Source organism: Ciconia boyciana, chromosome 5 (genome assembly GCF_034638445.1).
Source record: "Ciconia boyciana chromosome 5, ASM3463844v1, whole genome shotgun sequence".
NCBI lineage: Eukaryota > Metazoa > Chordata > Aves > Ciconiiformes > Ciconiidae > Ciconia > Ciconia boyciana.
In genome coordinates this window covers 9,342,634-9,486,812 of record NC_132938.1, presented here as the reverse complement: position 1 = coordinate 9,486,812, position 144,179 = coordinate 9,342,634, and the positions used below count along the sequence as shown (strand labels likewise).

The window sequence follows — 144,179 nt, the reverse complement described above, 5'->3', positions numbered from 1 at the left end:
TATTTATCCTGAGCTTGGCTGAACATTAATACAGATGAAATGGGGATGGTTTGTTTTCCTGTGACTGCATCCGTTCCATGGATACTTCCATCTCTCGTAGATTTTACTCCGGTTGAGTGTTTTATTGAAATAAAGACTGATGAATGTTCTTTTTTAAACAGAATCTGCCAAAATAATAGATCATTGCACACACCCACATATGAAATAAAACCTGTGTTGTAAATAGCACCTGGGATTATCAGAAACAAAAACATTTTACAAATGTAATTAATTTGTTGCTATTTAATGCTGTCATAATCATGTATGTTTCTATTCCTGATTTTTGCTGATTGTTGTGAACACCACAATATTTTGGCTTTGTACAGTACAAGGAAATAGTAAAACGGAAAGCTGTACAGTTTCTAAAAGCTGTCATGAAAATAATTCCATTAGTGGGTGGCTAAATGAAATGATATTTAGTAAACATGAAAACAGGCATATAAGGGCATGCCTGCATGGATGGATGCAAACAGATGTGAGCTCCTCTCTTGCTCTCCAAGCCAGCTGGGCACAAGCCAGTTTCATCCAGAAGCCATGATGCCATGTTCATGAAGCCAAGTGCTGGGCTTAAATATTATACCCTGTCTGTTAGGAGCGAGTTTTAGTTCCCCTCAAGTAGCCGCATAACTCATGTGAGCACAGTGCGATGCTGAAGCCAGCTTGACTCAAGCTGGCTTGGAAGGCAGACAGAGGAGCCCGCGTGTGTCTGCGCCCATCTGTGTAGACATGCCCTAAGCCAGGCTGGGTTAAATGTGGAACCTCAATTAAAAATGATGTTAATTAATTCAATAGGCCAAAATTTTGCCTGCTATCGGCATGAAACTGTATTGGACAAGAAGAATGTTTTTCCACTTCCTCAGCAGACAAAATAATAGAGCTTGTATCTTTGAAGTTGGAGATGACAAAATTGACTTAGATTGCTTCTGTTTGAAAATGCCTTTCTTTGTGTTTTCATCTCAGGTTGGGTACTCGTCTGGTTCCCATCCCCACAGTGCCCAGACACCCTGTGGTCTTTGATGTACGACTCTAACAACAGCCCTGAGAGAAGGGAATGTGCTGTTTTTCCCATTGGGTCGATGGGGAACAGAGGCCCAGAGACAAAAGGGAGCTTTCCCAAGGCTATGATGTGCTTCCTCCTGCAGCGGCATCCTGCACCAGCTCCTCCAAGGAGTCACTAAGTGTCTTGAGCCTCTTTCAGAGCTTCCCTTTGGGTCTTTTTCATACAGACAATTTGGTGCCTTTGCTTTTCTAAACTCTGTCTGTAACAAGTCATGCACTGAGCTGGCAGCATGAGGTCAATATGGGCAGGTCCTTCTGCTCCATGGCCACGAGTAGACATGCACGGCCAACACATGGTCTTGTGCCCTGGCCTGTGACCATCCACACAGTTTCAGTTTTAGCAAATGCCTTGTCACAGATTTGGCCTGCATTAACTCACACTCTCCGAGCTGGTGTCCTGGCACCATCAGAGGGAACACATGAGCACGGGGCTGTTCCCAAAACTCTTCCTCTTGGGATGGGGGGAGCATGCACTCGGCCAGTCTTTCCTGTGTGCCCAAGGCTGGGGAATGGCCCCTCAGCCTGATGCATGTGGCCTTTTAGACATCGTATCACTTCATTTGCAAAATGCCCCTGTGGACTTCTGGGGATGCTGCTTGGCCTCACTCTTGGGTGGGATGGGATGGGATGGGATGGGATGGGATGGGGGGAGGAACACCACACTGTGGGAAAACATCTGAATTACGAGCCACTTTGGGAGTGAGTGATTTCATACTGATGACCTGCAAGCAGCAAAGCAGGCTGAATTAGTGCAATAAACTATTAATTAAGAAGGAGACTGCCATAATGTTTCAAAAATATTTCTGTGCTGTTTTTCCACCACTGCTGTCAGGGAAGCTGAGCTATCAAGCCATGCATCCTAGACAGGATTATGCCTTTACTCACTTGATTATGGGTGTTTGACTTGGGTAAAGCCTCTGGGCTGGCACAGCTTTTGTGGCAGTACGCAGTGGGAAGAGCTGGGATGTGATGTGAAATAGCAGGGACTCGGACATTTGAGGACCATGCAGTTGGCAAGTAGGGCACAGGCGTTCATCTTGTCTCAGGCAGTGCGAACGGGTCGCCAGCACTTTGCAGGTGCAGAGGGGAGGTGTGTTTTTAGGGTGCTTCTTGATTCCCAAGGTAGGCAGATGCGCTTTGAAGCAGCTGAGGTTTCTGAGCTGTTCTCATGGCTCCTCCACTTGCCTAAGGACAGGGAACAGGGCCGGGCTTCAAACGATGAGTTGAATCCTGCCCTCTTTGATGTCATTGGCAGAAATTCCTGGTACCAGCTACAAGGTCTGTGTGTCTCAAGGAGCTACAGCAGAGCAAAACACCTTGTCTTCAGCTGGCCAGTTTAACTGGAGAGCCTGGGACTGCTGGGTCCGGGGGGGTCCTGCAGGGTGCACGAGCTATGTCCGTCAGGCTGAGGTGCAGGGTGCTTCATGGACCTGAGTCCACAGGCCTCGTTAAAGCACTGTGTTAATATTTATTACAACCCATCCCTATTTCCTCCTGCCCTTGGGAGCCCGTACTTAACTGCTGTGAACAGCCCTGAGTCTCGGGGTGTACAGACACAGTTTGATGGGCTCCAGGCAGGGTTTGCAGTGTTGAAAATCAGAAAAATAAAATCTTTCATAGGAACAGAGCCAATTTGATCGGGAAGCTGTGGAAGAGAGAGAAAACATTATCAGCCTCTTGGTATGGAGATGTTTGTGTGTGTGTTTGCTCGGCTGTACTTCTGATAGATGCCTCAAACTTCTACACATGGTACCCGGCACAGCCGGAGTGGTGAGATGCAACAGTCAGAGGAGCTCATGTGACTGATGATGGTTGGCCTTGACTTTTCGCATAGATAAAGTGGCCCTGAATTCTCTACCCACTCCTATAGGCTTGTCCTGTGCTCCAGTGCATGATCTGGCACAAAGCTATAAGTGTTAATACACACTTACCAGTGGGCTGCAGCCATGCAAGAGACAGGACTGTGGAGCATCACAGCTCTTCATACATTGCACTGGCCCAGACATAGGAAAATGATTGTAAAAATTCACTTTACCGTGTAGTCACTGCTGATACTGAGCAAGCACCCCAGATATTGAGCTTGTCCTCTGGCTGTCCCCATGCCCTCTAATGTCAACAGCACCAACAGGGTCCAGAAAATCAGAACTGGATGCTGCCCAAGTTTGCCTTCATTTCTCATGGCTGCAATGGCACAAGCTGCCGTGGGTCACTGCTGCCCAGCATCTGCTCCAACAGCACCTGTGTGCAGGGCTGCTCCCAAGGAGTGTCTCTGCTTCGTCAGCTGGACGGATGGTCCCAGCTGGGTTGAAGGGCAACACCACGGCTCCACGATGAGTCCACTTCTTTTTAATTTATTTCCCACTATGCAAAATAGCAGGCATGTCTGATGCCATCTTACATTTAGACCAATATAGTAGATGTTTGCAGGACTGCAAAATCTCTGAGGCTGAGCAGCCAGTAATTTGCCCTCTGCTTATTTGACGGCTGTTGCTCTCTGCAGTCTATTCCTCCCCCTGCCAAGACAGATGACAGATTTGCTGCTATCAAAGTCCTGCAGCTGACGTATTTCTAATCATCCCTTCATTGCAGTCTATTCTGTAAACAATTAGCGAACCCTCTTTGGGATTTGGAGTTATTGTGCTAACTACCTAATTACTTAGCTTTTTTTGGCTCTTTTATTGCTTGGCAAGAAAGATTTAGTGGCCAGAAGACATTAATACGCTTGCTCTCCAAGTTCCTGGGCTTTGGTTAATCACTCCAGCTGAAACCTGTTGATATTGGATGATTTCTGGAACTTTATTGTGTGAGTCTTTATAGTACATTTAACAAAGGAGCAATAAATGAGCTAGGTGGCAGGCATATTTCTGTGACAGAAATTGCTTTCCCCTTTGGAACAGGATCCAAAGACCACTGAAGTGAGTGAGATTCTTTCCACCAACTCAGTGGGTGTTTTCTCTGGTCGCTGAGGGAGGATATCGGGAGGACTGTCACCCAGTCACTTATGGTTGGAACTCCTGGGCTCTCATTGCACCCTGAGCTACCCTTGGTCGCATGATGGTCCTGGGCAAGAGCTGTTGGTGAAAAGCCCGAGTTACTGAGCCTAGATCTCCTCTTAGGGGCTTAGAGGTACCTAATCAGTGCGAGCTGTGCTCAGTAATTTTGCTTAAGAAAGACTTTTCCCTGAGGGACCTCAGTATCTATGCTGTTGTTCTAGACTAACCTGTACAAAGCAAAATGATGTTTAATGTATTTTTCCTCCCGATGCAATGGTGATTAAGAGTTACAACTTACACAAAACCAGAGCACAGCCATTAGCTAGGTTTGCTGCATAAGATTACTCAAGGAATCTCAAAATCATCTTTGACTGAGCTCAGGTACATCCACCATAACAAACTGACTCAGACTAGCCTGTTTTGACTGTGAAGGTGGGCCCTCTCCTTTTATCTCCTTGGGTTGTGCCATCATTATCTCTACATGCTGAAAGCTTTCTTTGTTAAACTGGTGAAAACTAGTTACTCATTAGACTTGGAAGGGGTCTGTTGTCCTGTCCTGGCAGGCTGCCGCCCCCAGCTAGTCCAGGGCACCATGTTCTTCTGAACTCTGAGGAAAAGGGATTCCTCCCACCATTTTTCAGGCATTTCAATGTCAGCATTACATAATTCATGTACTGTTCAAGCCATGTTAGCATTGCTCTTTTTCTTGATTACTCCATATTATAGTGCTATGTCAGCATATTAGTTTGTTTTCTTTCCCGTTAGCTTCCAAGAGCTTGGCTCAATCCTTTACATATGTTAAGTGCTCTCATCCGGCCAAAGTTATGGGTCACTGTGTGAATAATCTTTATGCAGGGAAACTGAGCATCCATGCAGCGCACCGGGCACTGTACAGGATGGGATTAATGAATTTCAGGAGGGGAAGGGCTGAGAAAACACTGAGGTTTGGTGCCCGGGTTGCCCATGGCAGGGGAGTTGGAACTAGATAGTCTTTAAGGTCCCTTCCAACACAAACCATTCTATGATTCTATGATTCATCCCACCTTGTTTCAGCACTAGAGAAGGTTCCTTGCCTTAGGAATCTGGTGGCCAGGGATCCCTCCTCCTTCAGTGGGAAGAGACAGACCCCTCTAGAGAGAAATTTGCATTCTCGGTGGTTGTGTTTGCCTTCTGGAGAAGCCCGTCTCTGGCCACTGACCACAGGGGAAGCTTAATGGACCCTTATCACCCTCACCACCTCAGAGAAGTGTCTACCATTGCCTTTGGATGTTACTTCTGCATGGACTAGAGGGGACTGTTATGACTGGAGGTCCAGAGCTTGGACTTGGTCTGGTGCCCAAAAAGGGTTAATCACTTCTGTCAGTTGAAGAACTGGAGAAAGCAGTAATGCTGTGCTTCCCCCCCTCCTCCCTGTGCCCATGCCAATAATTAAAGTATTCATCTGGGATATGGGAGACTCCCATGAGTGATTTTCCTCTGCTTGATGGGACTTGAACTTGCTTTCCCCAAAGAAATGTCCAAACGCAGCTCTCAAAGCCTCTCCCAAGCTCTAAAACTTTTAAAGATGTTCCCATTTGTATAAAATAATTAAATTGCCACTGGAACAGTCCAGGTCTCTCCCTTTCCCAGCTGAAAGCCCTAATAACAGGGTGTAATGATTCAGGAAACCTGCCCACACAATTCGTGGCTTCTGTTTGAAGGTCTGAGATCTCAAAGCCTACCTCCATCAAGAAACCTTCTCTGGCTGGGTTACCAACCCCTACCAGGGTCTTTCCATCAAACAACAGGGTGTGTTAAGTGGAGATGGTCCTCTCTTCAAATGCAGGCATCACTGACAGTACATTAGGTCCTATGGAGAAGTACTTTATTCAGGGAAGTTACCTTGCCTGTGGGGACACCAGGCAGCTCTCCGCAGTGGATGGCACCCGTTTGAGGGGAAAACGTAAAAAAAAGGGCTGGTGTGGAGGGCAGGCTTTTCCCCAGCTCAGGCTCAGAGAAAACTGCCTGGCTCAGGAGTCTCACGAGAGCAAAAGGACCCCACCAGGAGGGTGAACTTTATGTGCCCCAGTTCAGTTTTGATTTTCAAGCTTGCATTCAGTGAGGCCACGAGTTTTCCAGACCCTCAATACCATAGGTTTGCTGCAGAGGACAGCTTGGTGGGCCATGAACACTTAGGTCCCTTCTGTAGCAAGTATAATATTTCACTCCGAATTAGATTTTCCTATTAGCAGTGATATAAATAAACAGTAAAAATTTTTCGTGCAGTCAGTAAGAAGCACTGTATTTCATCGGCATTTGAACAGGGATTCATTAATGTTCTAGTTTTATTTTAACACGTTTTTCTAAGCATTAAAAAAATCCATTCACTTTGCAGTAAAATATTTTATTTTCTGGTTGGGGGTTCTATTTTAAACACACACATTGTGTGTGAGTTTATATATTTTTATATACATATGTATATGTATATACATAAAATATGTGTAAGTATGTGTGTGTATTTTATATAATATAGGCCTGTGTGTGTCTATATTATATTTGGCCTGTATCCACTCTGGCCTGACTGCCCTGAGCTTAGAAACTAAACAGTTGCAGGCTTGGCTGGTGCTGGGATGGGGGACCACCTGGGAACCTGGGTGTTGTGGGGACCGGCCAAGGAGTCGTGGTTAAACACGTGGTGAATTTTAGACCGCAAAAATTGCATGAGTGGAAAGACTTAATTTGGCACCATTGTTGCTGTTGAGCTGATGGATGGGAGTTTAAAAAAAAAAAAATTAATTTTTTTTTAAAAATCCCTCCTCCTCATGTCTGGGTGTGGTGCCTCAGATGTCTGAAGAGCAGAGCCTCCCTACCCTCAGGAGCTTACACTCTGAGGCCTTGAACCTGAAAAAACAAAAACAAATATGCTTAATATTATGCATGTGAGAACTTGCATAACTGTTTGCAGGTCTGGAGCCTTGGGGGCACTCTGTGTAGGGAGCCGGAGCAAAGCTTGCGTTGGGCACCGGGGGAGGCTTCAGTGCGGAGCGGTGTCACCGTGGGCTGTCCCCCCCGCGTTTTGCCTTTCCGGCTTGAGCGTGGTGCGTATGCCGCCACTGCTGGCAGTGGGGAGGAAAGACGTGGCCTTGGAGCTCCTCTTCTTTTAAGGACTGAAGCTGGTTTTGCTTTTTTATATTTATGTGCATATATGAGTGTGTCTAAAGAGCAGAGCGCCCATGTTTCCTGCCATCTCGTCCCCTCGCAGGCACCAGGGCAGGAGCATGCAGAATGGACAAGAGCATCATCCCAGGAGTTTCGGCAGAGGGTCAAGGGGAAGGTTTTGCTTTGGTTTCCATCACTCCTGGAAACCCTTTTTCTTGGCCTTCCCTACAGATAGGAGTGTGCTTGCACTTAAAGAAGCCCAGGGGACCACAGTACATGGCTGTGGGACAGCCTGGGAAGACACTTGTCCTGCCGGGCTTTGGGATGCTGCTCATCACCCCGTCACCACTGCCGTCAGTGGGGTGTGTTCTTGGGGATGCTTTGCAGAGCCGGGATGCGTCTACCATATCTCTGTGAAACCCTTTGCACAACCTGCCGCCAATATTCTGACGAGGATGATTTCATACTATATGACTCGCGACTAGTTATTTATAGCTATATACATAGTAGGGGCTGGCCCTGGTGCTGTGTCTGGCGGGTTTCACCCCCTGCCCCCCCCAGTGCATTGCCTACAAAAGTCCCCGGACAAAAGCAGAGATATGAATAAGGGCCAAGGATCATTACCTTGGGCAACAAAAGCCGTCCCAGAGAACAAAAATAGCACAGAAAGAGCCCACAAAAGGCAGAAAATCCTTCCTTCCTGCCAGCTCCTCTCCAGGCCTTGCCTCCGGCGCAGGGGAGTGCAAGGGCAGGCGATACCCTCGGCGAAGGAGCTGCAACAAAGAGCGCATCAGCACGTCCCCGGCCCTGGGCTACCTTTGCAGCCCCGCCATGCCCTTCCCTGAATGCCGGCCCATTGTGCGGTGACACAATGGCGGAGAACCCCACGGTGACACTGAATGAGTTACAATGCCAACATCTGTGTGACAGTTTCTTTGCCGGGTGATGGAGAAGCGGCAATAAATTCCTGATAGGCTGACTTGGGAGAGCAGTCACCCATGGCAGGGCCGGGGCACGCAGGGACGGAGTCGCCTATTTAACGCTGCCGCATGTGTCCCCAACTCCCTGCCTGCGCCTGGAAACGGGGGGTCAAATGCTGCAGCCCCCCTCTGACAAGGCGCTAGTGAAAGTCAACAGAGAATTAGGGACAGGCAGCGGCCACCGAGCCATTTAGCTCATCTTCTTGTTGCCGTCTGCTCTTTGTTCAGCTTAATGTGAATTGACCCGGCGATTGTTGGACTGTCTAATTCTTCAAGCAGGAGCCTAGATGCCTGCTTTTGGGGTTTTTTGTGGGTTTTTTGTGTTTTTATTTTAATGAAATTACTTTCTCCAGCTGCCTCATCTCCTCTAAAGGGGTGAAGCAGCCTGCAGGGGCAATAGCAAGTAACGACGGTTTGAAGTTTGAGGAATGTGGGTTGAAATAAAATTGAATACAACTTACGTCTGGCCAGTGTAGATATTTGAGCTCCCCTCTGCTTGCTCACTTGGATATGGAGCAACAGGGAATGGATATTTTCTGTTTAAAAAACAGCTATTTGTGGCCTTAAAACGGACTATTTCTCCTCTTAATACAGCTTTGCTCTTTATCTAATGCAGGCTGTGTGGTATCGCCCGGTAACTCCTGCAGCAGGGCCATCCCACCTGGCTGAGATACAGCAGCTGTTTAATGAGAATGTAAAATTTCAGCTTTAGGCTGAGATTGTATTTTCTTTTCCTGCCAAGTGTCCATCTATTCATTATCAAAGATGAGTTGCCTACTAAAAATAAGCCCTGGCATTTACATTTACCAGTTTCGTGAGGATCTCTTAAGAACATAGAAGTGCTGATTAATGCCGCTGTCGTTGATTAATTATCAGAGTTTTAAGAGGCCATGTCTATCTGCACGGCAGCATGATCCCATGTATGTTTAAACATTCTTTCTGCTGCATTATACATCATTCTCTTGGGACTACTCCCCATCTGACTTGGGAAGCATTACAACTTTCAGCTCTTGTTTTTTGCGAAGACCAACCTCCCTTTTAATGGTTGAACCTGTATAAACTTGTGGGTGAGCTAAAGCAAGTTTCCCTTCTGAATTAAAACATCAGTATTTAGTGATGTGCAAAATTGTTTTTGGCAAAGTTCCTCTCCAGTCAACATGCTATCTCAAGTTAATTATTATAATTTGATCTAAAACTGTTACATGTTCTGGAGACTCTCTGAGATTGAAGGGAAATCCTTTGAGTTCTTAATCCCTTAGCGTGCCATCTAAAACCAACTAAAAGCTGATGCATTGATCTGTCTTTTGATCTTTTCTCTCTGAGACTATAATAAAACTGCTGATCCATGATACCCTCAATTTGTCAGCAAAAACACTGCATATTTATTTATTTGTTGTTATATGGCTCTTTAATTCAACTTGGTCTTCCTAAACCTCTTATCTCCTAGTAAAGATGCAAAAAGAATTGCATAGGATCCAAAAATAAAAAACACTTCTAAAAAGTCATTCATTGATGGCGTTACAGCCAGTAGGACCAGAAGGGCCCATTAAATCATCTAGTCTCATCCCCTATAAAATACAGAGGTCACAGAACGTCACCCATTTACTTTTGTATTAAGCTCAATACTTTGTGTTTCACTGAATTGTATCTTTCAGAGAAGTATGCAGTCTTAATGTTAACATGTTAAGAGAGAGATAATCCCCCCGGGTAAAAGCCTGAGCATGCACAGAAACTAGAGATGAAAAAAAAATAACCCCTCCACTCCCTCATATTAATGTAGGATTGTATCTAAAATATATTTTGTCTTCTTTCATCCAATGTCCATAAAAACTTCCAAAATGTGACTTCTGTAATTTCCTTTGACAAATTACTCCATTATTAAAGGAACTCCGGAAACAGCAACTGATATTCAACCTAAATGTACTATATTTCATTCAGCTTCCTTAAAATGACCATACCTGTTGTTATTATCCTCATTTTATTGCACAAGTGTTTATGTTTGCCAGTCAGGAATTGTGGTCCCCTATACCGTGCAATGCAAAGGAAAAAGATGATCCTTGCTTTAAACAACTCATGGTCCATTGTTTTTCTCATTTAACCCCCCTAAGTTTCCTTTGCCTCGTTGGTGACTAGATCCTCAATATACCTGCTTTGGCTCCATCACACAGGGACTGGGGGGGACCAAACCACACACAGCTCAGTGTCTGAAGAGCTTTTTCAGTGATACCCTAGGAGGTATAACTTGTTCAGTTATGCCCTGCCAGGCTCATCCTGCACCTAGGATAGCTGGGTGTAATAGCAGGGTTTGTCCCTTCTCATGTCCCAAAGCGGTGGAGAAGCTGCTTTGCCTTGACACATAGCCACAGAGGTGATACACCGACTTTGTCTTGCCTCCTCCGCATATCTAAATCTGTCCCGAGATGGCTCAAAAGAACTGTTTGCCTCAGGGGAGGACACTCCTTTTATCTGCTTCAGTTACTGGACTTCTGAAGGAGCAATGGCTGAGCTGGCATTGCCACGTTATTTCACCTGGGCTTGGGTTGATGGCATGCTTAGATCCTGCTACGCTATTTCTCCAAAACTGCTGAGAACTTCTCCTGTGTGGAGAGAAAGCACATTTGGCCCAGGGGTAACCATAGGCTTTTTTTCCTCTTCTTCATAGTGTCGGTGATGGCCTGCCCAGAGGTCTCAAGGGATCCCATTGCCAGCTGTGGGTTGTGGGCAGTGAAAAGCCAGCGTGCCCAGCCTGGCCCTGCCCTGCCAGTCCCCATGGCCAACCTGCCCTGCCGCTTCATCAACGTCACTGGCACTGTGTGGCTGTTCGTGTGGGTCCTGCATGGCACCAGGAAGAAGGATTTTCTTTGGAAGTGGTTTCATTTGCCTCTAAAAACTGCTTTTTGCTCCTGAAAGAAGTGGATATCAGAACTGCTGGGAAGGGTTAAACCCCCCGTACGGTCACTGCCTCTTAGAAAACTGCTGCTCCATGTATCACCTTTACAAAGTTTTTCAGGGGATTTTGGTGTCTGAGGCACTTGAAGCCTCTGAGTCATTCCATTAAAATCACTGGAGGTAAAGAATTGAGGCTGTCTTGTATTTCCCAAAGGGCTGATTTTTAAATGATTTTGATCTCCCCTTTCTTCAGGGCTGAGTGCTGCAGCCAGGAGGCTAAAGGCAGCTCTTCCTTTTCTGCTCTCATTTTTGACTGTCACTTAGTGCTTCTTGGCTGCAGAGAGGTCCCGACTCCTGTGCCGAAGGTTTCTCCCAGGCTTTTCCTCAGGATGGTGGTCAAGGCAGGCTCATGGGAGCAATGTCTTTGAGTTCCCTATCCTGAGGATGGAGCTGAATACAAGTTTGCTGTTTCTTGGCGCAGTGCTGTGGCTGCCATGGCGCTGAGAGCTTCCACCTCCCCCTTGGGATGTGTTTTCGGTGAAGGTGCCAGTGGCTGCTGTGCATCATGCCAGCACACCATGTTCAGCTGGCCCTGACATTGCGTCCTGGGACTTGTGTATCCCAAGTGGATTCGGGCAGGAAATTGTTTTTTCTTGTTTTATCCAAGGAGGAGGTAACTCTGGTCATGGACAGTAACAGAACTTCGATCACCCACTTAAATATGATGAAAATGTAGTTGATTTCAGCAACTATTTTTTCATCAAATAGGAAATTAAAAATGTGATGCACCTTCAGAGTTGCCGTGTTGTTAATCCAATATTGTGGCAACACAATTACAGCTGCCCCAGCACAGGGTCGGCACAGCAGGATCCGGATACCCGTGGCACAGAGCGTGGAGAGAAGGGTCAGGAGACCTGGCAGGGCTCTGCAGCAAGGCAGGGAAGGCTGCAACGCTTTCGATCGGGAAGCTGCGAGCTAATGTACAGACCTGAAGGAACAGGCTGGAGTGAAAGCTGTGGTGATGGTAATTAGTGCTGATGTTAATAGTCAGAGGACCATCAGGATTAATATTCTCATAGTTCTGTTCGTCCTGTACATGGGTTAAGTATTTCTTCCAGCAAGCTGTGGATTGACATATAGTTCTAGAAATCTGTCCTGGATACTGAGGCATTGGCACCAGCCATTTATTATTTATAACTCCATTCAGACCTCATGAATATGTTTAATAATCCTTTAGAGCCATTCAAGAGGACACTCCACTTGATGTGTCGCGCTGGATTTGTTGGGATGGGAGGGGAACCACGGTATGCCTGGGAAACAGGATAGAAATCTGAGCATCCCAATTCACATTGTCTTTGCTGCTGTTAGATGTCTCCATGGCTTGGGTTTATATCCATTTGTTTGTGCCAAAGAGAGATACGGCTCAAAATACAAAATCTGGTTGCAAGCAGCAGGTTGGGAGCTGGCTTCAAAACTGGCCATTCGGGCATGTTTGCACAGAGGGAGTGTGGATCTGAGGGATGAGAGCTGTTCTTGTCTTGGAATAGGAGCCCTCACAACACTGTCATGAAAATAAATATCTTTGTGTTCCTCAGGGATCAGATTAACTGGTCCCTCATTCCACATTAAATTGAATTTGTACATTCCCCCAGCCTTTTTATTGTGTCTCTTTGGGACTGTATCAGCAGCTGCTTGGGTAAATGCCAAGTGAACGGGACTGTGCAGCCACTTTGCATGGAGAGAAACAAGCCAAACGAACCCTGCGCTTGAAGCTTTGCTATGGCTATTGATAGGGGGACATGAAGATGCCTAGGCTGGGTTTTGCTCTGAGCATGCAGGATCCAAAATGCCAGCTCGGATGCCAAAGCAGCTATAGCAGCAGGGGCTAGCGCAAGAACAGCTTGAGCTCTTGGGAGGTGACCCATTTCCTCTCTGGGTCTGTCCACTTGGGTCTGGGTCCTGTAGCGGTCCCACTGCTGCTGAACCCGGTTTAGCTCCCACAATAGCATCAGCCTCGGGAATCCTAGTGCAGAATGGACTCCATGTGGCCACAGCTGCCTCAAACACAATCCTCAGACTTTGCTTGGAGCAGGTGTGAAATGCTGGCAGTTGCAAACTCCTTTCCTAAACCCCTTGGCTTTAAAATGTTCCTGGTAGAGGATAGTTGCTTTCTCTTCCCTACCCAAAGTATTGCAGCACTGGGCTGCCCCCAGAGTGAGTTCCAACTCCCTCTCCTCGCTAGTTCAGCCGTTCTTCTCCTCCAGGGCTTGTCCAGACTTGGCGCGAAGGTGCTAACACACTTGTACTGACACATTTCCAAATGAGATGACATATTTTCAACTGAGCAGCTTTATCTTTTCCTGCTAACACCTGCTAAAAAGCAGCTCCTTCTGTCCGCACTGGGATTTGAAAACCGGCTCGTTCAAATATTTTAGCTGACATGTTTCAGAAATGCTCTTTTCGCCACTGTCAGGATAGGCAGGACACAGGGGGCTGTGTTCCCTCCCCACCTGTGAACTTGGGGCTAATGAAAAAGCCTGGCTGATTTGAATGGTGCAGGATCATGTTCAAAATGAGTGAAAAGCCCTGTTTGCTTTCACTCAGCATGCAGATTGGGGTGGGAGAGGAAAGCTGCATGGGCCAGGCTGTTAGCTGCAAACACTGGCCTCCTGCAATTTAACACCACTTTTCAGCTGACCTTCCAAATGAGAACCATTTGTCCTGACACCTACCATTCCTCTTCCACTCCTTTCTGATGGTGTCTTCATCTTTGACTCGTTTCTCCTTGCTCATCTATGAGTATCTAAACTTAATCAGCAATATGATTAATTCTATATTTTCAAAGGAACTGGCATCAGGTAACCCTGGCAAGATGAACTGCCTCCCAAGCCAGTTGGATTGAGCTCCTTCCTCCCCCTTCGTGAGTCAGGTCAGGTCAGGATTACCTGAGGTCTCATCCTGAAAATCCTCCAACCTCATCCATACATGGAACTGCTTGTGTAAGTCAAGGAAGAGCCGTGGGAGTGATGATTGCAGGGCTGGGCTCACGGGTTTCAGGCCTTTTGGGGAAGGAATCATCATCGTTCACTGTTTTCTTCACTAGTTATGCAGGAGTGAACCAGCAGAACGGCTCTGCTGATGAAAGGGGCAAGTTAAGGCTCAATAATGATGTCCTGTCTGGGCTGAATCCTGCCTGCAGTGAGCTCACTCACAGTGCCTTGGTCCTTGGGTGCTCATGTTGAACGTACCAGGTCCCCTCTTGGGAATAAGGAACAACCCGATGTGAAGGATATTGGCAAAGTCCTGCCATTAGTTAGTGAATGAATAACGAGATATTCACTGCTCCTCCCAATGCTTAAGGAATGTAAAGCTGGACCCTGGGTCCAAAAATTTAGGCAGGACTACGGCAAGATTTATTTCACGGCAAAATCTGGTAAAACCTAGTTGAACCACCCTTTGTGTGACAGCACCTCCTGAGCCTTGTGCAATCTCCCAGATTGAGCAACACTGCTCTTACCTCCTCCCCTTTCATGCCGTGCCCCAGCCCGCATCTGCCCAGGTCTTGCTTTGCCAGCCTGGAGCTGCGTAGCACCTCGCTTTGGCAGGAGCTCTGCTGAAGATGGTGGGCTGTGCTGGGAGGGGATCCCGGCCAACGGGAAATCCATGGGGGTTTTCACAGGTCTCAGAGAAGATGATGGGAAGATGCTTTGGATGGTGGGGCCAGGTGGGGTTAGCTGCCATGTTGCTTGTCATTGCAAAAAGATAATAAACCTGGTGAACATACCTTCCTCAAGGCCACCCCTAGGCTCTTATATTGATGTCTTCAGTGGTGGCAAAAAAACTTCACTGTGTATAATCTAGAAAGAGGACTTTGCTTCCCAGTATATTTCCTGGAAGTTACTAGTGTTCAATAATATTAATAGGGAAGGGAATTAGGAAAAAAACTCTATTTACAACTGCAGTGAGAGCTAATTTGCATTAGCTGGGTTTGTTGGTCTAGGATGGGTTTTCCAAGGCCAAGCATTGTCCCCTACAGCTATTGATGTAAGCAGATAATTCTGTTTATGACAGCTTTCATAGCTTCAAAGCTAGTTTTTGTTTTTCATAGGAACAAGACAGAATTTTTTCAGAATCGTTTCCTAAAATGGAATTTCTTAACATTACTGGTTTTGGGTCAAAAAACTCATTTAAAAAAAATCCACAGCATACCACAATGCCTCTCTCGGCTAGGGATTCCTCAAACTTCCAGAAAATCTTCCCCAAATACATTGTCAAACTCAAATGTCTTTGCAGGATGGCTGTGCTTTGATGTGGTGACACATTTTGACAAAATTGAGAGTTTCAGGGTGTTTCCCTTGCTTCCTTGAAGTCCCTCTGTACACAACATTTGAAATCTCACTTCACAAATCTCTGTTTCTAACAAACTTATCCATGGCTCAACACTCCCAGTAAAGACCCTTGGGTACATCCTCTGTGTCGTGGTTTAACCTGAGTTGGCAACTAAGCACCACACAGCCGCTCGCTCACCCTCCCTCCCCGCCCTGCGGTGGGATGGGGGAGAGAATCAGGAAAAAAAAAAGTAAAACCCATGGGCTGAGATAAAGGCAGTTTAATAGGACAGCAGAGGAAGAGAAAATAATAATAATAACAATGATGATAAACGAATGTACAAAACAAGTGATGCACAATGCAATTGCTCACCACCCGCTGACCGATGCCCAGCCCGTCCCTGAGCAGCGACTGCCTCTCCCCGGCCAACTCCCCCCACTTTCTATACTGAGCATGTCGTCCTATGGTATGGAATAGCCCTTTGGCCAGTTTGGGTCAGCTGTCCTGGCTGTGCCCCCTCCCAGCTTCTTGAGCACCTGGCAGAGCATGGGAAGCTGAAAAGTCCTTGACCAGTGTAAACATTACTTAGCAACAACTAAAACATCAGTGTGTTATCAACGTTATTCTCATACTAAATCCAAAACACAGCACTATACCAGCTACTAGGAAGAAAATTAACTCTATCCCAGCTGAAACCAGGACACCCTGGTTTCACTAATTTCCTCACTGAGAAACTGAACCTCTTCTAAACATATCTGTAGGGCTGTAAATCCAGTTCAGTCATTAAAAGCAGATCTACTCACAGAATATATGCATTTTTCAAGCAGATAAATCTTAGGGGGCTGATTGTGCTCTAGTCAATGGAGCCTAGCCAGTTTGCCCCAGTTGGCCCCTTTTTTTAATGAAGTGATGAAAATGGGTCACACAAATGGTAATTGCCTGATGATTTTCATTGCCCTGAGCTCAGTGGTTGTTCACTGTGTTTTATGATCAAAGTGTGGCGTGGATGGGAATGGTCAGCTGTTTCTCAGGTACATTCCTCTTCCAGTTCTTGCTTTGGCTGGTTTGTTACAGATGCGTCTTTGACTGTTCACACCTCATTTCAGATGCGGACATAACTAGCAGTTTTTATTTGATGTGAAAAAGAGAAGTAACCATGGCGCTTGGAAGCAAAAGGCACTGTTTGTTTTCCGATGCACACAGGGATTCCTGTTTTGCAGCTATGATGTGCATATTTCATAGTGCTGTAGACAGCTTCTGTCAATTAACATGAATGATGGCTCCAGAAGCATTCATTTACCACAAACCTGCAGTACATTAACTCCTGAGTTTCAACCCCTGCCAGTGGCAAACTCGTTGCAATGCAAAGAGAAATAATTTTGAAACTTGTGACTGGAAAGACATTTATTTTGCGGGACTGCTGTTTCTGATGCTGTGGGGGAGCTGTCTCGGTATAGCTCGTGACTCTGTTGGGGACACTTTGCATATCAGATTCAGGCTGCAAACTCCTCCCTGGAGCGTGGGGCTTCTTGCCTCCTGTTCTGTCCCCAGCTGCCGAGGGAAAACCCTTGCCCCTGGCATGGAGAAAGAGGCACGGGATGGTAAACCTGGCCTGTCCATTCATATGGAGAACAGCTGAAGGACAAGCAGAGCCCCTCCTAGCACAAAACAGGAGCAACTCCTAGCACAAACCAGGATTCCCACTTAGAAGAACCCAAGAGCCCCTCCAACGCCAGCCCAAGAGCTAGCCTAGGACAGCCCCCTAGCTCACTCCCCTCCTTCCTCCCACCTCTGCCCCAGGCTATGTGGTCTCATGGCCCCTCTTGAGCTCTGCGGCTTGCCAGCCCCCTCTCTGAGTTGTTCACTCCTAGCCCAGCAGTGAGCTGCCCCTTTCTTTAAGAGGTAGATTAGTCTTCTGCTGGTCAAGTGTGTTGAATTGGCTTATGGAAGAGTCTAGTAGGGAATAGAGCAAGGGTGTGTGGCCAGGAGGCTGGGAGATGGGGTGGGGGCATTGGTGTGATGCCCCAGGGTTTCAAAGATCATGAGTAGTTAAATTGGCTTTGTCTTCTGGCATTGCAACCTGGGAACTCGGGTTTCTTGAGAACTCTGTGGACCTCTTGGTAATGTTTGATACCTGTCATGGGGAAAAAGACTTACAGGTGTAAACAAGAGTTAATCTTAGAGAGCAAAGGGAGATGATTGCCTGCAGGGGCTGTATCCATGCAGATAACCAACCAAGTCTTGTCTTTTAATAGCAAGGAATGCAGGGTTTACTTATTTTTATAGGCAGAAAGAATTCACAAAGATTTGTAGAGGACTTTCTTTCCTTTTGGGTCTACAGATGGGATGCTGGTCTGTAGCAGCACGTCCTTTGTGTGTAGGTATTTTGGCAGTGTACTCAGACACTCCACTGTGGAGGAAAGATGGATTTTTGGGTAGGGGTCCTGAAGTGGTGCTCAGCTGAGCTCCCATCTCCACTCTACTACAGGCTCTTCTGGAGTCTTTGGTCCTTTATCTAGTCTAGCCTGTCTTTCAATTTGCCATCTTTAAAATGAAGGCAAGAGAAAGCACTAACCCAGGCATATCTATGTGGTGTGCAGGTCTTCTGCTGAGGGGATCTGTAAAAGCACCCAGGCTGGCAGATAAGGCAAAGGTTGAAATGCTGATTAGAAATCTCTCCTAACTGTGAGAGAAAGGTAACTTCTGCTGCATGGACTTTTCAGATTGTTGGCCCAGGCTCTTTACAACAGCAGCTTTCTGGCTTTTCTCAAGACAGGGCAAATCTTTCTGAAACATTGACTTTCATGTCTGCTCCCATAGTAGAGTTTTCCTAGGCAGCTGGGTAGGAGTCAGTCATTCAGAGTAGCCATACCAGCTGCTCTGTTCCACTATGGCAATGCAAAGCAAACCAGAAAAACTGGCTAAGCTGCCACGGGAAAGAGTTCCCATGGACTGGGGAATCCTCTGGTGGGGCAGACTTGGTGCAGGACAATTCCCACTGCCAGCATATGGACTGGATTACAGCTGGGGAAAGTGCCAGTGGTGCCTGTATCCTGATGCATGATAAGTGAGCTTATGTAGATGTAGTTCAGATGATGACAGCAGCCTTCAGAGACCTCTGATGCTGGCCTATGCATTGGCAGAGTTGGCTTTGCATAGTCTGTAGCTCATTGAGTGAAGCCCAAATGGTTGTGATGCTCACCGGCTGGGTCTCCGGTGCTGCTCTAATGCTGCTGTCTTGACCGACCTATGCTGATCTCTGCCATGGTTGAAGAATAGTTTCTTTGCTGCAGTAATACACTGTTGTGAGCTTTAGGTCTCTCTCTACATCCCCTGAATGGGTTACAGGGTGTGTGTGTGTATTTTTGACCTAACAGACACTTTTCACTTGTCTCGGGGGGGGGGGGGGGGGCGGCACAGCAAAGTTTGTTAGCTCTTTCAGACCAAGAAACTATTGCTGAGTACGCAGCAAAGTTTGTTGGCTCTTTCAGACCACACCAAAGTTTGGCATAGCAAAGTTTGTTGGCTCTTTCAGACCACACCAAAGTTTGGCATAGCAAAGTTTGTTAGCTCTTTCAGACCAAGAAACTGTTCCTGAGTACACAGGATATTCAAGTAGGGCATTTGCACCTCATCTACTATCTGCTTGCACAGATAGAGTGCCTGTAACCACTGGAGAGGGAGCATTTGCTTTCTAAGTGAATAATATGAGACAGCATTTGCAACTGAAATCTTCACAACATCAGCTTTGAGAAAGCATGACCAGAGTGGAAGAAGCACAATTTGATGGAAACTGGGGTGCAATCAGTCAGTGCCCCAGGTCTGGGGAAGTGCACAGAGAAGTGGGGCAGGCCCAGGAGGATTCTGCTTGTGAGTGTGGCTGTGGTAAGTGCACAGACACAGACTGCTCTTGTGACCAAGGAGTCTTTTGTAGTGGGTGTGCCTTGCTAGTTAGCTGGAAACCAACTTCTAAGAGCTCCCCAGACAGGCTAGAGCTCCCAGCAATGCCCAAGTCTGTATTTCAAACTTTGCTGGGAGCATGCAGAGCTCCTGTTAATGCCAGTGGCATGGTGCTCTAGGACTTGTTCCCGTAAGCTGCCGTTGCGTAGGACTGCCCCTGCTATGAGAGGCTCCTACTGGGGTGGGTGTTGACCCATCCCATATATATAACCTCAGAAAGATTTTCATTTATTCAGTGACCACCGAAACTGGTTTCTTTGCTATGCCTTGTCTGTTGTGGGAGACTGCCTTGTGTTGGAGAGTATATTATCTGACATGCCTTAACTAGCATCATGTTAAATGCTGCTTTGCCCAGCTGTCCTTGCTGCTGCCAAAGGCAAAGTAATATTGAATATTGTGGTGATGTTGATCTAATCATGCTAACGAATATGTTTTCTAAGATGAACTTTTCCACCGTAGACATAATCTGTAGTTCCAGACAAGTAAAGAGTACATAACTGATTCATCTCTAGTTGGTGTCTGTGCTCATTATGGTTGTAATTAACAGCGGCTTTTATGGAGAATTTTGTTAGGGAGGAGAGCATTCACCCATTTAGCTCAACAACTTTGTTAGTTGTAACAGTAGGGGAATTTAGAGGAAAACTTGCTGCTCCCTCAGTTTCTCTTCCAACATCAGTGCAGGTGGGATGCAGGCATTAAGGAGGTAGCGAAGGCCATTATGGGCACAAAGTGAGGAGCTGAGAAGTGTGTGCTCAGCCTCTCGTTCCTTGCTTTTGCTGGCCTGACCTTGTGCAATTCATACACTTCTAAAGAACTTGGTAAATCTTCTGGCTTGAGTCAGGAAAGTGGGTTTTGAAGGTTGTTTTGCCAAACTCTAATCAAGGCCAACACGTGCGCAAGGGTCCCTACATGCATCTGCAGCCTGTACCTGGATGGCAGTTATCAGCTGGTCATCCCAGTTCATGGCTGAAATTCCAGTGTTCCTGGTACTGGTTCCCTGGTACCAGGGAAGCCAGAGCGAGCCATGCATAACCATCCATTTAATCTTACAGAGGAATTAAGCAATTTGTCAAGGTTATTAAGGATGGCAGAGATGGAGCTGGAACTGTATTCAAACAACTCAACAGTTGTTCAACCTTACTTTCTCCTGCAAGCCAAAATCAGCACATTGCTTCCTATGGGATCCACTTCTGCGAGTCACAGTGGAAAAGAGTGGCTGATAAGATGCATGGCTCTGAGGGTGATTTAATAGGGCTTCCCTGCATGCGGAGCTGTTTCAGGGCAGTCCTCGTGATCGCAAAAGGCTTTTCAAAAGACGGTCTGGAATTTGAGGGAGAAATGCCCTCGCTCAGCTTCTGGCAGCCACCTGGAGCATTTTAGGAGCTGAAGATGATGAAACAGTGAGTGAGGCAGTCCGGTGAGATCTGAGGTACCGACATCACTTACGCATGGATGTACTAATTGGTAGGAGACTGGAGGCAAATTTAAATAAAAACTCACTGCACAATTATGAGAGATTAAATCAAGTTGGATTAATTGAAACTGCAGGAGTGAAGGGAAGAAGCGCACTGCTGCAGTTTGAACAGGTTTTACAGAAACTTTGTCCACCAAACCTCCCTGACACTGAGCATCCAACCAGAGGCAACTCTTGAGTAACCAGCTGGCTTGAAGATAGCTCCTACAAATGACCCATTTTGCTTAACACTCAGACCAGTCGGGTAGCTCTGCAAGGGACTAAGTAAAGGGCTTTGCAGGGATGTAGCTAGAGGAGTCTGAAGTTCAGAGCTGGGCTTTTCGGGTGCTGGAGGGCCTAGGCTCTTTGCCTGACTTTCTCTGGTGTTGTCTACAGCCTGGTTTTCCATCTCAGCCCCTGCTGGAGCAGCCATTTGGAGGGCAGGGGTTGGGTGCCATGCATTTGTGCACTGCCCAATGCCATGAGATCTCAATCTTGTGATACTTAAATAAAATAGTAAGACTAAAACCAAGCCCAGGAAAGGCTTTCTGCCCTTCTCAGCTCAAACAGAGACTTGTTTGCATTCTGATGAGAAAAACACACAGAAACTGCAAACTCAGAACGAAGCTCCAAAGAAGAGCACTGGGTCATCTGAGAGAAGTTCTAGCAACAAATCCAGCACAACTAGCCATAAAATATTACAGTATTAGTCACTTGCTTTCATATGGCTGAAGATGAAGCGTGAAGCACAGGCGTGACTGAAATACCACCTCTCACAGAGGTTTTAGTGGCCAGTCACCACCACACATCTAAAAGGCTGTTCTACTCCAAGCAATGTCAGCGTCAGAGTGGAGGAAGGGTGGGGAAGTGCAGTCAGGACTGAACCATTAGCTAGTTTTGCCAAACTTAGATATTTTCATGTCTGAAAATTGGTTTTTTTTTAAAAAATTATACTATCTTAAATGCAAGTGAAAAGCAGAGTTGGTAACTGTCATCTTTGCTTCCTTTCTTTGAAACCTCAGATGCTGGGGTCGTGACAGTAAATGATGTTTAGATTTTATAGTTGTGAAGAAAAGCTGTAAACGGTCCTTGGAAAGTACCGTCCAAATTCAACAATGAAAAGTCAAATGAAAAGATCTCCAACTGGTGACTTAGACTGAAAAGTAATAAGAATTAAAAGTCCTGTTTCTTTGGGCTGGAATTGCGAATGTGGGGGTCTATTAGTATAGAAAACTGGTCTAAACCCCGTACCCTGCATTTGTCCGGCACAGCAGTGTCTTCTTCCATGCCCACCAGAGCAGGGCTCTTGGTCTTCCATGCAAATTCAGTCTTTGGTGTCAGGTATGGATGACCACCAGGGAGCTAAGGAAAGAGAGTTGTCTGGTTGGCCACAAACCAGCACCAAATTCACAGCCCATTTCACAGAAGCCAAGGTGAAAGCACAGTTAGAAATCCATTCCCCGGTCTCTCCCTGAGCATGGATTCACATGGGGGGAGTGTGGTTCCCAGGGTGCTGTACAGCCACCCTGTCACTGAGTCCAGTAGTGACCTGGGTGAATTACCATAAATGCTTTTGGAAGGATATTATGGAGAGGGAATGGCAGGTATTTCACCTTAACTGACTCACTTGAGCTCCTTTCCTTTTGCAAACAGCTTTCCTAAAGTACAGGAGTGTTAGTTTGCTCCTCTTCATCCTGCAGTGAGAATAATTCACGAGGAACGCACTTTCCCTTCTGTTAAATACTTTTTCTTACTATGTCAAGTGTGTACATTGCTGTTGGCAAAAAGCAACCAGACCTGTAGAAAATTTCTGAAGAATGTGTGGGGTGTTTGGGTGGAGCACAAGTGAGCAGATGTTCCCACAGAACAACATGGTTTAGTGGTGAATGAGCACAGGTAAAGCCCTGGCTCCAGGGCAGCTGGATGCGTTATGCGTACTCCAGCGTAAGAGTAACCAATGCAGCAGGACCGCAGGAAAAATAACTGCTGGGATGTGCCTGAACCCTTGAAATGCTGCGTATGGGGGTTTCCCACTGAGGGAGCTGACTGGGGTGGTTATACATGGGAATACTGGGATAATCTGTGGCCAGTTTGCAGCCCCCCCTCAAATGGCAGTGTTTGGCTTTTTGAAGCAAATGTTGAATAATGTGAGGTTTAATGGCAGGCAGAAAAATGCCTGTACAAAGAAAAGGTGAGAAGTTTCAAACCTGAGCATTTGAAGATGAGCCAGCTAAATCCACGTTAGTTGGCAATAGTAAATGCCATTTGTTTGGCTTGTAAGTCTTACATTTTTTAAGGGAGTGGTCAAAAAATATGAAATACCTCTGCCACCTCACCCAGGCAAGGTGGTGGAGGTGGAAGCTAATCCTCCACTGCATGCCAGTGTGGTCTCCATGCCCCCACTCCTAGGGCTACTGCTGCACTGTGTTGCATGGACGGCCAGATGATAGTTAACAAAGCTATTGCTTTAATTTGCACCATATTGGGAGCCTGAGCTCTCAGCCCTTCTGAAAACATGCGCCTTAGCTTCAGTGTCTGTAAACTGCAGTAACGAGCTGTAGAAACTCAGCTCTCAAGTTTGGCAGCTTTGGCACCATCCTCAAAGCTTCCGCAGAGATCTGAAAAGCCCCTCTTGTGCCCCCACTTGTCACTGGACCCTGTCTACCTCTGTGTACCTGGGAGACGTGCTGCAAACTCACATCGCTCCTTGAGCTTGCATTGCTCCTGCTCTACTAGATTTGCAAAAGTCTTTCTCACTTCAGCACCTTTAAGATGTGAAAATAGATTGATGATTAATAATTTATTTTGCTGCTGAAATTCCTGCTCTCTGCACATTAGATGTCCCATCCGAAATCGGCTTCATCGGTGCCTGAACTTCAAGGTACCTAAGACGAATGGCGTGGGTTACGCTCCTTGAGTGTTACTGAGAGCTTGGTGATATCTGATTTCCTCTGTCTTGGTTGTATCTTGCTCATGCCTGCATTCTGCACAGAAATCTGACAAATGTATAGCCAGACTAAATTGAGATGTTTCGCCTCATCTGATATTTAATGCGAACCATTGGCTCCTTTGAGGCTGGAATTAAGTATTAGGTTTCAGTCGCTGTAATTAGCGGTTGTTTGAAATGATAGTTAAATCCCTTTTCTGAGCCAAACGAATCACTCAGACATTGAGGAAAGAAAAATAAACAAAGGTCAGATCAGCATTAGATTTGATCATTTGGAATTATATGCAAAATAAGCTGGAAAGTTTGAAAGGCACAGGGATGTGGAAGATCTGTCCTTTTGTAGCCATGGATTCTCATTTCTCAAAGGGAGAAAAAAGCTCTTGTCATAAGCCCTGGGACTGTGCTTGCCCTGACTGTCTTGCACAGCTGAATCCTGAGAGATGATGTGGACTTTGTGAGGGAGTACCGGCAGCACCATTTTCAGGTGTTCCTGCGCTTGCAGGAAGGGGCAGTTGGCTTGATATGTGTCAGCTAGGAGGAGCATCCTAGATCAAGAGCCACAAAACAGCTAATTACTGAGTGAATAATGAAAAATCAGGTATTGCAGTGCAGACACAGCTTCCCTGGGAGATGCTGAATAGGAAAGGCTGGTCCTGCGATGTGCTGTGTGCAGGGCTGCACAGGCAGGGAGGGACACTCAGCTCCCCGGTGCCCACCTGCAGAGCAGGCAGGAGCTAAAATCAGCGGTGACAGTTTTAGACTCTTAATTGGATGCTGGCATCCAGACTGAAACACTTCGTGATCAGCTAAGTGACGGTCTTATTTTAGGCACAATTCTCTGCTGCTGAGAGTGTGAAGTGACCCCTGCACCAACGCCCAGCTCATGCAGACCTGGAGATCAAGGATGAAGCATGGGACCATAAAGATGGTGAGGTCTCAAATTAAAGTGTTGCTTTTTTTTGCCCCCTTGCAGGATAATCACAGGTTGACTTGTCACTGAACAACCCCGACTACGGCATATTTCACAGATCTTGCCTATTGCATGGAGTCATAGCAATGTGCAAAACCACCATTGCCAACACTTAAATACTGGGAGGCAACATTACAGCTGAGCATTCAACCCTAACGCTGCATTGCTTGACTGCTTCGTTTCTCAACTTTAATGTTGCATAAACAACTGTTTTTCTGCCCTGTTTGACACGCTCACACATGCATGGAGGCCTTGCTTCTCCAGTCCTCCCACACAAGCAAACCTCCCTTGGCTTTGCTGAAGATTTTGCCTAACAACTAAAATGATGGCCTTTTACATAGTTTCTTAAGATTGACTTTAATGATGAGGATGAGGGTCTCCCTTTTGGAGAGCTGCCCACTCTCCTTGGGCTCATACTGCTCTTAGGTTCTTCCCTGAAGAATCTAAGAAATAGGTTCATAAAATCTATATGTGATACACCGATCTGGGCAAGGCAAATATAAGTTAGTACCACCTACATGAGGATTGTGGTGCATTCAGACAAATTAACTAGCTTTTGGTCAGCCAACCAAAATCATTTTGGATTCTGTAACCTCAGAACCTTTTGCCAATAATCTCTTGCCCTTTCTCTACCTTGTAAAAATTTCTTAAATTCTACATTTACGTGCAAGGCTGATGGAAAAGTCATGACTTTTCTGTGCCAACATAGCATTGTAATGTTGTCATGAATACAGCACTTACCTTTTTGTTTTCTGAATATCCAATAACAGCCTTGCTTTTGCAAACCTAATTCCTGAAAATGTCATTAAAATCACTCTCAAAGAGTGAAAGCTGATAGTGGGGCTTTGCGTGAAATGGACGTGGTATCCAAAGGCTCCCACTGGCTCAGGTTTCTTCACTCCTGTTTATTTTTTAAAAAGAGAAAAAAATGTGATCCTCACAAATAAATAATAATTCAGAATAAAAATAAAATGTGGTGCAAGTGTGCATGTGTCTCCTATACTCTGAGACCCTTTCGATGAAAAATCTCATCACAAGTTAATTAGAAGGGTCATAGGTGGAGGTGGAAGAGGTGTATCCAGAATGTTTCAGCCCATCTGACACTTCCTCCAGTTTAAGGCAGAGTTACCGTCCTAGTAGTAAATGCCAATAAAACTGGTAAGCAATATTAAAAGCATCCATTTTCCCAGAATATTTACCTAACAGCAGAACTCTTTGTATGCTGAAAGTGTAACTAGCAAGCATATAGATATAACTATATATTAATAACCATGTATTTGTTAACTAGCAGAAAAAAACACTGTTGCAGAGAAAAGGGGAGTGATGCCCACCTGGCACAGCTCCAGGTACACCGGCCTGTGTACAGACCTCTCAACGGACCTTGATCTTAGCAGAAACACCAATTTTTTGCTATTATTGGGCCGGAGGAGGTCCAGAGCTTGGTCAGCTCCACCTACCCACCATAAACATCTTTGCTCAGCTGGTACAAGGAGAGCTGGAAGCTCCTTTGCTTTCCTCACTTGCAGCCTGGAACCCACACCCCTGTCTGGATCTTGGTGTTTGTTTAGCATCAGCCTCACGATGCGTGTTGCATTTATCTGCATTTTTTATCTAGTAGTCACTGTGCTGCTCAGGACCCAAGCATGATGGTTCCAGACCTTGGTGGTTGCCTTGCCAGATGAAAGTCCCTGGTCATCAGGAGAATATTGCATAGCTTCTCTCTCCTGGGATATTTGGAAGGTGATAATACTTGCAAAGGCATTACCAAATTTTCAGGCATTTCTGTCATTTCTCCTGTTGGGGTATGAATATTTCCTTGGGCAGTTTGTGAAGGGCTGCTTGGCAGATGATTTTTATTAGTTGGGTGTTTATACACCTCAGGCTGAGGCGATGAAGGTTATTCTGAGTGGAATGGCTTTTTTGAAGAGGGAAACTCTGCAGGGTCTCATTAAGATGGTCCAATTCTGGATTTTCCTGGTGTTCTCCACGAGTTTGACCATAAATGCCTTTGGGAGGTATTTGCAGAAGTTTTTCATGTGCAAGCCATAAACCTCCAACAGAAGCATTAGGTAGGAATGTATATACTGACAAGGGCGTTTCCACAAATGCATTTTTACAATGCCCAGATCAATCAGTCCTAAAATTTACCTCCTCCATCTCTTGTGTAGGTTAGAGTTGTCTGCATGGTTTCTGTCCAAGGAAGAATAATCACCAGAAATCTGAATTACTTATATAACAAGAGCTCTGAGACGACACTCAGGCTGCCACGACTTTGAAATTCTCACATGCAGGCTGTAAATGAGTGCCTCTTTCCTACAGCAGCACATTCCCAGTGTGTGAATTCAAAAGTACCTGGAAAGATATTGCATCTTTCTTAGGAAACCATCTGGCAGCTTGGTCCTTTCCCTCCTCTTATGAAGATGACTCAGCTTTCGCCATCCGTGTGCCCGTCTGTGCTCTCCTCCTTTGGTTTCCATACTGCCCTCACCAGCCAAACATCTCGGTGCCTTTCTGCTGACGTGTTCAGCAGTGCCTATTCAGCGGTTTCCTAAGGGCTCAAGGTCCATGGTCACGTAGTTAATATTCTGCTGTGGTTCCCTTGGCTGGACCAGGCAGTTTGCAGTGGAGGCCAGACTGCTGTCTGCTAAGACAAGACAAGCTCCTCACTGACATCAAATGGGAGAAGACATCCCTAGGAGACTGTATTAAGCAAAAACTTAAGACTGGCAGAGAACCAGGAGTCCTCTGAAGCCACTGGCCAAACTGAATCAAACACATTCAAGAGCTGATCCTGTCCTGCTGCTCAGCCCTCCTGGTGGTGCACAATGAAGGTGTGGTGGGCATCATCCATGTAACGTCAGCACTTGAGTGCATGTTCTTCCCATGTGGAAGATGTGTATGTGTCACTCCAGGACAGGAAGATGATTTTCTTCACTATGAGGGTGGTGAGGCACTGGAACAGGTTGCCCAGAGAAGCTGTGGATGTCCCATTCCTGGAAGTGTTCAAGGCCAGGTTGGATGGGGCTTTGAGCAACCTGGTCTAGAGGAAGGTGTCCCTGACCACGGCAGGGGGGCTGGAACTAGATGATCTTTAAGGTCCCTTCCAACCCAAACCATTCTATGATTCTATGCTTTGGGATCCTGTAATGGAGGTGTGCAATCAGCCCTATCAATGCTCATTGAGTTTGTTCCTCCAGAATGGCCTCAAGCACCATCACCTGTGAGTCTGCCATTGTCTGCAGGACAGAAATGGCTGAGGGAGCAAAGCGCTGCAGGGAGGCACAAGAGGATGAAAACAGATCTCTCTCTCCTGCAGTAACAAGAGATTACCTGTCAGTACTGCTAAAGCAGGTTTAATTCCAGGCTCTGCTTGAAAACAACTTCTGCAAAGTCTAGCTAATTTTTACTTTAGGAGAAAATTATATTTGTCTGCCTCCTCCATATTACTGGTGTGGAAGTGGAAAAATTGACATTGACTGGCTGGAACCAATGAATGGGTTTTCAACGTTGCTGAGCAGACTAGCTAAGTGTCTCATGGAAGGTCAGCACAAAGAATCATGTCCTGAACAAGTTATTTGCTATATTGGGGAAAAAAGATACCTGTGGTGCTACCCAGGAAAGACATGACATGATTTCTCTTGGATTAGGTTCAGGCTTTTTTGGTAGGACCAGAGCTATCTCATAGAGCAAACACGCTGGCTCATGGGAAAGTGGCAAGCTGCTGGCTGGATCTTGGTTGTCCAGGCAGCATTTTTGGGTGTGCATGAGCATGTCAGGGGTGCGCAACAGCACTTCTCCACAGGGCTTTGTGCCATGTCTGTGCAGGCTGTGATCACTTTGCGTTTGCAAAGTTACTCTCCAAAGTGGATAGTACCTTGAGGCAGCTTCAGTGAGGGCTTGTAGGAATTTGTTTGGGATTTTTGCCCAGTTCTACCAGTCTGGCAGAGTCTTCAGGGGATGTGCTATGCTTTATATTGCCTTTTTCAGCCTTGATTTTCTGCTATCAATACTTCAAATTTTGCTCCTCTCCTGTCAAGAGGTCTTGTCAGTATGAGTCAAAAGGTAACAAGTTTCACCACTCCTGCTTGCAACCCACTCTTTAATACAGTCTCTAACATCTGGAAGTCTCTGATCACCCTAACATCCATGTTGACTTTGGCTCAGGGTGGACAGTGCCTACGTTTGATGTAAGGCAGTGGTACCACCTTCCACCCCGTCTCAGTCTAGCATGCCCCGAGAGCATGCAGAGGGTGGTGAGGCAGCCCCAGAGGCGAGTGTGCATGGCATTTAGCTAAATGCCATTAATAACTGCTAGACAGGGTGTGTTATCACCAGAGAGGCTGTGTTGATTATCCATGGCATTACCTTGTTCTGCCCAGCATCAGTTTTAGTTTGTGCTGCCTGATTTTCTGGCTGAATGCATAGGGAGCGCACCCCAGTGCCATGGAGGTACCTAACTCTGCTGGTGCCAAACTTCCCCTTGCTTTCACTGCTCGAGTTTGGTGCTCAATGCCTATTTGAATGTAGCCCTTGGTTGGAAGATGCACCTGCCTCTGCCCCTTCTCCCTGCTCTCCCCTCCCAGCTGGGGTCCTTCTTCCTTGATGGCAAACCCACTTTTGTCTGCAGTGGTGAGGAACCTGGAGCAAGCCATGGTTAGTAGGTGACACATGCAGACTTTGGCCTTTAGCAAACTAATTCCTGGGCCAGTCCTGCTTGCACATTTGGTAAGATATCTTTCTTCTGCCTGCATACTTTCCTTTCCCATCCCCTGCTCCTGCATGTTGCCAGACCCCCCCAAAAGGGCTTGGGACAGGTGCAATGGTTATGGTCTGGTCTTTTGGGCGCACCAGCCAGGAGAGCTGACCACATAGTGGTGCATGTGGGCACAAATGTCTCTGCAGGGCTCAGAGCTGATTGTACCACCGCACGCTAGGACACTGATTTATTTCCTGGTTTTAGATATAATAATCTTGTTGGGGCAGGGTACGATGGTGCTTCTGCTCGACATGTTGCCTACACTTGAGATGCTGCTTGTGAAAAACATCATGATGGTGATGAAACAGAGAAACTAGATCAGAGGCATGAGAAAGTGAAACCATGCTTAGAGCTAGCGTGGCTGAGAAGGTGGAGGAAGAAGAGGGTACAGGCAAGAGTGACAAATCCCTTCCCTGTCTCTTGGTGAGCCCATGGTCCTGGGCCATGAAGCCCTAGAAAGCACTTCATGTCCTGGCATCTCCTCTGGCCATTCCCTCATATCCTCCCATTGCTAGTAGCTCTGCGGCATTGAGCAGATCCATCATTCACCCTTTATGTTCCTTTTTCATGTCAACACAACCCATGTTTCCATATTGCCTTTCTGCAGGTTGTGTAGCCTCTGGGAGGGATGAACTGGCTCAGAGGAGTCCACCAGCAGGCAACACCTCCTTCAAGAGTTTTAAATGGCACTGGCCACTGGGAAACTTTGCTATTTTAGTTCTAGTTGCCATTGCTTACTGACACCTGCAGGGCTTCAGACTTCTCTTCCTTTTGCCAAATCCTCCCTGTCTCACCATGGAGCCATGACCAATGGGAACACATTAAAAAAAATAAAAAATAAAAAATCACGATTTTAGTAATTTGTTTGAATGTTGCTGTGAAACAGGTCACGGGGGCCAGTGCAAGGCCCTGTTTGTGTAGTCACCCACGGAGGAAAAAAGACATTTGTTCTGCTTTGAAAAATACCTCTTTCATGTGGAAAGGGCATATGGCTTGGGTGGAAGGCTGTGGACACTGAAGGGGAGGATGAGCTGCGGTGGGGCGTTCGTTCAGTGACACAGCTCAGCTGAACAGCTTTGCAAATATTCCTTGAGATTGTTTTGCACGTTGCTCAAGGCACATCACACGCTGCAACCAAATATTCATCCTCGGCTAAGAACTGGCTGCATTGTAGGGCAATTAAAGTAAAATATTACCCCCTCCTCCCTAACCCACAAGCAAACACTGCTGCGGGTGAAGGTCAGCAGAGGAAGAATGACATCATGAAACCCAAGAGGGAAAGCAAACATCATGCCAGCTCCATGCGTGGGTCAGCCACTGCACCAGGACAGAAACTTGCCTCTTTGAGACTTTGACTTCAGTCCTCTCTATGTGCTTGGAGGGCTTTTTTTGGGGGGCAGCTATAAAGCACGGGTATGCTACACACCACAGTTAACTGCAGAACGATCCATCCCTCCTGCTTTTCAAGTCCTGGCAGCAAATGGTGCACAATATCCTCACCACCCTGCTATGATGAAGCCATCTGCATGCGAGCCAGCAAAAGGCTGTTTAGCTGCGCTCCAACTGCAGCCCTGGATGGCCAAGGATCATGCCTGGGCCGATGCTGCTCCTGCTGGGGGAAGGGCACAGGGCTGGCCACCAAAGTGTGTCCTTAAAGCATGGAAACAACCCATTCCAGGCAGCAAGACTTCTCCCACAATGCAGTGCATCTTAGTAGTGCTAAAATAATATCTTTTTTTCTTACAATGGCAAGGAAATAACCTAAAAAACATGTAAGTCTATTTTTTTTTTTAAATGCTACTAGATGTAACAGTGGTGGTGCCGGTCCCAGTGCCGCAGATGTAACCTGCTCAGGTGCATGCGCTCCCATGCCCAGCTACTTGAACCTACAAATGCCTCCTACTGTAGGCAGGCTATACATAGGTAGACAAACTTGCATGCAAAATTCGAGGTGTCTGGGATGCAGTTGAACAGGATCACTTGTGGGAATCCGTTAATATTATATGGAAGTGCTGGTAGGATTGGCCCAATGTTTCCCAAGCTGAAACATCCCCCTGCATCCTTTGCTACCAGAAAAGCAAGGATTGGCTGCGCTCCCTTGCTCAACCCCCCCCAAAGCCAAAGCCAAAGCCAAAGCCAAAGCCAAAGCCAAACGTGGGCTTCCCTTGCCCCTTGGGAGCCGGGCAGAACGAGGCCCCTCGTGCCCATCCCACCAGGTGCTGGGTGCCTGCTCTGGATGCATCCACCTTCCCCTTTCCTAGCAGTGGGCTCCTCTCGTGGACCTTGCACCTCCACCAGCATCTGCGGGGCTGAATGCAACGTCGTGAGCACCACCACGACCCCGCTGGGAGACAGCCTGATCTGGATGAAATCCGTAACAGAGGTTTAATGAGCAATTCCTGCCCTTGTGCTACTGCTATATGCTTAATCCCATATGAGAGCAGGGGTTAAATACCTGCATGCACACAATGGCTTGCGAGGATATAAATATACCCACTAACAAAGAAATAATACTGCCCTTGATCCAAAATTGTTATAAATTTATTATGAATATAAAACCTGTGCTGGCCAGGACTTGCAAAGCAGCACTATAAAAAATAAACCGTCCTGGCACTACAAATCCCAGAGCCTAGAAGACTTGGTTTTGCAAAGGACCCTCACAACTGGGAATAAACCCCAAAATTTAACAACTTGTTTATTTTTTTTTTGTAAAAGTAAGTTTGCCATGTTAACAAAAGCAGAATAGTTTTATTTAGTGTTCATCTCACACCTTTGACAGCTGCAGCTGTCAGGCACAAAAATACAGTATTAAAATAAACTGAACAGAGTTGCTCATTGAAAAAATCACGCTATGCAAACCTGTGGATTGTAACATCAACAGTATAAAATGTAACAAAATTGGAATTTTTAATTTTTTTAAGCTTTTAAAGATAATAGTCCAGGCTATAAAACTATATAAGCATTGAATAAGAAATGTTAAAGTCAACAAGTCTACAACAGATACATCTTGTAAAAACTCAATAAATTATATATATATTTATAATATCTAGTAACATTTGAAATCATGCACAGTTTTGTACATTTTCTTTTTTCAGTACAGGAAAACTCAACGCTTCGAGTACTTGGAATGTACACAATTAGCAGACATTTGTAAGAAAATACCAAAAAATTCTTTTTTATTCCAACAAAACGAAACAAAAATCTATAGAAATCTACCTTCTCAAACTTCCATTGAAATAACCTCAAACTATAAATTATTTATTTTAGGATAAGGATTTTGTGGCTCTAAGAAGAAAAAAAAATAAATCTTAAAATGAGATGCTGTCATCCTGTTATTCTGAAACATTGATATGTAATATGCACCAGAGAAAAATGGAAAGAAAGAATTCAGGATGCAATTTGCCTTGCCTCTTCGTGGTAGTAGATAAAGTCTTCTGGACAAAAAAAAAAAACCAACCCACAACCCCCCAGCCCAAATCTCCCCCCCTTGTCAGCTTGATCCATGCTGAAATTCCCTAGTTCACTCCTGTGCTTTTAAACAGCTATCCGACATCGAGGAATAAAATAGCACAGCATTTTAAACACAGAAAATCAGGCATCACTGGCATTTTCCAGTGAGTTAGATGCAAAAGAAATACGCAGTCATTGCACCTCTCCTGCAAACAGTGTCACTCCTCTTGCTATTTTGCTCACATGGCATTTCTGAAGCCCTAAATACAACGGTACTGGCAAAGGGGAAAAAAAATTACCCCGCATCATCCAAAGTCAACATTTTGCTTTGCTGCACACTTGTTATTAAATCGACCACAAAGAATACCTTCATTTGAAAATAGAAAAATAAACACCCACGCCCCCTCAATGCACAGTGGTTAAACTGATGGAAGAATTCTTGGCCCTGTTTTTCTGAAATATGTAAAAATCATCTCTCTGCTGCTATTTGTTTGGTTTTAACCACTGGTGATGTAGTAAAAAATAAACTTACTTTTGCTCACTGCAATCCAGGATAAACTAATGTTTTTTTTAATGAATACATATATATATATATATATATATATATATATATATATATATATATATAACATTATATATATATATATATATAACATTAAATGTAATTTGTTAAAGGACTGTACACCTATACATTCTTTCAATATTTCCCATAAACACAAAAGAAAAACTTGATTAATATATTTTTTCTCCATTTTTAATAAGTTAAAAAACCCCACCCTTAAACTCGGTGAAATTTAAAGTTTACAGTAACGCTACGCTATTTAAACCGATGAACAGATATGTTAATGTCTATAAATAACTTTACAAATATACATGTTAAGGTACAATTTTTAAAACAAAACTGTGAAGATATAAAACAAACAAACAAACAATCTTTTCTTTCGCCCAGATCAGTATATCCTAGATTGCAATGCTCGTATTTTGAGACTCTCTCTCAGTACTGCTTTATGTTGCATTAGTATTATACATTCTTTTTTTTTAATATATTTATTTATATATATACAGGATATATTTATAGATATATACACAGATTCTCTGGAATAAACCTTTTTGATATAAGTTAAAGGCTCTTGCCTACAGGTACCCGTAACTTCTTTCTCCGAGTCACTGTGTGTAGATGGAGCCAAACTGCTGGCGTCGCGGGGTGGATGGAGGAGCTGCTCCCCTCTCACTCACCCCTCGCAAGCAAAACTATGCAAACCCCAAAAAGTGAGATTTTATCCACCCCACACCCCCACACCCCCCCCCCGAACGGCTGTTCCCAAAGGTCAGGACATGGCTTGAGACACGGTGTGGGCACCCAGGAGCCAGGTCCCCCGCCGCTGTCGGACGGGTGATGCTCTCCTCCCCAGGGACCCCATGGCCACCACCGGGTCCCTGCCCGTCCCCGGGGTCTGCTCCCGCCTCAGCACGGCCCCATCGCTCCCAGCCCAGTGCAAGAGCCGGGAGCTGCCGAGCCTGGCCAAAGCGCCGCCGTTTCAGATGACTGTCTCTTTTAATCATTTTTTTTCCTTTCTCCATGATGATTTGCATTTTACTTATTTTTTTTTTCTTCTTCCAAAACGGATTCCTTCTATGTAGCTGGGTAATACGATCATGAAGCTATAAAAACGACGACAACAAAAATATAGATATTTTTATAAATATATGAATCCCTGCAGGCAACGTGGCTTTTCAGCTCCACCAAAAAGGTTCATGTACAGATTGCATAAGCAAAGAATTTCTACATTCTTTACACTTTTTTTTGTTTGTGTTTTTTTTTTAAAAAAAAAGGAAGATTTTTTTTTCTCTTCTTCGTATTGCAGGCACAGAACGGCTACTCTGGCACTCGAAACACAAGCGTGGAGGCTGGGAGGTCAGTGCCCCCCAGGTTCAACATTCTGCTTAGTAAAAAAAAAAACCCAAAAAATGAAAAATAAACCAAAAAAAAAATCATATATGATAGATCATCTTGGCAATAGATTAGTTCCTTCAGGCCAAACAGTGCTTCTTGACTTTTTATACAGCAAACAGGGAAAAAAAACAAAACAAAACAAAACCAAAAAAAAAAGTTAGTATTTTTCTTTTTTTTACCCTGAACAGCTTGACAACACCACAAATCTCCAGGCACCACCACGCAGTTCCACTGGAAGATCCTTCACTACGGTTTTGTCCTCGGCGCCCCACCCTCACACCTCCGTGGGCACGCTGTCCACCTGTCCATCCGTCCGTCCGCCCGGGGTGTCCTCACGTCCGGATGACGCCGTTGCAGGGGGGGTGCTTGGGCAGGCAGGGTTCATCGGGCAGCAGGTCATGTGCAAAGACCGAGTCGTCCCCCGAGGAGCAGGTGCTGTGAGTGTCCTGGCCGGCCGGCGAGTACTGCTCGAAGGGCACCGAGAGGTCCAGGTACTCCTGCCAGGGCGACAGACCCATCAACGCTGGGTGACCCCACCGGGGACCGAGCGACCTCTCCCCGCGCCCACCCTACCACACTCACATCGGTGGATGTCACGGTGAGGACCCTGTCCAGGTCTTCCACCAGCTGCTTGAAGGTGGGCCGCTGCGAGGGGATGGCGTGCCAGCACTCCCGCATGATCATGTACCTGCATGAGACAGGAGAGGGGACCGTCACCCGCAGTGGGGCTAAGCGGCACCCACCCGCCTGCCCACCCACCCCCAAATCGCCTGAGAGAATGGCTATGGCCAACGCAACTTCAGCCATGGTGGCCTTGGCATGTGGCCAGCTTGGGGGAGGAGAAGGAGGGTTTTGTGGAGCCATGCTCCTCACTATTGATCTCCTCACGTGTGTCCGCGCTCTCGAAGCAGGAGGAGGAACCGTTCTAAAGATGAACTCTCATCTAAAGATGCAGCTCTGGTCTAAAGACCTGCACTCTCCTCTGCACTCTCATCTAAAGACCCACCAAACGAGCCATGGACTGAGCTGAAATGTGTCGGGGTGGGTAAACCTACCCACTGCCAGCTCCACCATCTTACGGCAGGGATGTCCCACTGGCCTGAACCATGGCCTGGGGTGGCATTTGGCCGCAGAGGGAAGGGGGAGCGGGGCAAGAAGGTCACCCCCACCACACACTCACAAATCATGGGTGCAGTTTGCGGGTTTGTCCATCCGATGGCCTTCCTTCAAGAGTTTGAAGAGTTCCTCAACGGGAATTCCCGGGTATGGAGACCCTCCCAAAGTGAAGATCTCCCATAGTAGCACTCCAAAAGACCAGCTGGAAACCAAAGAAAGATCTTTAAAATTCAATGAGGTTTTTTTCCAAGCTCCCCCCATATCCCCTCCCCCCCGCTCGGCTTTATTTCTGTGCAGCCATGCATAGCTAACAAAGTCATCAATAGCATGACTAATTGCCTAGGCCATTTTTACTAGTTACTTGGAGATCTCTGCTGATCCAACTCAATAGCAAAGAAATCCCAGGCACCAAGTCTGAAATTGAAATGAGCATTTAATCAGATAGGTGACAGCCCATCTATTACCCCCAGCTCTTTGTTAGGTCTTCCACCAGCTCCACTGAATGGAACAAATCAAATTATTCATGCACAGCTTCACTGAATTGCAGGCTTGGAACCACAGGCCACTAATTGTGCAAGCTGATACCAAAACTTGCTTGTTACAACACTCATTTCACTGGCCAAGCCAGGAGAAAAATACCCCAACAAAAATCAGCGGAGCACTAATGTTACACACTCCACTCCTGCAGCTGTGCTCTGGTTAAAAGTCCCCTTTTTCAAAAATATATTTTGCCTTCTTCGTCTTCTTTTTAAAAACAGGGATTATCTGTCTCTGTTTTGCTTCCACGCACGCTCGCTCTCCCGTTCTCTAGCTTTGATTTATCTGTCATGCCCGCTGCAGCATTACCTAAGCATGGAAACTATGATTTAAGATCAATAAAAGCCAAAGTATGTGAAAAATACAGAAACAGAAAGATTCATTTGTCCAATTGCAAGCGGTGAGCCTTGAGGCAGGCTGCCTGCTGAATTACTGTAAAAATGCCATTATCGACCAAATATTGAAATAAAAAAGCCGGTATGCATGCTGAGCTACTTCAGTCCTTGCAAAGTTCAGATGTGATACAGCTTTACCCGTAAGGCAGGCTCTGCTGTTTGCTGACCGTGCAGAGGCACCAAAACAGACAAGACAGGATTAAGAAAAATAAAGGCAAATAAATGAAGCTGCAAAATTAATCCGAGAATACATTTGTTGAATATTCTCTGATCAACTCTACTAACGGCAGACAGAATATTTCAAGCCCATCCCACGTACTCGACTGAAGCGTAACTGTCTGGGGCAAAGCATGGAGGAAGCTGAGGGCAATTTTTTTGCATGGAGGTTTTTTTGCACAAATTTTTCTGACTGCAGCATGAATCTCCTCATCTATAAATTGGACAAGGAGTACTTGCCTGCCTGCCTCCCAATAATTTTTCAGCAGCTCACTAGACATCCTCAGATGAAAGCAACTAGATAACGGTAAAATAAAACCAGGTGTGCAAAGCTGCAGCTTGGAATCGATTCATTTGCTTTTGCATCCCCGGGTGCCCCAGCAGTGAACGAGCCCTGCTCGTGCTTAGCAGTACATCTGTCTTTAAGATACTATAGGTGTTGATTTCCCTGTCATTTTATTTTTTTTGAAAAGTGCGGGTATGCTTACACATCGCTCTGGTGAGTATAGACCCGGTCAAACAATGCTTCTGGAGCCATCCATTTCACAGGCAGCCGACCCTGTAATTAGGAAGACAATGGGAACATCCCATCAGCATATTCCCCCAGCCACAACGGCACCATCTGAATCTTCTTTTCTAATCCAGTTTGAAACATTTTCATTAACAACCACATCTGCCTTCCCGGTCACTGGGCAAAGCAGTAGTGGCCACATATAAACAGATTAGAGCATTTGATCCCTGGATCTTCGCTGACAATCTTTTCAGAGAGCAGTAAATGCTCTCTGTAGAGGACCATGTTTCACTGCCAAGGCAGGTTTAACGTATCAGAGCATCTAAATCTTTGCATGGGAACAGCATCCATTGCTCATAAATGCAGCAAGCTCTGCAGCAGAGCATGGGAAAACACTTTCCATCTCTTTGGCTGGAAGAAGCTGTTTGACTCCTAGTCCAAACCCTGCTTAGGCTGAACTTGAAGGGAAACTTCCAAGACTGAAGGCAAGGGCCAGATCCTCTAAGAATCAAATCCGGATCCCGCTGGAGGCTAAATGAGGAGGCGTGATCCCAGCTTTCCAGGGGAACATCCTACATCAGAGTCATAAACATGGGCTGTCACATATGAGAAATAAACACTAGATTAATCATAATTCTTTTGGGCTTTGCTTGGCTCCTGGAGGGAGTCAGAAAGGACTGTTTCATGTCTGAGGCGTAATGTGGCTATGGGAGGGCTTTGTCCTCTTCTGCCCCACGGTCTCACTGGGGGAGACAACTAGAGATGGGACATAGGTAGGATGCACAAATAAGATTATGCTCTCAGCTGTCCAACACAGCTCAAAAAGGGAAAATCCATCTGGTCTATGATTAAAATTCCCAATAATTTTTATTAATTTATGAATAAGAAATCCTGGCAATTAAGAAAGATTTCTGATATGATATTGGAAAGGATCAGTATAGGCATGGTGGCCTTCGTAGGACTGCCTGGACATTTAGACCCCCTGCAGTCGCAAAGCCCCCAGGTTCTGCAATACCCTCAACCTCTTCCCCTGCCACCTCTGCACTCTGTTGTAGTGGCAGCTTTTGCTCAGAGCTCAACATTGCTGCAGGGCTCTGAACCAAGACACAGGTCTTCTCTCCAGCCCTTCATTTGTAAATATATCTCTACAGAAAATATAAACGACTTGGGGACTCAGCCCTTGTCTGGGACCATCTTCTCACCCTTGGTGGTGGAGCCAAGGAGCTCAGTTGTAAAAAGGAGAGAGGAATGCATGAGAGCCAGGTAGCTCCAGGTATACAAAAAGTGACATTCCTCTGTCAAGGGCTCTGGTGGGACAGAAGTGGGCTCCTTGGGATCTTTATGAACAGTAGTGGAGCAGACTGGAAAGGGCTCCATTCCCCTTTGGTAAAAACCTTGCTTTCTCTTCGTCTAGAGCCTCCTGGCCAGAGCCAAGACCTCTCAACTGGCTGCTAGCACCAGCAGTATCTGTCAGGAAGAAAACGGATGGTGGGTGGACTCCTGGGGCCATCCTATCTATAGCCCCTCACGGGGTGAGGCCAGTGGCAGATTTCTTCCTCCTAAGCCTCTCTAGAAAGGGAGATGTGGGACAAGGGCCACTTGCTGCAGGGATGGCCGAATTCCCTGCCAGAAGGAGAACTGCACATGCCTGGCAGCTCTGTACTTACATTGGTGGTTTTCTTGTAATAGTCGATGTTGTGAACGTCTCTAGCGAGGCCAAAATCAGCTATTTTCATCACATTGTCTTCAGTGACTAACACGTTCCTGGCTGCCAAGTCGCGATGAATGCACTGTGAAAGGTGAGCGAGTCAATAAATAAGGGCTTGTTAGCTGCCTGCGCCTGGAACCAACAGCACCGTGTGGTTTATAAGCTTTCATTGACTCCCAAGCTCATAAAGCTGTGGGCAGTGCTTAACTCCTCTCTTTCTGTGTCACTGCCCCATCATGCATGCTCGGTGGGAGCCACCTCTTAGCAACACCTAATCGGCAGCCTCAGTGCTGACACAGCCACGCGTCTTTGCTCTCCAAAGGGGACGCACAGATGAGAAAGCCAAGCCTCCTCTTCTGTGGGTGCCGACTGGGACGTGAAGCTGTCTTTCTGCCCTGCTTCCTCCAGGAAGAGGAGTGCAGGCTCATCTTTGCAGGAAAAAAAATCCTGAGATTAAGAGATCCCTAATACATCCAAAATACACAGAATCACAGAATGGCTTGGGTTGGAAGGGACCTTTAAAGGTCATCTAGTCCAACCCCCAACATCACAGTTGTTAGCTGAAAAAGAAGCTAAATTAGCCTGCACTGTGCAGAAAGCCACCACAAACCATCCACCCTGAGAACTGCAGTCACAGGACAAACACATCTGACACCTGAAGCTGAACTTGCTCTTGCCATAGTGCTCCCTGACCGCAAAAAGAGGTCACGCTGGCTGGTGCAGAGCTCCCTGAACCCAAAGCCTGATTCTCCACTTGCCGATGTCAGGGTAAATCAGGACTAATCCCCGGGTATGATGTAAGCAAACGCAGCAGCCGGCTCAACGCCAGCAAAATGCTCCCCAGGGAGCATCCCGAGCATGGCCATGCATCGAGCCAAATCCACGGCCAGCTCTGCTCCTCACCGAGCTGGTGACAGACGCAAACACGAGCTACGCCCAGGATGTCAGCTTCCTCCTAGGTGCTCTGCATCTTTAGCGATCTCGGAAGGGAGATGATGGGACAGGGGTGCACGCGGCTCCTGACTGTTGTCTAAAGTAACGTCTCCCACGGTGGAAGCTCACAACGTGGTGCGACGCTCACCCTGACCACTGCTGCCTGAGCCTCAGGATCGCACATCTGAAAGTCCGGTTACCCTGCCGAGTGGTAGGGGTTGAATTGCTGAGGAACTGCATCAAGGTCTGGGTTGCTTGTGCTTTTGTATGCATTTTGGGGATGCTAACAGGCCTGCAGATGACAGCGAGGGCTGTGCAGCTGCATGGCTCATGGATGCAGCCGGCATATGGGAACTTCTGCGTACGGCTGAAGCCTTCTACAAAAAACCCAAGATACTTCATACTGAAAAATCTGGTCTCTAAAGGGAGAAGCCTGCAATGCTTTGCCTGAGTTGTCCTGCACACACACAGAGCACTGCACGCCTTTGAACACACGGGTCTGACTGACACTCCTACCAAATGAGGCTTCTCAACTCACTTTCTGAGATGCCAAGTACTCCATGCCACGAGCCACCTGGTAGGCGCAGGAAACCAGGTCTTTAAATGTCAACTGCTCCTCTGGCAGCTTGCAGGTGTCGAAGGAATAGTCCATGCCAGGTGGGCGACGTGCCCTGAGGTATTCCCGCAAGTTCCCCTTCGACGCATATTCCACCAACACATAGAGCGGTCCTGCAAGCAAGAGCACCATCAGCATCCAGCGGAGGAACAGCATGCGCTGCCTGGGGGTAGGCTGACCACCGAAATCTCATCTGGGACATTCTGGGCAGCCAGTGAGTAATTACACAGAAGGGACAGTCAAACCGGAGCCTCCCACGGCCCTGCGAGCACTGGGCTACGTACCGTCCTGCGTGCAGGCACCGAGGAGGTTAATAATGTTTTTGTGCTTCCCGATCATTTTCATCATTTCCATCTCAGAGACCAGGTCGGAAAGGTCCTTGTCTGTGGCATCATCTGGAGAAAGCAAGAGAGGAAAGCAAAAAGATGTAAGGAAGAAAATAAGTGTTTTGTGAAGTAGTTAATACAACTGCTGCGTAGCCACGTGGGGCTTTGATAGGGAAACAGTACTTAAAATATGGCAGCTGGGAAGAAGAATCAAAATAAAAACAAAAAATACTATCTCAAAAAAAAAGATAATATTTGTTCAAGAATAAAAACCAAACAGATAGAGAGAAATGTTCATACGGAAATCAATAAAACCTTTCTTCTTCTGTTTCACCCTGATAAGAAAAAAAGTCAGTTTTGGTACCTGACGCCATGTTCCATTTCTGATTGTTTCCCTCCCTCATCTCCAGGGGCAAAGAGTTAATGACGGGGGAAGGTCAGAGCTGGGAGAGGGACTAGAGGAAGGAACATATTTTTTGCATGGAAAGCTGTAATTTTTCTGCAAAAGTAGAAAAACTCCCCCTTATTTTCTACACAAGTAGAAAAAATGGGGGAAAACCTCCCCAGATTAGTGCTTTGGTTTGGAAAGATGGAAATGTTCCTGCTTCCAAAAACCAACTTCAGAATGGAGTGAAGGAAATGTAAATTAAAAGAATCCTTTTCTGGTAAGAAATCTTATTTTCTTTAAAGCTGTTACCCTTTGTAACCTCAAACCCACGCTGCTCACTGTTGGAGCACCCGCCCCGCTTGCTCCAGCTGAACTCCTCAGGGTGATTTTGTCCGTGTTGTCTGTGGTCACTGTGCACGGGGGAAGGATGGGAAACAGAGACCGATCCAAAGGAGCCCAGTGACTCCCTCATTTTTGGCCTCCCTTTAACCTCTCAGGAGTTTGGGATTGAGTTTCTTCAACGAAGAAACTCCTCAAGAAGGAGTTTGTCAATGGAATTTCTGCAAACTCCACCTGAGCTTGTTGCATAAAGCTTCTGCTAGAACTGGCAGCGCTGGTTACGGGAGAAGCAAGGAGCGGGCTGATTCACAGAGCTGGCTAGAAGTGAAGGGGGTTCCCCTTCTTCTCAGGGATGCCGTTACCCCTTGGCAGACGACTGGGTTAATTCCCATTCCCTCTTCCTGACGGGATTTGCACTTTTATGGGATTTGGACTTTTAGGTGCTCTCCAAGGAGACAGCCCTCACCCCCAGGCTATGTGCATGAAGGGGAAGAAAGGCTGTTCTTGCTTTCTTCTGTTGTATCTGCTTGTATAAAAGACTTAAAAGAGAGGGAAGGAGAGGAAAACCCAGCGCAATATGCTGTTCTGCAATACACTGTTCTGCCCTCTGTGGACTCTCCGTACCTTTTAACATCTTGACAGCAACCGTGATGGCCTTGTTTGGCTTGTCCTTATCAATCCCAATCGCTTCTGCCATCACCACTTGGCCAAAACACCCCTCGCCGAGCGGTTTCCCCAAGGTCAGGCTGGAGGGAGGAACAAGCAGGTGCGTTAGTGGGTACCGGGTGGTGACACTCTCGGGAGGCAAGGGGACCCTGACCCGTGGGCTGACTGACCGAGAGCGTGCCAATTCCCACTTGGGATCAGGAGGCAGTTCCAGCTCAGAGACGTTGGCCAGCATCGGCCCGTCGCTGGAGGAGAGACGTGTGATCCGGACCAGGGGCGTGTTGGAATTCATGGAAGAGTTGGACTCCAACGACACCTGCTTGGGTAGAGCAAATGAAGTGTTATTGCCAACCGTATTGCTATGGAAGGCAGTGCCTGAGATGGACCACTGAGGGGGTTTGAGCCACTTTGCCCACTGACACCTTTCTAAATGGGAAATCTCTAAATGGGAAATCCCCCCCACCCCTTCCCTCATCCTTGCAGAAATGCACTGATGTAGGCACCTGTGGTCAGGTTTTTAGCTGGTGGAAAGGAGGGACAGGTCAGCCAGTGCCCTCCAGCAGGCAGGAGGTATAATCTGTTCAGCTGCTCTGTGTGCATCTCCACAGCATGTACAGGCTATGGAGTGACTTCTGTTCTGGCCCTGTAAATGCCCACCACGAGCTTGCAGCCAAAGCCGTGAAATCTGTATCCTTCACTATGTGGTTTTACACGGTGCCTTTTGTTCCTGCCCCTCTGCAATTACATGCGGCAGAGCATCTCTAACTGCATGGAGAAAGAGGACCCTCTCCCACCTCCATGAGAATTGGTTCAAGTCACCAGTGACCTCTGTGAAAGCAGGACTGAGCACAATTACACGTGCCCTTGCTCCCCAAATCCCTGCTTCACTAGGGAGTCTGGACTAAACTGTTCCCCTGCAAGATGTGCTTTCTGTGGCATCCCCGGCTGCGCTGCCAGCCCTCCCGGACAAAGGCGACAGAAACGCGGCTGCTTGGGAGCTGCTCATGAACCAGAGTCAGCTGCCACCAGCCTCTGCTCCATGGGAACAGAAACAAATGAGTAAGAGGGGTTAAAACTCCTAGACTGCAGCCAGCTTATGTCACTCTCGGGCAACATTCTTCTGGTAGAGCTTCCCACCTAGACAGAAATTTCAAGGGGGGCGAGGGGGGAAAGAGGGATGACCATAGGGGGGAATAGGAATCTTGTATCTACTTTCTGTTACCTGTCTCTTGAGTGGAAATTTGGAGACTTTCTGTACAGTGGGGGTGTTCATGGCCTTTTTGTTTGGCATTTTCATCCTGCAGATAATCACAATGACCAGCACGAGGATGAAGAGAACAAAGCCAGTGCCGTAACTGAGAATGCCAGCGTACACTGAGCCTGAATCATCCATTTCCATGAGCTCCTCCGCTGCGGGGTGACAAGAGACGGCAGTCAGGACGGGGTGGGCAGCTGCCCGCATGTAACTACACACATGCAGCACAAGGAATTTGGGGAGGACTCGCTCATCTACGCCAATTTTCTGAGTGACTTCAGTGAGGGGACTCTCCTAGGCCAGTGGTTTTCCACCTGCGGCTGTAGCTAAAACATTAGTTCAGTTTGCCTTTTTTGGGGTAATTTGCCCTTTGATGCAACCCTGGGGTTTCTAAGAGCCTTCAGCCCACAGGCTGAAAACCACTGCTCTAGGCTGAAGGTATCTTCATGTGTCTGTGCTGTCCCTCTGACCCAGAGCTTGCTTTCCCCACACACCCGCACCACGTAGCTGGATGCCTCGCATGTGCAAAGGCTGCAGGACTGTGGTTTGCTGCGCTTTGCTGATTTGGCTTCTCCAGCAAAGATTTCCAATGGACCAGTGCCTGCCCTGAGGGACCAAGGGGCTCGAAGGGCACCCAGGGGCAAGGCATCACACATAGAAAAAGCCGCATGAGAGCAATCTGCATAATAATTTCATGAAAACTTAGTTCTGCTGGGAAGAGACTGGAAGGTCTGGCCCAGAGAGGTGGCTGAGCCGGAGGGTGACGGCATGAGCTCATCAGCAGTGGCTACCTGCGAGCAAGACTTTTTTGGGACCAGCAAAGCTCAGCTGTGTTTCTCCCCTTGTTCCTTTCAGGACAGGCACATAGACCAGAGGAAGGAGCCACGGTGGGACTGGTTTTCTGTCCCCCAAAGGCATGCTGGCGTCAGAGGAACAGTCAGCAGTGGGAAACTTTATAATGAAGTCATGCCGGTGGGTTTAGCTCGCTAACGGCTTGTGTACATCACTGCTGCCCCAAAGCAGCGTCTTCGGCAAGCAGCGGGAGCTTTGTCTCTGGCAGCAGCAGGCTCTGAAACAGGTCTTCGGTGGCTGTGTCTAGTGGGACGCGGAGCAAGGGCTGTCGGTGACACTGGGGTCTGCACCAGCCTGTGGGTCAGCTGTGCAGGGCCTGATCCTGCCAAGCGGCCATCTCCACCTGCGGGGAAGGGTCACCAGATCTCCCGAGATCAGGCACTACAGTCGGTGGCACAGCTCTGCTGCCTTGGCTCACACTGTCTCGCCCTCTGCTCCGTGCCTCTCCTCCCTTAGCCTGGAACGGGGTTTACAAGCAGAGGTTCCCCAGATGGGCTGGATCCTGCACCTTCTCTGCGGGTAGCGCTTCGGGGCCTGCTGCTGCACGGACGGCTGCCCTTCACTGCACCTAACTTCAATATAAAGTTCCACTTCAGTTTTTTTGGTGGGTTTTCTCCTGCTTATTCTTTGCTTAAAGGAGAGGTGTGAGTTCATACATTGTAAAAACAGCGTAACAATTGGATGAGACGGTATCAGGATATTCTCAAAATAACAGAGACATTAGTCTTCTAACTAAAGGAAACGATTTCTCATCCAGCGGATAGCAGAAGCAGAAACAGAATCAGATCAGCTATTTTAGAGCTGGCAAATGAACAGAGAAAAGACCAGCAGATCCCACCGGCAGCAGGGATGGGCGTGGAGGAAACCCTCTTGAGCCCCAGTAAAAGTGATTACATCCAAATCACCCGCACAGATAAAGTCAGGATTAGAAATGCCAAAGTTTCCAGTTTCTAAACACATCCCGAGATGGATGTGTTGCAAGATGGACCCAAATGTGGTCTATGTCTGGGTGAGACAAAGTGGGGCGTATAAGATTTTGGGTGCCCTTTCAGTAAGGGTCTACTGAACATACTCCAGGTCTGTTCTTGCACCATCTGCAAGGCACAGCACCTATGAGATTCAGTATGAATATTGCTGGTGCTTTCCTGGACCATGCTCATGCCTCCCTCGTAGCCAGAGGCAGATTCTGCAGGTGAAGGGACAGCACAGCCTCTTCCCCCTCTTTGGGAGAGCAGAGCCCTCTGTTGCATATTCTGCACTGGCTTCATTGCCAAGGAGAGCTTTGCACATGAAAGGACCACAAAATTGAGGTCACTCTGGCCTCAGGTTTCAAGCCCACTGCAGCTTTCATCGATCCCAGCTGGAGCAGGCAGTGTGCAATGCCCCTGGGAGCCAGGACTCCTGGTCTCTCTCTACAGATGACTCTCCTCAACCTTCTGTTTGAGATCGCTGTCTTGGCCTGTCCATCCATGAAGTAGAAATAATGCTACAGGCAGGGAAGGGTGTACTCACACCAACCACTTATGCATCTAATTTTAGGTTAAGATGTGAGGTTAGACAGAAAGGTTCCTTCATAAGATGATCCACAGTCCATGTCCAATTTAGGTGCCCTGGATCATCTGATGGGGAGGTTTCCGTCTCCCTCGGGCAGTGTAAGAAGACAAAGCTCCTAATTTTGGCACTTAACAGTCTCTTAACTGAGAAGGCTGAGGCTGAGAGGCTGAGAACACCTCCTTGTTATCAAGATCAGAAAAAGATACTCGGCATTTTGTATCATCACTGCAAAAATAATTTAAATCTTGAGATGCAATGCAAAAAGTGCCAGCTGTGAATATGCAACAGAGGTCTTCTGCTGTGCAGATTTACCACCTGCGCAGCAAATCCCAGAGGAGAGCCCTCCCTGGGTAACGTGCCCTCTTCCAAGCAAGGGGTGGTCTGCAGGAACTTGGCATTTCTAAAGCAAAACGTCAAGGCACCCTGGAGAGGGAAAGAGAGGCCAGCACAGAAGGAAATACCTGGTAGCACCGTCAGCCAAGCAGAGTGATGTGAGAACCCAATAGAATTCCCTGCGAGACAAGTATATTCCCCAGCATCCTCAAAAGTAACATTTCGCAAGTATAGAATCTCTAGCTCCTTATCCGTTGTGTTAACACCTGCCGTCTACGGGGAAAAAAAACACACACATATAGAAAGAGGGAAAACAGAGAATAAGCCACATTCCCAGCAAGTGTGAGGACACCACAGGCAAATTTCAAAAGCAGATTAAGGTGAGTTGTTTTTTTTTTCCAATGGCCCATCTTCCACACTTATTTATTCATTCCCCTCTGCAACCTGTAGTCAAAAGCAAAAAAAAGTTCCCTTCACCAGGTTCTTACTCTGTCCCACTAAAGAAGCATGCAAGCAAAAGCATCCAAACGAAAAATTGCCCCCACAATATGACTGACTTTGGGTTAGTTGGGTGAGTACAGGGGGGAAAAGAAAGATGGTAAAAGAGGAGACAAAAGACAGAAAGAAAGGAGAAAGGAGGGGAGATGTAGTGGGGAAAGATTCAAGTGCTGATCAGAGGAACATACAAACATTTTGATTCATTAGTTCAGCGAAAAATACAGAATTTTAGAATTTTTTCAGAGTGGGCATCTCAAAGCCATATATTCATTACACAGCCCTCGATGCTGTAATATAACTCTGGTCGATTACAAGAAGGGACCTATAAGGACCTTTCCTGCAGTGGCACTGAGCAACACAGCAGCCAAACCCTCCAGGCTGGAGCCAAACCCCAGAGCCCACGCGATTGCTGCTGCTCTCTATTTAACATGTTTGCTTGCACGAGCCAACGTTGATATTTATTTCTCCATTACTTCTCCAAGGGACAGAAATCTGTGTACTGATTATATCAGTTTTATGGGTGAAAATCTTGAAAACAGCTTGGTTTTCCAGAGCTTTGAACGTCACAGGTCATTAACATGCAATTCTGTTATCAGCACTCAATTGTAAGGAAGGGAAAGGAATAAAAGCGTGAAGAGTTGATAGCAAAATTTGACAGTCATTTTATTGTGGGAATTTTTCCACGGCAATTGCTGTATAGGCGTTACATTCTTGTAAAAAAAAAAAATTAGCAAGAAAATAAGATAAAGCCATTCAGCGTCAGTTGACAGGGTATAATACAAAATGAATAGTAATTTTAATCACTAGCTTCTTAAAAATGTTATAGCTCATTCTTGCAGTTGCCAGGGCCTTGGGACAGAGTCTGTGGTTTACCTGGTTTTGGTTTGCGAATGTGGAGCCAAAATGGTTTTTCGGCTATGCCTACGAAATTGTTGGCTCTACACAGATATTCTCCTTCATCTTGTTCTGTCACATTGAACAGATTTAGGTTAGCATCGGCTTCAGCGTTTTTACTGATCCAAGACTGCAGGAATAGACAGAAACCTGAACTTCAGTAAACCAAACAATACCTCCATCGCACCTACATTAGCTAGGATTGACTGTTCACGGCTATTTTCTTTTTGGCTGTGGCAACATCCCCGGCTCACCCTGCGGTGAGAGACCTAACCCAGGACCTGGGCGAAGAAGAGAAGTTGCATTTGGCCCCCAAACCACGTGCAAGTGAACTCCCTTCCCTTCACTAGTAGCACGCATGCGATTTCTTTTTTAAAACAGACCAATTTCCCACTTCTCCATCTGACAGCAGTCAAAGGCCCTACGGTTTCTTAATAACTCTGCAGGCAGGAGCACCAGAGAAAGGGCTTAAGCAGAGATCTGTGTTTGCAACCCGGCTCAGCAAATACTGTTTCAATTATCAGATTCCAAAATAGAATTTGGAAACAAAATATAAGCAGTGGCGGTCTGAAACTCGCTGCTGACTTTGCCTTTCAGAAATTAGCTGTAATTTTTTCCACTGCTTATAGGAGCCTCTTCTTTACTAAATAAAGTGGTGCATATAAATCAAACAAACTTCAGACTCTTAAGCAAGGGTTTTATTTCTCTTCTTCCACGCTGCCACAACAGCACATCAGTTTTTTCCCTCAACAGTTGTTTTTATTTTGGTTGAAAATGCACAACTGTTTTGGGTGGCCTCAGAAGCAGCCTAGGGAGAGTCTAGAAAAAAGATCAGCTTCAGTTCTGGAAATGAAAATAAAACAATTGGTCTTCTCATTTTTGGTCTTACGCTCTCCAGCCCAGTCTCAGTGCCTTCGATTTCAAGGCCTGATCCTGCCAATACAACTTGCAGCCCATTAAAATCAACAGGGCTGCCAGATCTGATAGGTTGTTAGGAACCCAGAGGTGGCATCAGAGAGGAGCCCCCATGCCCATGTCCGATGACAAACACCACTGGTTTTGACCTGATCTCATCTCTAAGGCTTACATGCTGGCAAGTTTGTCTGTCCTGACTAGTGGAGAAACGTGCCTGCCTGCTGTTGCTGCCTTGTTTATAATTAAAGCGGGCACGTTTCAATGCAGAACATACAATTTAGCCTTTGACAAAGCTTGGGCACAGTGTTGCCAGCCCCCCCTCTGTAACTGGAATGCATTTAGTGCTCTTCTGCAAAGAAAAAGGGGTTTTCTTTGATCACAAATTAGCCCAGGCTTTCAGGAACTGATGCAGGTGATGGCTTGGTTTTGTCAGGCTGTTTAAAAAATGGGTTGAAAGTACGGCATTCAATTAATCCATCTGGACTGGGGTGGGTTTTGACCCCCCCATTTAGATGTGAGGGGGGAACTTCATGTGCTGGGCACCTCTCCTTCCCCCTCGCTCCGATGGAGACCGGAATACTCCCCATATACAAACTGCCCCATAGCAGCTCCTACGCTCCCCAAAATCTCCTGAAGGCAGGAGGGAAGGGCGGGCTGATAAAAAAGCCTTATCTCCCTGCAGGCATCACAGCCCTGGGCAGGAGAGAGCCCTTTCCGAAGCAGCTGTGGGCAGGGAAGGGCTGTTAACAGCACCCTGCCCCAGCAGCATGGCCAGGATGCTGGGTCAAAGCCACAGCACTGCATTGCACAAGGGGAACGAGGCCATAAAGCCAACAGACTGGCCCCAAGATGACAGTGAGATCATTTTATCAGATCTTTATTTTTAAAAAACAAGCACACACACATTTAAAAAAAAAAAAAAATCCCTGCAAAGCTGGGCCTGACACAGCTCCACGGAGGCCCAGTACTGGTGCACAAAAGATGCATCCCAAAATGGAAATGCTCTGTGCCCCAGCGCTGATGCCGGCATTAATACAATTCAAAGCATTCCTGATTAACCAGAAGTAGTAAATAGACGTGTGCTGGTCCTATTCAGCAAAAAAATAAAACCAAACAAAACTTGTGCTTTCAAACGCCTGCCTGTGCTCCCCTTCGAGGAATGCGGAGCCTTTGCCGTCCACAGAAGAGAAGGTATTTGGCAATTCTAATTACCTAGCCACCCCGGTGCCGCTGCAACTTAATTTTAAAACACTATTTATATGGACTATTTATATGTTCTTTGCCACAGCAAAATGGGAGCTTGTGCTTGTGACACAAGGCACTGTTCGCAGCGGCTCTGCAAACCTCCAAAAGGTAGCACTTTATCCCACAGGGACCACACACGGAGCTCGGAGACTATACTAGATGGCATGTGACACAGCCAGCTATTCAGAGCTTGGTACTGGGCTGTGAAACCAGGGGGAAATTCAAATATGCATAATTCAAACACATTTGGAGAGACAGCGAGAAAATAAAAAGTTTTATCAACTTGCGAGAAGTGCGTATTGCCAATCCTGAAGAACTGTCTCCAGCCATTTCTTCCAACCAATCTGTTATTTCAATCTGCGTAATTATTTCCAGGGTCTCTGGCTTTTATTATCATGTATCTGGCTGAGTTACAGTTTTGTAGATGATGTCTGATAAGTGGGGGTTTTTTAAAACTTCATACAAAGAGAAGGGTGTGTGCAGCAGGATGTGCACGGGGAATGTCCATGCACAGGACAACCTCGGCTTGAAACTGCAGGGACAAAATCTGCTTTCAGCTATAACTGCAGAGCCAGAAAAACTGCATTTGGCCCTGTAAATTTTAATAAATATCAACGCAGGATGCCTTTAAGTATTGAAAGAAAAAAAAAAAGGGATTTTAAAAGTCCAATGTGCTTTTCACTCTCTATTCTCTACTTTTCAGATTTGCATAGGCTGAGGGGAAACCAGACCCACTGGCTTTGTTCTGGCTGTAATCTAGAAGTTCCCTTTCAAGAAAGCATTTTACCAAGTAGAGTCTTACTAAGTGAGTTTTTGCTCAATAAAAAAAAGGCTTTCCTGAGCATGGATCATAGCAATGCTCACATATGTTAGTCGCTGGAACAAGACTATCTTGGCTCTCAGGTGCTGGTAGTTCAACATTATTTAGTGTGTGCACGCTGCAGTGTGTTTGCTTGGAAAAGCAAAGAATGTGTTTTAATTGGGAGCCTTTTATTTTAATAAGCCCTGAAAATACCTCTATTGAAGCTGTAAAAAAAGGTTATACTTACAATTTTAGGTCAAATCTGACAGCTTCTCTTTTATTATGCTGCATTTTTCACAGTTGCCTCAGCTCTTACAACTACTTTGCTTATCTGTGCCACTACAGTAGTTGTGTTATCTCTGGCAAACAGAAGAGTCTGGAACATTGACTTAGGACACTTTTGCTGTACCCCCTCCAAAAAGCAGAGTATGCCACTGCCCGGGCTTAAAGGAAAGAACAATCCCAACAGCTGTCCTTGGCTTATTCTCATGACTTTTTTCTTATAGACACAAAAAAATTACAGAAAATGAGACCTCGAGCTCCAAAAATCTGATTTAAATAACGATTACCCTTCTAGGAACTGTGGCATTGAACATATTCTGTTGGGAGTTTCTGGTTCGCATTACACTGCTAGCCTAGGGTTTATTTATAAACACGTATGTGAAGTTTATGGCTTCCACTGATGGTGAGCACCTTTACTCAGTGCTGATCTCTCTTGCCATAACTATGGCAGTGGCTTTCTTTGAGAAGCACCCCCACAATGTAGCTGCCGTCTCTGTTACACCGAGACCAAGGCAGAGGAAGGACTGCCCTGAGGGTGAGAAGAAGGAACGTGTACGAACCTTCAGCACCGTGACATAGGGTGTCCCATCGGGTCCATATTTGCTGCCGTTGACTTCCACGTGTTTCAGCCACTGGATGTGAGGCTGGGCATCGCTGTAGACCTTGCAGTGAAACTCCACATTGCTCCCCACCACCACGGTCTGGTTGGCAGGGAGCCCTGCTTGTAGGATTGGTCGGTGGGGTGACCTTTCTAAAAAAAAGAGAGGGAAATCCTAATTTACCCGTCCTTCCTCCAGCAAGGATTCTCCTCTGAACCCTTCCATCTCCTGGCTTTTCAGCAGAATGGGTGCAGACTGGGATTATCCCCCTGGGTGTCCTGGCCACTGCTCTACGCAGCGCTTCTCAAGCCAAAGACGGAAGAACCACCTCGGAATGGAGGAGGCATCTCAGCCCTGCCATTCCTTCTGGCCCCTCTGTAGGTCAGCTAAGTAATTTACTGCTCACAGATCTGAGGCTGAATTGTTGGCCAAAAGGAAGCTTGTTGTTGGTTTCACAAGATGCGTGATCCAGCCCTTTGGGAAAGAAACCAAGCTCCTGCTTCCCCTATCCCATCACGTGCCTGTTCAACATCACCACAGTTCAGCTGTTGAGCGAAAACAGTGAAATCTCACCTAATACATCAAGCTGGTACGTGTGCCTAATATTGCCGTATTTGTTCTCCACAACACAGGTGTAATTTCCTCGGTCTGACGGCACAACGCTCTCCATCACCAAGCTCCACTGCTGGTGTCGCAACTAGAAGAAGAATCAAACCATCAAGCCTGTGGTCAAGTGCCTTCATCACCAGACCATTCAAACCAGTGAACAATCAGTGAACTTGGTACACACTTGGCCAGCAAGAACGGATCCCAGAGTAGGCCTGAACATCACAGGGACCCATTTCAAGGGTCATTAAAGGCGTTATGTGAAAGGGAATTAAGACCAATGCATGAACAGTGCAACACAACGTAACATGCTGAGATTACAACGGGGACCTGTAGGTGTTTCCACAATAATAACAATAATGAAACCAGCTGACAGCTGAATGTGGCACCTCTCATTAGAATAATTACTTCAGAAGGCATCAGCTAAGATAACTCTGATCCGCTGGTCCCCTCTGCCAGACCACTCTGGTCCAGAGACTCTGTCAGCTCAAAATACCATACTCTTGTCTGCAGGCCTTTACCAACTGCTACACATAACCCATGCGATGACTAGAAACAATAAAGATCGTACTTCTTCCCCCATCTATAACCTATTTGAAAGATGTGTGCTATGGAGCCAACAGGGCATGGCATCTGTCTGAACAGAAATGGGTGTCTACAACTCTGTTAGTCCCCTAAATTCCTTGTAAAACACAGGAGGAAACATGTCCAGCCTCAAGTCTGGTCCCTAGGATGCCTGGTCAGCCCTTCCCTTTTGGCACCAAGTTTTATACTAGTTGGTTTTCTGGATGTGGCTCATGTCCAGAGTTGTTGGTTGTTCAGTAGCAGAAGGGAAAGCACAACCCATGTCTCCACCCTGACCTGTTGCCCTGTGCTCCTAGCTAGAACGTTTGTTTCTAATAAGTATAAAGGAAATAACAGATATGAAAGCAAATCTTGAATTAATACAGAATGCAACCAACACTAACAAAGATGACTTCAGGATGCATAACATATGAAAGCTCTCCAAATCTCTGGATATTAATTTGATGCCTTCTGCCGCCCAGAGCAGAACGTTTAACTTTATTAAAAATTTTGAAGGTGACTCCAAGGACACAGAAGGAGGAGATTACAATAACGCTACGCTACAGAATGTCAAGGGCTGATGGAAAAAACAAGGGCGTAACTGCTCCTGGAGGTTTCTTGCTGCAGCAGGTGAACTCAAATATGAAGTCATTTAACCTCTTCTGCTACATATAAATTGCATCCACATGCTTTCCTTTAAAGGGCCAAGTCGCAATTAAAGCCAGAATTTTCCAAAGAGAATGTTTAAAGATATAGGACTAGACAGCTTAGTTGCAAGATAAGCAAGCAAAAGCCACTTTAACAAAGCCCCTTGCTTTGTAGACCTCTGGGTCCCCGAGAACAGCACTGCTGAGCACCCCACTTTTCAGAGACCACTGAATACAGCATTTCTTTTCATTTCAGGTTATAGGTAATAGGAGGCTGTGGCTAAACAGTCCGTACAGAAACCTTGGTTGTTGTGGGTGTCTGGTCAGGCCTGACTGCACCCTCTGCCCACCCAGGACAGCACCGATGGAGCTCAATGCAGAACCCACATTACACCTTTTGTAAAGGAATGTCCCATTTGGTGCATCCCTGTAACAGCGCGGCAATCACAGGGTAAGCGATGCTCTGAAAACAGAGAGCCTGGACCCTGAGTTCACAGCTGAATGTACCAGACTGTCAAGGAAGTTTCAGTGCAAATTTGTGGCTGCTCAGTGGCTCGTTTCCATACTGGCTTGTCTCATAGTTGTGTCTAAAGACTTAATTTAATCCACTCGTCAGCATTGCAAAGCATTTGCCTCTGGAACCCCTAGGACCTACTCCAAGGAAATGGGGCTCCAGATACATGGACGACTCCCTAGTCTGACCTGTATTGTAAAATCAGGTCCAGATTAGGTGTTTTACTTAGGATGTACTTTCAAAGATGCTTTTATGACACTTTCAAAGAACTTCTCTTTGTTGGGTTTGTGATGGGGACTTTGGACTCTGAACAGAGAGGAGAACCTGGGGCACACAGACTCATGGAGCAGAACTTGTTTGGAAACTCTTCTAGAAGCAACGAGATTTTTTTTTTAGGTTGAGACTGGCATCTAGATTTAAAGGATAATAAAAAGGGACTTTCCCAACTGAGGATCATCGCTGTACTCGATAAAAAACTGGAAACATGAAGTGACTTAGTGCAGGCATTGATCAAGTGGGTGAGATACTGGAAATCTCTCTGGTTTATTTGGTGGTGTCATTCTTGGCTCCTTGTGAAACAAACATTTGCAGACACACTTGGAACCTCAGTCTGTGTTTGCCAGACTGGTGTGCAAGTCAGTGCAATGGTCTGGGGAAGGGATAATCCTCTATCTCCCCTCCCCCTCCATCTTCCCTTCTAGGGTCATTTAACACACACAGGCTTACAATATTAGAGATTCCAACAAGGATTTAACCGTTAATGCTGTTTGGGAAATTTCATACGATAAGTCATACGAATTCCTTTTGTTTACCAGTCAAGGATGAACTGTAACAGAACTAGGTTAGCCTGGACTTCATGTTTTCAACACTCGCCCTTCTCTCTTGCAGACTTAACACTGGGCAATCACATGGGATCTAAATGCCATTTGCAAGAGGCAGAAGTGGAAGAGTGGTCAGCTTTCATCTGCTGACCACAGACCTTTCACAATCAACGTTTAAACTCTTCCACACGCTGAAAACAAATGAGAACATTCTCAGCTTAAGGATTTCTGGGTTAAGACCAGATCTTGAGATGAAGTAAGCCAACCAAACTCTGCCAGATCTGGATCTTGCCCATTCTTTTCAAGCTGCCTAATCCTGTTATGAAGCTAAGTTGTAACAGGGAATTTAAACCTTAAATACATGAGATACTGAGCAAGTTTTCAATCTCTTTTTCTGGTTCAAAACTGAGCTGATATCTATCAGTATATTTATACTGGATGTGATTTACATTAGACTACTTACATCTACCCATGGCTCAAGAGCAAAAGCAAGCAAATAAGGGAAGGAAAATTACAGAAAGAGAAAGATGTCTTTGTATCAAGAAAGGGACAAAGAACTACACCTAGACAGATAGAGAGCTTAAACCAATCTTGCTGTAATTGGCCTGACATTGCCTTCAATAGCTCTTTAAGCATCGGCTTGTTGCTGGAAGGTGCCCCTAGAGAAACAAAGCACAGCGATGCCGAAGACTCACTACTGTGTTGCAGAGGATGAAACGTGTCAATTTAAACTTAAGGATAGATTAAAACCACTGGGAAGTGGGTAGGGGAATTGCTTTCAGCTTTAGATTCTATTCTGCAAGCATAATTTAGTGCAGCTGATGTCACATAGTTTTGTAAAAAGCCGCTCGAATGGCGCACGCAAGCCTCAAAACACTTCATGATGATCCTTACAGCCTGCAATTAGTAAAAGATGCTTGTGCTTTGTGAACGTTATCTGCAGAAAGGCTGTTTACCCACAGGAGTTGCTTCCCTGCTTCTTTTCCCTCCTTAACTTTTCAGAAGATCCAAACCTGAGTGTGTCCTCAGCCTCGTCCAGGCTGGAGCAGGGACAGAGCTGAGGAGGGAGCTTCAAAGGCTTCACTGGAGCAATCACAAAAGGCTCTTTCAGGAACGGGTCTGAGCTAACAGGAAAGAAACAGCCCAAAACTGCGGGGAGGGAAGACTTTTTTTAATCCTTTACTGGTTTTTGGCGCCCGGCACGCCTTGCATGCCTAGCCCCCCCCTTTCAAAACACTACAAATGTGGTAGGCATCAGCACACAGCTATTCAGAGTAATGACGAAGGTGCCTTCCTAAAAATCACCTTCTCTCCTTAGCAGTAGCCCAGGGATATGCCAGGGCTGGCAGAGTGCAGGTAAAAATCACTGCTAAGGAGTCCTTCCTGCTACGCTGATTTTGTTACGATCAGCTGCTGCCAGTTTTATTCTCCCCAAATAAAACCAGAAAGGAGTACGACTGTGACCTCAAGGGGACAAAGAAATAACAACAACAACAAAATCAGCGAAGAGCTGATTTTCCTGTTAAAATCCTGCCATAATTTGTCATATGCAGTAGCACAGAAACTTCTGGCTGATTAAACCCTTTGAGCACAGTGGGTTTTTGTGTCCCTTAGCTCTACCTATAAACACAAGCCAGAGCATTTTCCAGAACACCTTATGGTAGAAAGGAAGGAGAGAGAAGAAAGCAGCCAAGAAGCAGATGCTATTACTCCGGCTACAAGGGAATCCAACACTTGACCGAGGGTCAGTGATTTATACCACAAGAATGTTAATGACCACCAGCATGACGGTCCAGATCTTTGGTGAGGTCCTTTCTACACCTTCAAAGGATGCAGAGTCAGTTTTCCTTGAAAGATGGGAGTAGCTACGGCTCGGTCTAACATGTCTCAACACACTGGGCTGATCTCCAGAAATTAGGACAGAAGTTTCTGCTCCTGCTTTCTCATCACTGTCCACAACACAACCATAAACCCAGCCTCATTTTTACCTAGTCGCTGAATGACCACTATAGACAAACTTAGAGGGAATTAGCCCTCAATCCCAAGGGACAGCAGCCCTTTTTAACACTTTGGAGTCAAGCAATTGCTAAGGCTGCCAGAGACACCCTCATTCCCACACAGCTGGGACCGACCGTGCTCTTACATGTACCAATGTTAATCACTGTGAAATACAATTTTCTACAGTCGGTAGAAAACTCCTGATAAAAACAGAGATCCAAGCCAAGGCCTTACCTTGATGCCCCCAATCCTATGCTCCCCCTTGAACTCCTTGCCGTTTTTCAGCCAGTAGATGGAAGGAGTTGGGTTTCCACCCGCCGGACATCGGAAGCGAACGGTGTTGGCGGCGGGAACGGCCAGCAGCTTCTTCTCCATCTTATCTGGCCGGGTCCAGAAGGGGACACCTGAGAAAGGAAAGACCAAGTTGAACAGGCCCATTTCTGCCCCGGAGGATATCAGTTGGTGAGCAGATGCATTTGAGGAGGCTTTGGCATGTGCAGAGTGACAGTTAAATTGCTACCTGCTGCAGTTAAGATAAATGACACAGAAACGCTTTCCAGCTAAATGACTCTCATAGACGTAGACAGGGTGTTTGCATTTTAGGTTTGTGATGAAAGGTTCATGACCAGGTTCTTGACTCAGTAATGCCAGTATAAATCTAGAGTAGCTGCTTTTAAATCAACAGGGAGAGTTACCCCAGATCAGGATGAGAATCTGGCCTCAGCGTGTAAAAAGATACAGATATACCTTTGGGACAATAGCAGCCAAGAAGCATGAACAGCAGAAAGACGTTGGAACTGTAAAAAAATGTTGATGGGCCAGCAAGGGAGCAGAGAAAAAGTGTTAGCTGAGTGCACTGGAAAATTTTGCTTCTCAGTGAGCACAAATGTAGTGTAGCCTCCTTAAGGGAAGGAAAGAAAAAAAAAGCCAGTGCCAAACTGGTTTATCATGTTTATGTTCTTTAAGTACAAGTGATTTTAGTTTTAAAGATTCATGTTACCTTTGAACAGGGATAAGTTTTAAAACACCAGTGTTGGCATGAGATACTTTTTATAATCTGCCTCGAGTATAGCGATGTTTCTTGGCTGTGTTACAAACATTACATATTAACTCCAAATTAAGGCAGCAGCAGCAGCAAACTTATTATACTGGGAAGAAAGAAAGAGAAAGTTTTTTAAAAAAGCCTCCCAAGCTTTCATTTCTGCTTAAGGAAACACTGCAGAGCTGCACGTGGGCTGTTTGCCCTGCCACGTCAGGGGCCACATCCAGCCCCCCAAGCTCCGTGCTCCACGCAGAGGCCAAAGGGAGATGGGGGCAGACGGCGTTTGGGCTGCAAAATAGCAAAGAGGAGGCCACGGGGTGGAACTGGCATCTCCTCCAGATGGGAGGGAAGCACCCACAGACACAGAGTACCCAAACCCACCGGTCGCAGAGACCTGCGTGCTTCTGGCCAAGACAAACTGAAGGCACTGGTCCTTCAAGAACTGCCTTGGAGAACATGATGGCCGCCAAAGCTGTCAGGAAAGCATCGCTGCTAGCCTCTCCCGCAGCGGTGACCGTGCTCAGAAACACCACCCAGCATCACAGCCCCACCTCAGTGCTACTCTGGAGCCTCTGCAATCCCCCTCCCCTTAATGACAAGGGAGTACAAAGTTTTCCCTCTTGTTGCATCCCTCTGAGATGCACCAGAGCTGCTCCCTTCTCCAGCGCTCCCTGATGTACTTAGCCCCGACGTGTTTGGCTCCACGAGACCCATCCCATTGCAATTCCAAGTAAGTCAGTGGTGACCCCACCTTGGTCTAAGTCCCCAGTGTCCCCCACACAGGCTCCCTGCTGCATTTCAGCTTCAAGGATTTTGCAGGCAAGGTCATATAGCTCAGCCAAAGCAATCCATGCACCCACCGATTTTTAGCACCTGCTAGCACTCTCCACGTGCTCCTCTATCCCCATGGCTCCTTGCAAAGCCCACCTGGCCATGAGGAACTGGATGTCAGGAGCTACATCCAGGAGGCCCTCCATTTGCTGGAGATGGCCCCACTGGGTGCATCGCTTGCATGTCTCATCTGCTTTCACACCTCTGCAGCCAGACGGCTGGACACAGGTGCCTCAGTAATGCTGTCCTGGGACTGAAATCCAGTATTGAGGGCTTGCATCTGCCCTCAGACTGCCTTGCACAACGTACTGTGATGCCTATCGGAGTCAGCTCCACGTATCAGAGGGATCTGGTGCTCACCCATGCTGCGTACGCCTCATTTTTTAAACAACGAAACTGCTTAAGGCCCTTTTCTTGCCGGGATGGCACCGGAGCAGGAGTACGGCTGGCACAAACAAAAGCAAAAGGAGGAATCCCTGCAACTCCTGTGCTCCTGCAAAATCCGGGCTACACCAAACTTTGCTGTGAACACACGGCACGTCCAGGAGAGGCCTCAAATGCTACATGATAACGTGGGCTAAAGCGGGACACCATGTAACCACCTACCTTCCCGTATCTGAGCTTAGAAAAATGGTAAAGAACTGCACAAAATGGGGGAATATTCAAAAAAATGTTAGAAGAGCGGGTGCAACTCCTAAAGGAAGAGCAGGTCTTGATGGTAAAGGAAGATGCTGCTATCCCATGCCTTGGGAAGGGCAGAGGCCAAGCAAGGGCTGGGCAAAAGCCCAGGCAGCAGCAGCAAGGGGGTGAATCTGGAGGAGGACAGTCGGGGTGGTGTTGGGAAGGCTGAAGAGGAGGGAGCTGCAGAAACCATGTTGGCAGACATCTGGTCCTTGGTTTCCGAAGCATGGGTTATTTTCTGGCCAAACGCTTCCTTTTGGCAACGCACTCCAATTTCCCAGGGACTTTACAGGAGTGTAACAGGGCTACGGGGGAGAGTTCAGGAAAAGGCCAGGCATGGACGGCAAAGTCCCCCTTCGCCACAGACAAGAAGGGCAGCCGAATAACCTGCTGTTTGTTGTTTGATTAACACACCTGCCTACAATAAATCCCATGTTATGGCATGGGTGACACTCACCCGGGCACAGGGGTGTAACCAGATCACGCGGCTGCCCTGCCAGAACCAGGCTCCTCCTTGTGCTGTGCTTTTGGGGTGCTTTCCCCCTTCCACACCAGCTGTGTGTGCTGGGGGCAATGTTTCACCACGTTTTCTCACTCAACAGACGAGTTTGAATCTCACAGGAGACCCATCAACCCACTGGCTGCAAATTTTGCCACTTAAGCCAAGGGGGATTTTGCCATCGGACATCAGAGAGGAGCAAGATGGGGCCCAGGAAAGTTTCCAGCTGGGGATATTCTCCATATGGAGCAAAGGCAGGATCTGCTCCTCCCTCCTGCAATTAGACACGGCTTCTTCTCTGAGAGCCTTCCCTCCATTTGGGTGCTCTTCCATGCTATTTGGGGCTCGCCAGGGCTGGGCACCCCTGGATTAACGTGCCAAGATTCAGATAACCAGAGCATCGCTCTCCAGTCGAACTGGAACTGGAAGAAAGTGTCTACACATAGAGAAGGGTGCCTTTGTTCTCACTCGCAGGAGCAGTGAACAAAACATCACTGCTTTCGGTTTGCTGTGCCCCCAGAGTCCTTTCATTACTGCTTTTTAAGGGGTGAAAATGTTGCTAACTCTTCTTTTCAAGCAAAGCTTGCAAAGCTCCAGAGAGTTTCAGGAGCAAGGAAGGAAGAAGGATGAAAGGAAAAATTTCTAGACCCGCTCTCTCGAAATTAATTGAGCAATGATTTTGCATGCGCAGGTGTGAAAAAAAGGGGACCCGCAAACATTATCACCGGCCCTTTCCCATCATCAAACACTAAGCCCGACAGTCCGTTTTGTTCGTCAAAGACATCGGCCACCCATCCAACTGGAATGACCAATTAAAAAAAACCAAGAGCGATACTTGGAATAATTAATACAGCCGAGCGCTCATTTAGCAATTAGGAGCTGCCACAAAATTCTGCGGCAGACAGAATCAACCCTAATTGTGTAATTTCCCCAGCTGACGCCTCCGAGTACACAGCCAGATTTAATTGGAGATTATAGGGGCTCTTTGAAGGTGCTGGGGCTACGCAGCGGGGGCTCCAAACAAACAGATACAGAGGGGTAGGGAGCACTGGGGCAGAAGAGCAGTGTGTGAAAAGGGAGTTTTGTTTTTGTTTCAGGGCCAGGAAAAACAGCTGTAGAGAACAGAGGTATTGGAAAGCCTCTTTTTGCAAAGGCGGATCGCGGTTTGTGACAAGGCTGCAACAAACGGGCCAATGATTTGAAGCTGCTGAAGTTCCTCTTTCTTTTCTGCTGCCCACCCCTAAGGGATGCCCCGTTTCTGTACCGCTCTTCAGAGAGGATGCTTAAAGGAGGGCGAGCAGAGCATGACACTGCACGTGGACGGCCTGTCTTCGTGCTCTCCAAGGGGTTTTGCACCAAATATTCATTTCTTTTAGGACAGATTTCCTCTCGTTCTCTTGCTTTGGTATTTCCAGCTCCTGCTGTTCAACAATTTTGGGTCAAAACCCCAATTAGTAAGATTGGCTTCAAACTCATGCCGCTATTAGAATCGGCTCTCCAAGATCTTCTCTATAAATATGAGGGTAAGAAACTCTCTTGAACAACACAAGTAAGCCAGAAAATTAACTTATCATCGCAAGGGGCCGGGAGACAAGGTTTTTATTCAGCGACGTTCAGTACAGCAGCATGCAATGAGCCAGTCCTGGACGGATTACTTCCCCCTAAATATGAATAACTATTGGTTATATTTTTCTTTTGCATGAAGGCGTGTTTATTGCCTTCACTCCTCTACCTACTGACCATGGCTATGTCTGATGGCCAAGCAGGGGCTCATACACCTCATCAGTAGGGTATCTTTTTGCCACAAGAGATGGAGGACACAGGTCTTTGGGCTGTTCATAGGACATGGCACTGGCTACACCCACATGTCTGCCTGCCCGGGATGGTCCTGCAGCCCCTGTCCCTGGTGGGATGTCCCAGCGGCAGTGGTGCCAGGGTTAACAACATTGCTCCCCACACTCAAGAGAACTGTGAAGGTTAAGCGGAGGGTCTGACATCAAGCAAAGCAACATAAAGCACATCCATGTCACGACACGCCATGAGGTTTCACCGCATTGGCACGTTAAGCTAATCAACTCTTTTTAAAGCAGAAGAGAATCCAACTTTTTAAAATGAGACCGTTAAGCAAAGCCAGTCGTTACCCTTGGGTCTAAAAAAAGAGACAGCCTTGAAGTCAAGAAGACCCAGAATACAGGCTATAAATACAGGCAAAACGTGTGTTTTCCTTTTCAGTGAAGAAAAACGTGTCTTTCTGTACCATAAGCCAGCTGATGTTTTGTGATACCTGTTGCTAAGAGATGGAGTTTACTATAAACCACATTAAAAAAAGTACAGAATGATTAATTGTGCTCATCAGAAGCTGCTCTGCAGCAGGAACAAATCCTAACCAAACCCGACCCTCCCTATGCCTCTACCAGGCTTCAGCAGGCATCAGGAGCCCTGAGCACCTCTGCAAAGGTGCTTGTCACCTTGCAGGATCCAGCCCTTAATTAGAAGCTATCAGAAAACCACTAACTGCTGCCGATGGGTTGCCTGGCACCGTAACTCACCATTACTGTCCACATACTGCACAACACAGTGGTATGAATTTATTACAGTGGGAGACCTGTTTTAAAGAGTCCTGCATGTCCAATGCTACGGGCAGGAGAAATTTTCCAGTCATGTTGAACTTCTGCCAATGTACATAGCTGATTGGGAGTTCAAATGCAAGACATTTATTTATTAAAAACACATACACACAGGCAGCTCGCTTTGCAGAAATATAAAGAGCATAATAAAACACAACACTAACGCCTCTGAAGCATGTAATGATCCTGATTAATGCTATTGCACTTAAAGAAACAAGCACTGGGATTGAAAGAGATTCAGAGTAAAAGCACTGAGAGGCTCCGTCCTGGGGCTCCCTTCCCCATGTAAGTGAAAGAAAAAGCCAGTAAAGCCAAAGGGGTTGCTCCCACTTACGGCATCGGTAAATTTGGCCCTTGGCTAGCATAAATTTTATGCTCTGACTCCAGCCAAGATGCTGGTAAGGACCAGAATCAAAACAGCTAAAAATAAAGCAGGCCAAGGTTTGCAATGGTGTAAAACTGGTGTAATGTCAGTGTAGTAAAAAAAAAAAAAAAGTGGGTTTGTCTGGACTTACATGCAAGGAGAATTTATAACTCTAGCTCTTCAAGTCAGATTCATAGAATCAAGTCTCCAAAACAAAAAAATTACGCTACTGCTGCTGTACGATACTGCTGTAGCAGTGATACCCCTCTGGCAGCTATTTCTAAATTTTTAGATAAACATCATCATGGTACCGTCCTAAGGTCACCTATTTCAACACGGAGAAAGGGCTGCTGTCTGACCAGGCGAACATCCAGATGAGCTGCTCCGGCTGGGAGCCACATCTCTTGGAAAGAAAAGGCCTCTGGATCCCCGAAAAACAAATTACCTGTATCTTCTGACTCATCGTCGTCATCTTCATCATCACCTGACGAAGGAGAATCTAGGAGGACAAGGAGAAAGAAGTGAAGCAGAAAGAGGATGGCACGCAGGGACACCACGCTGGATAACGCTGTTGGTCCCACGGTGGGCTCCAGCTAGGGAGGACATCCAAGTGATGGGTCACCCTTCCCTGCAGCTCCATCAGCCCGTCCCTCCCACACTGCTGGGCCAGGGACAACTGGCCAGGAGCTTTCTGAACTGGGAGAGGTGCCACGAGTTTGCCAGTACTCTGCCACCAGAGACTGGGGTCCAATGCCAAATACTTTTCCCTGTGTTAAGTGCCCTTCTCCTCATACATACAAAAGCAATTCCAAAAGGGGAAGTTTCTTTTTGCAGAACAAGCTCTCCCCCGCCTTTTTTTTCCCTCTAGCATTCACTCTGAAGACTTTTTATTTCACCAAGTCTCAAAATGACAGGTCAGCATTTCTAATTCACTTTCCCTGCATTTTTCTTTTAACTCAATACACCCCTGCCATGTCTCTCCTCGTTAACTCCTTGCTCAACCACTCAGACCAAAGCTTTTAAAACTTCCCCTTGCAATCGAACCTCTCTCTTGATCGACATTTTGATGGCTACTCTGTGAACCAGTTCCCTTCGGTTATATTCCTCCTACAGAGGCACCTCAAGGCTGTAACTGAATACAGGTTAACAGGTGGGAATTTTCCATCTGTATCTCTCCAAAACAACCTGAACTGTTTCTCTTAATGTGGTCTAACATTTCACCTTCTCCAAGCTGTCCACAATGAAGTCTCAGTCCCTCTTCCCCCCACCAAACAACTACTGTAAATGTAAATCCCATTATAAAATAGCAGCTTAGTGTTTGATTTAGTTTACATGATTTAGTACAATTCAATGTCTGGAAGATTTAGCATCACTGACTTCATATAATCTCCAGGAATTTCTTTTTTAAATAAAAGCAAAATGCTAACAACCCAGCAGCCTTTATATTCTGAGAAAGTGGTAGAAGAACTTGGCCTTAAACACTAGAATATAGGAAACTTTATGAGTGTTCAATATGTGGCTAGAAATGTAAAACACTACTTTAGACCAAGCCAGGCAGAATCTCCTTCACTTCAAGATGCACTTGAGTTTTCTGCCATTCTCTGACCAGTTCAGTGGAGGTAAAAATGGGGGGGGGAAAAAGGAGAAAAAGAAAAAAAGGGGAAAAAAAGGGGAAAAAAAAGAGGGGAAAGGTAACAACAAACACTACTTCTCTGCAGAATCTGGAAGGACTTTCAAGATGTATTGACCATCTACAGGAGCAAGTAACACAGGATTCATCTCCTTGCTTTAGCCTGCAGTGGAGCGTCGTGCTTTGCACCTTCTCTTTGGCAAAGTCTCAAGGAAGACTTCAAGCACGTATCTAACTGCAAATCCACAGTTGAGGTCCTGCTGGCAGCAGAACTAGGGAAATGCCACGGGGCTTGCTGAAAGCAAAGTGGATGCTTAGGTGTTTTGGCTGAACCAGCGAGTTTACTCAAGTCCTGGCGAAGGCAGAAACCGAGCCAAATCCCCACCAGCATCGCAGAGAAACCAGCACATTCTCAGCCCTGCACGCTCAGATTTGGTTACCCATATATTAACATGTGATTGTAGTTTACTCCTGGTTTCCAATAAACCAATCGTGACCAGAGGAGCAGAATCAATTTTTAAACCAATTAAAAAACATTTCCACAAGATTGAGGGAAGAGTCTTTGACCGTGCTTGTGTTTCAGATGAGAGATGCAGCTTAGGTTTTAAGACCAAATATCCCATGTTCAGAGCTACTGTCCTATTCAGGTTACTAAAACATCCCCTTTTTCAAAAGGTGACTAGAAATTTGTAAGCTATTTGTTAATTATTTACTAAAATAGTAATCCTTTTCAGAAGCTGACAAGTATTGGCATCAGCAAGAACTGCTAGATGCTATTCTCAAAAGGGCTTTAATTATGAACAGGAGGAGGCTTAATTTTTTTAGTCACCTGTTTTGAAGAGCTTATTCTTGGGTATTTTGAAAGCTCTTTTCGCTGGTACCAGCCTGCAGTCCGTGCTCGTCACAGGGGTGCTGCTCAGCCACTAAATCCAAAGGCTGTTCTGTGTGTGAAATCGTTGCAGAAACGGAGCTTCTGCCAACGGGTCTGGAGATCAGTTAGGGCGTGCAGCCTCTATTTGTGATCCCCTTCAAGTGCTCAGGTTTTAAGAGGACAGTACGTTTCTTCTTGTAAACCAGCAAAACACTCAAGCCCATGTCTGTCAAGGGAGGCATTTTAAAGAGATCAAACCCTGCTATTAATCAATCTCGTTTTCAACCCTGAAACGCCAGCTCCGGCACCTTCTTGCTCTGCCTTCAGCATCAAGCATCTCACTGTGCACACAGAAGAGCCAATTTGTTGCAGACTCAAAACTCATGGCCCCACGTAGGAAAATCCTGATCTGCTCCTAGAATCTGGAACCATCTCTCAAAATGGGACTTACACGTCTATCAGCTATTCTGAATATGCCTAACCTAGCTCTGCTCACTTAAGAATACGGATCAGAGCAATTCCAGTTTGTTAGTACAGATTTAAACCAGTTTAACGCAGAGAACGACTCCAGCCCCGAACGTTAGATATCCGCATAAACACCCGACCAGATACCCGAGCTAATTGCTGGCGTTATCTTTAAGAAGTGGGAACACAAACCACAAATCTCTGGCAACAATCTCATCTCCGCAGTGCCACACTGAGCAATCAATACTAATTATGAAGAAATATCTGAGCACACGAGAGGCGCCACTATTGCCACATAAAGCAGGGCTTCAAAGTTTAAAGCAAGTGCTGCTGACAGCTAAAACGGAGACTCCCACATTACCAGCACTTCGGTGGTAATGACAGTGGGCTAATAGAATCAAAGACTCATAATGCTGTCAGAAAGCAGGTTCAGGTTACTTGCTTGTTCTTAAGCTGTTATTAGCTATTATTAGCCAAGAGGGAAACACAGGGGCTTAAACTTTTTAAAAGCAGAGGATTATCAGCCCTTCCACTATTAAAAACAATTTCTCACTTTACGAACTTTCGAGGCTGGCAGCTATTTCATTTGAGCATGTAACCAGCTGCCCTCTTCTGCCTCCCTGCTGCCCCTTGAACTCAAAAGCATTTTAATGTCACTTAAAAAAAGAAGGGAGAGTAACGTTTCTAACAACCTGCAGTTCCTTGGATAGTTCCAATAATCGTACCTAGTTAAAGAAAGCCTTTCAAGGGCCAAATACTTCTTTAACCATTTAATTGATATGACCTTGAAGTATTCACAGCAATCTCCAGTAATTTTCAATGAAAAGCAGATGTCGGTGAAGGCTTGCTGAAACGAGCTTTTATTCTCACGATGGTTTGATTCTCTCACACAAAATCCTATTTCTGGCATGAGAAAGCCCTTTATGGAGTGGATGTGATTTACAATCACAAACATCTCTGTGTTTGGTTTTCAGACAGAGCCCCTTACTTTTTGAGGGAACTCAACTTTTGGAGGCAAGGAGCTACTGTTCTGGGATGCTTGAAAACGCTCCAACAGCGCAAAGGCAAAGGAAAGTTTTCAAAACCTTAGATCCACAAGGGGTTAATTCTTCTGAAAATTCAGGCTTTTAATCTGTGTGATCAGGAGGCTTTCTATCTATCTGCTTATAGTGATGAGCATCCATCTACCAATGCAGCAGCCTGAAATCACTGAGATGATCTTGGTGTTAGCGGTTAGCTATCCGGGAACAGCAGATTTTTCTGGCACTGTTTAGTGATCCACCCTTGGACAGCTTGTAGCTGTTTTGTCCTACTGTCCTAATCATGGAAAATACGGCCAAGCAAATGACAGCATGTGCTTGTCGTTTGCAATAGCACTTGTTTGCAATATATGAACCCCAATAAGTACCTTAGATGAAGCACATATTTGAGATATACACAGTTTACAGATAATGTACTTCCGAAACAAACTAGTAATTTGTGATAACCGGGTTGGAGGGAAGAGATTTATCAGCTACAATAGGGAAACAGTTTTCAGGAACCTCCAGCTTTTACATGCAATTTTGCCACTGATTTGTCACATAAAGTGGAAAAAGTCACTTAACCTCCCTGAGCCACAGTTCACTCACTCACAAAAGACTTCAAAGGCACATGTAGCATTGCATCTATTTGAGTGTTAAGGGGGATTTGCGGTTTAATCTGACTAGCAGCATTTCTAAGTCTCTCTCAGTATTAACATCAAGCTTTAACATTTGGTATGGACATGCAAGCATTCTTCAATTGGTTTGTTTTGTCAGTCTAATCACTGCCAGGAGTTACCACGGAGGTAGAGATCTACCAAGTACGGACGAACACCGCAAAGCACCAGCTGTGCTGAACATGCGAAGGGACAAAAATTTAAAAAAAAAAAAAAGTCACCGAGACAGCTGTATTTCTGCACATACCTGTAACTCTAACCGTGAAGTTTCCCAGGACCTCGCTGGAATGCCTTGGCTTGCAACTGTACAGCCCCGAGTCATCATATGACACATTGATTATCTTCAACAGTTTTTGTCCAATATGAGTTCTGTTGGTAGGTGCAATCCCGATACCATCTTTAAACCAGAAAACAGACACAGAAGAGCCTTGGGTGTTACAGGAAAGTTCAATGGTATCTCCACTTCCAAACACCAACTCTTCCAGAAAGGCGGTCTCGCTCTTCAAGTATTCTGCAAAGGGAGAAAGAAATAGAAATGAGTAAATAACAGCAGGTGTCGGAGAACGAAAGAGCATTTACAAAAGAAACATAACTTGTATTTGCCCTACTGATGCCCTCACATGCCCAGAGTTCCTCCTTGCCAGAGGTAAGCCTTGCCTGCCCCAGGCAAGCAGTAATGCAGAAAGACAGCTGGGCACACTACAGTCAGGTCTCTGGCTGATCTAGAAGGATGGCTTCAACCTTGCAGTGACCAAAACATGGCCACCCCACCATGCAGGTGCATCACAACAAACAGCACAGACTTCTATGTAGGGTCATTTCAACACCCAATGTTGTGTCGGGGGGTGATTTGGCAGAAATAAGTGTGTGCTGAAAAGTTCACAGTTCAGTCTCTGGATCTCAGCTTCTTTATTCCTGTGAGTCTGTCCACAACCCCTGCGAGACCCAGCAAGGAGGGGGTACAAGAGGGAGAACAAGGGGGATACAAGGTGCAGAAATGGGGATAAACCAAATTCCTCAAGTGACTATGGGTGGCCCAAAGGTAAACCCTGTGGGCTGAAGGAAACAAGGGGGAAGGCTGGACAGAAGACGCAGGCTGGAATAGCTAAAATAAATGAACCCACCACTAGCTCCCTGCTGGAGTTACTCTCTGTGCAACAAAGTGCAGAACCAAAGACTGAACATGAAAGCTGAAATCCCTATTTCTTCAGTCTATCTACCAGCTGTGGCAGTTTGTTCCACGAGTGATGACAGTGAACCCTGCCACGGGCTGGAGAATTTTGTTTTACCATAGCATAATGACACAAGGAAAGGTTCAAGCTCAGAAGTGTCCCCATGGAGAAACGTGGGGCATGCTGAAGGTGTGGTTCTTGGGTCTGATGGTCCTCAGGCTCATTTGAGTGACACATGAACTCACTCTTGACATTGAATGGTTTATTCATCCTTTACACCAGTTTAATAAAGAAGAATTAGCCCTCTACAGCTGCCCTCAACTCAGCTAGGTCAACAGCAAGACTGCCATTCTCCCCACCTTGTCTACGCTAACCAACATTTTCACTTGGCATTGCGCTATCTCTGTCTTCTGGCTCACACCAGCTCTGAGACTGTACACTCCACCAGGCAAGAGAGTCTCCTTGGTTTTGTACAATATGTATCATGGGGGATCCTATTCCATGACAAAGACACTTTGGTGCTATGATTACATAATTAGCAAGTAAAAAGTAATTCAAAACAGATCGCTCTGAACCTAATCCTATGATGCAAACCCAGGTGGCCTGAGTTGATCTCTGATAGTAATCAGATATGGAAGGAGATCCTGATTTTGCAGCTTAAGCATATTCATAGATTACAGTTTGACTGTGAAACCAATGCAATTACAGCAGCTCTGAATACCTGAGGATGTGGCATTGGCTCCAAGCTGCTCTTCTGCCATTAAGTGAAAGAGTTGGAGCAGGTTATAAGAGAAAAATGTATTGCTTTTCTCTTCTTGTCATGCAAGTTTTCATTCTTGTGGAAATGTAAAAATTAAAAATATAAAAATGTTTCAGTCAATAGCCTTGCAGGTAGAAATAAAGAATCCCGGGGGCCTGAAAATGTGGTATTTCATGGGAGGTATCGTCTCGCAGGAGGCAAAGCCCACACTCATTGGGGTTACAAAGAACCTTTCCTCTGATACCCTGGCAGCAATTCCAACTCAAATACTTTAGGTTTTGGCCAGAATTCTGTGGTATTCATAAAGCCAAAGGTTTAGGGTGTTTTTTTTTTCTTTTAATGAAAAGATTTTCCCTGAAAGCATATACTTTTAGTGAAAAGAAAAAGAAGACAGAGCTCCAGCATCTCCTTCCTATCAGGCCAGCACCTCTTGTGACACTGAGTGTTCACCCATGGTCTCTTCCCAACTGGGACATGTCCTTGGGGAAAATATGGTTGAGAAATATTCTGGTTTAACTGTTCCTTTCAGGTTTTTTCTTCCTTCTTCTAGACTACAAGGATTTTTTCAATGGTACCAACTTTGGCTTCCAGTTAAAAAGCCCTGTATACAGCTTTGCACTTGCAGGACTGGGTACTGATCTTTGTTTGTTGACTCTGATGGAAGCTCTTGCTAATTTAATCTACTGGAAAACAAACCCCATACAGCTGCACAATCCCTCCATACAAAATACACAGTTTTACCCAAGCTGTTTGCCAAATGATCAAGACTTGTATGTTTTGGCTTTTCTATCATAAACCTACCAAACAGGAACAAGCCCAGACTAAGCACAAGCCAAACTGTACCATTTAGCCACTTAAAAGGAAATCACTCTTTTTTGAAAGCATAATGAACCTGGGTTAATGACAAAGTGACAAACTATTTTTATAAAACATAAGTAGGGAATGCTGACATGAAGAGGAAATTCACTTTAGACTCAGAGCAGAACCACTGGGGTCTGAAGCTTCTTCTGTGGAAAGAAGCATCATCTCTTGTTTCTGACAACTTTATTTTGGCATCTCTGCCCTCAATCTCCCCAGCCAGTCTCCAGCAGATATCATGATGCCTGTTAAATGCAAAGTTCAGTCCTAATGACTTTATTCCTACTGACTGGGAGTAATATCTGGAAAGAAGGAGTGGTGAATTAAAAGGATAATGTTATTAATGGTTTTAATCTCAATTCTATAAACAGTTTTTCAAACTTCAGTTTATATGCTTATGGCTTAAAAAATAAACAGGACCCAAACTGGAGACCTTCACAAAGTACTTAAAGGTGCACTTAAGTGCTTAAGCACTTTGCCCAACTGTGACCTTGGAGAACTAAATTTTACTCTTATTATTCCTCATATAGCTTTCAAATACGATGATAAATCCGAAAGCGGAGACAGTCTCATTTCCAAGCTGAGAACAGCTGGAGTTTAAAGCCGGGAACCAGAGCTCACGTCTCCCACTGGGTGCCCAGAGCCCAGCACCTCCTTCCTGCCTTCCAGCTGCAAGTGCCTGGTGCTTCCAACACCTTCTCAACAAGAGGCACCAAGACATGAAGGAGACATGAAGTTGCCCCCTCCGAGGCCAAGCATCCAGCCATCGGACTGACTTGCAGAAGTCTACATCTCCAACCACGTGGTGTGAACGAAGCGGCAGGAGCTGTGTGTGCAGCCGGTGCTTGGGAGGGGTTTAACACAGACGGGCTGAGCCCTCCTGGGGACCTGGGCCAGGGTTTGGCCACCTTCTTCATCCTGCATCTCCCATTGCTAAATCATAAGGAAACCAGTACAGGGGAGCAGGCACCGAGCTCCCCCGACCTGGTTACATCTTGCATCTGGACAGGCACCTTTGATTGAGGCAGTCAGGAATCTTCCCGCTGCAAAGCAGCACTGTGGGGAGGCAGGTTTCAGATTTACTGGAGCTACAAACAAACACACATCTCCTGGATCTCAGCCCTGGGTCCTAAGAAAACCATCCTCACTGCTGGCAAACAGCAATCCCCACGCGTCCTTTAAAACCTTCCTAAAGCGTTTCTATTGCAAGTCAGGTTGCAAAGGTCCCTCCCGGCTCTCCGAAAGGAAACTCCCATTTGGGATCTAACTGACATCAACAGCATCTTTTCAAAATCCACAGCAGACATAGGTCTAAATTACTGGGGAGTTAACTCACGTAGGGGTTACGGGAGCCCACTCCACCACTCACCAGCAGAACAGGGATTAATGAGTTTGCAGCTTTAATGGGTTCTTAGAGAGGAGGAGGAAATCTAGGTTGCAGGGCCCTCATATTTGACTAAAATTCAACCATTTATTAGTTTAGCCAAAGCAGTAATGAGTTGAGAATCACCAAGAGACGCTTCTGATGGAGATCAGCACTTGCAGCACCATCACTGCTGCTCACAGCAAACATGCTACAGAGAAAGAGGCAATTTTTAAGCTGTTCAGAGGAGCAAAAAGGCAGCAACTAGCCGGGAAGCACCTTCCACAACGAGGAGCAGCTGGCCCAGCAATACTAAAATGCTTTTGCGTGTATTCACTTGTAAGGATAAGATACTTCATCTCCGTAGCTGCTTGGCTCATCCCAGCAATAATTCACTTTCTGTGTGGTTTGCAGCTCCAAGTGCTTAAGTGTGTCAGTATTTCCATCAGATGTCTGCTCCTCTTAGACATCAATACTTGTTTCTGGCTGAGCCTGGAAATGTTTTATTTTGGTTTTAATGCAGGCGGCTCCCAAGACCTGCAGGAAGACAGGCAGTTTTTTATTTTTCACTCATGAAAGGATGAGGAGGTGGAGGGCGGTGGAGTGTTCCTGGGCTGCTTATGGCCCCCCAAAGACTTCAAGCCAACCTAGCGCCTGGCTGGTGCCCTCCCCAGTGCCAGGGACTATTTCCAGGTGCTGTGGCAGAAAGCACGGGGGCTGCTCCTGGGTGGCGAAGGCCCACGGTGCCCGTGGGAGGCTCGGTGGGGCGGGGGAGCCCCAGGGCCCCGCACCATCCCACAGGGTGCTGGGTCCTGGCTCCAGGACATGCCATCCGGCTATTTCTCCTCACCCGTGTTTTTCCTTCTGCAATAGCTTCCCACGATCCTGCTTTTCCAAGCATCAAAGTATTTGGAAGCTTCCCAAGGGACTGCTCAGATGGGGTACATGCCTCCCCCATCATCATCCTCCTCCTCCAGCGAGCATCCCGCAGCTGGGGCACAGCCACCACGCAACCAAAACCCCACCGGGACTCCCACCACAGAGGGCTCAAGGCACACGACCTTCAGTATCACCAGCAAAATATTCCTCACCCCACCTTGAACCCTGGCAATCCCAGAGAGGCTTTTCGGGATTGCTTCACAGCCCGCTGGTGGAATGGACTAAGCGGCTCATTTTTAAGTGGATCATATTTTCCCCTTTTCAAGCTGGACAAGCTGTATTTGGCATGTTAACAAGCAGAAAGATAGCAGCACTCCATGCATTTCTCTCTCTCCTGGTTAATTCAAAAACGTTTCTTGTTCTATGTACTTTATTGCACCAAATCCACCATGACGGGATATATTATAGGATCATGGAGCAACAACCATGCCAGAGCTTTCTCCTGTTGAGTTTGGTATCCCATTCCCAGGTAGATGATGGTCACAGCCACCGAGTCAGTGGCTAACTGCTGTGGGGATATGGAAACCTCCCCTGGCTCCAGCATCGGTAGGAGGAACAAGGCCATGATGGCAAAGAGCACATAGACTATCTCCAGGCTCATACCAGTGCTGTGTCCTCTAAGTAAGTGTCCCACCTGTGTTAAAAGGGGCCTATAGTGTCATTCACCCCCCACAATCATGTTTTTCCCAATACCTGTGTCACTGCTCATGGGATGGAGCCTCTTCCCCACCTCACCTTGGGACTTCTGCACTGGGAAGGCAAACCCCTTTGCCCAAAAGGGAAATAAAACACTTTTCTCGCCGAATGCCATTCATTTGGGACTTGCCTTAATTTAAAAAGCAGCCAAAAGGGATGACAAGAAGCCACAGTGCCACCTCTCTGCAACCACCCTGCGATGTCCCTGTTCCCTGCAATGTCCCTGTTCCCGCCATCTCCCCAGGAGGCAGCTGGGCCCTGGGGAATATTGAAAATCACCAAACCAGCCCCAGGCCCTGCACTGAGCAGCAGCCCCTGTGAGAGGTGGGAACGATAAGATAAGATTGTGGGAACGCCTGTTTCCCCAAGTACCTGCCTTCTCAGGGCAGATAAGATTGAGGGAATGGCCCCCGCAGCAAAGCAAGCTCACATAAAGTCACCGCATACCCTCAGAGCACCGCGGGGAGCTGATGGGGTGTTTTTAATGTACATATTTTTGGTGGTGCTTTATGCACAGCAAAACTTCCTCTCCTTTCTGCAGCAGCCACGACGGCGCCAGTGGCAGGGCATCCCTGCCTGGCCACGGCCACGCCACCCCGAAGGGCACATCGCCAGCCTGGCACAGCAAAATATCATATATAAAATAGAAGTTTTATATTTTATATATATAATATTAGATATATTTTATATGTATATTCCTACACATATACATACATAATACTTTATATAGTCTTTTATGTGTATGATGTAATATTTCATCTATATATATAAAATAAAAAGTATTATATAAAATATATATCCTGTTTTCCCTCTTCCCCCGCTTTTCTCCCCCTCCAAGGTCAAGACCCCTCTCGGAGCACATTTCCCAGTGTCAGGCTGCAGCCATCCCGGGGAAGAAGGGGCTCCGGCAATCACAGCAGCACGGAATGCTTTGCCAAAGCAACATCATTTCCCGAAGTGGTGTTCAGCTGGGTTATCTGCCCTGCTCAATGGGGCTCACACCTCAGCAAAAATAAAAAAATCTGGTTGCTCCTGTAAAAGCCTAAACCGTGATCGAGAAACGTGCCTTTAGGAAACCACGTCTGAAAAGGGTTTGACTCAATCATTTCAAGGTGCCACTTATCTTTCACCTATTGCGTGTGTTTGCTTGGGGTGTGTGTGGGGGGGTAGTTCTCCTGGAAAAGCTTAAAATAGCTTTCCTAATAATAATGCAAGGTAAACTGTTTATACTGTATTACCACCACAGTGGCCTATGGAATTGTTACCAGACAATGTTTCTTCCAAAGATGCTAACGAGTGTTCTGCACTGCATTACCACCCAGTGAGGTTATTTTTTAGATCTGTGTTAGGAGAAAAGCAAACTTTTTTTCCTAGAGAATTAGCAGAATGATAACCAGGTTTAGTTCTATTATATGCAGCTTGCTTCATAAACAAGAGATTATGGAAAGAAAAAAAAAATCTCTAGTGTTTAGCTTGGCTATCCCCGACAGCGACGTTGGAAGAGCTTCTGGACTTTGGAAGAGCTTCTCGAATGGAAAAGCAGATGTTGCAAATCTGCCTTATCTACGGAGCAACTGTTGACTCTGTTGTGCAAATCCTAATTTACATCTGCATGAAAGGTTTCAGAGATTAAATGGCATTCAAGGAGGAATATTAGCTTTTCTCCCTCCCTCCAGCCCTTTGAATGGATTTACTACTGGCAATTAGCTTTCTGTTCCACCGGCCAAGTAGAAAACAGGATTCATCAGGACTCTACAGTATCCTCCTTTTAATGGACTGTTTTCTCAAATCACCCAATTCAGATGCTGAGAGTTAGAAGAAGAAGAAATAAATTGTCACAAAGCTAAAATAGTTACAAAAACACTTTGGCCAGGAGGATTTCCCTGTGGCACTTGGAAAGCCCTGAGGAGGAAAAAAAACCCAGAGAACAAGTCAAAGGGGTCTCCTGGCTACACCTAACAAAAATGGGAATGCAAAACCCAAGGGACACAAAGCGTTGGTTGCTGCTGAAAGCCCAGAGCCTGTCCCAAGGACAGCCTTCAGCTGGGGCTTTGCTGGCTTAAAGGAACAGGCAGTGATGGGGAGTTTTCCTTAAAATTTGGCCAGATTGTGCAATCACTACCTGTATCTATTTATCTCACAGTTCTGTACTCCTTGATTTTTTTTTTTTTAAACAGAAATAAAAGAACTGATATGAAATGTCCTCCACTTCTTCATCAATGGTCCCTAAAGACAGGGAATGGTGGAGTGGAGACACGGCAGAATGGGGATGCTGAGGTCCCCAGGCTGTGCTGCTCCACGTGTCCTGTGAGACCTCCTAGCTCATGCTGAAGCACCTCAAGGATGCCCATGCAGATGGTTCCTGCTCTCCCAGGTGCCAAAGCCTTTGTGCTTTACTCAAGAGGAGGGCAGCAATTAGCCGTATCAGATCTCAGCAGCCTGCACTCATGGCGGGGATGACACCAGTCACAGCCCGGCGTGCGGGTGAGTGCATCCTTGTAGCCAGTTTGCCCACCTCACCCAACTGCAGTAGCCAAATGTGGTCAACCCAGACCATTCCCTACTCAAGGCAGAGTGATGGGATAACCACTGGGCTGATCCTAGGTGGAGCAAAAGAGACTGTGCCGATGGGTCGTCGTCCTTTTGGTGTCTGCTTCTTGTTGCCTCTGAAGAACGGTGGCCAACTTGGCCCCAGCTTTTGCACAGGACAGCAGGGGCATCGTGGCTTGATCTCGACAGACAGATCCCACCACAAAATGGCTGATGTTTTTACGTTCCTGCTTCTCATGCCTGAGGAAGTCCAAAAACTCCTCATCGTTGCAGCAAGCAACTGCCACAACACCTTTCCAAAGCCAGTGGAGGCAGCTATGGTAACTGAGGCACAGACTGAGGCTTCCCAGCATCCCAATGGACTGAGCAAAGCTTGCGCCCAGCCTCCATCAGAGCAGGACTGGGTCCTGCCGAAGTGTGGAGGCCCTGAGCAAACCGATGTTCTTCAGCATCAGTGCTCCATGCCATCCCTCCTGCCTCACTGGACCAGGCTACCTGGTGGGGTTTGTAGGTGACACACACCAAGCAATTAGCAAAGTTTGCAACAAGAACCACAGATTACACAAATAAGTGCTCCACAAATCATAACAAAAGGAGAGAAACTCAATCTTTGGAAATATTTTTAAACTGTCTTATTAAATCCTTAAAAGAATAAGCATGCATTGGTGAATAATTCTTTTGAGTTTTTTTTTCTGGGCTCCTCCTCTACACCCTCATTTCCTTCCTAAAATCCTTCAAAACTTCATTTTTGACCTTCAGGGTGGGTTTTCAGCTACTTAGTGAATTCTAGCAAAATGTTCACCACCCCTTAAGTGCTCTTGCAGATGAATTTTTAAGCAATACGTAAGTTCACCAGGCCCCAAAATTTAGGTTTACCTCAGAGGAACTTTTTAGGGATGCAAAGACTCACGGTGCCTTTACAATTCCCAGGCAGGCCTGGCCCTGGCAGTTACTTGGATGCTTTTCTGAAGTGGGCTTTGAGATCACATGGCATCAGAAAAAATTTGCCATAAAGCCCCAACCTTTCCCCTTCGGTTCACAGCTATGCAGCTCCCAAATCCCAGCTCCTCTGCATTTCCCTTGCACTTTTAATGTGCGCTCCTCTAATCTTCATTTAATGCAGGCAGCTGGCTGCAAATACCCCCGAACAATGACTTTAATCCTAAGTATCCTGAAGCCCCCCCCTCCCCTTCCTCCCAGCACCAAAACCGAAGAAAAAAAATAAAAAGAACAGCCTCATGACAGCAAGATGGAGAAATCCAAGCTATCCACTGGGCCAAAGGAGCAGAAAGACACAATGAGCTAAATTTTGCCTGGTTTGCTAATTAAAAACGGAAGCTACCCCACTCCGGAGCCAAGGCGGGGAGGTGGGGGGAGTTTTCATGCTATTCAAAAAATCGGCTTCCAACTGGGACCATATTCACTCCACATTAATTGTCATTCCAACTACGAGTGTCCTAGTTTCAAAATGAAAACTACTCTCCAGTGTAGCTAGTGAAAACTAACACCAGTTTCGAGGCATTAAACAAAATTTATTGATCGCATTTTCCCACCCACTAAAACTTTAATAAGCATTAAACCTCAAACTCCTGGCCCCGTTTCCTCCCTCTACCCTCTCTCTCCATAAAAAGGGTCAGGCTCCTCTATATGGAGATTAGGACTTAATGTTTGGTATTTGTTTATGAGCCTATCAATTGCCTCTATTTCGGGGGGGAAAAAAGCACATCTAAAAAAAAGACCCTCTTGTACACGGATTAAGAGAGGGCAAAGGTTTAGGGTAGTTTGGGTGGGTTTTTTTCCAACTGATTGTGGGTTTTAGATATATGACGGGTCATGTTCACGTGAATGAAAATAAGTCAATATTCCCCTTTTGTCAAGTTTCCCTTGAGTTACATAAAAGGGTATTTTTCAAAGATCCCTATTTCTCTGTAATAAGACGCAGAACTTCAAGTCTTCTCTGCTAGCTCTTTTCAACTGTGTGAAAGGAAAAATAATAATTTGGGGGCCGCTCTGTCTGCATACTTAGTAAAGAAAACAAAGGCCAAACATTTGAAATGCAAAGGTCAGTGATTAAGCCCAGAAATCCATATCTAGGCACCAAAATGAATAGCCAGATTCTAAGAGTGCTTAAGCGATTTAAATGCAGAGCCTGACCTGGCTCAGCATCTTTCAAAACCAAGCCTGTTATTTCAGTGCCTCAAGCAAGACTTAGGTGCCAGGTACCCAAGTTGGAGAAGTTTAACAGTAATCTCCTTTCGGGAAGTCTGATCTGCTTTAATCTAAAGTTGTGAATGACAAACGAAGATTTTGTTATTTAGAAAGCACATCTAACTAAAGCTGCAACACTTTGTCCTTCTGCTAAACTCAACTCTTATCCTTCAGCATTATTAGAAAGAGTTGGGAGAGATGGCAAAAGAAAAGTGGATGTAAAAAATTATTTTATTTCTCCTTTTCAAAGAAGGCTGCTAAAGGGATTAGACAGCTTTGAGTTCACTGTTCTGTTAAATCAACCTTACAATATTTTTTCAGCTTGTTTGACTTGCTGTTTCTGTATACATTTGTGTTTTCACCTTTCTGCATTCAAATCCCACGCTTAGCGTTTGTTCTGCGCTTCTCACAGGAAACTTGGTCCATTCTTTATTTGTATTAAGTCTACAGAGTTATAGAAAACAGACTTGGAAAACAATCCCTAAATTAGCAGGACTTACCGGCTTCCATGCATACGCGCACACACACAGGGCATCGCATACCATCCGACCCAAACGCGGTTTATCATTTCCAGCAGCAACAGCAGGGCATCAGGTTCACCAGAACAGACCTTTTAATGGTCTCCTGCAACCGTATCTATTACAGCGGGTTTCGGACTGCACATAATAAATTAAGAGAGAGTTCAAAGAAGTCATGCGTGTCTCAGTTCCCACTCCTTCAAGCAGTTTTAATGCTCCCAAATAATCATCTTCTATGAACTGTACTATGTCAGGCTCCAGTAATGCCAGAAGCAGGTTAGACACCTCTATACACAGCTATTTTAATGCTTCTGTAAGGAAACGCACTCTCTGCAGAGGGTGGTTTCCAGTGTCCTGCAGCAGGACATAGCTGGTCCTGCCTGCACAAGCCAGGGACCTTCCACAGGCACTTTCAGACACCTGCCACGTCCTCCACGGTCTGATTTTCCCAGCTTCTCCCTTCCTTCCCCTACCAGGAACACTTCTAAAACCTCTTTCTCTCTGCAAACGAGCACCCAAGGGTCCAAGTGAGATGCACGCTGTTGTGACAGCAGGGATGGTCATTGCAACAGGCAAGCAGAGGGAGAAAAAACCCAGCCGTTTCTCTTCCGCAGAGAGAAAACACGGATGATAAAAACTGAGCCCAGCAGCTGCCCACGGGCTGGATTTGTCTGAAAGTCAGGCACTGAAGATAAGCTTCAGCCACGCTCCCTTGGGTGGGATGGGTGGATGAACCACCACCTTGTAGCACTAGTGAAGACACGAAGTTGGACAACCTCCCCACATATTTATACCCATTTATCCACATTGATGTATACACCCATAAGTGGAGCAAGAGCTGCCCACAGTAGTGTGGCCCTTCCACTCCCTTTCCAAGGGTGGGTGGCTAATTCAAGGTCATCTCCTCTTCCTCCCTGCCCCGAGACACCACGTGTTGCTCCTCCAACTGCTCCTTCTCATCCCCAAAACAGCCAGGCTTGAGCACCCGGTGAAGTTATTCCTGCAAAGACTGCACTGCTTGTCCACACCTCATTTGCTATGCACTGGGGGGAGGGGGGCAGCGGGGGAGAGAACCTCCACTTCAAACATTTACATGTATTTTGAAAGCACCTGAGGAGGTTTCAGGCCCTTTTTGCCAGGACTAACACATTCCACCCACAAGATGACCTTGTTCAGAGCTCGCAGACGACTCCTCGCAGGAAGGATTTACATTGTGTGGGGTCACCAGACCCCACGCATCAGGTGGGCAGCCCAGTTTCTCAGGCAGCGACCCACCGCTGAAACTGGAGCAGCAGGTACAGACCTGCCCCTTTTTGCCCCTGCACGGAGGGAGATGGGGCAAAGCAGAACCCCTGCTGTCCCCCCAGCCACCTCTGTGGTTCCCATCCCGCCACGAAGACTTTCCCAATGGAGAAGCCCACTGCCTTCTCAAATCCCAAGATGCCAGCACGCCTACACGTAAAAATTAGGCAGAAATCTCATTCCTTCACTAAATAATACACAGGTCAGAGTCCCAGTACAACTCAATAAACACTTTCTAGGAGTTTCTTTTCCTTTTTGCCTGGGCAGATCTCAAAGCATTTCTGCAGCAGGAGGCTTCAGGTTTGGGTTTCCTTTGCCTCCTTGGACAAATAACGGCAGTACTAATTGAACCACTGGCCAAAAGAAAATTAAGGGTGATCCTTTCGTCCATACTCTGAGGGTTCCCATTTGCTCCTGCAGCTCTCTGCTTTACCTGAAACAAGGGCAAGAGAAGGTGCTGCTGTCGAGATGCCCCCCTCCGAGATACCCAAGGCCGAAAGAAAGGTGGAGTATCTGTAACGCAGTATCTACACTGTATTTATTTAAACTCCACAGTATTTACTGTATTTATATTGTATCCCAGCTAGGATGGGAGCTGGGGGTGCAGGAAGGTGGCTTTACCCAGTATCCTGAAGACTAATATCAGCACCCCCCAATAACCGCTTATACCCTTGCTCCCAAGCCAGGGAAATCAGGAGCCTGGAAAGCCTGAAACTTATTTTTATGCTTAATTACAGATTTCAAGTGCCTGACACCAGGCTCTCACTCATTACGCTTTTGACACCAATGTCTTTGGGCCGAGCCGGAATAAACGCTCTGCGCTCGCTCATCACTCACTACGTTCACGAGTGTTTAACTCGGAAGAAGGTGGGTGATGGATTTGTGGCAACTTTGGGCAAGGATGCAGAGAGGACACCATCTGCCATTTCTTACTTCTTTTTTTTTCCTTCCTTTCTGTAATTAATCAGTTCACAAATTGGGATGCAGAGTTTCCTTGCCGTCTCCTCTTCCGATCAGCCCTGTGAAGCAAAGGCTAAGGACAGGTCAGGGCGGCTGCAAGGTCTAAGCGCTGCCCGTGGAGCGTGAAGCAGCATTAGGGCCGGTCGGTGGGAGCGCTGGGCTCCCAGCCCCGCGGCTCGTCCCACCCAGGGGCCTCCTGGGGCCCAACCCACCGCACGCTGCAAGAAAGAGGCTTTACTGAGTGTTCCCTGGCAAAACAAAAAAACCAAAAAAACCCAAACAAACAAAAAAAAGATTTCACAGAAAGCTGCGAAATCACGCATAACATACCAGCTGTAAAAATGAATGTTTTTTTTATTTTTTTCCCAACTGCATTCACTCACAGCTCATCTCTTACGCAGTAAATACCAGCTAATTTATGCACCTCCATTTACCAGCCCCCCCCCCACTTCTGCATGAATCCGCAGCCTATTAACATAACTATTTAAACTGGACATGTTTTCTTAAACATTCTTCTTCTTTCATAAACTGCCAAGTGACAGTTGTTTACTGTCAACAAGCCTGGGTACTCTAAGACAGGGAGAAATATGCCCCTTCAAAAGGCAGACATATCGGCTACCAAAGAAAGATTAAAATCTGGTGTTTTTCTCTTCTCCCTCCCCAAAAACGCTTTATTTGTACAGATACACGATACAGATCAGGAGAGATGGTACTATGCCTAATTCCAATCATTCTTTTAATTAAAGACAGGCTCATGGAGGATTTATCTTTGGTTGCAGATGCTAGTTGTCAGGGCACACTCTTAACTCCCTAATCTTCCCATTGCAACTGCTTTTTCCTCTTCACTTTTAGCTCTGATACCCCCATCTCCCAAAGCACATCTCGGGGAATCAGCACGCTCATCTTGCACAGATCCTGCTACTGGCTGGAAACAAAACGCTTGCCTGGGGGAATCTATATAGAGAATTTAAAAAATTTTAAACAAAAATCAAATCACCGGTTAGTTCAAGACCTACAGCCTCCAAACTCGCTGCTGAAAGATTTTGCTGGGAGGGAATTTCTTGTGCTCAAGTCTTGTACATGAAGGGGGGGGGCGGATGAAAAAAAAAACGCAACCTTCCGAGAAAACTCTTTTTCCCTTGCTCTGCCTGCCCGTGAAGTGCCAGGAAAGCTCCTCCGCCAGCTCCTGTCCCCGTGCAAGCGGCCCAGGCAGCCCCACGCTGCCCACGGGCAGCCCCGGCTCGCCCCGGCTCAGCCCCAGCTCGCCTGCAGGCCCCCGCGGGGGATTATTAACACTTTCCCCAGCGCATTGTGCGGCTCGCAGATCACTGCGTCGGGGGCTAATGCTGGCCGACACCGATAGGACGGCAACGAGGATGGGGCATGAGGAGATGGCGGCCGGCGCTGCGGCTCGGCTCTACGCAGGACACGCACCGCAGTCATGGGGGACCCAGGCCGTGGCCGTCACCGTCACCTTCGGTGCTCACGTTTGAGCTGCGACGCTGCTGCTGGCTGGCATCAAAGCTGGCGTTATAAAAACCGAGATGGGAACCGAAGGTCTGCGTTACAGCAGGTTGAGAGGAATGGGAGGTCACGGAGAGCTGGTGGCAGGGATCACCCCCATGAAGCAGCGCCGGGCATCTCCCCACCCCCAAACCGGGGAGCCCTTTTACCCGCCGAGTTTCCTCTGCGTGTTAAAATGTTTGGGTCATTGGAAAACTTTCCAAATAATCCCTGCTTATGCTAAATAGCTGCTCCCACCACAATCTGTGAAGGGCTTCAGCGGGCTCCCTTGGAAATCAATGGGGGCTTTTTTGCTTAGGATTCCATAGGTGCAAGATCAGGACCTCATTATTTTTAGAGGACTACAAGCAGCAGAGAACGGCGAAACCCCCAAACAAAGCAACAACCCTCCGAACCAGGAGCCAAACTTGCCCTGAAAGATCTTTACAAGCTCTGCCAATCATCAAAGTAAAATCAAACATCTCCCATAGCTCCCTTTTCCTCAAAAGAAAAGCCTTCATAGATGTGTATTTTGCCTTCCCTAGGGGGAGTAAGAGGGGATGAGCTGTCAGTCCAGGGTGATGCACGTTACCCAGCGGTACCCCAGGGAGCCCAGAGCAGAAACACCTTCAGGCCTTCACATGATCTCCTCTGCCCCACACCATGATGAAACCCCCCAGTAGGTCCCTCAGCAGAGCCACCACCAGCAGCACAGGGGACCAGACTGCTCCTGGGATGTGTGTCCTGCTACGGGGACCACATCTGCACCCCACCTCTGCAGAGGCCAGGTGCCGCCTGCATTTTGTGAGAGCAGCCTCAGAGATGCCCTCGTCCTTAGCACCCTCCTCAGAGCCCTACGACAGTCAAGCTCTCCCCTTCTTGCCTGTTACTTCACATAGCTCCTCTCTCCTGGCGTCAGTGAGAGCTCGCCTACGCACCACATAACCACCACAAGGTTTGGCCCCTAAGCAATACCCAGCTATTTTGCTGACTCCCCTACACTCAACTCACCCCAGGTCAACTCCAAAACGCTTCAACTCCATTTTACTTCCTTACCGCTGGGTACTAGCCCAATCCTTATAACCTAGCAGTGATCTGGTCTCCAAAGCTTTATTGGTTTAACTACATCAGCTGAAACACTTTAGAGAGATTCCTTGTGAACGGCACACGGTAGTTTGGTGCAATAAAGGCACAACTGTAAAACACTCCACCTCTGGGGGCAAAAGCATTAAATGAAGATAAGCTGACAAATACTTTCATCAGTTATCAAACAGCAGGAGCTGAGAAGCCATCCTCGCAGGTCTCTGGCATGCTATGGTGCGCCATGGATCGCCTGTTATTTCCTTTCCCTAAAAACCTTATACTCAAACTAAGGGACGTAGTGATGGCTTGGCTCCTTGGGTGAAACGGAAAAGAGGGGAAAAAAACCCAAGCGAACATGCTGCCATGCGTCAGGTTGACATTTTCAGGTAGTTCAATAGCTCACAGTACAACCCCTGGGTGCCAACACCCACGCTGGGGTCCTCGTGCTGCGGCATTCCCAGGGCAAAGTGCCTTCAGCACACACCGCAGCCCGCGGAGCTTCGCTTGCTCGCAGAGAGCGATCCTAGACTGCGTCCTTTCCTCACCCGAAAACTTGGAACCCTTCTCACTTCTGAGTCATTAATACTTTTAACCCCTCGCAACCTGCAGAAATGGCACAGACCCAAAAATCTCACAGATGCTAAACGTGTAAGCACATGGTAATTGTTTTGCATACAGTTCTGCGTGATAAAGAAATCTCCTTCCAAATTTTAATGTAACCTTTTTATTTAACCAGCTCTTTACCTTCCCCTGCGTTCTGGATTTGAGAAAGCAAGGTCAGCACACAAGACCTACCTCCCTCTCTACAATAAAAACCACACCTTTTTTAGATTAATACATCTGACACTGAAGCAGCTACTGGAAAAGTGTTTTCGTATTTGACTGTGCTGCTATTCTTTAAAAAAAAAAAAAAAAACAAAACAAACAAACCCACAACACTTTGCTATATTGTGTAACCTGAGTGTCACAGCAAAAAAAAAAAAAAAAAATATTTAAGTACCTGGCTAGTTGCTATCCACCTGAACGCGACAACTCCCCAGATAGCCTATCAGAATAATAGGGCAGATTTACGTCTGATTACCTTTCACATTTTAACCACTAAGTTTACCAAAGGTTTTACTCAGCTCGTATCTCACAGTTCTTGTTTGCTTTTGATATTACAGAACCTTCCTGGTCATTCAAGCCAAGGAGCAGATACTTCAGGGGTAAGCACACCAGGAATACCACATTCACCAGGGGAATAAAAGCCCTTCTTCACACATCCAGGGATTTAAATCATATCTACAGCACTTGGCAACCTGAGCTGTAAGCATATCGGAAAGAGGGCACCAGGACAGTCAGCTCTACTTCAGAGAAAAAGTACTTTTTTTTTTTTTTTTTTTTTTTTACAAGATCACCAGATAAACAGCTAAAAGAGCGGCAAACAGTAAACTGATAAGCTATGTAGGACACCAAGGAAAAAAAGTCAGGGTGTTACAAGGTATTTTAAGGCGCTTTCGGCATCGTACGTGTCTTCAGACATGGTTTGAGCCCAGCGTTTGCATAGGGGGTGCTATCGGATTTGCTCCTCCTAGCAGCCTGGACTGCCCGCTTTCACATACCATGAATGGCTTTGCTCAACCGCAGTCCCATTTGCTGCAAAAAAAGGGAGGTATGGTGAATTTTTACCAAGCCACCATCATCTCTGGCATCCAGCCTGGTACGTGGAGGAGAATAAATTTTATTAACTAACCAGTATTAAAAGAGATGAAACGGCAAACATTGAAACAGCTCCATCAAACCACGCTATCAAATGGCTTGGAAGGTGCTGAGCCAGCAGGCAATTTCAAGCTGCCTTTTTTTTTTTTTGAAGGGTCAGAAAAAAGAAGAAACAGGTATGCAGAGCCAGACAAATCTCCAGGACATCGGAAAAGTTGCAAGCACGTAGCACACTAAGAAAAAGAGAAAAGTCTATTCAAACAGGGAAACAGAATAAAGTTGGCTTAATTGATCGTCTATGTATCAGGTCCAGCCTAGCTGGGAAAAAGTCACCCAACTGGCAATGTCACCTGTATTTTTAGTAGAAATATCTGAATTTGTAACATTCCTGCTCATTCTACTCCACATATACTAAAAATTGCCAAAAGCTAAACTATGAGGAGAACACAGCCACTTCTCCACCTATTCTGAAGCCTCAGGGCTCATGCCCAGGCTCCTGCACCGGATCCTACACACTCCAACAACCAGCCAGAAAAACCTACCAGCAGGCCATGCCCTAACCTTAGCTGAAATTAAGGTTCAGCTAACGCTTTCAGTCACAGCTCTGTCTGCCAGCTGACAGCTCACTGTCAGAAAAGTCTTAGTCAAATGCTTTTGTAAACTGGAAATTTTATTAACTGCTCAGAAACTGGGGTGATTCCCTATCTTTTAGGGTCTCTAACTGAAATAACAGATGTATGCGGTAACTTTTCAGGGAGGACAGCTTTCTAAGCATATAGTTGGATATCAAAGGTCACTTTTATTGATGATACTTTAAGAGGAAAAAAATTTTCCAGCCTTATTGAGGGGAAGAAAGTCCTCCCCTAGCTTCATGGGAAATTTCAGCTTTGTCCAGGCAGCAGATTGGGTCCCACTGGATGGAAACGGTCCAGATGCAGCAGGGATGCAGCAACCAAGACTCCTTTAGTGCTTGCCTAACTCCAAAAACCACGCTCAGGCAGGCTTCGGGACAGGTATGCTTTCCCAAACATGCTGAAGATTTGTTGGAGTGAGTCGTAAAAGTTAACATGCTGGTCAGAGTGGCTTACTTTAATTGCATGATTTAATTAGCAGATCAACACTTCGCTACACAATTTTCAGATTTACTTTCATCACGTTCCCTACTCAGTGGTTGTTAATAGAAGTCTTAATTAAAAGAAAAAAACCCTCAGAATTAATTGGAGTGACCTTTGTCAATATGCGTAGAAGACGTGATGTTATACAGCTCGTATCAAATACGTTAATGAGTCCATTTCTGCGCTGGAACAGACTTTCGAGTTCGCTATTTGCTAGGTAAGAAATAGATTTAAAAAAAAAACCCCAACCATATTTCATCATCCTCTGATTTTATTGCTCAGTAAAATATGCTAGCCTCAACATTAAAGACTTAATTAGCTTTTTTAGCTGCTGCTGTTTAATGAGAACAAATGGATCAACTTGTAATCTCAGAACTGTATCGCTCATAGCTGCCCACTGAATCTAGAAGGTTTCTGGTCTCAGGCACAATGTAGGAAGCACCATCAAGATATGACACTCTTTTTAGAGGGTTTTAATGCATAAACCTGGAGGCTGGCTCCAGGAGTGGCCGGTGCCATTTAGCACTCACTTCAATACCCTTGTAATTTCAGGGTGTACTTTGAAATGCTCAGATACACAAAGCGAAGCGGATTGCCATACCATACACCTTGGACCCTCTGCTGGGTGCACGCTGAAAGGCTACAAGGGCCCATCAGCTGCATGAAGAAAAACATCTCAACCAGTGCATCACCAGGTCTTTCCAAGCAGAAAAGTCACAGGAATTGGTACGTGCCCCGCCATTCAACTTAAGCAAAATCCCAAAACAGCACCTTTTCCGTTCTTTTGGCTCGAAAACTGCCTGTGCAGTAGCTCTGGGTGACAATTTGACTCCAGTGCTGCACAAGGAAACTTCGGTTCTTACTCCTGACAGACTGGGAGAGCTCTCCCCTTCCCGCACAAACCTGCTCAAACGTTAGCAGCTCTCTGCAAAGCTCTTTCAATGCACGCAGACAGCTTCAGCAGCTAACTAGTGCAACACAAATCCTAAGAAGCCCAGAAATTCCCCTTTTCACGTATACCGTATGCAGACAGACACATACAAACCAGCTACAGGAGACAGGCCGGTTATCAGAAGTTTTTAAAAGTGAAACACTGCCATTTCAGTTGGTCTGCTCTCTAAGAAAACAGCCAGCATTACTTGACATTCACAAATCGTACGAAGTAATATCTTTATCTGAATACTAATGCAAATTGGACGGGCTTTTTTATATTGATGTCTATTCTGTGGCTGCTGAATAGAGTGACCGCATGCTCAAGGCTGCAAAGGAGTTCACTGACCTCCCTAATCATCTCTGTCATAGCTCCTGAATGACATACACATTCAATCCTGCCTCGCCTCTCTACTTTCATTCATAAAAAAAAAAAAAAAGGGGGGGGGGGGGCGGGAAATTTGACATTGTTCTTGCCGCAGCAGCCCCGAGAAAGGGAGAGAAGAGAAACTCAGCCCAGATGAGGCCCCTGGTGTTTTTAGTTTAGCTTCTATTCAGCAACAGCCCCGCCATCTGCCTCCTTCCTGCCAACAGCCGAACACCTCCCTGCGGAGATGTTAAAACCTGCACCCCCTCCACCTCCGCTAATAGCGAGTATTCATATTAGCAAACATACACATACCTCGAGAATGCCTCCCTTCAATGTGTGTTTTATGTAGCTGAGTATAGGCACAAAGCAGTAGCTGTTATAGCCTTCACAGCCCCGTGTGGAGAATTAGATCACTGGGGAAAAATCCTTCCAAGCCCCTTTATGGAAAATAAGGCCTTAGACTGTAAATGCAAAGCCCAGCGAACAACAACCCTCAGTAATGAGCTAATACCCCATGGCCCATTTGACTAGGAGAAAGAATTTGCTTTTTACCATTCAATTCAAAAAGACTGAAAAAGTAAAATGTGTTTTTACTTGGCTCTGAAGGTTTATATTCTTTACAGTTTCTTTTGCACAACCTTTCCCCCCCCCAGGTCGGACAGGCAGCGGGTGCCCCCGCACTGGCGGGGCCGCTGGCTTGGGTGCGGAGCTGGGCGAGCAGCACCGGCTTCACGCGTCCCCGCGCACGTGGTCGGTGGTGGGAGAGCTGCAGGCATCGCAAAGCTCCCCTTGCCCTCGCAGCCCCCCACCCATGGGAGCCTCCAGCAGCTCATAGTGACGGGGCAACCCTTGAAGGCATCGCTGCGTGTTGGGATTAACAGGAGCCCCCCGCTCAGGGCCCAATCCTGCTCCCAGGGAGCACAGGGGGGGTTTGACAGCGACACCTTTACTTTGGAGAAAGCTGGCAGAGCGGTAAGAGACCCTGTCCCTGAGTATTCCCACCGGAGCCCCTGGAAATCCCAACCCATCGCTCAGTTTAAAGACATCACTAGAGGGACGTTTCCCTCAGCGCAACCTCCGGGTACCGCCACTTGTTACGATGCAAACAGCATCCTAAACCTCAACCTGCAAAGGTGTCTTAGAGCACGGGAAGGGTTTAGCACCACTTGAACACAGCATCAACCCCAAGCTATGGGCTGCAGATGCAGGTGGCAACCCAGCTGACCGCCAACGCAGCCACCGAGGTTGCTCCCCACCCCTGTGGGTTCAACTGTGCCCGAAGTGACAGCGCCAATACGTATTTCAGCCTAAAACGGGGAGAACTGGGGACACTTCGTTTCTGCTGCTTCCCACCCCTGTGCCCAGCACAGCCTGCTCGCTTCCTCCCGCACACCGACCTCATCTGCTCTGACCAAGTCGCTGAGATGTTGCCCCATAAATCAACTCTTTTGGCTGTGAAAAATGAGCCAAACGAGTTACACTAAGAATCTGGTGTTTTATTAGGACTTTCTTGAAAACAAAACCAACCCCCGGTGTGATTTATAGCTTTAACCAAAAGGGGTATGAAAGTAATGCCCCCACCCCCCAGCCTCCACGAAGCCCATTTATTCCCCTGTCACTTTTTTGGCAAACAGGCTTCAAACCCTTTCCTGAACAATGGAAACTTTCTGCCGGGTACATGCAATCCCGAAGACGGGGGCTGCGAGAGGGTTCCCTTCCGTTAAAGAGCTTTGAAAAATAAACAGGGACTCAGGTAGCAGCTGAGGCGTATCAGAGAGACATGATATTTAAAAAAAAAAAAACAAACACAAACAAACAAACAAAAAACCCCAGCTTTTGTCCGACGCTTTAACTTTTTTTTCACTTGCAACTGCAGTGCTGCCACTCGAGGGGAGATCTTTACTGGCTTCCCCAAAATGCCGTTCCCAGCACAGCCGCACTTCCTAAGCCGGGATCCAGCGTGTGCGTACCCGGAGCTGTCGCTACTCCAGTTTTGCTCCCAAGACGTGGATATAAACGACCCTTCCTTACTTTTCCCACCCGAACACACAGCGCCAGAGCATTTCAGATGTGCGCTGGAGATGCGCGCTACACACGCACGGAGGCATCTTCCCTTCCCCAGCTGCAGCTATGAACGCAGACGCGGGCCAAACCCGGGGTGCTGCACGCAGCGGCACCGCTGGGAGAGGGCTCCTGGAGGCAGGGATCGTCCCAAAAGCAGTTCTGCCCTCCGGGGCGCCTCTGCGGCTTGCCCGAGCCGCGGTGAGAGCGGGGTCCCCCCGGCCCGGCTGCCACCTCCCCGGTGCCGCGCTTGTAACTCCCGCTCCGAAGACGGCTCCGGCGGCCTCCATCCGCCCGCCCTTCCACTCTCCCCGAGAGGGGGGCTCGGCTCGTAGCGCTGAACCCGGCCCCCGCCGCTGGCCCCCCGCCCCGCCCGGAGCGCAGCGCGGAGCACGTGTGCGCGGCCGCGCAGCCTTACCTGCCGGCTGCCCGCCGCTCCTCTCCGCCGCCGCGCCGCCGCCCCGCCGCGCCGCCGGCATCCCGCCGACGGCCGCCGCCAGGCACAGGCACCAGACGGAGCCCCAGGCCGCCCGCATGCCTCCGGCGCGGCGCCGGGGCAGCGCGGCCGCCGCCGCACCGCCCGCCTCAGACATCCCCCGGCCGCATGCTGCCGCCGCTCACCGCTCCGCTCCGCCGCCGCGCTGCCGGGAGAGGGAGAGAGGCGCTCAGGGGGAGGAGGGAGCCCCCCGCCCCTGGTGCCGACACGGAGGAGAAGAGGGAAAAAAAACAGAAAGGAAAAATAACAGTGAAAAGGAAAAAAGAAGCGCTGCGGGGAGTAAAAAAGCGCAAGGGGACGCGCGCAGCCCGGGCGCGGAGCGGCGGCGGGGCGCCTACCTGCGCAAGCCCCGCGGCCGGCCGCGCACCGCGCATGGAGGGAGGCAGGGACGGAGCGAGCGAGCGCGCCCGCAGGAGCCGCCGCCGCCGCCGCCCGCCCGCCGCCGCGGCCTCCCTGCGTCTGCTCGGCGCGGCGCGGGCGCGGAGCGGGGCGGCCGCGATGTCCCCGCCCGCCGGGCCGGGCCGCCCGCCCCGCCGCCCCGCCCCGCCCCGCCGCCGCCGCCGCCGCCGCCGCCGCCGCCGCCGCCGCGGGGGGCCGCGCCCGCCGCCCGCTCCGCTGCGCTGCGCTCCGCGCCCGGCCCCCGGGGCTGCGCGGGGGCGAAGGTCTCCGCCGGGAGGGGGAAGGGGGCGGCCGGGGGCCGCTCGGGGCAGGCGGCGGCTCCCGCCAAGTCCCTGGGGTGAAGCAGGCACCCTTTTCCCATGGACGGGAGTTTAAAGCCGGCTCAAACCCCCCCGGCAGTGCTCCCATTGCGGGTCCAGAGTGGCATCGTGTGCCGCGAAACGCACCCGTGTGTTTTCTTTTTCTGGCCCTGTAGCAGTGCATTTTCTGGAAAGAGGCGGTGAGAGCGGGCTGGAGGGGGATCCGTGGGTCGGGGGTGGAACAGAAACGGCACGCAAAGCTTTGGCTCAGCCTGAGGACTCGCACAGCAAATGGGCAACGCACCCACTCCCCGGGCAGGGTTGCCGCACTGTACCCCGAGACGAAGCCGCCGGCGTGCAACCTGCTTTGGGCGCCCTGACTTTGCTCACCAAACACCTGGAATCGCTGTGTTTTATTGATGGGAGTAATCACAGCCTCCACGGACTCTGCATGTTTGCTGCTGCTAACTGGACTAGCTACTTTAATAACATCTGATTAAACGTCACTTGTACCTAGTTATGATTACGATGATCTAGTCGCTATCATAGTCATGGCTAGGGACATTGTGGTCATCGCGGAGATGCCCGACACGGCCAAGTTGCCTAAGTGACATGCATCAGTTATTGCTGACAAGTGATCTGAGCGGCTCCGTACAGAGAAGTCACAGTCCTGCTTTAATCCCCCTTGACGCAGCAGCTCATTCACCCAAAATAGATGCATTTATTACCAGACCTGAAAGTGTTCTGCATAGAGGGCCCGAAAACCCAACCTGTGTAACAGTCAAGCCGAGGTTGTTCGGGTCAGAGAAAAAGCCAGGGCGGTGTGGAGGTTTGGCTTTCAGCGAGGGTGTACGGCGGGGATCACTCGCAGCCGCCGTGGCGGGCTCGGAGTTCGCGCTGTTGTCGCTGCGACCGGGATCTATCTTGACACCTTTATCAGGCACAGAGACTCTGACATCTCAATACTGTCGCATTGTGTAGGGAAGCATTGAGACAGGGCTGTGGCAAGGAAATCCTCCATGTCAGCGGAGACCCTCACCAGTGACACCACCGGTTTAAATGAAAACAATGGGGGGAAAAGCAGACATATAAATAAAATGTGGTTATTTCACCGTCACCGAGATGGCTTGGCAGCGTGTCAAACTGCACGATGTTTGCTCTCACAACTGCTGTGCTGGAGGTGCCAGAAAATCGATAAAAATAAAAACAACAACAGCAGCGTAATTATAACACTGCATGGGGAGTTGTTGCCGTCGTTATTTTGAAGATGACTTTCTGCAAAAGCAGGGCCAAATTCTGATCTCATGTAAAGTCAGCAGGGTAAGAGCAACACCCGTTATTGTTACTGTTACGATCCCCATTTTCCAAGGCAAGAGCAGTAAAGGAAGATCAGGAGCTTTCCTAAGCCCACAGCTAAAATAGAAATGTAAGTGAGAATTCAGGGCAGTTTCTCACACTGTGACTGTGTTTCAGAAGCACCACAGTGAGTGTTCCTCAGTGTCAGGTGAAGGCAAATGCTTTCGTGATGCTCCTAGAGCAGGGGAATAGGATGGAAATGGCCAATCCGAACCCGGGGAGTTTTAAGGTTGCTGGGAGATGTAAAGGTCTGCACCTCGGATCAAGTCAGCTCAGCCCTTTAATGGTTTTGAACTGGTTTTCATTTGGAGGAAAACTAAAAGCTTATAACATTTGGAAGCCCTTTACAACAGGAAATCAAAGGGGTATTGAGATAGTCCTGTATGAAGGACTTCAAGGTTCGCAGTTTTCCCTAGAGTGGGATATTTTTAGGTTTCCCGTCTATTAACCTCTGGTGCAGCACACTCAACGTGGGGCTGGGGAGCACAGATCCGATTAAGCGCAGATTTTCTGATGCTGCTTCGTCACTGCGGTGGCCAGCGTAACAGAGCCCGGGATGTAGTGCCGTGCAGCAAAAACTGTGGCTCTGGACTGTGTCTCAGCCACTTTCTTCCTATAAAAAAATCCATGTACGTAGACTAGTAAAGCCTGCACAACACAATTGCATTTATTTTAGGACTACTATGCCGTAAGCTGCATATTAACCCCAAAGTTTTCCTTCCCCCTCAAGCTAGGAGCGTGCACTCCCCTTCGTGCAGGGATACTCTCGCTGCCAATGTGTTTGTTCTCCTTTTACCCTTTATAAACATTCCCTTCCCAGAACTTTATATTTGTTTATCCCCTTAATATCCAGAGCTGTCAGTGATGAAAATCAAACCCCTTTTGGCAGCTCAGGGATGGTGAGCGGCTGCCCTTTTCTGAGCAAGCAGCTGAAATACAACATGGTCAGTGGTACTCTCAGTGTCCAAGCCTGTCACCGTCACGCTCCCATGGCACCTCCATCTGCCCGGACCCCACGGGGGCTTGGCCACTGAGAGCAGCTGTCCTGGCAAGAGATTTGGGGGGCTTTGCAGGCCCTGGGGGTGTTGGCATGGCTAAAACCCATCTCTGCCTTCATGCCTCTCCAAAGCCCTGCCTGGGAGGGAGGCTGCTAATCTCTCTCTCTCAAAGTGCAACCTGTTGATAGTCTCAAAATAGGTTAAACACAGGTTACTCTCAGCAAAATTGGCTCCAGGCGTGAATGCTTTGAGCAGACCCTTCTGCCTCTCTGTCCGGAAGCTGGGGACGGGACAGGCTGTGAGACGCCTGTCCGAAAGCCCTTGCAACCGAGGCTCCTCGTGAGTCACCTTTGGGGACACTGCTGGAGGAGAGTGTGTGATGAGATGGGACGCGGTGGCATGAGCTGCTTCCTTTCCCCCTGCAATCTCTCCCCTGCAGCGTTGCAAGCCACTCGCCTGCACATCTGAGCTGTCGTATTTAGCAAAGCAGAGAGCAGAGCACAGGGACCACCCTGAGCTAACGCCGTGCTGGGCTTAATACGGATCTTACAAAAACGGTGCTGGGGACTGGTACCCCCATACATCCCTGTCAGTGGATCCTCGCAGAACTTGCTTCCTTATCTGGCAGAAAGCGATTCCTGAATCAATACGGAGTTGGAGCAAAGCGATGAAGTAGGAGAAACTTCAGTGCAAGTTTTAATACGCTGGGCAAGTTTGATCAGAGATGCGGTCACATGAGTCTCTGAATAGTATCGGGTTAGGTACACACAATAAATATCGACAAATATTTCTTATCAGAACCGGGGCTTGTTAGCCAACTTGTGAGCCAGGCTGAGTGTTGCAGCCCCGCAGTGCTGTAACGAGCTGTTCCTTCAGCCCGACGGACTCTTACGAGCTCAGCAGGCTGAACTGAAACGCTGGTTCAGAGATCAGTGTCAGTGTGCGTGAGTAGAAGCCCCAGCTGCCCGCCCCTTCGCATCCAAGGGTTAAATAGCATCAGTGGACACAGACACTGGGGTACGTTTTCCAGAGCTCATGTCACTATCCATTTATATCAATAAGGTGCATTGGAATGGCTAAACCGTTTTTTATTAGCTAGCCAGCCCAAAGGACTGCAATTCCAGGCAGGTTTATTGAATTTCAAGCCCATAGTCGTTGTTGCTAAGATTAAGGGCTCTGACTGTCAGGGTAAACACTGCGAGAGGTTAAGCCACCCTGTGAAGGCTCTCTCTGTGCCTGCACCCTCTGCGAGCTGGTTGCAACACACCCTCGTCCTGTGGGATTTGTTTTCCAGCGAACAGCATGGACAGATGAGGAATAGAGGGCTCTGCAAGGGGCAAGTTGTTTGATTTGAAGTGAAATAAGAAGGAATGAGGGAGCTGGAGAGACATACCGAGTCTCTTCTGCAAGAGCTGCATACGGGGAGGTGCTGGCAGCCTGGAGAGCAAAGCAGATGATTGGAGAAAGTGGAGGAAAAAAAAAAACAACCTGGAGAGAGCCTGTGGAGGGTGTGAGAAGCAAAGATTTAAAATCAGACCTGCCGGGAGACTGCGCTGGGGTCACGAGTGGCTCTCGGAGGTGCCACTGACCACCAGCACAAGCTGGGTGTTCCCTGTCCTTGGAGTAAACCAAGACAATGCTCTGGAGCCTGGAGAGGAAAAGACAGAGGTCACTTCTGCCTGCCAGACCTATTTGTGCTGTCGCCATGTAGGACACTTCAAGCAACCAGGCTGGAGCATTGCACTTATGGGCGTAGCAGGACGCCTTGCTTTGGGGGGGGTTTGAAATGAAGCCACAACCTGTTTAATCCCCCAGCCACCCGTGCAGGCTGATGCCTGTGAGGAGAAACCACACGTTGCCAAGATGAGCTTCTGGGAGCCCAATGGCCGTACTTAAAGTCTTCTCTCCTGGATGCGACCAGACACCACCAAAGAGCACCAGCTGCCTACTGCTGCCCGTCCACACCAGCTGCCCACCTGCAGATTTAGGGTACGGAAACACCCCTCGTCTCCAGCCCTTCAGAGATGTCACATGCCAGGCTCTTCCCCGAGTCCTGGCCCTGCTGTGTGGCCTGGTGGCCACATCCCGACCCTGCTTTCTGCAGGGGCTTTTCCCCTGCTCTGCCCCACTCCAAGGTTGGGAATGGGATGTGAAGTGAGCAGCATGGGAGCTTTCAGAATAAACAGCCACATCCTAAAAGAAATACAAGCTGAGGGCTTTCATTGATTAGGGACAGCAGAGTTTTAGTCATATTAGGGCATTATTACTACGACTTTTAGGCAAGCTCTTTCTCAGTGGCACGTTGCCTTACTTCAGGGGAAGGCTCGAATACAGGGACAAATCAGCCATTCTTAATTCTGTTTTAATACAGCCTGTGTGCTCCTGCAAAACAGTGCTGACACAGTGCTGCATCTGACTCCAGCCCAGCCACATCTAGAGCCTGATTTGTATGTCTATCTCCTTGCAATCCCTGTGGTAGTTCTATTTTTCCGAAGAGCATGGTGCAAGCTCCACTCTGGGTGTATTCCGCTGCAGAGATAGGGTGGGTGGATCAGACACGTATCGGTGTATTAAATATACAGGATGTGTTACAGAATTGGGTGGCTCTATAGGTTTTACTGGCCTTTGAAATAAGAAGCAACATGCACACGCATTCCACATCTGATGTGCACGTCCAGCAGCTTTGCAGTGGAAAAGCAATCGAGGGTCTCAGGATACTTTATAAACAGAGATAACTCTGTAGGGGATAGTTAAGTGTTATTATCCCTATGGTACAATCGGTCACTCCAAAGCCCAGGAAGGTAAACTGCCTTCCCAAATACCAACTCCTGGTCCACAGCTTGTTTGTGGGACCATGTCCAGCTCTGTCATAATAAAATGATAACTACCTCAGGGATCTTGTGCTTTTGCAGAAACGCGATTCCCCTCACACAGTGTGCTGGATGTCCAGATCAAACATCATGAAGAATGCAACCTGTGGTCAGGGAGGTTTGGCCTCCATCAGCCCTGAAAGGCCTCTGCGTAGTAATAGTGGCATAAATCATTTCATTCATCATTAAGAGAAAAACATTTGTGGTGTGGAAAGCAGCAGTTACATAAGAAATTGGATAGGAGGCAGGTAGGTATTGACTTTAAGATGTTGCATGGAGCCAATGCCTTTAATCAACAAGGGAAATGTTTGAATGTTAATAGAACTAACAATGAAACCGGAGTCATGTTTTGACAAGTATTTCCAAACATTCCAGGAACACTGCGATGCTCTAGCAGCCTCTTTCCTAGGGAGGGAATTGATTACTCAAGTTATAGTGCAGTTTGCAATGTGCAAACAGCCTTGCCAGCGCCTGCCGAGCTGGGATGCTGCGGTGGGCGGGAGCAGGTGGTGGTCCTGGTGGCACCGGGGGAGATAGGCAAATGAATATTTTGAAAAAATGAGAGCGCTTTCATCCTAAACTGGACAAACATGCTGCAGGTTTCTTAGAAGAGAAGTGAACTCAATGCTGGGAGCTCTTCCTGGGACAGAAATTCTCTTCTTCATTATACTTTTATATGAAGAAATTGCTCACAATGCATTTTTCCAGAACTTAGTGATGTTCCCCCTCCTCTGTTGCATTTTGCTCCAGTTTTTTTGCATGCACTTTTAACACAGGTCAGCTCTATCTGTTCTGAAAGAAACCCCCGAGTCATTTAAAATGTGACTGGAAAAGTGCTGGGGACAGCTGTGTTTTTGAGAATCGGCCCTGCAAGGCCTGCATGGCTTTGCCACGCTTTTCACAGCTAATTTTGCTTTAGGTCAGTAGATCAGATGAATCATTAATAAACATTTGAAAACACTGGATGCCAGGTACCGCTGATCTTGAGCACCTTGTAAAAGATTCACTGACCGGTCAAAGGTTTTTATTATGGAGGAGACCCAAGGTTTACCCCCAGATTTGCCATTAACTGCATGACTCTGGAAACTCCCCATCCTATTGGAACATCTCCTGCCTCTGCAACACTTTGTCATCCATGGCTACTTAGGTTGAAAAACCCACATAACTTAAGTGAAGTTAGCAAAGCACCTGAGTTAGGAACCTGATGGACCTGGGCTGTCCCTATGGTCAATGGAGAGAGCTAGGTGCCTCCAAAATATGACTTTTTGAACTTAAGCTGCTTCTGATCGTCCCTGTCTCTCTACAGTAATAATGGAGGGATCCTGGATGCTCAGCTGCTGAAAGGGGGGAGTTTTCACCCCATTTTAGCAGCCTGCAGTGTTGCTTTCTGTGGGTGGAGGGGGGCTTCAAGGCTGTGGCGGTGTAAAGAGAAACAGCATCCCCCTTGGCCCACAGGCACTGGCTGGAAGAGCTGGAAGTGGGAGAAGGTGGGAGACTCACGATGGCTGAAGGCTTCATTTCTCCAAACCACCATCTTGCCTGAGGTCAGGGTCTGCGCCCTCCATTTCACGCACAGCGCTATTTCACATTTGTGCATCACCTTTAAATCTGAAATATCGCAATTTCTTTGCAAATCTCACTCAAATATGTCTTCAGTACTAGTGAGAGGTAAATAGATACTTCTGAAGGCATTTATTACAGTGTAACTCCAGTCTTCCTTAAAAAAATGCAGCCAGAATAGCCAGTGGTTTTCAGTCAGTGGTTTTCAATCTTTTTCGTTTGCAGACATCCACATTTTCCAGCAGAGCTTCAGCCTCTTGTATAGTTAAATTGAAGCCTACTGACAATAGGCTTATTTTTCTTGTTAAGTTTTGTAGACCATTCAGAAGAAGCCAGTGTACCCCAGAGACCCACAGACTACAGTGAAACCGGTTGGAAACTACTATATACTTATTCTTCTGTAACTAAATCAGATTTTTTTTTGGCCATATATTTATACAGACTGTCTACTTCAGTCTCTATAGTGTCTGGAATCTGTGGACCTGCTAGTTAAGGGGGACAGAGGTTTGCTCCAAGGCTGAACCTAAATATTATTTTGGGGTTTTCAATTATTTAGTGATATCTCTATGTGGAGTGTAACTACGACAGTAACTGGGAACTAACATTAATGGACAAAATCAAGTTACTGCTCTTAATCATTAGTTTCCGAACTCGATGCAACAAGGGGAGAAAAGAGTTTAAATGAATCGGGAAAACAGCAATAATTGCCAAAAGGCTTAATGTAGTTTACCCAGAAATTGCTTCTTAATTGCTTCTTAATTGCTCATGGTGGGCTCACGGGAGACAGTGTGCAAACAGTGCAGATCTTACGAATCTCTCTAGCCTAGCACTGGAGAGCAAGCCTCATTTTCTGGGAGGAAAAGTGTACAAAGCTGGGCACTTCAGAAACTGCAGCAAGCAGGCGGCTGCGGTATCCACTCTGGTTCATACAAGTCACCTGATTGTGACAGCAAATTTGTGTCCTTCTCCAAAATTCAGGCGTAGTATTAATCATACGCCATGGTAAGACAAAAGGGTTGCGTATTGCCAGGAATATATTAGCTCCTCATTCAATTGAGAACACAAGTAGGAACTTGGTTGAAAAGGGCATATTTTCTCTGTGGCTGTTGATGCCTCAAACCATAGAAATATGAAAATATTTGTAGTAGTTTGTATCTTACTACACAGTGGAAGGGGGATAATCCACTGTCAGGCTGGTTTCTCTGCAGACAGCTGTGCAGCTAGACAGCAAGGAATATCTGTACATGTAAAAAGTATATCAAAATCAAACCATCTGAACCTTGAAAATATATTCCTTTTTGCAGCTGACAGTGCTGAAGTTAACCTGGGAGCCAGACAGCACTCTGCAAACCAACAGAAAATTAAAACCACTATTTGCTTCCAGCCAACTGACTGGCTTATGGGGTAATAAGAAAGACAAGGACACTACAGAAAAGTTATCATTTTTTCTTGAAGGCAGTGTGACAAATTTCCAGTCACTTCTTTGCCAAAATAGTTTCATAAACACTGGAAACACTTGATTTTATCCACCCTGAATTCACAGAAATGTTGAAGCATGTTCTCACAGGTAGCCAACAGTTAATCTGTGTAATCTTGAAATGGCTTCCAGCTTTTGGAAGTTTACATTAAGTAAAGATTATCCAATTATAGTTTTCTTTAAAGATAAGAAAGATAAGGTTGATGGAGAAACATGCTAGATGACTAAAGTATGCTACTTAAATTTCATTCCTTTTTTTTTTTGCAGTATGCTGTGAGACGGTTCTAAAATGGAAACACTGATTTTGACTACGCAGAAGTGTATGACATAACACAGTAACTGCGGCATAAACACAACAAATGGTGACAATTGTTGGTCATAAATATTACTGTTATCTAAAACACATTGTGGCACTATGGATTTCATCCAGTGTTACACATTAGCTTTCAAAATGCCTCACTTTGTATTTTGATTTCAGCCAATAAATTACCTGTGGCCCGACTCAACCACTTGAAAATATATGTTGACTTTTGAGGAAATTGTAAGCATTACTGGAAGGTCTGAAGTCTGGCAAACGGCTGGTTATGGATCATTTTGCAGGAGGAATATTGTGTTCAAAGAAATGAGGAGAGCATTCGTGAGTTTGGTTTTAGGAAATGGACTCATGCTAACTTTAAATTCTAGTCCTCTCGGTCTCTTATAATGTGTGAAACATATTATATTTGCTTCTACCTCACTGCAGCTTTGCAAAATACTCCTTTTGTAAGCAGGCTTGGACAGATTTAAGAAACCTGGTGAATATTGGTCCTGATAAGGCCAATCATTAAGTTAATATCCATTTCAATTGTATCAGTAAAGCATTTCATGGAATGATTTAAAAAATAAATATTAGTGTACTGTGTCAAACTGGTAATACACACAACTTAAAATAAGATGTTGTGGCTTATCATAATGAACCACCCAGCTAAAAGCAAAAGAAAAGTCTACCTGGAAGTGAAAACACGGGATATACCTAAAGGCAATGGTGTTTTACTTGGGGATACTTAAACGCTGGAGCACCATTTCCATCCATGGAGGGCTGTCCCTGCGGCTGGGTGTACCTGCTCTGCCACGTCCAGGAGGAAAGCTGCCTGGATGCTGCCCTGAGCCCACCCTGCTCTGGGAACCTGTACAGGCAACTGCTGTAAATACATGAATTACACTAAGCAAACAGCATGGCCACATCACCAATAGCTCATCTAGTTGTAAACAGCAGCTTAAGGCCATTATTTCAGTCCAGCACTGGTCTAAAAGACAACAAATAATAATTTGCCATCTGGATTCCTTGCTCTTGCCTCTCCTTTTCTTCCAGGTTTGTGGCTTCCCTTTCCGATCAACGTCAAATTGAGGAGGCTGTTTCATTTAGCGATCTCGTGCTGGTGTCAGACTGTGTGTTTTGCAGGCAGTCGAAGGGTTTTCGTGTTCTTTGAGAAACAGCTACCTTGTTGTTTGCATCTGGGGAGCCTCAGCGATGGCCAGTGCCCGTTGAGCAGAGCCGGGGCAAGCCCACCCCCAGCCGGTCCCTGGCTGCCGGCGGATGCCGAAATGCTAACCATATGCTCGGGCCTGAGAGTGAATACGGAAAATTCTCCAAATCCAACAGTCTCTTGCAGTGCTTTTAACATCATGAGTGTTTATTTTTTTGCTTGATGGTGTTGGGAAACTTTAAAAGATCTGTGAATTTAACTGAATGGGGTCAGTGAAATTTTCAGGGTGAAATTCGTTCTGCCAGGAGACTGTGCCACTTATTCGGGAATAAAAAGAGAAAGGTTTGGACTTTAACTGTTTCCCTATCAAAGGTACTTGATGGAGGAAGACTGAAAAATGTTATTTTTCCTTTGGTTATTGTGTGCAATAATCACTTGTCCTTATTCCACCCCCTTTTATTCTGTTGCAGTCAGTCTTTTTCCCAGCCTGTATCTGAAATGCCTCAACCTCACCTGGTGTTTGCAATGACCCACATGAAAGGGAATAAAAAGGTTGTGCCATTGTCACACCTGCAGACTTATCTTTATTTAAATAAAGCCACTGTATTTTGGGAGCTGGCTGTGCTCTGCCACCATGGGTCACCACAGGCAAATCCAAGTTAGAAGACATGATATTGGTTGAGGAAAAAAAATGCTGGTGGGCATCCCCTGCCCCATGGCAGTGGGGAGCACAGGGACATCTTGAGGACTGTTCTGAGAGAGGATCCGGCATAAGAGGTGTGGGAGATCCATGCTGGGGTCTGCAGAAGAAGCAGGTGGCCTCTAAAAAGGGAAGGTCTTGCCTTGCCAAAATCACCTGGTGTTACTTTTTGGGTACTTGCTTTGGTACTTGCCATTTTCTGTGTTTCCCACCTTGGTCTGTATTATTATTTTTACTTCTTGAGCATGCTAAAACCTTAAAGGGAAAGCCTGAGGACTGCAGCTCTGTGAATAAGTGATGAAAGCTAACTCTTCTCATCCTCAAAACTGTGTGTATGGCCCTTTCATTCAGGCAGAAAATACAAGAAGTGAGCTCCAGGCAATTTGGGCCAGAATTGGTGGAAAATTAGGTTTTCACTTCTCATCTTTTCATATTCACAATGAGTTTAGAAATTGCCTGCACCAACTCTATTTTTAATTCCAAATGAAAGACGTTGCAGGCAGAGGAACTGAGCCGAGGGCGAGTTTCTCAGAAATGAGAGAAGGTGCAAGAAAACAGGGAGAAGCTGAGTGGGCAGATGGAGTGAGGGTCTCTGCTTACATATGCCTTACAGGGGATAATTTCCACCCACCAATGCAATGCTATACCTCGGTGGTGCAACGTGCCGAGGGAGTACCAGAGCTTAGCAGAAAGGCAAGGATTGTGTCGAGTCAGTGCAAATGTGAGGAGAAAACAGTGCAGGCATCAAACCGCTACGGTGCAACACCTCCGTCCTGGGCTGGAGCCGGCATGGGTGTTTGATGCTTCAGGGTCTCGCAAAGCAGCCAGCAATCGCCTCTGCAGCATCAGGTGCCCTTTGCCCACAGATCTTCTTCATGAAGTGGAGACGAGGGTTCAGATACCGTTGGTCTCTGCCTCCCTGCTATGACTTCCTTGGGTTGCTGTGAATTTTCTAAGCTAGGAGAGGGTTTTGTCTTCATTGTTTGCGATTATTTTTCTCTGCAGCCCTTCCTCAGGATTTTGTTTAGCATTGCAAATTCCCATTTCACAATCAGCATTCTTCCAGGAAGATGGACAAAGGCGTTTGAAACTAGCTGTGTTTATCACTGAAGCTTGAGCTGGATGAAAGACAGGGCTGGATCCTCCGCAGGGTGGTTACACCATAACTCCATCGATGCCAGGGCAGCCGTGCTGATTTACCACAGCTGAGGATCTGCCCAGTGGAGTTTAATCTGGTGAGGCTTTGGTGATGCTCTGATCAAAGGCACCCCCTGCAGTGGCCAAATTCAAAAGGCTGAAGGACAGGAACACCACGCTTTTGGGGCATGCTCTGCCTTTCCTTAGGAGATGGCCAGAGAGTCCCGGTGCAGCCTGTTGCACAGCAATGCTGTTGCAGATAACAACCATCTGCATACTTGGCAGTCTCTCTCCAGTTGTGTGTCCACCCCTGAGGCAATCGCTGTCCCTTGGATGGCCTGTTAGACCAGGTTTAGGCAGTGCTGATAAGATTAAAGAGGTGAAAGAAAAGATAAAACATTTGCCCTTGAAAGCGCATTTGCTCGAGGGCCATCACGCAGAGCAGTGCTGGGGAAGCCCTTTGCTCCCAGCTCTGGCCGTGTCCACATCAAGGCTATGGTGAGCAGGACCAGGCAGGTTGCTCGAGCAGCTGGGAGCGTGGCTGCATCCATGCACACAGGTCCTTGGGGTCCAGAAGGTTTTAAACTCTCACAGCGCAGGCTTGGGTGTCAAACTAGTTGCAAAAGAGCAGCTAGTGGTGATGTTTTCAAAAAGCAGGCTGGTTTTTGGTTTGGTTTGTGTTTACCCAGCTGAGCTTCAGTCACTTAGATTTAGCTCTGAAAGCACTGAAGGACAGTAGTGGAAACAAGCTGAAAAATGAATTATCTCCTTTTGTCTTCAGTGCTTCTGCTTACCCACTTACAAGACTTTGAAGAGTCTGGATTTAGATGCTTCCCTCACTATCAGGCACTTAAGGCAACTTCTTGGTCATCCCTGTCTAGCTTGAGTTGCTCTTTGCATGTCCTCTGAGTTGCTTAAACCCCATAAATGTTCCCTCCCAGCTTTCTTTGATGGGTGGCTTGCAGACGTCCCCATCTGTGTTTTCTTCTAGTTGGCTGGTGGCAGGGTGGCCTCTGCGGATGCTCTGCTTTCATTTTTAGCACATATCTGCTGTGTGCCTCTCCCTTACTGGGTGATGCTGGAGACTCAGATCTGATGAACTCTCCAAGTCCACTCTGCCACCACTGTTGTGGCCATAACACAGAGCAGATTGATCCAAACCATATATCTTTAGCAGCAGGTGCAGGTTCAAAATAGTGGCAAAACCCACCCAAAGAACAGGGTAAGTACATGGGTAGTTACTCCACGGTGCTGTTGGGTTAGACTGCTGTTGACGCAATGTTTAAAGCTGCTTGAAGGTATGTCTGCAGGTTATCTCCACTATAGAGGAGCCTTTGATCAAGTTCTGCACTTTCTGCAATAAATTCATTTAATCAGATACATCATTCTTCCCAAGGGGTTTGCATCCAAAGCCATTTGGCTGGCTCTCTGGACCTTCAGAAAGTTTTTCTGGTTTTCTACCCATTTGTTAACATAGGGATAACATATGAACTGGAGCCTGAGTGATGGAACTTTAAGCTGTAGATTTTTGAGGCCCAAATCTTGGTTGATACTGCTGTGCTGACTGCAGATGTGATTTCCTTCCAGACATTCCTACTGAGCTGCACATTGCTGCCAAGATATGTAAATTGCCTCACTCAGATTCCTTTGCTTTCTAATATCACAACAAGTTAGGCATTACCTAGCTTCTCGTTAGGTTTGCTTTTTTAATAGCTTATTAGTTAACCTCCATTTTTGCTGATCTGGACAACATTTTGAGCTCTGCTTATGTGTCAGTACATCTTTCATCTAAAAACCTGCACTGCTAGTAAAATCTAAGTGATGTAGGGTACTGCTGCTGTGCCATGTAAGGCCTGTGTTGCATCTATGTACGCTTTTTCTCCTGCTGAAGTCCTGGGCAATGCCAAGCAGGAGAGGTGAAGGAAAACATCCTCGTGTGATGTCAGTGCCTATGTGAAGGCATTTAACTACGCAGTCTGCACCTTGATATAAAACATTAATGATGCTCATTCATTTTGCTGGCATAGAGAAACAGGGTGAATCACCACATTGGCATTAGCTGAGACAAATAAAGTGTATTTAACAAGGCCTTCAAAGCCAGTGACCTCTGCATATATGCCACAGTCAGTACTGCTGGTCATATTTTACCAGCATCAGTCATAGAGAGAAGCATCTCTTTCCTTAAATAGATCAGCTGACTTTAGAGAAAGAGGCTGGAAGAGTAAAGCCTAGGTAATGGTTTGAGGGTGAAGCTCTCTCACATCGAAACAATCGAGTCAAGCACCTTAAAACCTTAAATGGGAATCAGTTCAAGCAATCTAAATCTGACCTTGAGACATTGTTCTCTAAACCCTGTGTTGCAAATGTGTTAGCTTTTCTTAACAAAAGGAAGGTGGATATTTGATCACAAAGCTTTTCCTCAGTTGTTTAATTAAGACAATGATTAATTTCATCAGCAGTTTCTATTTTCTTTGTCGGTGGCCTGTGGCTGAAGGACAGCAAAACCTCTGCTGGCTCAAAGCATCTCAGTGCTGGGAACCACCATAGTTTATTGTGCATTTAGCGTTTGTAAGCATTTCCAACAATTGGACCAATTTCTGATAGGAATTACTCACCCTCCCTCTTCCCCCAGCAATCGATATTTGCAGCAGCCTGTTTCCTTTGGGTACACTGGTACTTTCCAGTTCATTTGGGTGCCCATGGACTACATCTAGGCCACCATGGTTTGCTGTCTTCAGAAGAAAATAAAATGCAAGTCCCAGGATGCACAGATCCTTTGAAGGCTTTTGGGACTCTCCAGCCTTCAGAGGCCATGGATCCGCTTGGAAGATTTGTCCATCTACCATTTGTTCTTGCTTATGGAAGTTGTATGCTTAACTTCTGGTCTTCCAGAAAGATATCAGTGTAAGAAATGGTGCTGAAATCTCTGTTTTACTTCGAGTTCACTATCATGTCCAGCTTTGAGCACTTTGGAAACTCCTCACCTAATAAAAACTGAAGGTAAAACATTTCTGTAGGAAAAGATACTCAGGAACACAACATCCATCAGCCCATGGCTCTGTCAAACCCCCTATCGAAGCTCTGTCTATAGCAACGTCTAAAGCCGTACCCCATCATGGCTGCAGGTTTGTTTTCATCAGGGAGTATGGATAAGTATGTCTCTAAGTATATAAACTAGTCATATAAAAAAATGCATTTGAAGGGTGGGATGTATCTCACTCCATTTTCAGTGACTACAAGTTTGTCTTCAAGTAGTCACTTTATAGGGGTAAGCATCCCCTCCAAAGGGAGCAGGACTGGTGTCCCCAACATGGTGAGTCGCAGAGCTCCTGGGACCTGATGAAGGGGATTTTCAGACTCCTTGGATACATCCAGGGAATGTCCTTGACTGAAACATTGCTGGCTTTAGGTCAAAAAGTTGATTCAGTAGAAGTCTAAACTTCTGTCCTTACGGTGTTTAGGAAACATCCTGATTTACTTAATTTAAACAAAGGCAGATATCCGGTTAAAATCCCCGGAGCTGCAGCCAATAAGTGCCTTATTTCAGCACTGTGCTTGCAGCGATGGCTACCCACCATAAAAACACGGTTCAGGGGAATAAAAGTACTAAGAAAATAAATGGATGTAATACTTGAATTGGATGCAGATTTGAAATATGTGAGGAAAGATGGAGCAAGTAGAAAGAGCTGACAAAGAATAAATAGACAGAACCTGGTGACAGCATGCTTAAGCCAGGCTGCTGCGTAGGGCATGTTTTTATCTTGTATATTTGATTTCTTCCCTCCCACTGAGTAGGTGAGAAAGGGACTTGCACTGCCAGCTGCCTCGGAAAGAGTCTGTGAGAGGGTGATGCCAGCACGGTGCAGAGAGAACATGAGGTGCTGCAAAAGGAGCTGCAGGAGAAGACCTTACTGTTTTCAGTGGATGCACTGATGAAGATTGGATATGGGCAGGTTAGGGACAGTGATGAGGTATATTTGAGACACATTCATGCTGTCTGAGGTTACTCCTGCAAATTTTTCGTACTTGCTGGCCAGCCAGATACTTCAAGGTCTCCAGCACCATTATCTAAGTATCTCACTAACATGAATGGATCTGTCAATATGCATTATCATGGTTTTGGAAAGGTGGGGAGAAGTTAGATGTTCTGCCTGGGCTCATAAAGGAGATCTGGCATAAAACCCCAATCTCCCCAAACCCACATCTTAATGAAACAGGTATATGAAACTGTAAAAACTTTGGGTTGTAAAAGACTTTGAGAAGTCAATGAGTCCTTCCCACAGCCCCTCCATTGCTTAATGAAAATAGTCGATCTTGCCCCTCTCCTTTACATGGCTCTGGGTGAGGGAGGTGATGGGTGTTGATTCCTGCAGCCTTTCTGCATGCCAAGTATGCTCTGAAAGCTGTGGCTGGGCATCTACCTACCTGTGGACAAATTATTTCTCTCCTTTATCAGGGTTAAAGCAGAGCAGCAAGGAAGATGCAACTCCTGTGGTGGGGCTGGCATTTTGTCACAGCCTCACCAAGAGATGCTGGAGTTTCAAAAGGTCTTGTGTCTTTAGGTCTGCTCTTTGGAAAACCACTTCAGACCGTGCCTTCCTTTAACGTGGTGTTAACAGAGAGGGGAGCATGCCGTGGGACAAATCCTTCCTGCTTTCAGAAGTGAAACTGGTTTGGTAGTGGGGTAGGTGGAGGAGGGTGGTTTCTTGGTTTATTTTCCTGTTCCTTTCTAGTGGCTGGGTTTTCCAAGGCACTTCCCCAGTAAGGAAATCATGTGTGAGCAAAGCAGTCTGACTGCAGCCCAGAATCACACCCATTGTTGTTGCTGTTGTTGGGACCGAGGAGATCATCAGAGAGACAATGGGTCTGGACGGGTGGCAGGATCAGACTTGGCGTCCCTTGCTTGGGCGCTTTGTAGTGACTCTAGCATTGCTAGACTTGAGTCATGTTCTTTTCTTTGCTTTAGGGTAATGATACTCGCTGGAGTCATCCTGGCTCTGAGGTTAGACTCATCTGGTATAAAAAAAGGCAAGTTCAGAACAGGCCACCCTCAGACTCTAAACAAGAATGCTGTCGCTCCGCTTATGAATTCAAGATGTCAGTTTTTACATCCCGAGATCTATTTTCTGCTATGGTTTCTATTCGAGAAGGGCTGTGCCTGTGTAATGAGTAGCAGCTGATGAGGTCTTACAGCTCAGCATTACGCAACCAAAATGAATAGCATGTAAGCAGGAGCCCCTGGCATGGCACAGCGAGGAGTGCAACCTGGGGCCAGTCCCATTTCTGGGGCCTCCACATCGTCCCTGTGCCTGTCAGACATCTCCCACATGTCTGGACAGGGATGGTTTTTTGCTCCCTGTTCTCCCAAAGAGTAGGCAGACCATATAATCTGGCCCTCCTGATTTTCTTTCCAAAAACCCTAAAATCTATCGGTCAGGATGCTACGGTGCCCTTTGGGACAGAGCTGTGCTTTAGCAGATCCTCCAGGCAAGGTAAGTCTTGTGGGTGCAGATAAGATCTTTTATTAGATCTTTTACTTTAGTCTAATAAGAGATCTCACCTCTCCCCACATCTGGTTCGTGTCCTGAGGGCACTGTAGGTAGCACAGCACCTAACCACCCTGACTGGGATCAACAAGCCCAGACCCCATAGCAACCCTCCTCACAGCCAACTCAATGTGGTCTCTCTTCATCCCCTTCATCTTCCTAATTTCCCCAAGGAAAGAGTGCCAGGGAGCCAATGAGTTGATCTAGGTAAATAATGGCATTTCGGGCTCCAAGAATGATAAATAAATGGCTTCAGGTCAAATCAAAACATATTATTTGCATTTTCTTGGCAAACTGGAAAAAAAAAAAGGAAAAGATTCCTGTAGGGTCAACCCCGAATAGTTTCTTCAATCCAAACCCAAAATGTTTTATTGTATTTATTAACCTTTTCATTTAACCTTGTTTTCTTTTAATTTATATTCATTTGTAATACAAAAAGGCTGTTTTGACACATGAATGTGAAAATGTTGAAATGAAACATTTTGGTATTTCAGAAAAAACTCAACCCATTTTGTTTAGAAGATGTTGAAACAATGTGTTTCGAAATTTTTTCAGAATTCCCCTCCTACTCTTTTCTCTTTCTTTCATTTTTTTTTCCCCTCTGGCTGAAACTATTAGCTCAGATCACCCTGAATTTGCAAGGAATTTCATCTTCCAAAATCTTTGATTTCTGGTGTATTTGCTGTTAGTAAAAAGAAAAACAAATAAGAATAAAAAAAAAATGCTCTGTGCTACCTGTGAGAACCAGTTCTGGATGCTGCTGTGATACGGATGAGGGAGGGAAGAGCAGCTAGGTAGCTCTGGGATGGATCTTCTGTCAGCCCAGGACATGGGCAGCAGGTAGCCCTGCCCTTAAAACTTCTGTTGCAGTGATTACATTGAGAGAGTTTTTCCCCGCTCTGGGAGGTGAGTGCCAAATTGATGTTGCCTTCCCGTCCCCCTCTTCAGCAGTCCAATCCTCCAGCAAACCTGGTGGCGAAGGCGACTTGGTCACTAGCTCAAAGTGAGCGATGTAGGAAGGGTGATGCAGTTGGTGAGATCGTTGCTTGCTGTCACTGAGAAGTTCTTGAGGAGTAGCAACTCCAGCAGGTTTGTTGGTGCGATGCATTTACACGTTGAGTTTTGTTGGCCATTTGCAGAAGACAGGCTATTCCAGCAGAGCCAGCTGCTGCTTGGCAGAAGGTGCCACGTGGTTTGCAAGCCGGCACAACATGTGCTTCATCAATACCAGCCATGGCCCCAGACACAGGTGGGAGGTATTTGTGGTTCAATATAAATTGCAAGAAGCATGCTGCTGATGGCAGATGTAGGACAAGTGAGGTTGTGGTAATTATGTTTAACCCATTTCCACCAGCCTTGTGGCCCTCAGACCCTGCGGTGCAATCTGCTTGGAGCTGATAGTGGCCATTTGGCCTTGCTGTGTGGCCAAATGCATCTTTTGGGTAAAAGGCCCTGGGATGTCACCACTTTGGAAAGTGCACTCCAGGATGCTCATCACAGCAAGCTTCACCATGTGTTATGCACTGAGGGGTGCAACCCTGGATTGTATGTCTCTAAACAGGGCAGCTTCTCCTGGCAACACCCAAAATTGGTGGAAGAGGAAAGAAGAAAGAAGAGGAGAGGGAGAAGGAGAATGAGCATGACCCTCGGTGAGATCACTGTCTCACATCATACGGGCTGTGAGACGAAAGCCAGCTTTGAAAATTACTGCTTTCACTCATACCCAGCTGCTGGTCAGACCTTTCTCTCTTCTCTGTCCTGTTATTGCCCCTGCTCTGTTCTTGCAGAAGAATGACATGAAATATGAGAGGGAGAATAATAAAAAAAAAGGAGATTTTTTTTTTCTTTGAATAAAGCAACAAAGTAGCCAACAAATTGGTTCTTTGAAACTGATGGGGTGGAAGAAGTCAACTGGAAATAATTTTTGCTATATAGCCTTAAGACCTTTTCCCTGGCAAACAAGTCATATATTTTCTTTTGCATTTATAAACACCAACTTGCCTCTTTATTTCAGTAAGTTTGGGCAGGTAAGAACAGATTAGTCTGTGGGGCAAAGAGTGGTGGTGGGGTATAAGCACAGTTAGGTTTTTTTGACCCTGGTGTGAGAGCGAGCTCCGTGAACGCAGGGGTGTGTGTGATGGGGAGGGATGAGGTTGTGTGGTGTGCGACGGTGCTGTGCGCCCCTCACATGCATGGAAAACGGAGACGTCTGTGGTCCTCGCTGGCATACAGGGAGACCCCAACCATCTGCAGCTCCCCCAGGGAAATTTTGAGGCCGAGTCCTTGTTGCTGCCAGATTTCCACTTTTCATTTCTGTATTCATAGACAACAGTATCTTCTGCCACAATAACAGCAAAGTTTGGCTACAAACTCTGGTGCACCCCTGTTGTAGGGGTATTTGACTGCTGTGATGGCTGTAGGCACACATGACCGTGAGGACAGGGAATGGTATTTCATCCCTGAGAGCAGTTACAGCTCCACAGAGGCATTTAAGGGGCAGCAAGTGGGAAGATGCATGGCTCAGCCACAGCATGGGTGCTTCACAGTCTGCCAGCCCCATGCATCCCACCTTCACCGGCAGTTTGGACCTCCGGACCTCTGCCAGAGCCCTACCATCCCACCTTTGGCCAAAATTAAGTGACTCAACCAGGATCATGCAGGAAGTTTGTGGCAAGAGGGTGAACCCAGAACCTTTCTCCTTCCCTCCCCTCCTTTCCTAACCACAGTACTAGTCCTTTTTCTTTAATCTGCTGATTCTCATGCAGAACAGTGGTGCACACATACATGCAAGGGGTGTAGAATATGACCACAGGAGGATACAAGGAAGAAATTTGGTTTCGGTAGCATTTTACACCCACTTCGCACCACTTGGAATAACTGCATGCAGTGCAGAGCAGTGGAGAAATAGGCTCCCTTACCATGGGACTATTATATTACATATCCCATAAAACAAGCCCTTCATTTGGCTCATTAAAATCAGGCATGCTTGTTTGTTGGAGTTCGACTGTACAGTATTTCTTCTATTTGTGGATTTAGCTATAAAACCAAAAGAAAACTTTTCTTATGGTTAATTTTCCTTTTAATTGCTCATAGTGGAGTCCTTCTGACTCCAGACCATTTCTGTAATTACTGGACCACATTCTTCCCCCCTGTACCTCTTTTATAGGGCAGGAGCACTATTTGCCTCCCCTGTGTCCAGAATCCTTGTTGAGATGAAGCTGTAGAAAAGTAACTGCAAATTAAGGCCATCAGCTCTCATACTTGTGTGTTTGTTATTCCTGTTGCCAAGTTGAAAACAGCCTTTTCTTTTTTTTTCTCCAGAAATAAAATAAAATTTTTAAAAATCCAATCAAGCCATCTTTCTTGCAATCTGCGTCTGCAGTCGGACAAAGAGGCTGTGCTGCAGTTGCAGTGAGAGGATGGGCACTCCAAAGCAGCAGCGTGAGAGTCCTGCCTTGGCCACCAAGTTGCCGTGTGGCCCATGGCTGGTCACAGCAGGCAGGGCTTCGTGGCAGACCGAAGCGATGCTCAGCACACCGGCCTTCCCAGGCTCCCCTTCCCAGCAGAGCTGCTTCTCTGTCCTGCTCCACGCCATAAACCCTGGCTGCATTGTCAAACCATCTGAGCGGTGTTCCACAGTTCTTTGTAGTTCAGTAACACCAAGCTGGTTTTCAGGGTTGGTTGGAAGAGATCTTTGGGGCAGATGAAGGACATTGTAGGAAGGCAGTATTGGGAGGTTTTTAGTCTACACCTCCATTGCAAAAGGAGAACAGCACCTCAGCTCCAACCCCAACTGGCCATGCCTCTGTCTCGCACCAATCTCCTTCCCCCTTTTTGGGCTGTTGGTGCCTCAAGTAATTTTTCCTGTGCCCCGTGTGCCAGAGACTGATCTTTGCCGAGAGCTGTGCTCGCTACAGCTATGCACAGTATAAGGAAAAACTGAATTTCACACTCCACCCAGTGCCTTCATCTTTCCAAATGTGATCTCAAGGCATGACTTCAAGAATGGATTAAGCCAGCCTGCAGGACCTGCACCCTAATTTTGATCAGTCCAAACTGCACTGAACCAAATTCCCCTTGGTTTGGCTGAAGTTCAGTTACTGCTGCCAGCAAGGTGGCAGAGGACTCCCCAGGACCGATGAATTTCTGCCATGGCTTAGATCAGCCATGAGCAAGCATGACCGACAGTAACTTGGGTGAAATGAGTTGATGAGGCCAGATTGGCTCCTACTTCTACATCGATCTGACCCTGTAATTACTGGAAACGAGCAGGTTTGCCACAATCGCATAGCAGGTGGGCCGATAATGAAATGCCACAAGGACAGACTCTCTGAGAGCATGCAGGGGGACCTCAGCATCTACTCATGTTACGACAGCATCTAGGGATGCCAGTCTGGACCCCTGTGGGATTAAATCCTGGAGGAACTGTGGACAGCGTCCTTCCAAGAAAGCACAACAAGCCTCCATGGGCAGCTTTCTGCAGAGAGGCCGCGGATGGGGCAGGCACGTTACAGCTGAGCGTTTCACATGTGTTTGCCCCAGCCAGAAGCAGCCTAGATGTGGCTGATCATGGTGAAAAGGATGTGGTGGCCATGCTGGTTGGGTTGGAGGTAGCTGTCTCAGGTCGCCCCGTGGTAGGGACCCACACAGCTGTGGAGGGACACTGCCCAGGCTGCACATTAGAGTCCTTGGGCAGCAGCAGCTAAAAAACCCATCTCACACCCAGCCAGGGAGGGGATGCGACTCCTCTAGGGGCACAACACCAGGAGAGGTCTCCGATGGTTCCTGTTTTTCACCTTGATCGACTGCACATCTGGTCTCAGCTGTGGATCTCGAACCTCTCTGCTTGCACTTTCACCATATGTCTCCAAGCTTGCGACAGCTTGGTTTGTGCTCCAAGGTAATGCTTATTTACTGGCAGTAGGTTCAGTAGTTGCTGGGGTAGGCAAGTTATTTACAGAGTTCCTATTTCCTAATAGTCTTACAATGCAGCCCACTGTTGACAGTTTGTTTGAAAAGTCACTTTTCATATATAAACTTGTTCCAGTCAGTTATTATTTGCTTTCCTAACTCTCGTTATCAATAGAATTTATTATTAACACGCCTCCCCACTTCATTAGAAAATGTTGTTCTGGAATATTTGTGTGTCTGCAAATGATAAATATTGAGATTTCTGCTTTTTATATTTGTGAAAGGGCAATTCATTTATTCAAGCACTCAACTTTTGACCTGATCTTTGGAGTAGTCACTTCTGCTGGTTGAATTATTCATCGTGAATAAATTATCCCATGAATTTATCCCCCCCTGCCTTTTTTTTTTTCCCCTGTTTGTGCAGCGTATGCTGAGTGATCCTGATTTCTGAGAACAGAACCATCATTTGCGAGAATTCGCTGAATAGTTGCATACCCGATGCTTTCCACGGCAGCTGCAGTCTGATTGCCTCCTTCCCCGGCTGCTTTCCTGGAGACAGCCACACGTCTCTGTAGAGCTGCAATGGAGGGAGAAGATTAAATCCCAGACCCTCTTCCTGGGGGGAGTAAGACCACCCTACCTGCACACGTCTGGTTGAAGGGGCTGGGATTGCCACCCGCAGCCGGTGGAGCAGACCCTGCATCCCACCAGCATCTCCTTTGCTTGCCGCTGGTCTACCTCTGCATTTGGCCCAACGTGTATAATTGAAGTCCTAGGGACGGGGAAAAAAAAGAAAAAGAGCACAGACCCCAAATATAAATCCGTTCTGCAGACAGCCACGCTTTCAAACGAGGTCCTAAGGAATGTTTTTCGTCACTCCCAGTGAAACTCTAGGACTTTCATCTCTAAACGCTTGCAGAGCTGCAGATGAAAGGCTCCTGACTGGAAGCGCTTGAAGCCCAGCTTTTGATCTCCGCATTGCCTGCACGCTCGGCCGAGGAGCGCTGCTGCAGCCCCGCGTCCCTCTTCTGAAAGACAACAAGTGTTTTCTTTCCCTCTCCTTGTTTAATATTACTGCAGCCAGTTTACCCAAGGGATGGATGTTCCTATTTTCTGAGGGTCAAATATTATGACAGCTTGGATATCAATGTTCTTGCAGTACCTCTGGCAGTTGTCTTCCAAAATAACTTCACTGGTCCTTTTTAAGAAATAAGCTTTCCCGGATGGTTCAGCTTTGATTCTCGCTGGGTTTTGGGGAGGGTTTTTCTCCAAGGGGTGGGGAGAGGAGCTTTATTTATTTTTTCAGAGGAAAACTCTGGCTGTTACAAGAGGGCTCTTAAATGAAACACAGAGCATTGCCAACCCCTGTGGGAGACAAACGACCTGGGAGATGCAGAGCTATCACTTACTGTTGGAAATGTGAGGGCTGAGGATTAAAAAAGTGAAGTAACAAGGATTTGCAAGGAAAATAATGTGTGGGTATAGAAGTTTCACTGCTAGGAATGATCTGGCAAGCGGGGGCTGCTCCCCGTCTTAGAGGTCTCGCAGGTAAAATTAGGGAGTGAGGAGCCAATTTTCCACTGTTGTATGGTATCCTTTACTGCTACAGAAATGGAATGTAAAACACTGCCACGCCAGGAATCTCTACTCAGGGGTTGGTATTGATTTACACCCACTTAGCACTCAATTTGTGCTGGTATAAACCTCTACGTAAGGCAGTGGCAAATCATGATAATTTTGTGGTAGTACTGAATCGAGTAATCGTGTAATTAAGAGTAATGACCATGGAGGACTGGCTTTTTTTGTACGTTCACTTACTCTTCGTCCTTGGTGGAAAGGGAGTTATTGCGAGGAAGGACCAGCGGGTGCTCAGCGCTTGCTGGCACAGCACATCTCCCCAGCACGGCGCATCTCCCCGGCACAGCAGTGCTCTCCCACCTCCAACGGCCGAACAGATTCATCATCCCATGCTCTGCTATGAGTTAAATCCCTTCGTAAAACAGCGTCTTGGACCCTCTGCCTGTAAAAACTATGACCCCAAAGTAACTTGATGCAGCAAGCTGATTTAAATTAGAAGGAAAAGTGTATTTTAAAAACATTTCGGCTAATGCATCCTAAAGCCTCCTGTAGGGGGGACAAGTTATATTTTCACATCTGCTGTGTTACTGAGGGGAAAATCCCAGGCGTTGCTCTGATCAGCTGATGTTAATACACAGCTTTTACCTGTCTTAATTAGGACTTTCGACAATCTTTGCTAACACATTATAGGCATTTTTAAGCCCTGTTTAGTCAGACCCTATGTCTCCAGTAGTGGAAGGGAGTAAAACTGGTAGGACATGAGAGAAAACACTGCAGTGCCATGACATGAATCTCTGGATACATTTTGCAAAGTGGTTAAAGAAAAAAGGGGTAACTCTGATCTTGCATTAGCTGTGCCATTTCTGGGACCATGCTGGGAGCACATCTGCTCACTCCTCCAGGGCTCCCACTGATGGACTGTGGTCCCAGGTTGTCTCTGCCCTCCTGACCCTCACCAGCTTTTCTCTTTATGCTTATTTTGGGGCTCCTTCCAGGCTTCCCTGAAGCCCCTGCAAGGGCTTGGGACATTCACTAATCTCCAGAAGAGCTAGTGAGTGAAATACTGTGGAGTCAGCATGGATGCACCGCTCCAGCCATGAACACCTGGCGTAGGGTGCATGGAAAGGGTTGTGCCCATCCCATGTCTCCCATCTCATGCTGAACCTAAATTCTGACCCATCTTTGGTTTCCCTCTTTGCTGCAGGTTCCTCAGCACAGCCTCGGGCAGCCCAGTCCTTCTCCCTCTGTTTCGTGAGGACAGCAGCGCCGTGCCTCCACTGGGGGCTGCGAGGATGCCCCAGGAGCACTTAGATGCTGCTTTTACGGCACCCATGTAACTCCTTGCACCCTCTATGCACTGAAGGCCTGGGATAATTTTGCAGAGACAAAAATATAATTCCAGAAATTAATCACATCAAGTGCTGTGGAGTTTTGCTTAAACTCCCCTTTCAGATTTATAATCCTGACAAATATAATTTTTTTTCACAGCTTGCTGGCCATCTGCTGATCCTCTATAAGTATAGCTGATTTAGTGCTTTGTCTTAAAAAGGAAGAAGGCATACATTTACACACACAACCCCTAAGAGTGCGATGCCAATGAAAGGTATTAGGAAATATCTTAGTTGGCCAGGACCCATGGATCATGTAGAAGAGTAGTATGGCTAGATGTGTGTGTGTGTTTAATTTACTCTGCCAGGGGCTGAGCATGCTTCCAAGACAGCCCATCATCTCACCCATCAAAGGCCATGCTGGTGACATTGCTTAGGTGTCTCTCCTGGTGGAACTCAGCATCTCCTACTGAGAGTGGTTTCACCCAACCCAGCTTTCACCTTTCCAGTGGAACAGAGAGGTTCCGTGTGGCTGGAGGTCTGTGCCCCAGGTAAAAAAAAAAAGGAGAAGGAGGAAAAGGAAGGAAGGAAGGAAGGAAGGAAGGAAAGAAGGAAGGAAGGAAAGAAGGAAGGAAGGAAGGAAAGGAAGGAAGGAAGGAAAGAAACGCTCAGCAGGTAAAGGGTGTGAGCCCTATGAAACAGGACAAGAAGGTATTACGTATGTTTTCCTGGAGGTTACTACATGTTTTATCAATTTGTGTGCACACAGGAGATCTCTCTTCTCTGCAGAGATGAGCATTCCAACACGCTGGGTTTTAAAATGGCCCATCAGCTGGAAGCAGCCCTGTCACCATGTGGATGCAGATAGAGGGATGGAACACCTCTCCTATGAGGACAGGCTGAAAGAGTTGGGGTTGTTCAGCCTGGAAAAGAGAAGGCTCCAGGAAGATCTTATTGCAGCCTTTTAATACTTAAAGGGGGCTTATAAGAAAGACAGGGACAGACTTTTTAGTAGGGCCTGTTGCAATAGAACAAGGGATAATGGTTTTAAACTAAAAGAGGGTAGATTCAGACTAGATTTAAGGAAGAAATTTTTTACGATGAGGGTGGTGAGGGACTGGAACAGGTTGCCCAGAGAGGTGGTAGATGCCCCATCCCTGGAAACATTCAAGGTCAGGTTGGATGGGGCTCTGAGCAACCTGATCTAGTTGAAGATGTCCCTGCTCATTGCAGGGGGTTGGACTGGATGACCTGTAAAGGTCCCTTCCAACCCAAACTATTCTATGATTCTGTGATTCTGTGATACCCCCATACCCCTGCTCCTCCTCACCCCAGGCTGCACACAGAATTCGTTCTCCCTGGGCAGGATGTGAGCCCTTAGCATAGAGATGTGTATTCCTTCTACGTGGCTCACAACTAGGAACTGCAATTTTTGGATATAAACATCTCCTCCTCTGCTTCTGGCCATTGGAGCTTTGAATGCATTTGCTCTTGTTTTTTGCAATAAAGGCAGTTCCTGGCATTTTATTTTCCCTCTCTGCCCTGTGAATCAACTTGTTGGCTTCTGGGGAGTCCCTGCAGGCAGACACAGGGGGTCATCTCCCCAGGGCATGAAGACGTGGCCCTTGGCTGATTTTGTAGCCTGGGAAGCTGTGGCCAGACCCTGCCAGAGGATGGGAAGGACAGGACGGGTTTTGTTCTGGGGATCTGGGGCTGCGAATGCAGCCTGATGGCGCTGGGCTGGAGCGTTTCAAGGCAGCTCCTCTCCCCAGGACCTGCCTGAGCCAAGTGGGCTGGGTGACAGGTTTCTCCTTCGAGGCCAGTAAGGAAAAAAATCTTCCATTGCTGCAAAGCAGCCTCAGGAGAGCAGCTCCCCAGCTGCTCCTCCAGCGCGACACTGGCAGCCTCTGCAGCTCTTTCATGCCTCTGCGTGAAGGTCAACGCCAGTGTCCCCGACCGGGGAGGATCCCTCACCCCCGACCTGCCCTCTCCCCTCGCCTGCCCTCTCTGCGTAAGCCCCTAAAGTGTGCGAGTGGCTGGGCAGATGCTCGTGGCTCCTTCGGCGCTCTGCAGCGTCCCGAAACCCTGCAGGCAGGGCCCTGTGTGCCTGTGGAGGGGGAGATGTGGCCCATTGTGCATTGACAAGGACTGGAAGACAGTAAACAAATAAATCAAAAATAATTGAAATGACACCATGGGAAATAACTCCTTGGGGCTTGCAAGCAGACAACTTCTTCCCAAGGAAAGTTACTGGGGATGCTGCCTTGGAGATGTCAATGTAATGAAAACAAAAACAAAACCCACCCCAACCCAGGGAGTGTTTTACTTTAACTAACGGGTCCCTTTTAAGTGTAGGATATTGACATTGTGTTTGAATGGGGGCACCGTAGGAGCCCAAACTTGCCATACATGTATTTCCAAACCTACCACCTTCTGTAGAAACATCAAGGGAATACATTTGAATGGAAATAAATTCAGCTAACGCCTATTGATGCAAATGGGTAACTTCAAGTGCATTAAAGAATGCGACCAGAGACGCTTCAGCAAACAATCCAGATCATGTCTTAATTAAGGTATTCTCTTTCTTCTTCTTTCTTTTTTCTTTCTTCCTTTTTTCCTCCCCTCCATTTGTGGACACAATAGCAAAGAATCCTCTTGGTCCCTGAGAAGACGAAACTACACCTAAAAACCAAGGCCGTCTAAAAATATGTGCTTTGATAAACATATATGGACATGAATTTAATTGTGCCCATGCGCTTTCACTCTGCAAAGGTGACAGCTGAGCCAATCAGCTAACTAATTAACATACACTGCAAACGAGATTTCTCTTTTCTCAGGACCGGGACAGATGGCCTATGCCACTCAGCCAGCTTCCTGCGCCTAATCCCCTGCTCCTATTTGCTCCAGTGGCTGCAGATATTTGCATTCACTCAACAATAACCCATTGAAACAAATCACTCCCTTTTTTCTTGCCACCTCCAAGAAAGCACTACACGCCACTGCCAACGTGGAAATGCTGCCACAAAGGAACCAATTATTATTTACAGAAAAATATCAGAAAAAGGAAAAAAACAGGATTGCTGCTAAAAATAAAACAAAGCCCTTAAAAAAAAAGGGAAAGAAATAAAACGACATCTCTGGAATGGCCTAGTTCATAAGGGCTGCATTCAGAGTGCCTGGAGCAGGTTTTCATATTTTTTTGCCTGCTCCTGTTGCCATTGAATCTGATAGTGTGCCTTGCTTGTTAACAAGTTTTATGCTCTATTTTGGACAATCGTTTTATGCCTAGGCCAACCATACAGATTCAGAGTTGTTTTCTAACAGTCCCTTTTCCAATGGCCCACCCATTGCCAAGGAAGAAAACGGTTGTAAAGCAAGATTTATTTTCAACAATATCTTTTATCTAAACACATCCCTAGATGCTCCATGGAGAAATCCAGGGTGCGACTGGGCAGCTTGAGGTTGCATTTTGTATGTTGGAAGATGCTGGTGCTGCAACATCCCCAGCTGCTTCCCAACAACTGTTGCTGTCCCCAAGGGGTCCAGGCTGGGCTCTCGGGAGTGGTTTGTAAAGGATGTACAGCCCTGAGAGCGGGGTAATGCAGGTGCCTTTGCTCATGCTGATGGTATTGGGCACCCCTCTCCAGTCCATCCCGCAGCCCAGCATTGCACAGGTCTTCCCTGGTTTCTCAGAAATCAGGCTGCAATGGCGTTTTTTTGATTCCATGGAAAGAGAGGTTGTAAAAATACCGTTGCCTGTACTGTAATGCTCTGCAGTGTGTTTGCCAAGATGCAGAGGCTTTGCCGTGACTGCAGGCAGCGTCCTCATCCAAGCACTGGAAGGAGGCAGCTCCCAGAGCCCTTTCGCAGTGCGGAGCAAGGAGGGGGCAGCAATGGAGAGGAAAAAAGTAAAACCAACCAGGGATTTGGGAGATCAAACAGCAAATCTTTTGGAAAAGCCCTCTAAACTTCATTGATACAGTCTAAGGAAAAGGTGCATCCGGAAGGGTTTTTTCAGTCAATCATTACAGCTTGGGTCCAAACCAAGACTGCAGCAAATGAATGTAGGACTGGGAGGTCCCAACAACACACCTGTAACATGTCTCAGTGTTGGTAAAAAACATTACTAGCTGCTTGGATCAGGTATTAAAGTATTGCTTTGTTTTTTTGCAAATACAGAGAAGATTCAAAATATCTGACATCTAAAATCCTTCTCTGTGTGCATCATTTTTGGTATAACTTTAATCAGTTCCATTACATTTATTCTATACATTATCTCAGCTGACTGAGAAGATCCCAGCCACTGATTCAAGTGTTGACTGATGTGACCACGTAACTGAATCTTGTTTCCTGGGTTGTGAGAAATGGCTAGATACGAAAAAGTCTGCTCTTGGAGAGGGTGGCATAGTTGGTTATTTGGTTTCATGTTTGGCTATTGGTGACTTGGGTCATCCTTTTCTGGGAAAGGAGCTAGCTTTCCAATGTCCATCTGTCCTCATACAGCGGTTTACGTAGTGGTATCTCAATCTGTGATGGGTTAATACCAGCATTAAAATAGTAAGTAGTAATCATACTCAAGAAGGAGCGTGCAGTGACAAACTGAATAGCCTCCTCTCCCTCTTGCTGTCCCAGTTCAGTAGAAACACTTGCACTGGTTCTGGGGGATTACAAAATTCAGAACCTACTAAATCCACAGGAAAACAGTATTTCAGATGCAATTCCATACCAAGGGCTGGCAGGGAAACTCCCCAGCAAATAATTCCAGATCCATCAAAGAACTTCTGGTTTGAGAAAATCCTTGCATATGCCTCATGTCCAGACTCTCAGGTACTTTGGTGGTGAAATGAGGATTTGCACAGATGTGCACAGCCTGTCCTTGTGGGCAGGTAGGTCCAGAGACGAGGGCAACCTTGCCCCCTTGAAGGTGCACCAGGAGTGCCTTTGTAACACAAAGCGGAGCTTCCCAGAGATCCAAAACCCCAGCTACCTTTACTTGTTTTCCCAAGATTTATATTTTCTCTCTGTCTGTTGCCAGATTGACATGGAGAGGTCAAAGTAGAAGAGGAGCAACTCTTCTCCATATATCTCCAGTTCAACCAGAGTGATGACAAGCAGCCAAGTAACATCTGAGTGGGCTGTGATGAAACTTCCTGCTTGGCTATGCAGCCTTTCGCCTTTCACATCAACAGCCACGCTACAGGGTCCTCATTTGACCTGCAACTCCACAACCTCAATCCTCAAAGGTTGGGCGGCCTAACTGAAACCAACAGAAAACAAGAATGCGATTTTGCACGCTGCATCTCAGCCTGCAAGTTGATTTGACCACTCGTAATACCTTCTCCGCATCCATCCAGCACAGGAACGGTTACAGGAACATTGCTAAGAAGCCCATTTCGGGGGTGGTGGGCCCACTTGCTATCCCCTCTTATCTTTCCACCAGATCCAGCCCCTTCACAGAGGCAGGCATCCATCCCTGCTTTTTTCCCCTGGAGCAGTCTCCTCCTCTAGGCATCGAAATGAATATGCAAGGTGGAAAGATTGTCGCCTGGTAAAAAGCTGTGCTCTCCTTTGCATCTTAAATGACCACTGATCTCTCTGTAAAAATAACTTCTCAGAGGAGCACACAAATTCACTAGCTGGATTGCATGCAATTAAAAGAAACCCAACAACAACAAAATCCCCTGCATTTTCGAGACGAAGTTATTTTTCATAGCAGAGCCTTAAAAGTCCTTCTAAATGTAAGATGCCAGTGGTTTCTCATGCAAACAAAAGATGCCGGGGCTTAGCTCTCTGCTGAGAGCGGAGGAAGCGCCAGGGTAGGACTGCGGGAACATTGAAACGGGCTCCTCTCTGACAGCTTTATAGCCCAGATACAATGGGCAGAGCCTCTATACTGATGAGTCTAATTTAGGCAGCTCTGGCACCCGCCCCCCATGGCTCTGCTGCCCGTTACTGCTGTCCTCTGCAATTCTCCTCCCCGGCCCTGCCGAACAAATCGGCGTATCAGTCTCAGCGGCCCCACGCACCAGGGCCCCGCACACCTTTGTGATACTCCCTGCAGAAAAAGCCGCTGTTTAGCAAAACAAAAGGAGTCCCATAATCTACTTATTGTGCCTCATTAGGATTGCGGGCGCCCTCTTCTAATGGGAAAGTTATAGGATCAAGCAGGCAGTGCACTGCAAGGTTACCATCCCGGGTAATAAAGACATTTTTGTCCCCGCTCATGTCCAAGCATGACAAGACACAAGGCTCGCTCCCAAGAAGCTGCTTGACATCTTCATTGTTCTACCTTCGCCGCCAAACGTTTTTTGCACTGTTTCTTGGGGCGGGCATCACGCAACCAAGCGTGGCTTTTCCAGGGAGAGAGGTGTTCTGGTTTGGTTTTTATTCTGCAGGCTCCCAGCTGCAGAAGCGAGCCCGCCGGGGTAGGATCTCTGCACATTTTCAAAGCAGGGTCCTGGGCAGATGTTATCAGGGATAGTTTATATAAATCTGAGGCTAGGTTAATTCAGAAAATATGTACTTTCTGCAGCAGCTGTGAACCACACAATGTTATCCTGCTCCTGATATGCGGGCGCTTAGATAACATGACAGTCCCTAGGTGATAGGGTCGTATCAACCTTTGATGCTGAAACACATGCAAATTCCCTTTAGAGTTGGAAATGCAGTGCTTCTGGGGGCTCTTTAAAGAAGACATTGTTCAGACAGCGTTTCTCACTGAAGCCGCAGTTTCTTATTTCCAAAGGAGAGGAGCCAGCTCTGTTGGATATTACAGAAGTCCCGTAGAAACATTTGAGAGATAGCTTAAAAATAACCACGATAGCTCAGTTTAAATGGATTTATGGAACATAAACAAAACAAAACAAAAACTTGGCTTGTTTAAGAAACTGTAGAGTCAAAGATCTGATGTGTTCAGTAAATACAGCAGCCAGAGTCTGCTGCAGAAAACAGTTGCAAAATACTGAGCATTTGACTTTTACTTCATATGTAATTTAACTCTAATGGACCATATTGTGTCATCAGTTTTGAACTGAGAGTCCTTGATGAAGTCTTCAGGGAAAGGGCTTAAAAAACCAGTGACACGGTAAGGACACGAGGATTTCAAAGCCCTTCAGCAACCTAAAAAGGCCTCAGTCCCAAGCACTTTATTTAGGCAAAACACAGACTTTTTCAGCATCAGAACTCAGACTAATCACACAGATTGTTTCAGCCGATGTTAAAAAGCAGATCTCCCTTGTAGGAAGCACATCTATTATTTAATGGTTCATAACAATGCTGCATTTCAATTTAATATCAGAATTGGGAACTATCACACCTGGGGGAAACTGGGGAGGGAATTTTGGGATATGCAAGGTCATTCCCTGCTTTGCCTGAGATAAACCTCCCCCTTCCGAACTAATCTTTCCCTTATATCTCAGTGCTTACAGAAAGTCACTATGGCCTCTTTAAGACAATGAACGGTCAACTTTTGGTCTACTTGAAGATAAATTCAAGTTTATAACTTCACCTGAAGAGGGGCTATCTCCCTGGAGGTAAAACAAAATAAAGTATTAGACCAAGATACTGCTGATATTGCCAGTATGGTAATATTGGGGTGGATTTCACATTTGTTTTTTTCATTCCTCTCTGAAACACCCCTTGCACACATGGGCACTGGAAGTAGGTGTGATAGGGTTTCGATGAGGAGTTACAGTACTGAAAAACTGTGCTGTGGTTGACGAAGAGCCCAGGTCTCTGAGCCCCAGTAGTCCTGCTGCCAGGTGACACATAACCCAGCCCTTCTAACCCCGTGCAACTGTTTGCTCTCCAATAAGTCTAATTTCAAATGCAGGCAGTGCTTACATGCATGAAGTGCATCAAGCCTCAGAACAAAATACTGTAGCCAGCAGATATGGCCTTCCCAGGAATGCAAGGAGGAATGAAGTGCAGTCGCTGTTTTTTGGAAGCATTTACTGAACCAGCCCAGCTGGGAGAGCAATAGCTGGTGAGGAACTGCCAGGGAGCATAACCTGGGAAGACGCTGCCCTTTCGGACAAAGCAGATGTATTTTGCAGGGCTCTAGGCAATGACAAGTCTTGGAAAGTCGTAGCTAATGTTTCACCCAGTAGCCTGCAAGGAGACCAAATTTCTTGGAAATAAAACATTTCTCATGGGTGTCTCATAAACAAATTATTCTGGCCACATTCACCGAGCCGTCCCTTTCTAGGAAAGCAAATACACGACGAATCCCAACCAAAAATGAAGCCAAGCTACCCTGGCACTGAAAGAGCGATGCATGGGCTGAACCTGGAGTTATGCCATTTTCCTTAATCTGTTTGTAGGGAGGTAACAAATATCCAGTTTCTCTCGTGTATCAGCAGCTTTGAGGCCTCTTTGTAAGCAGAGCTAAAGTCAAGTGCATCTGTAATGCCTGTTATTGTGGCAGACACCACAGAGAGAGCATTAGGAGCTCCCTCCTCACCCAGGGAACACAAACCAGGGTGTGTTTATAGCCCAATAATTGCTTGTTTGTGTAAAGTAATGATGTCCCTGTTTGGCTTTTAGGCCAATTAGTAGAATAAAGGTGGTAAAAACACCAACATAATTAGTCTAATGACTATAAAACACTGACACTAAGTGTAAAATCTCTAGCCTTTTTGACACCCCGGTTTTATAGTGCAATATAAGGGGGACAGTAACATTTGGATGTGGAGGAGTTCTTCTGCTTTTGTAGCTGACTTTGAATGCCCCTGCACGATCAGATGTGTTTGGATCGCCTGGGGTGGCTGACTGCAGTCTCATATTAAAAGAAAGTTGCCCCTGCTAATTATTTCTTGCACTGCTTTTTCCCTTTGCTAATTAAGAGTGGCAGAGAGATTTGATTATCATTTTTTTTCCTAGTAGATAAAAAAAGACAAAACCAAACCCCAACCCGCCCCAGATTGCCAGGCTGAAGAAAATACTGTTCCTCGTGTCCAGGGTTTCATTACTTTATCAATACGCTACCAGCTGAGATTGCTGGGGACTTGCTACGAGCAGTCGAAGGCACCAAAAATCAGTCTTTTAGTGTCAGCCACAATGCCAGGGCTGTGCTTGGTGGGTGAACAGAAGGGGAGTTATCTGGACATGCAGCTCCCCCTGAAAACATGAACAGCTTCATTGTGGCACTGCTGCTCCCTTCCCGGTGCAGTTAAAAAGGGACCGTCAAGATTGGGAAGGACAAGATTCAACCTAGGATAATTATTCACCCGGAGGCTCTCTTCAAAAAAGCAATGCAATTCCTTTCGAGGGTTTCTCCTGCTGGTGTGAAAGCCTCTTCGGTTAACTGATAGTTGTTCTTTCAGTGCAGGGGCCAAGCCTGTGCGGGGAGGGCTGCGCATCGCACTTATGGCAGCAAAACTGCTATTGCTAAATCCATGCTTCTCTAGTGAGCTGATTTCTGCTGGTAAAATCCACTTTTCAGTGCACAAGAACAGCACAACCGGGAGACCTTGCAGCATCGCCCGATGGCACTGTGTGCTCAGAGCAATGAGGTTGTTCCATGTATCTGCCACAAGAATTTGGTCCAGTGGCTGAGACTGGACAGACTTCATCACAGTGCACATTTCACAGCATAGCGGGGTTTTTCTGATGTGTTATTCACTGTGCTGCCTGATCACAGGCTGGGACAGTCTACAGTTATCTCATTTTTTCCTCATGGCTGTGGGGAATGAAAAGGTATTGCAACCCCAGCCTCTCTCTCAAAGTCCCTAAATTTGCCCCTAATGTTCTGGACATATTTACCCTTATGACCCCTGCTTTTGCCCCACTTCCACACCACAACACCTGCCCTGTGATTCCTGGCACAGCTCCCTGAAGAAGGAGGCTCTTGTGTATGTTTAAGGCCATGGGGGGAAACTAGTTGTCCCATTTCAGCCCCACGTGAGTAAAGCAATGGCTCATCTCAACCTGGTTTTTAACTCTGCCCACAGAGGACTCTAAGGGCATGGGAACATCAGCAAACAGCAGAGAGCTTAAAAGCCAGCCTTAATTCCCAGGTATTGGTTACTGCATCCGCTGCTGGTTCTGCCACCCAACAAACCTGCCAGCAAGGTTCAGTTTCCTCCTGATCCATCAGGAAAGGTGGTCTGTGGCTGCCTTTACACAGGAGCAGAATAATGAGTGCTCACACTGTCCCTTCCCTTCAGCTCGTGGGAGTCAGGGCTGTGCCGCAGGGACAGGGAGCTGAGGGCAAGAGCATCCTAAGCTGCTCCGGTGAGAAGGGCAGGAGAGTCTTCCATCATGCCTCCTCTGAGAGTCCTTAGAAGCTGCACAGACAGACCAACAGGGACCTTTCATGTGGCAAATGACGTAGTGATGCTTAAGAGGTAATTTTTTTTCTAAGGACACAGCTAATAAAAAAGCATTAGGGGTGGTAGCATTTTGACCTTAAGTTTGAACTTCTTCCCGATGCTTGGGACCCTATAATTCCCTGAATTCAGGCTAGTTTTGCTGGGGTTTTTTAGCATTTTTTTAATGGTTTCAACAGATGTAAAAACCCATATCTTGTTGAATTAAAGATGACGGTAGAGAAGCTATCTCCTGCCCAAGAAACTCAGCTTTGGGCTTTTGAAGCATTTTATCTTTTAGCAAGAGGTCCCTCTTTCTTCCAGCCGCTGCTGAAGCTCAGCCTTCATGCTCTGCACTGCTCTCTTTCCACGGGTTATCAGAAAAAGGTTCTGCCTTCCTTCACTCTTCTCAGATCAAAGGGAACATTATCGGTTTACAAAGCATCCCTTGTTGCTTCCTGGCTCCCAGCACCTCTGTATCACAAACCTTTTCTCCAGGGGCAAGGGACTGGGACCCACGCTGCTGGGCAGCACTGCGTTCCCCGGGACAAGGGGGGCTACGGAGGTCTTCTGCACTGTGAATCAGAAAATCGTGCCTAAGCTTCCTATTCCCAGGAAAAGTTGTTTAGTCTGATGATTTGGGCCACCAAACATTTCTGGTGGAACACCACTGAATGCAGGGAGTTCCCGAAGGGATCAATTTGACCCCCTGTCCTTGATTTGCACTGTGGGGAAGAAAGGAATAAAAGGCATAAAAATGTAAGTTAAAGACAGAGTGTCACACTTTGCTTTGAATTTCCTGCCTTTTGTCAGGCTAACTGCTCAATGCTATTTAAATGCAAGTTTTCTATAGGAGAATCCTCCCCCAGCCAGGCTTTCATGGAAAGGTTTGCAATGCCCATTGCTTTCATGGCTGCAGGTTTGGGGACAGTTCATCCAAAATCTCCTGCCATCAGAGAGCTCAGTCCATCTCCGGGTTACACTATAGCTGGGTGATGCTTCCTTCAGCATCAGAGCAAAGAGAGGAGAAGCACTTCTGCCTCTACCACTGACTGATTTTGTCCTACAGTAGTGTCCCCTCACCACCTTCTACCTCAGTTTACCTGTCAATTCAGTGGTTATAACAGTGCTGGTATTGTGGGGACATTACAAATCCATAACATTTCCAAGTGCCTGAACATGCCTTGTGGGTTGCACTTAGGTTGGAACAACTTCTTCAGACTCTTTTGCTAATGGTGCATCTTTTCTTCTTGCCAAGATGGACAGATGGCTCTTAGTTAAAAAAATAAAATTCATACCTTTTTTTTTGCTAGACTGTCATTACAGTATGTTGCTGATCGAGCACTTGCTTCTTAAACATTTTCTCCCTTCTATCTATCCCACCCCTGTCTTGCCCCTAAACAGATTCTCAATTAACCATGGGAACAGATTCTCAATTAGGAATGGGCAAACCTCACAAGCTCATTTTCACATATTTATATAGTTTGTCAATGATTTTCTGTCTCAGATGATATTTCTGATTGGTTTTCAATTAAATAAAAGCATCTGCTCACTGGAAAAATGTTTCAGCATAACTGAAGCTACAAACCAGTCTTGTTCTTTGGTAAAATATGTGTTAAGTCTTTTTTCTGTTGGTGGTGAAAATAACAAATTTCTGACCTTAATTTTTCCAGAGGTTATTGAGTCCTGAAATGTCCTGCTGTTTTAGTAAGCTATGAGATAAGTAGCCTCTCTAAAAGCCAAACAAGTGAAACTAAGTGAGGATGCAGTTACTCAAGTGCAGGCACGCCTGCTTCTGAATCCTGCGTTGATCAGCTGTACTGTGGTGTCACACCTGGTGAATACATGGGTTCTCCTTCGGCTTTTATGCTTTGGTGGGAACCCAGAATAACTCCATCAGACCAACAGACCTGTACCCAGTGAGGCCACACGATCGTATGGTTGAAATGCTTGCCTGAGCAAATCACTGTGTATCATGCCGTGACTTGGAAATGTAGTGGAAACATCAGATGTGCTGAAGACCAGATTATCCCAGAAATACCCCCAAATGGCCTCCATATCGATCACTCGTTCTTTCTAGTTGTGTCCCCGAACACAGCCCAGGAAGGACAGAGAGGGATTAATTAATCTTCGGTGTTGCTGAGCTCCTGCAAACCCCAGGACAAACTTGGTTTCTTTGGAAGCTCATGCAAAAAAAATTTCATTTGTTTGCCCAGGTGAGGCCATTCTTCCTGTCATATTTTCATATTTGAAAACACAGCCCTGGCCTAAAGCCTTGTTTCAATGTTTCGGGCAGCAAAACCCAAGTGACCCCTGGAGCACCATGAAGGTGGGACAGCCTGTCCCTTGGCGCGAGGATCTGCGGCTGGGTTTAAGCGCCGGATTAGCCACAGAATAGCTAAGCTCTTATAAGGCTTGGGAAAACATGCTGCCCTTCCATGCTTAGTGGGTTTGCCAGGCTCTCCTGTCACTTAGAATGAATGGGGAGAGAAATCATTATTTAATTATCTGGGAAGCCCTTTAAAAGACTAATCAGCAAGGAATTTCACTCCAGTAGTAACAGCTGGCTCTCACACTATGAGTCACAAAGAGAGATATTAAAAGGCTGTGTTTTTCTCAGTTAGTGAACTTATTAACTGTGCTCTCGTCTTTTATAAAAATGCTGCATTGTTCTCCAACAATGGTCCTCAGCCTTTGGGAAACACGACAGTACGCTGAAGGGGACGGGGGGCTGCCTTACTATAAGTTGGGGTTTACCTAGTCCAGGATCTCATGCTTCAAACCCCAGTTTTGCTTTTTCGGGGTTCAGGTGAGGCTCTTCCCTGCAGCCAGGTGGCAGAGGCGTCTGAAACGAGAAGTATCAAATGGAGGAAGCACCGGGAAGGGGCACAGCAATTTGTGCCGTGACAGCCAGCGATTCGCTTCCCCGCTGCCCTTGCAACTGGAGGAAAGCACATCTGAGCTGGCTTCCCCTTGGAGAGGCAGCGGTTTGCCTCGGCACTGCGGGAACGGCAGAGCGGAGCTGAGCTCGAAGCATTGGGTTGGGCAGGGGGAGCTGAGATGGATCTTTCCAAAAGAGATCGGGAGGACAAGGATAGAAAGGGAGGAGGTGTCCTCTCCAGGACAACAGTTCTCAGCGGATGCTGCTGCTCAGGGCTGTGAATTGCCAATGAGTCAGGAAGACCTGACCCAGCTCTGCTGTAAGATCCCACCCGAGAGCCTCTCTGCACCAGTTCCCCTTGTGCCAGTGCCTGACAGTGGATTCAGGAATGATAAGAGCCACAGGGCACTTACTAAACTTCAGTGCAAGGAAATGTCTTTAAGTTCAAGTGGCAGCTCAAGTGAAATTAAATGATGGAAGTGATGTCTCAGCTGGTGTAATTCCAGGGTACCTGTCGCCATCTCTGGGTTTACACTGCTTGGGCACCAGTTTTGCTCTCTTCTGCAATCTGCAGCTAAGTAAGGAGCACTTCAAAACTCAGCAGACCCTGTCAGCCCCTCCAGGTCTATTAACCAGACCCTTAGCCTTATCGGAGCTCTGCAGAGGGAATAGCCGCCTTCCTCCTCTGGGCTTGTCATCTCTCCGACGGTTTAAACACGTAGCTCTCCAAACACAACTGGTTCAACAGCACAATCTAATCGCTGTGGGAGCGTGGGGATGGGGAGCAGATCCTTCCAGTAAACAGGGGCACAAATGACTGGAGAGATGCTGGTTGTGGGGGAGAGCAGCCGGGCGGGGGCCAGGCGTCTGCTCGGCTCTAGCGGGAACCAGAGGTGTTGGGGTGTGAGCCATGTGTGCATGTATCTCTGTGGGTGGGAAGTAGGGGAGGAAGGACGCAAGGGGTATGGGATTACAGTTTACTGAAAACCCATTTCCCATATGCACAGTGATTTGCTGCTTTCAATTTTTCTCAAGAAATCTTTTTCTGTGTGTGTGTATATAAATTTCAGTCCCCAGAGAGAGCCTTCCCCCCTGCCCAAGATCAAACATTTAACTGCGAAAGATATTTACAGGGTCAAATTAAATTCCTAGTATTTGAGCCAGTGTCTTAGCACAACAGAGCGGAGACATCTCTGTCCAAGCGGCGCTGGGCTCTCTGCCGCAATAATATTTACCTTGCACAGACAAAAAAGGTACGAACACAACTGTCCTCTCCTCTTCTGGGGCCCTTGCTGAACACAGCAGTCTGGCAGTAATGGATAAATCTCAAAGGGCAATATTTCAGCTTATATAAGGGGATGGGGCTCCCTGCCAAGAGAGCTTCTACAATTTACATCAGGGAGGATTTGGCTGGAGATAAATCAGGTAGTCATTCCCCCGGAGGAGCTGTGGTACCGGCAGCGCTCACCTGTCTGCCCGGTGTCAGAGCCAAGCCTGTCGCCCCTCGGGCAGCTCCAGGTATGAATTGCACATTTGGGGTGCCCTGGGAGAGGTAGGCACTGAGGGTGATGAGAGGCAAACTCAGGCGTGCATAAACACTGGAAAAATAGGTGTTCAACTGGAGTGCTTTCCCTTATAGAGGAGAAGGAATGTCTCCTGCCACGGGGTGAATTGCCCCAAGGGGTCTTTGTTCAGCTCCCTGATTTGCCACTGTCTTTTTGTGCTGTCAGTCTCTTGGTCTTGGTCTGCTGCCACCCAGCACCCCGTTAAGTGTCGTGGGCTATGGGTCTAGAGGTGAGCAGGACTTCCTGTGCTCGTCCTCTCTACGCGAGAGGTGGGATGGAAAGGACAGCGAGCAGCAAGCGGTGACATGGTTCCAGCTCCCCTTGCTCTCATCCCCGCACAGCTGCCGTGGGGGAACACACACCATCATTTTGGGGCTGGTGCTGGCTTGCTCTCCACTCCTGCTCCAGGACAAAGCTGGAAGGACGGGTGAGTCAGAGCTGTCTGAACCAGAGCTTGTCCTGGGGCTGCTCTGATGGAGCTGCTCACACACAGCCCTCCCTTACGGCCCTGCCTCCAGCTGCAGCCAAGCCCCGCTGGTTTGGTAGCAGACGCACGTTTGCAGCTCCTGGCTGTCTGCATCTGTTCAGGAGGGGTATTTGCTCCTGAGTTTTCGCTCACACATCCACCACTTGTCATAACACGCAGGCTAGTAGGGCGCAAGCTGCGGCACTCTGGTGCAAACACAAGCCCTGCTTCACCCTCTTTCCTTCCACCGATCGGACCTCAGCACTTTACCTGGGACTGCTGGATCAGGATGAAGCCCCACCAAGCTGCGGGCAGGGCAGGCTCTGCCTGATGCTCATGGGGAGGTCTTCAGCAGCTGGAGATGGAGCTTCCTTTGCCTCTGCCCTGCACGCCTATTAGCTTTGTTGCATAAATAAAAAGCAATTTGCTCTCGATTGTTTGTATTTTGTTTTGGTAGTCAGTGGGCTCACAGCATGCAGAGGAGGTACACACATGGGGAGTTCACCAGCCTCCCAAGGAAGATCAATAAACCTTTAATCAGTGCACTGGGAAAGAGCTCTCCTGGAAGTTGCTTTCAGTAGGTGTATTACAGAAGGACATAATGGTGCCCACTTAGGAGAGAGCCCTGCTGTAGATCCCATGCCCAGATCTTGCAGGCTGTTTTAAAAAACAAGGAGGAAAAGGTATTTCAAGTTTTGTAGACTGCAACCTGATGCAAGGGCAGATTAAGAGTCCGATCTGACCACCTTGGTCTGGTTATCTGTTGCCTCTGGACAAGACTGGGAGTATCTCAAACACCTGAAGGTGACCAACCCATCAAACAGAAGGGTTTGGGCCACTTGAGTCCTTCTGGAGGCTGGAGGAACACTGAAAGCCATGTCCAATGGCACTAGATGCCCATGCATAAGCAACTGAATTGAGGCATAGTAGGACCTCTTAAATCAAGTCACTGTCAGAGGGAAGAACTGAGCCAAAATCTCCTGCAACAAAGGCTTGTGCCTGTTTCTGTAAAGAGCACTCACATTACTGGATACTGTACAATATAAAAGGTTTTCTGGCCTCGACTGCTATGAAAGCTCCTTAACAGATAACAAAATATGTCTCTATATTTGCCATTTGATTGTGAACGGAGACATTTTAATCAGCATTTGTCAGCCTGTCTGATATATAAATAGTATTTTATTCTGTTACACTGCTCTTATCAGCATCCTACAGTCTGTTCACTCACAAACAACAGTGATTATCTTTTCTATAGGGAAATTGTGGCTTTCTTTTTCTTAATTGGGCAAAATTCCTACTAAAGTTAAGTTCTGTCAAAATGGATGTGTCCTGGGAGAAAAAAAGAAAAGGGAACAGACACAGAAGTTTGTCAGAAGATAAATTCAGAACCATGAGGACAGGGTGGCCTGCGTAAGGGGCCCAGGAGACAGCTGCCGTGTAGGAGCTTCCGCATGGGCTGGTGGCCCCAAAGGTGTGAGCCTGGTCAGGCAGCCCTGGTGCAGCTGTGGGTGCAGGCTGAAGGGGCAGCTTCAGCAAAGAGGTTGAAGATGATGGTATTTGTGAGATACACAGGGAAGAAACAGCCTTGGAGAGTTGCTTTCAGCAAGCCTTTCCTCTCCCTCCATCTGCTTTTGACCTGCACAACGAGTCAGTGCATCTCCCCGTCCTGTCCCAGCACCTTTGCCCATCTCCACTCTGTCACTGGCACCTACAAACCCTACATCCACCAGGACAGGTGGATGGACAGGCCTGCTGGGATCTGCAGAGGGCCGGCTGATGCTTTTTCCACCCTAGGTAAATAGATGTTTTGATGCAGGGAGGTACTTTGGGGGTATAGTGACCCCAAATAGATTCTGGTCAATAATTAGCAGGAGGCAGCTGTGCCTGCTGGAGAGGTGATGTGCTCCAGGATGTGTCCTCACTGACTGTGTCCTAAAATGGTTCTGCGAATGGGGATCCAGCCAGGATCATGTGAGCACTTTGTCTGCCCTGGGTCCTGCAGCATGGAGGGGCTGTTTGTACAACAGATCGCTGCATATCCTTAAACTCAGACACACAAAGTCTTGCAACACCTCAAGTTAAAACCAGGTAAGCTCCAAGTGGCATTGTGATTTGGTTTCCAGGTATAATGAATTATGATGTTCAGCTACATTGGCGCTGCCTATAAATTCCTCTCTGCTTTTCTTTCTGATATTTGCAGTGTGCCCAGGGCTGTTCCTGTGCTGCTGATTCTGAGGATGAATCTGGTTTGTGCTGTGAAGTTTTGTAAGCAATGGGCATTTGCAGTTCAGCACTTCAGCACAGAGATATAAACCTTCCCAATCTGAGGGATTTCCAAATTCTGAATATGTGGCCGGTGGCCCCCATTTCTGCAAAACCAAAGCCAGATACCAAAGGCACCTGTTTAGGAGCATTCAAAGCACCGTGTAAAATCTAAGGCTGTGGCCTGATGCTATTTCTACTCCTTCTGCAACAGCTCAGTTAAAAGGCATTTTTGCAGAGGAAAATGTGACACTTAAAAGGTAACATATTCTTTTCACCTTCAGTTTCCAATTCAGTTTGTAACTTAGCCCCAAGAAGTGGTCAGGGGCAGCTTTCCTTTCAGCCTAAAATCTCTTTTTCATGCACTGGATGTCAGCGCTCCCGAAAAGATTAAATAAGGCAGAGGTAATGTAGATTTAAAGGATTTTCCAGATGAAGTGCCAGAGCACTTTGAACTGAAGAAGAAAGGGGTTGCTGTGCGGGGACTGGTTGGTATGGGGGGAAGGTGCCGTGCAGAATTGCCCTGTGCAGTGCGTGCGGGTAAACGTGCCATGTCTGTGGAGTTGTGGGGTCTGGAAGAGCACCACTAACTCTGCGCTGTGGGGCACAGTGCAATGCTTGCAATGTGCTGGCAAAAAAATTCATAATGGGGCTGCATGTCCAGTAATGGCCCTGGGGAACGGTCCTTCCTGAGAGGTATGAGGCCCACTGTTCAGGATCAGGGAGCTGGAGGGACCTTGCTCAGCCACCCTGGTGCTACCACATTGAGTATGGTGGGTGTGCAACCATGAACAACGCTGATGGGGCATAGGGGACCTCCATCCCCCTTAGCATTTGCCCAGAGATCCAACTCTGTATCAAGAGCAAAACCTCTCCAAGGGGATGCCAGCATGGGAGGAAGATCTGCGAGGCCAACACACGTGCTCCCTGTGTCCGTTCAGTGGCTGGCTCAGCTAGGGAAGGGGCATCGGACATCACCAGCATCAAATGTTGCCGCTACCACTGGAAAATGAGGCATCAGGGGCAACTTCTCCTGCTTGTCCTCCAAGAGAGAGACTCTACCCTGCTTCAGCACTGAGGATGTCTGGGCAAGAACATGAACTGCTGCAAAGGATAAATTACTTCTGTTATCTCCAGATGGATCAGGTCTCTGACAGTATCTGATACCAGCCATTCAGGAGGAAAGTTCATGGAGATTTGTGGAAGCACTTGCTCTGTAATGCTCTCAGAAGGTGCAGAGTTACCTTCTGGCCATGGGCAGTGGGTGGAGGGAGAGGTAGGGTGAGGAACAAGGTTTAATAAAAATAATAATATTAAAAAAAATCCCCTTTGCATTTCAGTAACAGTTCTTCCAACGTTCCCAGACCAAATTAACTCATGAAAAATTCTTGGCAGGTCGGTATGAATTCCACAGATAGGTGAAAAGAGATTTGGAGGTAGAGTGAATAAACAGCTTCAAGTCATGTAAAACAGCACTGGAGTGGGTAGAAAAAGAACCCAGGAGCCCAGCTCCGTCTCTCCTCTCTGGCTGTGTTTTCCTTGTGCCATTTGACCTTCAGGAACACTGTCTGTACTGCGAGTTTTTTATGCCCCCTCTACTTGGGGCATCTTTATTTAAAGAGCTGCAAAGCGTCATGGAGAGCTGTCAGGAGACTGAAGCAATTTAGGTATCTAAAGCCATTGAGCAGATACTCATCTCTGCCTGTTCAGGCTTGTTCACCCTTCGGGATACGTGGGACAGTATGGGATTATTTGGGAGCAGAAGGCAACATCAGAAATGCAAGTCTTGACAATTCAAGGGCTGATTTTCGGGTGCTCTGTACCTGCCGTCAGCTTGCTTCTTTCAGAGCCCTTTGTCACCATCCTGGGCAAACTTTCAGGGGTTGCTGACCTGGTGAGCTCTGGTGAAAACCACTTATTTTGAAATCTGACCATGGTTTGAATGGTGAGCTCTTGGGAAGTTTGAAACTTGATGCATAGCCAGATCAAATACAAAGCCACTGGGTGTATGACAACAGATGTCCATATCCTGCTTCTGTAGACATGTACAACATGGCTGTTGAGATAACTTGGATTCTTCTCATCAATTTTAGGTGTCCATTTATTTTTTTTTCTTTTATTAAGGGAGCATCCCTGTGTTTACTTGTTAGCGGCACTCTCTGTGCAATATTTCTGGGTAGGCAGGCGTAAGCTTTTGCATTGTGTTTGCACAGCTCCTAGCACATCCGTCCCAGTCCTTAGTGGAGTAAACAGGATGGAGGCAGAACTGACAATAAGCACGTTGATGCTGAGCTCAGTTTTCCTCCACCACAGGCAGCTCTGCAACACATGTCCAGTCCCGAAGCTGCCACTGAGTATCTATTCCACGTCTTCACCTCCATGGGACAAAAAATGCTGCCCTGCTCCCTACAACAATCTTCAGACTTACAGTCAAAGACTCAAAGCTGCATTGTAAGATGCAGTAGAGCTCAAGAGCATCTTCGGTCATGACACAGGAGAGAAATCGTTAAGTAAAATTCCCCCTCGACTCTACAAAAAGGGTCACAGCCCTTACGTTACTGCAAACAAAAAGAAAGAGCCGCATGGCTCCTGCCAGTCTGAGCCGGTGGGGACTGATTCCTGATCCCAGATCTGGTGCCAAGTGTAGCCCCGAGTGTGTGATCCAGGACAATCATCGTCTGAGGAGTGTTTAACACCTCCAGGAGGACCAGCCCCTATGGCCTTCCCTGCCTCCCCTTCCCAGCTCTTGTCACTCTCAGGTGCCTCTGAGGAAGGTGAGGAAACCGCAGCAAAAAAGGAGAAAGAAAAGCTCTTCCCCGGTTCTGCAGGCACCCATGAACAGCCTTGGGTGATGATCATGGGTCAGGGACATGACCCTGCCTGGTCACCCAACAGCCCTTCTTGGACACACCAACAAATGGGGCACTCATGGATTTTTCATCATTTTGAGGCAGCAAGGGCCTGATTTTTAGGGTGCTGAGCATCAGCACCCACTGAAACCTCAGCCCCAAACCCCCCCAGGAATCACTGCCCCTTCACAAGTGCAAAGCGGGTAGCCTCGGGCAGGCAAAGCAGAGGGCAAAAGCAGGGCGTTTTTCAGCTGTAGCCTTAAAAATTGCAGCACAGGTTGGATTTTACCATTTGCGTGGGGCATTGCACGTGTCCTTGGGTACCCAGGACCAGACGGTCGCATCCTGCTTTCACTGTGTCCCCTCCCTGGACCCTTCATAAACACAGATGTTCCTTCTCCTCTGACAAAAATCATTCATGAAAAATTCAATGGGACGTTTCTTCTCCCTCTTTCTCCCTTTCGTTTTTGTTGTATTCTTGACAAGCTTGAACTCCATGGGGGGGGGAAAGAAAAGAGCAGCCCAGCCCCTGGTTCTCCCCGCATCCTGCAGCAGTGCCCATTTTACATGGTACAAAGGTCATTTAGCATAGCATGAAGCCCTCAGCAAGTTGCACAAGGCAATTTCATCTGATCCGTGATGGAATTCCACTCAGCCAAAGTCCTTATTATTATGCATTTTTTACACATTAGGATTTTCCTTTTGTTGGCAGCCAGATCTCTTCATGAGGTGTTAAAAAGTGCAGAGGGGCTCCCTGCTCCACTTTGGGTAGCTAATCCTGCCTTTAAGGCTGGGATAACTGTTTCATTGCAGGACGGGCTCAGCTTTAGACCTGCTGACGTTTGCTGACAAGGATCTCAGAAACCAACACAAAACCTGTGGTGGAAGAAAACCCGTCTCTGCTTCTTGCAGGACAGCCACATCCCGGCAAGGGCCGTGAGACTTTCTTCTCTCTCTCCTTTTTTTTTTTTAAGTTCTAGCCTCTAATTTTCTAAATGTTTTCCAAGCTGGAAAACATGTGATGACTCATTTGCACCTGTGAAAAGCAATCCTCCCAATTTGATGGATGATATGGCAAACCTTAAAAAATAAAGGTTAACTGGCGGAGTTAAATAAATAGATTCTTCCCCAGCACTGAATGGAGCGATGTCGCAGGCAGAGCAAGCATCTGCTTCATGCCAATCATGGCCACATGTCTCCTGGGTAGTCAGAACAGCCGCTTTATTAGGTGTCGTCCTTCAAGTACTAATTAGATTATACCTGAATCTAAAAAAATGGGTAGCCTTTGTTCATAGCTCTTATAAAAGAATATTGAGGTCTGTTATAATGCTTCTAGCTGCAAAAATAATCGAACCCAGCCCTTCAGTCAGTGGGATATTTCAGTGACTTTAAACTGTTTTGACTTTATCAGGAAAGATGAATTCAAACAGGAACAGGTGCACAGAAAAGCAACTAGGATGGAGCACAATCAGGCCCTGGAAAGCCTGTTTTATGAGAGAGGAGTAAAAGAGATTGGCTTGTTAAGCCTAGCAAAATGAAGGGAACATGATTGCTGTCTATAAATACATCAAGGAAGTAAATACGAAGGAGGGAAAAGAGCTATTAAAGCAAAAGGCAGGGTTGGCACAAGAACAAATGGATATAAACTGGTCACTAATAAACATAGTCAGGAAATTAGAAGATGTTTTCCAGCCACCTGAGCAGTGCAGCTCTGAAGCAGGCTTCCAGCAGCAGCGGAGGGAGCGAGGGCTGGGCTTAGCTTGTACGGTGCTTGGGCAGTTTCTGGCACGGATGGCACGTCCTGAGAGCAGGGGAAAGAATTCAGAGCCCCGGGAGGTCCCTGCTAGTCCCACCTTCACCTGTCAATGCAAATATTTTGTAACAAGTGAGGGTGGAAGGAAAAAAGGTGGAAAATTATAACAATGCTGGCAGTTTGTTGGGAAAATGCTGCTTCTGAGGAAAATAATTTCTCAGGAAGAGAAATAACCAGTGAGAAAATTTCAGCCAGCAAGGTATGAACAGATAATGAAATGTGTGGTAGCAGTGAAATGATTTTTCTGGTTAATATAAGAAGCACATAGCAGAACTGGGAATGGCCCTAAACCTTATTTCTTGATGACGATATGATTTTTTCTTCCCTGAAAGGTAGCAAAAACCAGAAAAGCTACATAAGACAAGACCCTGTAAGTCTGGAAAGGGACCACCTCAGCTGTTAGCAATGAGCAGACAGCATTTGGTAGGCTATGAAAGGTTAAACCGAATTTAGCTCTCTCTTCCTCCTACCTTTCCCATGACCAAAATTGAAAACATGGGCAAAGGCTTCCCTTCAACACACTGCCTAAGGAACACGGGGTAGGGGTAAATTAGCAGAGCTATTTAATTTCCTTGCGGAAAGTGCCTTTTTTTCCCTTTTGATTTAGACAAACTGAAAAGTTTAAGTGAATTCAGCAGTCTGGCACAGTCTCTCTGGCTGAAGCTAGTCTGCTGCATGTGAAATCCTTAAAGAGGCTTTGGCTCAACAGAAACACACTGTTTTTGTTTTGTGAGTAAACCCCAAGTGTTATTTGGAGTCACCCTCCCACAAACGGAGGCGCAGAGCAGAGTGTTTTGGTCAAGCTGATTCTGTTCCCGCCTGAGCAAAAGGCTTTTGCTTAATGGGTTTTTAAGTGATCTGATGTTCGGTCGTCATCTTGTGAATGATGAGAGGGGGAAAAAAAAAGGTCTCTGGTTCTGGTTTTATTTACAGACCAGGAAAACCTCTCGTACTGCATGGAGATACAGCGATACAGATGGAAATAACTAGGAGGAGGTCTTGGTCCTGTTCTCAGCAGCTCCTCTAACGTGGCACTGGTGGCTCTGTAAAAGCAGTACTTTTCTCTCAAGACATTGTTCCTATCCTGTTTTTCTGGTTTCTTAAGTACCTGTCCAACTCTTTCTTACAGTTAAGAACATGCTGGTCCCCCTACAGTAATAATAAAGGCAAAGAAAGGTAATGCAAATAGTTACCAAACGACCAAAGGGACTAAACAAAGCGTGACGCCTCTAAATAGACAAGTAACCCCTGGTACTGCGACTGCAGCATATTAACGCAAGCATACATCAATATCTGTCAATACCGTACCATAAGCCAACACCATATGTACTTCAGCCACCCAAAAGCGTCCCAGGCATCCACCCTGGTTACATGATGCACCATGCTCTCTTCCCCCCACCCCTATGATTCAGTTGTTAACTTAGGTAATGCCATGGAGAAATTACTCAGACCCGATTAGTAACCAGGTAATAACCTAGCCCTAATGGTTCAAATGCAAGATCAAAGGTAGTTAGAAGGGCATGGGCAAGGAAGCTGCTGTGTTAAAACACAGTTACAGGTGCACGACAAGCCATCGCTAAGACACATTTGCTAAGAGACATTTACTCAGAGACATTTACTGTACATATTAGCAGGGATAATGCAGAAGGGAAAAATTCATTACCTGGGTAATGATTTTACATTAGTATTTGCCTTCAGTGCGTTCACCCCAGAAATGATTTTTTGCCCTGTCGATATGCACATACTATTATTTGTCCCTGTTTGCATTTATGAAACTCAGATCTGCAGTGAAACTTGAGAAAAAGCTAGACGGAATATAGAGATGTGGTAATGGCCTTAAACTCTCCATTTGCTAAAAAGCGAGATGAAAAAGCACTCTAACATGCTTACAGACTTGGAAGCTATCAGGACGTAAAGAAGCACTGGGGTTACAGATCTGCAAGCTAGGTAAAACCTTATTGAGGTTTTGAGGGTGAGGGGTCCAATCAAGGGGGTGCAATAAGAGTGGTATGACAGTTGCTTAGTCCCATCGATCTCCTGAACAATGCCTTCAAGTGAAAAAATCATCCATGGTATGTACTATACAGAGGAGAATAACTGCTGGATTAGTGAGTGTCCTGTTGAACGGGCGCACTGATAAAATGCCATATGAATCAATTAATGATTAGGCTGTTGCAGGAACACTTATTGATTTGGTTTGTAAAGTGCCTTTTCTTTTTGTCCCAGAAATGCCCTTGCTGCTTTTGTTCATCCTTTAAAATGAAATTCTTTTAGAGAATGGAAACCCTCAAACTATTCTTGAACTTAGGCTGGTGACTTCATATTACTTAGAGTTTCTATGATAATTAGCTTCCGAAGTTAAAAAAAGGCCATAATCTAGAAATGGGATAGGGTGTGCAATTTCATTTAGAAAGATGAAGAGAAGATGGGCAGGATGGGAGGGAAGAAGGAAGAAAGGAGAAAGCTGGAGGGAAGGAAAACATATAAGGATGGATCAAAAGTGTCAAGTTCAGATCCAGTTCTAGAGCCTGGCTGATATATGTGCCAACCCAGCTTGGAATAACCAATTTTCATGCTGTGAAGTTGATATATATTAGAATGAGGCTTTTGGGTTGGTCACAGACCCAGAGCCGAGTGACAAAATGCAGATCAAGCTGCAAGTTTGGATTTCAAGTGTCCTCAGATCTGGGTGTGTTTAGATGTGCAGTTTGGCATCACATTTCCAATAATGAGATGCCTGAACAATCATTAAGCCAGAGCTCTATACACCCTGTTCTGAACTCCTGGAGAACAGGTTGCTTTCCTCCTGAGAACGGAGGAGAGTAAACACTTTGCTGGCCAGGCTGTGCTTTGCAATCAAATCCTGTTGTATGTTATTTTCACTACTGTCCCATGCCTATATGGACCTCCCTTTCTACCAACATCTTTTTTGTCCTGTACTGAAGAAGGAGGTTCTTCCTTTTTCAGCCTTTATCCTATAGCCATTTCTCTGACTTGAAGCCAGGAGGAGCCCATTGCAAAAAACGACATGTTACTAACACCAGCCTGGCTAGGCACCCATCGGTGGATAGATAATGATCTACATATACCAAAGTGCATCTAAACAGCTTTTTCGAACTGGTACTACAGCAGAGCACTTGGGCCCTTGGCTTTAAGTTGAGGATGGCAGAAGTTTCATTGGCTTCAGCCCAGTTTTTTTGCAGATCACTTGTGGTAATCACTTGTGGGCTATTTTCCACCTTTCAGAGCAAGCCTCCTGGGGTGGAGGATCCTTGCTGCACCAGTCTCAGCATGAGCCTGACTCCACGCATGGGGAATCACACCTTGCAAAGGTTCAGGGTGAGCACATCAGACAGAGCTGTGGCTACATCCAGCTCTGTTGTTAGCCTATGGCCAGCCTGCTGATATACCTGCCATGAAGGTATACGACTGCTCTGTCTTATTTCTGGGCTGGGAACCGGCGTGGGCTGTCCAGGCTGGAATTCAGATGGGGGAACAGGGTAATGCCGCTTTGGGGTCTGTTCCCATGAGATGCCAGCCTGATGTGGCATAAATGTCATGCAGCTGCTGCAGTTACAGGGCTTCTTGCTTCATGTTTCAGGGGTTCTTGCTGTACCCAAGCTACAGTAGGAGAAATAGTTGTCTTCTGGCTTGGATCTGACCTGAAAGCAAAACCAGACGGTATGTTTGGATCACCAGAGCTCAGAGGGCTTCAGCTCTGAGACTCCGGTTTTGATCTTTTTGTTATTCATTTATTCCTCATATACACTTAATCATTTCTACCAGATGTTAAAGACCTTTTGTGTCATCTGAAACTTACTGAAAACAAACTGAAACGTGGCTAATAAATACATATATGCATAGTACTGCATCATGACTGCCTGCTCCTAGATGATTATTGCAGGGACCCCGAATTTCATGCTGGTGAAATGTATTTAAACATGAATATCAATTTGAGACGTCAGTTCTGATCACGCTAGATGACTCTTAACAACCATGACCAACCTCTTGTCAAATCATTACCATTCGTATAGCCACAAAAGGCAAACTTGATGAGAGAATGAGAAGCTAGTAGGGTCAGCTAAGCTAAGCATACAACAGTAGGATAGCTATAAATGAACCTTTTCAACCATAAATTACATGTGGCCAGTAATTCCCTTTTCTCCCTCTCTCCCTCCCTCCCCATCCTCCCCCTCCACTCTGAAAACCCTGGGACAAAGGCTTGCCTCTCTGAATGATGCCTTTCTGGAGGATTAAGCAGCTTTTGTTGACAAAATACAAATTACAACTCCTTTGCTTGGTGTCCCGCCTTCTCAGCTGGGCTCCAGTCCCTGAGGGACAAGGCTCTATTACCCCTGCGTAGATGAAGAGCTCAGAATAGGCAGATGTAATTATTAACACCATTCAAAGGGGTGTCTTTCTGAATTATCAATTAAAAATCTCTACTGTTTTTCCCTCGCACTAAATAGAAAGCTGATGGCAGTTTATCTATTGTGCAGCAGAGCTTTATATGCATATTTAAACAGTGTGCTTCTCTGCTTTTTTATTCCAAGGGCAGTGTGGGGTGAGAGGGACTCCCGTGAGGTAGCACAAAGACCCCTGTCATTTGATTGAGAGAAGAGTCTTTGGAAAAATATTGTCGCCTTCCACCCTTGCAAACAGGTCCCGTGGAGATAGCCAAACAGGCCAGAGATGCCTGATATTGTGGAAGACGACAAATGAGCGTTCCCTGCTCATACACCAAAGTGCATCTAAACAGCTCTTTTGACGTGCTGCTATTAAAATGCAGAGTTCACGGGCAACAGACACATGAGCATAAAGTGAAAACAGAAATTAAGCAATGTGATTAAAACCAACAGCCACGCTGAGCCGGGCTGCCAAGAGCTGTCAGTTTTTGGCTGAGGGAGAAGGCTGATGCACCAGGTTTTGGGGAAGGGGCTGTGAGGATGGCTCAGGAGCAGGAGTTCCCGGGTAGAGTTGTGTTAGCTCTCCTGCTGACCTTTGAGGATGTCTCCAGCTCTCACAAGAACAAACTTCCTTGCAAACTTCCCAAGACAGCTTGTTTCAACTCTACTGAGAGCTTCAACATTTCCGTCAGTGGTACCGGGGTGTTGAGCTACCACTTCTATTTGACAGCACCAAAGCCCAGTCCTAAGATTTCCAAAAATATTAATTTTGTTCTCAGATCCTTTTCCATGTGTGTGAAGGATCATTTTTTTTCTTGTGAGCAACTTCTCTCCAGTCATAGAGTTGGGCCTATTGCTTGCACAGAGCAAACACCTGATTTATGTGTAAATTATATCCAATATATTTTATAGCTGGGATTTCCACCGAATCCACAAGTAAAGTGAGACATGTTTTTAAACATTGGAAAAGTGGCATTATGCACAGCAGGAATGTCAGTTCAATAGTTTCAATTTCCAAAGTGGTGTCAACTAAAAAATCACCCAGAGAAAGACAAAACAAGCAAAACTTGGGACTATCTCTGGGCTTGGGGAAGTAGAGTTAAAAATGCTATATCAGACCAAAAAAATAATAGCTGCTAAGGAACTGGAAAGCATTCGGGGCTGGACATGTGCCTTCAGCAGTTTAGGAGCTTATTTTATTAGCACTTAAGACCTAGAAGTAGCATTGAACTCTTGACATGTTGAATCACTTCCATCTATTGCCTAATACAACCCCTATTCTCTTTTCCTAGCTCTTCAGAGTCATGATTACCTAACAGCATGCAACACCTGGAATGCCAATTTTTTTTTTCCTTTTTCTTTTTAAGGATGCAAGTCCCCTTGCCCCCGAGGCTGGCTGACCATAATGGACCCTAAAGCACATGCAAGTGTTTCCAAGCTGCACTGCTCTGCTCAAAAGCCTTTCTCCAAGATGAATAGCATTTGAACTTTGTCCAATTTTTCTCATGTGGTATGTGCCCTTTATTTACTCCGTCATGTATATCTCACTCCATTTAAAATATTCACAGTTTGTTTTCAGTGCTATCTGGCTGGCCTTCAGTCTGGGTTTAACAAATGTTAGATGTTATATTCACTTGCATATTTCAGGTTTTGTCATGAACCAGAAGGGA

General features: G+C 46.7%; 1 protein-coding gene across 4 annotated transcripts; it reads right to left on the bottom strand.

The window, feature by feature from the left end:
• Positions 1–34,277: 34,277 nt before the first annotated feature.
• On the bottom strand, positions 34,278–90,817 carry FGFR3 (fibroblast growth factor receptor 3). 4 transcript variants are annotated; one of them, XM_072862652.1, is made up of 18 exons: positions 90,674–90,817; positions 90,258–90,480; positions 68,001–68,264; positions 63,537–63,590; positions 57,282–57,451; positions 52,471–52,594; positions 51,859–52,049; positions 46,791–46,935; positions 43,891–44,078; positions 42,839–42,987; positions 42,627–42,748; positions 41,234–41,344; positions 40,872–41,062; positions 39,360–39,482; positions 37,670–37,740; positions 36,098–36,235; positions 35,500–35,605; positions 34,278–35,414 (listed from the first exon to the last, which is right to left on the bottom strand). In XM_072862652.1, the coding sequence occupies exons 2-18, from the start codon at positions 90,430–90,432 to the stop codon at positions 35,250–35,252; spliced, it is 2,487 nt and encodes an 828-aa protein (XP_072718753.1). In that variant the 5' UTR covers positions 90,433–90,480; positions 90,674–90,817; the 3' UTR covers positions 34,278–35,249. The 4 variants fall into 4 exon arrangements, with proteins under 4 accessions (XP_072718753.1, XP_072718756.1, XP_072718754.1 ...); XM_072862655.1 differs by having other exon boundaries at positions 42,839–42,984; XM_072862653.1 differs by having other exon boundaries at positions 90,258–90,531; positions 90,674–90,752.
• Between the last annotated feature and the right edge of the window lie 53,362 nt (positions 90,818–144,179).

Bases quoted from the DNA above. Each gene is read 5' to 3' on its own strand.
- FGFR3 (XM_072862652.1), bottom strand. From the start codon at position 90,432: ATGTCTGAGGCGGGCGGTGCGGCGGCGGCCGCGCTGCCCCGGCGCCGC. The intron at 52,050-52,470 runs GTGAGATTTCAC...TCTTTTTTTTAG, and splicing joins GTACCAGCTTGATGTATTAG to AAAGGTCACCCCACCGACCA. The intron at 41,063-41,233 runs GTACGTAGCCCA...TCTTGCTTGCAG, and splicing joins CGGTGCCTGCACGCAGGACG to GACCGCTCTATGTGTTGGTG.